This window comes from Pocillopora damicornis, chromosome 5 (genome assembly GCF_964200805.1).
Source record: "Pocillopora damicornis chromosome 5, jaPocDami1.2, whole genome shotgun sequence".
NCBI classification, from domain to species: Eukaryota; Metazoa; Cnidaria; class Anthozoa; order Scleractinia; family Pocilloporidae; genus Pocillopora; species Pocillopora damicornis.
This window is the reverse complement of record NC_142674.1, coordinates 14,979,461-15,123,639: the sequence shown is the minus strand read 5'-3', so window position 1 is coordinate 15,123,639 and position 144,179 is coordinate 14,979,461. Positions and strand designations below refer to the sequence as shown.

The following is a 144,179-nucleotide window of genomic DNA, read 5'->3' as shown; positions in this document are numbered from 1 at the left end:
ATTTACGAATTGTTGTGCTCTTCATTGCATATTATCATTAATGTCTTTAATACCGTATCTGGTAAAATATTTAAGCAAGCAGTAGTATCAACAGTTATGTTAAGCGGAAATTCACATTTTCTTCCTTTGATCTTTGTTTCTCTAAAATCTGCGATGGATTAAAGAGCGTAAGTATTTTATCTTCTTTTTTATGTGGTCTTGCCCTATTTTGAGTATTTCTGTCAGAAAATCCAGCTCATTACTCGCCCACCAGCCTTCTCCTATGGCCCTCCACGCCTGGTGTGGGAGTGGAATGGTTTAAGGTGTAGAGGAATATTCGGTTGATCTTTATCACAATTTCTTTTAGCTGTATACACCTTAGCTTTGTCTTTTTATCAATGTTTGCCAAAGCCTTATGGGCGGTAATTTCCCTGCACGCGGTGAAGATATCATATTTTTGATCCCCTTACTGTGCTTATGAATTCAGCTGGCTTGCTTCTATCGGTTGTTCCCTGCTCAAAAGGGACAAAATGAATGATCTTATTCAACCTCTCTGCGCCTGTCTGTGACTCCATCGCAAAGCGATCACCACGATAAACAGTAATGTTGAATGTGCAGCCATCAAACTTGTCAGTTTGTAGAGAAAAAAATAAAATGTTGAGTAAATCGGCGTAATAAACCACTCAGTCTTTTGGGAGAACACGACAGTACTTTGTAAACCATAAGCCAGAGAAAAGTATCAAATAAATTAAACGTTTTGACGTGAGAGAAAAAGTTAAAATGCTTAGTTACATTCTTCTTGCGTTGTAAATGAGAACTGTGTCTTTTGAGTTAATGGTAGTTTCTGTGTTAATCCATTTGCTTTTTTTCTCTTAAATTTCTTTTAATCTGTTGCACTGACCCACATTTGACAAATCAGGGCGTAAGTAACGTTTTCTTTGCTTAATAGCGGTCAAACCACACTTTCTATCGGCTAATCGGCGTATTAAACCACTTAGTATGTTGGGAGAACACGACAGTAGTTTGTAAACCATAAGCCAGAGAAAAGTAACAAATTATTTCAACGTTTTGACGTAAGAGAAAAAGTTAAAATATTAAGTTACATTCTTCTTGCGTTGTAAATGAGAACTGTGTCTTATGAGTTAATGGTAGTTTGTGTGTTAATCCATTTGCTTTTTTTCTCTTTTCAATTTTCTTTTAATCTGTTGCACTGACCCACATTTGACAAATCAGCATGTAAGTAACGTTTTCTTTGCTTACTAGCGATCAAACCACACTTTCTATCGGTTAATCGGCGTATTAAACCAATTAGTATGTTGGGAGAACACGACAGTAGTTTGTAAACCATAAGCCAGAGAGAAGTAACAAATTATTTCAACGTTTTGACATAAGAGAAAAAGTTAAAATGTTAAGTTGCATTCTTCTTGCGTTGTAAATGAGAACTGTGTCTTATGAGTTAATGGTAGTTTGTGTGTTAATCCATTTGCTTTTTTCTCTTTTCAATTTTCTTTTAATCTGTTGCACTGACACACGTTTGACAAATCAGCATGTAAGTAACGTTTTCTTTGCTTAATAGCGATCAAACCACACTTTCTATCGGTTAATCGGCGTATTAAACCACTTAGTATATTGGGAGAACACGACAGTAGTTTGTAAACCATAAGCCAGAGAAAAGTAACAAATTATTTCAACGTTTTGACGTAAAAGAAAAAGTTAAAATGTTAAGTTGCATTCTTCTTTCGTTGTAAATGAGAACTTTGTCTTATGACTTAATGGTAGTTTGTGTGTTAATCCATTTGCTTTTTTCTCTTTTAAATTTTTTTTTAATCTTTTGCACTGACCCACATTTGACAAATCAGGGGGTGAGTAACGTTTTCTTTGCATAATAGTGTTCAAACCACACTTTCTATCGGTTAATCGGCGTATTAAACCACTTAGTATGTTGGGAGAACACGACAGTACTTTGCAAACCATAAGCCAGAGAAAAGTAACAAATTATTTCAACGTTTTGACGTAAGAAAAAAAAATAAAATGTTAAGTTGCACTCTTCTTGCGTTGTAAATGAGAACGGTGTCTTTTGAGTTAATGGTAAATTGTGTGTTAATCCATTTGCTTTTTTTCTCTTTTCAATTTTCTTTTAATCTGTTGCACTGACCCACATTTGACAAATCAGCATGTAAGTAACGTTTTCTTTGCTTAATAGCGATCAAACCACACTTTCTATCGGTTAATCGGCATATTAAACCAATTAGTATGTTGGGAGAACACGACAGTAGTTTGTAAACCATAAGCCAGAGAGAAGTAACAAATTATTTCAACGTTTTGACGTAAGAGAAAAAGTTAAAATGTTAAGTTACATTCTTCTTACGTTGTAAATGAGAACTGTATCTTATGAGTTAATGGTAGTTTGTGTGTTAATCCATTTGCTTTTTTTCTCTTTTCAATTTTCTTTTAATCTGTTGCACTGACCCACATTTAACAAATCAGCATGTAAGTAACGTTTTCTTTGCTTAATAGCGATCAAACCACACTTTCTATCGGTTAATCGGCGTATTAAACCACTTAGTATGTTAGGAGAACACGACCGTAGTTTGTAAACCATAAGCCAGAGAAAAGTAACAAATTATTTCAACGTTTTAACGTAAGAGAAAAAGTTAAAATGTTAAGTTGCATTCTTCTTGCGTTGTAAATGAGAACTGTATCTTATGAGTTAATAGTAGTTTGTGTGTTAATCCATTTGCTTTTTTTCTCTTTTCAATTTTATTTTAATCTGTTGCACTGACCCACATTTGACAAATCAGGGGGTAAGGAACGTTTTCTTTGCTTAATAGCGATCAAACCACACTTTCTATCGGCTGATCGGCGTATTAAACCACTTAGTATGTTGGGAGAACACGACAGTAGTTTGTAAACCATAAGCCAGAGAAAAGTAACAAATTATTTCAACGTTTTGACGTAAGAGAAAAAGTTAAAATGTTAAGTTACGTTCTTCTTGCGTTGTAAATGAGAACTGTGTCTTATGAGTTAATAGTAGTTTGTGTGTTAATCCATTCGCTTTTTTTCTCTTTTCAATTTTATTTTAATCTGTTGCACTGACCCACATTTGACAAATCAGGGCGTAAGTAACGTTTTCTTTGCTTAATAGCGATCAAACCACACTTTCTATCGGTTAATCGGCGTATTAAACCACTTAGTATGATGGGAGAACACGACAGTAGTTTGTAAACCATAAGCCAGAGAAAAGTAACAAATTATTTCAACGTTTTGACGTAAGAGAAAAAGTTGGAATGTGAAGTTGCATTCTTCTTTCGTTGTAAATGAGAACTATGTCTTTTGAGTTAATAGTAGTTTGTGTGTTAATCCATTTGCTTTTTTTCTCTTTTCAATTTTCTTTTAATCTGTTGCACTGACCCACATTTGACAAATCAGCATGTAAGTAACGCTTTCTTTGTTTAAAAGCGATAAAACCACACTTTCTATCGGTTAATCGGCGTATTAAACCACTTAGTATGTTGGAAAACACGACAGTAGTTTGTAAACCATAAGGCAGAGAAAAGTAACAAATTATTTCAACGTTTTGATGTAAGAGAAAAAGTTAAAATGTTAAGTTGCATTCTTCTTGCGTTGTAAATGAGAACTGTGTCTTATGAGTTAATGGTAGTTTGTGTTAATCCATTTGTTTTTTTTCTCTTTTCAATTTTCTTTTAATCTGTTTCACTGACCCACATTTGACAAATCAGTGGGTAAGTAACGTTTTATTTGCTTAATAGCGATTAAACCACACTTTCTATCGGTTAATCGGCGTATTAAACCACTTAGTATGTTGGGAGAACACGACAGTAGTTTGTAAACCATAAGCCAGAGAAAAGTAACAAATTATCTCAACGTTTTGACGTAAAAGAAAAAGTTAAAATGTTAAGTTGCATTCTTCTTGCGTTGTAAATGAGAACTATGTCTTCTGACTTAATGGTAGTTTGTGTGTTAATCCATTTGTTTTTTTTCTCTTTTCAATTTTCTTTTAATCTGTTTCACTGACCCACATTTGACAAATCAGGATGTAAGTAACGTTTTCTTTGCTTAATAGCGATCAAACCACATTTTCTATTGGTTAATCGGCGTATTAAACCACTTAGTATGTTGGGAGAACACGACAGTAGTTTGTAAACCATAAGCCAGAGAAAAGTAATAAATTATTTCAACGTTTTGACGTAAGAGAAAAAGTTAAAATGTTAAGTTGCATTCTTCTTGCTTTGTAAATGAGAACTGTATCTTATGAGTTAATGGTAGTTTGTGTGTTTATCCATTTGCTTTTTTTCTCTTTTCAATTTTCTTTTAATCTGTTGCACTGACCCACATTTGACAAATCAGCATGTAAGTAACGTTTTCTTTGCTTAATAGCGATCAAACCACACTTTCTATCGGCTAATCGGCGTATTAAACCACTTAGTATGTTGGGAGAACACGACAGTAGTTTGTAAACCATAAGCCAGAGAGAAGTAACAAATTATTTCAACGTTTTGACGTAAAAGAAAAAGTTAAAATGTTAAGTTGCATTCTTCTTGCGTTGTAAATAAGAACTATGTCTTATGACTTAATGGTAGTTTGTGTGTTAATCCATTTGCTTTTTTTCTCTTTTCAATTTTCTTTTAATCTGTTGCACTGACCCACATTTGACAAATCAGGGAGTAAGTAACGTTTTCTTTGCTTAATAGCGATCAAACCACACTTTCCATCGGTTAATTGGCGTATTAAACCACTTAGTATGTTGGGAGAACACGACAGTAGTTTGTAAACCATAAGCCAGAGAAAAGTAACAAATTATTTCAACGTTTTGGCTTAAGAGAAACGCCTTGAGCAACTCTTACGCATCTTTCGTGCTCTCCAACCTTCCTGCGTGCTTCATATCTCGATGAACGCACGCTGACGTATGAAGTTATTGTTAAATTTAAGTTCTACAACAAATTTACGCTCTCGGTGAGTCTTTCTGAATCCATTCAATTTGGACATTTGTACCGTAAATTGCACAATAGAAACTGAAGTAGTTTAATGAGAAAAGGTCGCATAGCTGATCTAAGGTCAAACTAACTTGCAGCCCTATAAAATTTTTGAAGAAACAAATAATTACTATTGTACAGCAAATATGTTTATGAAACAAGAAATTATTATTTTATCTCAGAATACCGGAAATATGTTTTTAAAACAAGAAGTTTTAGTTGTTTGACCTCAGAATACAGCAAAAATGTTTACATAACTTGAAATTTTACTTGTTTGACTTCACAATACAGCAAATATGTTTATAAAACAATAATTTCAATTTTTTGACCTCAGAATAGAGCAAATATTTTTAAGGAACAAGAAATTTTACTTATTGTTTGACCTCAGAATACAGCAAATATGTATATAAAACAAGAAATTATATTTGTTTGATCTCAGAATACTGGAAATGTGTTTATAAGACAAGAAATTATAATTATTTGATCTCAGAATACACCTAATATATTTATGAAACAAGAAATTACCTCGAGAGCCTTTACTTTTCTTTTACGAAAGGCGATACGAAGGAAGTCATCTTAGATTAACAATATTGCGCATGAACGTGGCATGATGTAACGCTGCTACATCATATCGCTCATAAAGCGGGAAAAACACACTTAAGCCTAAAAAGGGCTTTGCTGAGTGTGTTTTTAAAGTAAATTTTGCTTATAAGAGCAGCTTTATTTGGAATCAAGAGTACTAAGATAAAAGGGATTAATTTCTTACGACCCATGTTGATTATGACTTTAGTTTATTCGGTGGCTTCTAAAGAAGCCGTTTTTGTTGTTGTCTCACTGGCCCACTCAAAAAGTATTTGCCAGGTATTTCTTTCTGAACACCACGCGAAGACGTTCTACTGGTCGGCACAACTTCTTGCTTTCGCTGTAAAAAAAAGGCGACTTCGACAGCAACAAGCGGAAAGTCAGCTGTACGATACGGCACCGGTTCCCATTAGCGTTAATTGTGCGTTCCACGTACGTTGCTAGGCCAGCGTCGTTAAGCTGCTGGTCACTAATATCGGTCGGTGCTGCCTGGATCTCCACTGGAAGGCTTGGGAAAAGGAAGCGAACCACATCATGGCGAATCTCGACCGATTCTTCGTATTGAAGAGGAACTTTCATCCCTCTTTCAAACACATGACCAATTCTTTCTCTAGCTTCTTCCACGCGAACTGGATCATTGTCAGGATTTTCAAATGCCTCGATCAGCTCAGGCGGCAGGTGAGTCTCTGGTTCCCAAGTGTTCTGGCTGGAGCAGTATCCCTGCCACTTGATCATGAACAGAGGCTTTCCATGACAGATCTTTTTAGCAACGATCCGCTCAGCATCAAAGACTCCAAGAACTTCAGGCTTTTTATCACACATTCGGGGTCTGGATAGTTCGGTACTTTCAAGACTCTTATAATAGCCTTGAGGTGGACGACCCCGTGTAGCAGTCTTTTTCTCCCCAAAGGAAAAATGCGAACTAAAAGCTTGTGAGACGCAAACAAAGAGAACCCGAACTGGAACCAACCAGCCGGCGGCTGAAACACGAGGAGTAGACAGAGGGCACGTGAGTTGCTCTCTTTTACTGGCTGCCTCGTGAGTGACTTTTATTTCGTTTCAAAGAAACAAGTATCAGAGTGACCTACAGACCTCACAACGTCCTTTCTATTTTAGAAAAATTGTGCAGGTAAATTTTTCCAATGAAAATCAAATCCTAAACGGGTAGTGATAGAACCAAAGTGTTTATTGAGTAGGATGAGATATGTAACGAAGGTTTCAAAATCGAACGCTCTTCCAGGTTGTAACACACGCATGTAATGTGTGATATTCTTCTATTTTTTAATAAATACGTGATCCAAAACCCTGTGTTTTTTTGTCTATAATGTTATTATGTTAAATATTGTTTACGCAATTGTCTTGTCACAGGCGGCTCAAGCTCACGTCTCGAGAAAAAGTCGACGATTAATTCATGAATGCGTCACGCGTGGTGTGACTCGGTGTTAAGTTACGAGAGGAACTGCACGTTATAAGGAATAGTACAGGGAACGAAGTATGGTCGATTTACAACGATACATATTTCGAAATATGAACATTTTTCTCGTAAAATCAATAAGACTTACTCATACCCTGTGTATCCGTTGTATTTTCTGGCGATTTCAGCCGTTTTAAGCTTGCTTTACCATCACTGTTATTCACGTCATCTACTTTTATTACGTTGGTAAAATCTGTACAGACATCACACCAACCAACTCGCGCGCAAAGTAAGAAGACTATATTGAAGGCTTGAAATAATATTGCGATCGATTTTCATCAAGAAATGGGCCAGGAATATTCCACAATAGTGCAAATAATCGTCAAGGTGGATCGCAGAAAAGCGATTGCGTGACGCTCGGTAAGCTGTAAGATGACATGTTATTATATACCAGACGTAAAAACTCTTCAGTTTTGTACCCACTCTGCAGTCTGCAGTCTATATTTTGTATCCGGCCTCCAGTCTGCTGTCTGCATTTTGTACTAACAGGTATCCGTGGCACCAATACAGTTTATTTTTGGTTACATTTATTCGCAAAACACACATAATCTATCACAAAATAGCTGTGAGTGAGGTAATTCGACATTTTCGTTCTTTCCCACATTAATATTCTTCTCTCCTTTTGTAAGAATGTAGACATCACTCACAATGTTTCAAGTAATCCACCCACCCTACAAAAGAGTAACTCTTGCATGCATAGCATGCTTATGTTTTGAAATAGGTGTATGCCCTTGACCAGACTTGAGCGCACTATTTCAGTATACCAGTCCGACACCCGTAGTATCACTACACTTGATTCCAAGGATCCAGTACCATCCAGGTATCCCAGTTACCCTGCTCACAGGGTCTAGTTTTTTCTTATGCACTTCCTAATTGACAGGTGTCAGATCGTGACAGATACTTGTGAAAATAATGTTTCAAAGTTTCTTTGGAAGCCTTTTAAATCACCTTTATCGTTACGGAAATGAAAGTGTTTCGGTGAGGCATCTCTCTTCAATTTGCTTCACCTCTATTTTAAATACCATTAACTCGCTCAAAAATTGTTCAGTTTATGAAAGTTTATTTTGCCGTATTTACAGCCCTAAATCATTCGGGTTCTTTCGGAAAGAATTTCGTCAAGTTTAAAAAAAATAAATATTTATTTACCGGCTAAGGGTCGGTCCGTAGGGTGAAAAACTGTGACCTCGGTCTTCAAATGTTTTTCACCATATGGACCTCCCAGCCGGCAAATAACATATTTATCATTTGTGTTTCTGGTTCAAAAAGAAAAGGTTGGAAGTAAATGTGGGTGAAAAGTGAAATTTATAGTCTATCATTGTAAATATTGGAAAATCAAGGCAATACTGTCTTAAAGAAAACATTAATGATTCCCTCTTTATCAAATGAGACAAACAGGAATGAGTTTTGAGTGACATAACTAAGCCAGGACTGCCACCGTCATTTTGGATATCCACTTGGGTAAATTTTGGTCACAAGCTAGGCAACGTATAATCAAGAACAAGATAGAATTTCATTTCGGGCCTATTTATCCATTTTGTGATGTATAACTTTCGCATTTTCGTACGTAATATCTATTTAGAATCTTCAAATTGTCTTGAAAACTTAAAAGAAAATTGTTCTTTAAAAATTCACTGGAAATCGGTAGCCAAAATTATTTGTTTAGGTGTTGTTTGATTTTCGTGTTAACCTGTAATTTCGTCAGTAGCCGGCACCTTTTGTTGCTCCACACAGGAAAAACACACGATACGAAATGTAATGATCGATTTTGTCCCTAAACTCACGCCATAACAGAAAAAGCTTTTGAGCACCTGTAAAACTCCGAGCGCCTCGGAGTAAGTGATAGTTTTAATGAATCTTCGGATTCTTTTCAAGCTCAAGGATTGTAAATTACAATCTCATGGAAAACGAAGGTTGTTCTCTTATTTCATTGTGAATCCTCGCACGCCTGCCGGTCGCTAGCACCGCTTGTTGAAACTAATACGAAAAAAAATAAACTCTTTTAAGATTATCATTGGCTTCTATTTCACCTCACCACTACTCTTAGCAACAAAGGTCGCCATTTCGTTTGTTTATTACTCGCAAAAAACTATCAAATGGCCTCAAAAGCCTGAAATTGAAAAAAAGTTTACAGGAATCGATCAATTGAGCGAGCGCCATTCTCCACATCATATCTACAACTCGCTCTTGCGCATGCGCGCAATTCACGAGTTAAAAACGAAATGTTAAGTTACATTCTTCTTGTGTTGTAAATGAGAACTGTGTCTCATGAGTTAATGGTAGTTTGTGTGTTAATCCATTTGCTTTTATTTCTCTTTTCATTTTCCTTTTAATCTGTTGCACTGACCCACATTTGACAAATCAGGGAGTAAGTAACGTTTTCTTTGCTTAATAGCGATCAAACCACACTTTCTATCGGTTAATCGGCGTAATTAACCACTTAGTATGTTGGGAAAACACGACAATAGTTTATAAACTATAAGCCGGGGAAAAGTATCAAATAAGTTAAACGTTTTAACGTAAGAGAGAAAGGGAAATGTTAAGTTACATTCCTCTTGCGTTGTAGATAGGAACTGTCTTATGAGTTAATGGTAGTTGTGTGTTAATCTATTTTGCTTTTTTTTTTCTTTTCAATTTCCGTTTAATTTATTGCACTGACCCTCATTTGACAAATCAGGGAGTAAGTAACGTTTTTTATGCTTAATAGATCATAATAATCAAACTACACTTTCTGTCTGTTTATCAAATTAGTTAAACGTTTTGACGTAAGAGAAAAAAATAAAATGTTGAGTTACATTCTTCTTACACTGTAAGTAAGAACTGTGTCTTATGAGTTAATAGTAGTTTGTGTGTTAATCCATCTGCTTTTTTTTCTCTTTTTTTAATTTACCTTTTACTCTGTTGCACTGACCCACACTTGATAAATCAGTATGTCAGTAACGTTTTCTCTGCTTAATAGCGATCAAACCACTCTTTCTATCGGTTAATCGGCGTATTAAACCACTTAGTATGTTGGGGGAACACGACAGTACTTTGTAAACCATAAGCCAGAGAAAAGTAACAAATTATTTCAACGTTTTGACGTAAGAGAAAAAAATAAAATGTTAAGTTACGTTCTTCTTGCGTTGTAAATTAGAACTGTGTCTTATGAGTTAATGGTAGTTTGTGTGTTAATCCATTTGCTTTTTTTCTCTTTTCAATTTTCTTTTAATCTGTTGCACTGACCCACATTTGACAAATCAGGGGGTGAGTAACGTTTTCTTTGCTTAATAGCGATCAAACCACACTTTCTATCGGTTAATCGGCGTATTAAGCGGCGTAGTATGTTTAGAGAACACGACGGTAGTTTGTAAACCATATGCCAGAGAAAAGTAACAAATGATTTCAACGTTTTGACGTAAGAGGAAAAATTAAAATGTTAAGTTACATTCTTCTTGCGTTGTAAACGAGAACTGTATCTTATGAGTTAATAGTAGTTTGTGTGTTAATCCATTTGCTTTTTTTCTTTTTTCAATTTTCTTTTAATCTGTTGCACTGACCCACATTTGACAAATCCGTATGTCAAATCAGTTAACGGCGTATTAAATAAGGACTGTCTCATGAATTAATGATTGTTTGTGAGCTAATCTATTCGTTTTGTTTTCTCTCTTTTAATTTTCCTTTTGATGTTGCTCTGACTCACATTTGACAAACCAGAGCGTAAGTAACGTGTTATTTGCTTCATAGCGATTAAACCACACACACATCGGTTTATCGGCGCAACAAACCACTAAGCATGTTGAGAGGCACCGTCCCCCTCCCTCGAATTTGTGTTACACAACAGGCGCCCCTCTTGAGTAGGCACTCTCATACCAATAAGCGCCCATTCTCGATTCCCAGTACAAAAACAACCATCAGCATTTTCTCAAGAAATAAATAAGCGCCCTCTTTCAAATAAGCGGCCACATCTGCGGTAACAAAGGTAAATACGCACCCGGGCGCTAAATCGAATCATTACCATACTTAACCTTAGCAACACGTGAGATAAGAAGCGATAAAACAAAACAAAAAATACATTTGTCTGTTAGCGATGACAACTTTAAGGAATGTGCATTTCTAACTGACACATATTTTTTTAGACATGGTTTGATGCTACCCTGGTTTAAAGATTTTATAAAGGTAACCGAGAAATGACAATTCATAGACACAAAGTTTCGACACTCCCGTCTCGTGCCTTCATCAGGGTTGATCTAATCGCTGCGACAAGAGGTCCTTTTACATTCTCACTGATCACCCGCCTGAATGAAGGCACTAGACTGGGGTGTCGAAACATAGGGTGTATGGATTGTAACTTCACGGTTACATTCATTAAACCTTTTAACCAGAGTAGCATCAAACCATGTCTGATTGTCCATCTGGTTGCCTGTTGAACTTTAATATAATATATGTTTGTTTTTTTTTCTTGTAACCTACCTTAACTGGCAAACAGATCGTAAGTATGATTTTTTTATAGTAATTTGAGGGTTTCAGTTGTCATTTGCCTGCCTACAACAGCAATAAAAATCATGTAGCACAACGTTATTTAGTCTTGGCAATAGTTTAAATTGCATTTTTTTTTTTACTATCATTATTAAGAATAAATATATAAATGTGAAATCATAATTACAAATATACATGTCCTTTATATATATATATATATACATTTTTTTCGTCTTGCATCCGAACCTATGATTGGAAATTGAATTACTTTGTCTTTAACTGGGCTCTAATAAAGATTAATATTCAAGGTGGAAGTTAAGCAATAAAAGATCCTGTATGATCCCGTTGTCCAATTTGGTTAAAGCTTTAATGGTATGTGTAGTAGACCACAAAACTGAGATTTCATCGCTTTGAAACTAAGAGTTAAGGTCATAATTAGATTTTTGCACTAAACCAATCTGTTGATCAGAAGTTCTGGACGACTTACAAATGAATATAAACCCACTCGTTACTGAACTAATTTAATTCACTTGTTTTTCTGTTGACTTTTTTCATTTCACTCCTTGGCCTTGGTATTTGACGAAAACGATTAGGACGTAAGTACAAATTTATATTTTAATCTGTAAGGATAATTTATTCCTGGTTTATGTTTTGATATCTTAATAGACTTTGACAGACAATTGTTACGTCGAAAGAGCATGTGTTCCGGGATCGTCCATTCACTGGTGTTCAAATAAACTCCTTGCTTTATGGGTAAATGGTTTGAACCCAGGAGTATCAGTAGTTCGTGTAGTGTGATCGTCCGGGTGAGTGTAGTTCTGAAAAGAACTGTTGTTGGTGACTGACGTTTCGACTATCTGTGCGGTAGTCATCTTCAGAGTCAAGTGTTGAGGCGACTCTTTCTCGTCAACGAGACTTATCAGAACCTGCCAAGGACAACATCAGAAGTAGAATTGCTTCCACGATACAATCAGCCTCTATAACTGACAGAAACTTGACCAAAGACGAACAACAAGCACTGAAACGACTGAAAAACGACAAGAACATTGTTATACTACCAGCCGACAAAGGACGTGTTGCTGTTGTTATGGACAAGACTGACTACTATGACAAAATGGACGCACTTGTTAACGACAAACAAACTTACGAATTACTTAAACGTGACCCGACGCCAGCATTACAACGCAAACTCAACAACAAACTACTTACGCTCAAAAAGACCGAAGCCTTTGACACTCAACGCTACTACCGGCTGAGGTGCTCTGTACCACAACCACCTAAACTTTACGGACTACCGAAACTACACAAACCTGGGATACCTATGCGACCTATAGTCTCATTCTGTGGGTCCCCAACGTACCAACTGTCGAAATACCTTACGACGATACTGCAACCACTGACTGACAAATCGAGACGTAAACTACAATCAACTGAGAACTTTATTGACGCTATCAAAGACGTACAGATACCTGACGACTACAAACTTGTGTCTTTCGATGTGAAATCACTGTTCACCAGTATTCCACTTCAATTGGCTCTACAGTGTACTGAAACCGCCATCCAACAGTCTACTGATGCACTACCATTACCGACAGAAGACATTATGGACCTACTTAACCTCTGCCTTACATCGACTTACTTTCAGTACAACGGGAAACACTACAAGCAGTTGCACGGAACAGCTATGGGGTCGCCGGTCTCCGTTGGTGTCGCAGAAATTGTGATGCAAAACATCGAGGAACGCGCCCTTGCAACTTGCCGACAAACCATACCGCTTTGGTTACGCTACGTTGACGACACATTTACCGCCGTACACAAAGACGAAATTGACGCTTTTCACGATCACCTTAACAAACAAAACACCGACATTCAGTTTACCAGGGAGATCTAAGAAGACGGCAAGCTTCCTTTTCTCGACTGTTTGGTAGGCCGAAACAACAACGAACTACGAACAACATTAGACAGAAAACCGACGCATACCGACAGACTTCTTGACGAATCATCCTACAACCCGACTTCCCACAAAGCTACGACTATCAAGACATTGACAAGACGAGCGCAACTTGTTTGCAACACACCGGACAGTTTATCTGACGAAAACAAGTACCTTGACCGTGTTTTTGACAAAAACAACTACAACACTGACTTCATTAGACGAAACACTCACAGGGTGACCGACACTACAGAAACTAACAGGGACTCCAGATCTATCACGACTACGGCTGCTATACCCTACATTAAAGGCACTTCTGAGGTTATCGCGCGGATCCTACAACCTTACAACATTCGCGTAGCTCACAGGCCTATTACTACTTTGCGACATTTGCTGACCAACGTTAAAGACAAAGACGAACCCAACAACAGACAAGGAGCGATTTATAAGATCGAATGCTACGACTGCCAGGCGTCCTACATTGGTGAGACTGGTAGAAACCTTAACACGCGACTAACTGATCACAAACGAGCAACTAGAAATGGCGATGTAAATAATCACATTTCTGAACATCACCGACAAACTAATCACAGAATCGACTGGGACTCTGCGAAATGCTTAACCTACAGTACAAACTATTTTCAACGACTGACTCTGGAAAGCTGGTTCACTAACTTAGAACAGACGCCTCTCAACAGATGTCAACAATTACCAGCACCTTACAAACGACTCATTAACGACGTGAACAAACCGACAAACAGACCGACAAACAACAGACGGATCGAAACCGACCAATGACTGTTAACAAACTCTACACGAGTCTTCCAGCCAATCACATCACGGCTAAACAGACCAATCACGTTCAACAGACCAGACTTTATAGCATCATCGACTGACATCTACTCCTCACTTGACTCTGAAGATGACTACCGCACAGATAGTCGAAACGTCAGTCACCAACAACAGTCCTTTTCAGAACTACACTCACCCGGACGATCACACTACACGAACTATTTATGGGTTAAGTTGCTGGACATTATTTGGCAATGTATCGGATAAACTAGACCCGTGGCTTGTGGTTAGCTGTGATATGAATAAACATCCAAACACAAAGGAGTCGGTAATACCCATGGGAATTGTAAATCATATCGCTTATAGTTTTGAGATTATTGAATGTGTATTTTCGCCTCATTTTCCGTTCTCTTGACCCGCTTATTTTAAAGTTTGTTGGTCGTCCCACACATGTAACTAAAATCACTTATTTCTCTTTCTCTTTAATGGCGAAAAATTAGCGGGTAAGTTCCCTCGTTTGGTTGTAGGAATAGCTACAACATACATATATACGTAATGCATTCCCTTATACCATGCTGATAAACCGAAAAAAGGAGCAAAGTTTATAGACGTAGGCTCTGTCAGGAGATTTGAAAAGGATCATTTCCTACATTTTCCGGGACAAAATCAAAACAAATTTAGTTTCGCCAACGTTTATTTAAAACTGAATTAAGAAATGCACCCTTTCCTTGACAAAATTTAACGTTTATCTTTTGGAGACATTGTCTTATGTCGGATCCTGCTCTGGGAAATAGACGCTAATACTCTCCTCAAATGAGAAAATAGATTACTGGAAACCGATTCTTTCTACGAAGAGAGTTAGAAATTTAGTTGTGGCACTGCAATTGGGCTATGCCATTTGTATCATTAACTGCACATCTTTTCTTATCTCGTCCTTTTTGCCTAGCAAAACTTGAAGGTAACTATCAATATCGTTCGTTCCTGTAACTAAAGTATACTCCAGTGTGTCAATATAAACTCAACAAGTGGTAATCTTATTATGAGGTAGGGAATCCGCAGGTGTATATCAATGACCGTTAGCGATCGCTGATACTATTGAAATATTTTCATTGAGAACGATGTTAGTTTTTTGGGTAGCTGTGTTAGCATAATATGTAATGACAGTAATTGATGTCTGCCCGCCAATACCAAGGTCCTATAATGAAAGACGTTTGTGTGATCATCATTAGATATCATTGATGTCGGTTGGAGCCCATTGTCTGTTTGATTTACAAAACCTATTATCTGATAATTTACTTTAACAGAGAGCATTAATGTAGCAAACAAAGCGCTAAGTTCAAAATAAATAAGTAAATGATTAGATTAATGAATGTCTTTGTTTGAATTATTTTTCCCTTTCATGGTATTCTTTCCGGAGTTATAAGCGGGTGAGTGCATGTTCAGTTGATTACATGTTTGAAGAGTATGGTGTGTGTAGCCTGTGGTGTGTATACATGGTTAAGCTGTTTATTTACTTATTAAATGTGCAATCTTTCTTTTCATGTTCGCCTTACATCCTCATCCTAACTATTAACAGATTGTAAGTAGGCATGTTTTAACTGTTATTTATCAGTAGGCATAATAAAGATGGTTGATCAAACGAATAGTTCCCAATAGAAAAATGGAGGAAAGATAGAGTGTTTCTTTGTGGATCAGTATATCAGTGTGCATAGGCTAGCATAGAAACATACTTTTAAGTATTACAAGGATTAAATTCCAACATCTCAGGCCTCAGCCATCTTCCGGTGGAGATTTAAAAGCAAAAGTTAAGAATTCAAAGCTGACGATATTGAAATTCTAGTTTGTTTCTTTAAAATGTTTTTGCACAGCCATCTATTTGAGAAATAGAAAAAATTGGCATTTTCCCGGGTTAAATGAAAAATTCTTGCAGGATCTTGGGAGAACACGAATGAGGCGAGATCGGGAACGGCAAGGCATCAATCTTTTAATAAATAAGTATTTATTTTAGTATCCTTTATGGCAAGCTTCAGATTATGAAAGATGGAAGCAAGGAAATGATTTCACATATGACTCTTTTCCCACAACGTATCATTTTCAAAGGTTGCATGGCCTGGTCATCGTGGAATGGAGGCTGCAAAGAGTGCGGCCAGTACAGGCAAAGAGTCGGTAAGTGACAAGACGAAAATTTCAGTATTTGTAACTCAAAGGCGTGTTTGTAGGTCTTCACTATTGTTTTACAGCTTCAAAAGACTGCATGTACATTAATAAGCTTTTATTGAAATGGAGAAATTCTTATGTATTGAGGGCAAAATAGACTGCATTTAAAGTCATGGGTATTACGCCTTGGGCAATGGATTGATAACCAAACATGTAGCTTTAAGTTGCATTGAAAAAATGCATTGTTTGTCAGTTTCTCTATTCCCTAGGTGGACAATTTGGAGGAAAGTTCAATACTTCTCCTAAATAAATGGTTTCTCTGTATTAAAAAAAAAAGGCTGACTTAGGCCCAATCATCATTACTTTAAAAAATTATATAAATAACCTTACTTCTAGAATTCAACTGTTCCAGAACTCAGGAATCACGGCCTTGTAAATGTAAGTGGTTTCATCCATGAGGATAAAGTAAAAGACTGAACTAATTTCCTGTTTTAGAAATTGAAAAATGTTCCTCAACTGTCCTTTCATTAAATACCTCACTCTTCAAAACAACACTTTTTTTGCCGGAGTTTTATTATTTCCGATTAGATGCCATATTTGCATTTTCTCTCGTAAAACGAAGGAAATTTTGTTCAGTCGTAAAACGAAAAGACTACCATTGCACCTGCTGCACAGTAGGCGCGATTTTGGCGAGCGAATGCTTAGTATTCTTAGTATTTTCTTATCACTGCCGTTTTTATTTCTACAATATCATTCACCTTTTTTGAATTGTGCTTCTTAATTCCATGGCCAGGTCCTCCTGAAATTAATCCTCAGCTCATCAATCAGTCGGTTACATACAATTCTCCTCTTCAGTTAAATTGCTCTTTAAGCGGATTCCCCACACCTGAGGTACTCTGGACTAAGGATGGGATGAATCGCGGCAAAAAGAACACTCTCACGATTCCTCAAGCGAGGTTTGAAGACTCTGGCGAATACACATGTAGCGCTAAAAACCCCACTGGAAGCAAGAAATCAACCTTTTGGATTGAAGTGAAAGGAGGTACAGTTCTCATTCATATAAAGGAAAAAGAGTTAAGGTTCATGATTTGAACAAATGTTCAATTTCGTTACTACAAAAATTCTAAGGTGAAGACGATTCTCATATTGCGAACCAGATCTACGAGTTCAAACCTCATAAAAGAGAAAGTTGATTAAGGATAAAAAAAATATTTTAATGATGCTTTGATGACATTTAAAAAACGAGTTTAGATTAACCGGTAAATTAAACATAATGACAGAACTTAGAGAAAACGTAGATTCTGATCGGTCAAAACACTATCGACTATTATCACGGTAAAACCATAGAAAACTTTAAAATTTTGCTGCCCTGCGAAATAAAGCCATATTAGACGATATCCCAGATTTTAAGTTATCGAAAGCCTTTGATTTAATGGAATAGAGGAGGACGCTTAGAATGCCGCGACAAAAACAAGAAAAATGTTATTTTCTTAACATTTATCAAGTTTTCTATTTATAAAATTTAGTTTAACTGACTGGTCGCGCCGTTTTAAGCTTTATATTTCGCTTTCGCTGCATCCTAACAGGAATTTGCTCATTTTTTCACTGTATGAGCCAATGGAAAACCATTTTTAAAATGTTTTTCGAGGTTTCCACTTGAGATTCATGATTCCTGCAGAGCTATAACGCCTACTTTGTTTTCTCATTTTAACGTTGGGTCTCATATTTATGCTGAAATTTTTATTTTAATTACTGAGCAGCGCCCAAATCATGTCACTCGAGGTTTTCTAAGGCCGAGAATAAAGGTGAGAACAGACTAGCACGGACTCCCCATATGGCTTTTGTGGTCGCGTCGCACTATAGCCTTAAAATTATATTTTTGCTCTCAAGAGCGTGATTTTGCCTTTCTGTACAAGATGATCAGAGGTTCTTTAAAGATTGCTTCCAGCAAGGGCTGAATCCAATGTTCCATCGATATTCGTTTTAAATTTTTAAATGCCGAGTGGTACGTTGTAACCTTTTGGCTTTCGTGTATACGTAAGAGCCGATTCCCTAGAAGCAAAGTTGACCTTGACAGAGACATTTCTATGATGTTTTCTAGGTACCCTCTTGCTTTGAAGCTTTGTTTGAATTTTAAAAGGCACTCCTCTGATACTTCTTTCGGAGAGCTTGTTCTAAGCAATCTGATTGCTTGGCCTTCAATGAAACTATGTTTTACGCCTGGTGGGTGGCATGTGGCGAAGTGCGTAAATTGAAAGGTCTCGGTCGGCTTGAAATGGGTTTTGATGTCCAAGTTGGATTTTTTGCGATTCTCTCTCCTTTAAACACTGTGGTATCGAGGAAGGTGATTTTGTTCTCTGATATTTCGGCCGTGAATTTGATAGTAGGGTGGAAATAGTTAGCTCGTTTAATAAACTATCTACTTCTTCCCTGTTTTAATCTCAAAGGGAAAAAACGTTATCAATGTAATGTTTCGATTCTCTTGGCCTGGTTTCGCATTGTCGGATTGATTTCGTTTCAATTTTCGCCATGGAAATATTGGCAAATGACATTGCCTATTTTCGTTTGGGCCAGGGAAGTTCTCCTCATTTAATTAAAACAAATTTTCTTTGAAAGATTAAGCCAAGCATTTCCCTGAGGTAATGCGTTGGGATCGGTGCGTTATGGTCGTTGAGCTTTTCGTATGCTTCACATAGAATATTCGTTCCTTCTTCTTGAGGTATATTTGTGTACAAGCTAGAAACGTTCATTGACACTAGAATAGCATCTTTGCCTACCTCTGTTTTTTCTATGAAATTGAGAAAAGCAGTGGCATCCTTCATATAGGATTGCTGCAATTGCGCTATAGTCTGGGGCAGTGTCTACACAAAAGATGATTTTTTTTCGGTGGGGCCGTCGCATCCTGATATTAAAGGTCTACCGACCAGTATAGGCATGTGTATTATCGTGGGCTTATAGAATATTGGTATTCTAAGCGGATTAGGAGTTTGTGAAAGCCATTTGTTCGTCATGTCATCGATGTGTTTGCCCTGACGCATTCGGTCAATGATCTCACTAACCCTTTTCTGCGTGTTTTTCACCATCAGCGCTCTGAAAGGTTGTAGTTGTAGTTGTATTCATGATGACTATTGTACCTTTGTTTGCTTTTTTGAGGTTTAAAACAGAATTGTTTCTCAACTCTTTTAAAGCCATAACCTCATTGCATGACAATTTATTTTTTGGCTTAGTTACAGTAATCTCTGCAAGTTGTTGGTTGGCCATTTTCTCAGTCGCTCTCATGGGCAATAGAAGGCTGAACTGGTGGTATCCAGTTGGATTTAATATGAAACGGATGTGCTTCTTTGTTTTGTCCGTGAAAGATGTTTTGGAGGTGCACTCGTCTTGCAAATTGCAAATTATTCAAAATCTTGCAAGAGTTGTTGTCTAATTTTACATTCGTTTGTCACGGGTGTTGGGATGAATTTGAGAGATATTTTAGGAATGTTTCATTTGTCTCCTTTTCTTTGGCTTAAAGCCTATATTTTAAAGTGTGTCTACGGCCTTTGTATCTTATGCTTTTTGTTATGCTTCCGCTGTTAAAGCCAGATTTTTTAGAGTCAGAGAATATGTCATGTTACCGTTTCATTACTCGCGCATAATTACACCACATTCAAAAGTTCCCGTATCAACGCGTGCTTGGGGTGTGAATAAATTAGTTCATCATGGCTGCGCATGTGCTTATTCTTCTTCAATCTAGAAAAGTATAATGCTTAACATGGTGTCAGGACCGTTTTTTACAGCGAGCCAGCTTCTCGTAGACACAACTGCACCATTGAATAGCTTCTTCGGCAACATCTCAAACCTTCACCAACATTTCACACAATTGCACTATGCCGAAGCACGGAAAGTCTATCTTCGATGTACAAGCCGTGCGACCAGACCGTGACAATAACCGTTACTGGGAGACCAGATTTCAGGATTAATGTTTACTCGAAGGTTACAGAAACCCCGCTAAAAGCAGAATCACCGAGATTGAGGATCATTACATCGTCGCTAAGAGACCCTTCGAGTTAGCAATTCCTTCAACTGAATGGAACACCTTGCACATCGAAATCACTTCTAAGATATCGAACGATGATGCTTGAAAACACTGAGTTTGGCTTCAAAAAATCAAAGAACATTACGCTGGTGCATGTAGTTTGATGGAAGACCGCTACCAAACCTCCATTTCAACGTAAGAAACCGTTATACGCACTGCCGCCGGGCGATGATCGTTTGGCGTAAACGCGCAAGAATTTATGAAGGGTAAGTTTCTCTTCGGTCTCAATGAATCCTTCAGTCGCTTCCGAAAAGATATATATTTTACAGAGATGGCCAACGGAAACCGGAGGATCCCCCTTTCACCCCGGCGTTCGTGGTGAGTCAAGTTATATCGTTTGAGGCGGCACAACATACAAACAAGCTTTTGGCTAATTCCACCACAGAAGAACAAGTTCACTCTCCCACTTCCACGACAGCGCACAAATTGGTCAAAAAACCTCCGGGCAGATTAAGACCTGGAACGTTCCTTAACAGATATTGCTTTTTATGTGGCAGCATGCAGCAACACTACCGCGACATATGCCCAGCTTCAGGCCACACTTGCAGATGTTGTCACAAAACTGATCACTTTGCAGGCTTCTGTCAACAGGTTGCCAAAGAGAACGGAGCCTCAAGACCTGCCTCCCATACACCTACCCCACCGGGTCCCAGACGGGAATACATGAGATTGGTGGAACAAGAAGAGCACTCCTACACCCTTCCCGTGGAAGGCATACTGTATTAAAACTGCTTCACCCTCTTAAGCGGGTAATCCCCTAACACTGGCGTCCCTACAACGGCCCCACCCTCTGACAAAGGCCATTTCGCCTGGCTTCTTTTGGAGGAACCGGTCTCAAACTGCAGAGCGCAAATTCTTTTCCAAATAAATTCCGCAGCCTCTTGCAACACTCTTCTATCCTGCTACTTTTCCAGCATATCCTGGGCCAAGATTTTACCATCCAAAACTGTGATACCAGCCTTACTCAGTACAGAGGCAAGCATAGCACTTGATGTGCTGACAATGCATGCGGACTTCATAAGGAAATGCTCCATAAGTAACCCTCCCCAGCCACTGCTGACTGAACCTGACAGCCATCAGGAATCAGCAGCTGGGCCCCCTTTACCACCCCCGGATACGTCAATGCGAGTCTGGCCTACACTAAGGACTTGAACTCTGGAACTCATTTCCAAGAACTGAACCTCACTCTTTCAAGGTCTGGGCTTCCTCAGCCTACCCGTCGATCTCGACTTGGATCCAGATGTCAAACCCATTCATGCCCCCATTCAATGTGAACCCATTTAAAAGCTGGATGCAATCAAAGCGGCCCTGGATGCGTATGAAACCACTGGCCAGCTAGTAAGGGTATCTCAACCGAGAGCCAAAACCAACCCCAACCAAACCGGGAAAAATACGGAGCTGCTTAGACCCTTCTTAGACCCTCAATAAAGCCATTCGATGTCCAAAGTACATCATCTCCACCTTGGATGAAAACATCCACTAGCTGCATGGAAGGAATAGATGTAAAGAGGCAAACCATCCCCTTGTCCTTAAGATCATCTCTGATTACCACAATGTTCATACCATGGGGTCGCTACAGATGGACTAGGCTACCATTAGTCATATCCACTGCATCAAAAGAACGGCAGCGCCAAATTCATATGGTACTTGATGGCCTCCTAAGCTTCGGTATTACTCACGGCATCTTAATCCCTGGCTGCAGCGTCAATAACATGGAAGCCAGAATCGACCACGACCGCAGCCTTATCGCCGTGCTCGAGGGATTTGAACAACGTCATGTCAAGGTAAATGTCAACAAGATGAAATTCCTTATTTGCAAAGCCACTTTCATAAGCCATGTTACCACTACGGATGGCCTCCAGCCCAACCCTGTCACAGTTCAAGCTATGATCACCATGCCCACTCCAACCGAAAAGCAAGCAGTGCGCCGATTCCTACGGGATATTAATTACCTGGCCAAATTCTGTTCAGAACTTAGCAGCGTCACCCAATTTCAATACAACCTCACCAAAGAGGACATGCCATTATTGTGGTCAAAGAGGCACCAGGAAGCCTTTGATTCAGCAAAAGCCCTAGCCACCTCCGCAGCATGCCTGGCATACTTTGACGTAACTGCGCCACTGATCCTTCAAGTGGACGCCTCAGACTATGGCCAAGGAGCTGCACTCTTACAAACCATCAAACCACACAGTAGCAGCGCCCTTGACGAGTCTTCTCTACGACCCACTGCGTACTGCAAAAGGCCTAATCACTACCGAAGAGTGCTATACCTGGCTATTGTTGAAGCCCTCAACACACTCGAGGAATTGCTTTTAGGAAAATCCAACAGAGTCTATACATACCACCAACTCTTTCAGTCAATCTTCAAGAAGGACCTCGCCTTAGCACCTAAGTGTCTGCAGAAGATGTTGCTTTTCCTACAGCGTTACAATTATACTATTGTGTATAGAAAAGGTTCTCTCTTGAATTTAGCAGACGATCTATCCAGAACCCATGTCAAGACGAAGCCGTCAACCCATCCATGTCGGACACCTTCCCAGCGTTTCACGTTCATCTTGCTCGCTTAGACCCCAACCCACTGGCCCTCACCAATACCACTCTTGAGTTATGTTTTTGCTCTCAGAAGCGTGTCTCGATAAGTTCATAGCAAACCCTTCGGTATCGCGCCAAATACCAAATTAATGAGTTTACCGTAACTAAATGTTAACTTGAGCATTCGAAGTAATTATAGAGAAAGGTAGAAATAGAGACTGCACCGCTGTCTTACATACTTTATTTGGGTAAATGATCCAAACATGTCGTCTATGGTTGTTTATCAAATGTTTTTGTTTAAAACTTTGTTAGTGGATGGTGGCTGGAGTGAGTGGAACTCCTGGAGTATCTACACCAAGCCAGTTAGTGGTATACAAACCAGACAGAGAGAATGCGCCAATCCAGAACCAGCATATGGTGGGAAACACTGCGATGGGACCGGAGCACTGCTGAGAGAATGTAGCAACATGTCCAGTTGCCAAGAAGGTAACATACAAATTGCTCCTTTTCTAATTTCAGGGGATGAAAACTTCTTTGTTGAAACAAAAAAGAACAAATACAGGAATAAAAGTTAGAATAAGAACAAACGAATGGAACTGCTGAGTTTGAACTTTAATCACATAATCATCCAGGCAAAGTTTGTGAAATGCACAAATTATCAAAAGTCAGGAGTTCATTATAAGTCAGAAATCCTTCATGAATGCACAAACTCTGTACCTGTACGGAATTCACCATGCTTTTCTTTAAAGAAACAAAACAAATCTCCACTATCATTTGTACTACAATAGGTACTAAATCTTAGCATAAGTTTTCGCTGATATTTGCGGCCGCTCTGTAAGAAGTCCGCACTTTATGTGCAATGGCGATTACCAATTTCGTTGGGTTGCCCGTAAGCAATACCTTTCTAGTCAAGCCGGTAATGCTAACAATCATCTACTGACAAGAAACATGTTTGACAATGCGAGGGCCTCAGTTTTGGCATTGACCAGTTGGCAAAGAAAATCATGTTAGCTAAACAGGAAATTCTTCCACCCTAAACTGAAAAGAAATCTTTCAACAATGCAAGGACTACTGTTACCAGGTAATTACATGGCGACATCATCGACACAAGAATTTACCTAAGCTTAATAAGTCCACGCTGTTTATTGTTATTCTTATTTACCAATTCTTTTTTTGAATATTTGAAGAATTTCCCCTGCGTTTTGAAACAGAGAAGAACCCATCTGTCGGTACAATGAAGATATTCTCAAACAGCAGTTGGCAAAAGCTTTGTACCAATCAGTGGGATGAAGCAGATGAAAATTCAACCTGCATGGCCATGGGCTACTATGACAACGGCGTCTTTGCTAATTACACATGGTACGCAGAACGTGGTAATGCTTCAGAGATTTCCACCGATTACAACTGTACCATTCCGACCAGATGTCAAAACAACTTGGAAAAGAAACAACAAATTTGCAAAGGTAATAATGAATTGCACTCATTTCATATCCACACGATCTCCAAAGAGGGTAACTTGATAGATTTACTCACATTCCGGAGATTAAAACTTTCCCGATATCAATGATAGCTCATCTTCGGGTATCTTTAGGTTCTAAAAAGGTATGTATCGCTTTACACCCTGAGACGATTATAGTTGAGTTGCTGCCGAAAGAAGAACCTAACTGCGCAGTTATGCATTTGGGTTTCATGAACTTCAAGTTCATAACCTCCAAACCCTTCACTAAGTTTCCTTAAAACTTTTACATCCTTCTAGTTTCCTTTTTTCTCTCTCTTTCGTGCATTTAAGGAATTTTACAATTTTCACTCAACTTATACTTAACTAAACGCCTTTTTCTAGATATTTCCATGAGAAATGCTTTAAAAATGACGTTCTGGTTTAAAATGTAAATCACCCTATTGTGTTCTCCGAAAGGAAACGTTTTTAGGCTAAGAAGACACGTCTTGAATGTTCCAACATTTTTTTAAAAAAAATCTTGTTTCACAATTTAAAGCACAGTCACGAAGCAATGTAAAAGAGGTTCGTCGTAAAACATCGCTGCAAGGAAACTATGTAAATGTCGTGAACTACATCGGACAAAGAACGATACATCCAACGTACGAATACTGAATAATTTACACACAGAATTTCCCTTAAAACTAAACACTTAGACTGGCATGAACTATTTATCATTTCGTGATTTAAAGGCATTCTTGATTGTTGATAACTAGTGTTTTCCATCTTAATGGATTAAAATTTTTGTAATTTCATAAGTTCCTGTTCGCTTGAATGGCGCAAATGTGGAGTATGGAGGAAGAGTGGAAGTATTTTACAAGGGGAAATGGGCAAAGATATGTAGGAATAAATGGAACTTAAATGATGTCAAAGTTATTTGTCGTCAACTTGGCTTTGAAGAGGCTTTAGCGGAATTTATTGGATCAGACATAAAGGCTGAGGGAATACCTTTCGCAATGTCCGATGTCTCTTGCACTGGAGAGGAGTTTGAACTTGCATCATGCGATCGCATCGATGGAAAGTTAAATATTCCACCTCAATGTCAATCGGATGACAAGGGTTCTCAAGCATTGTGTCAACCAAGTAAGTAACTAAATTTCTAGGTCTTTAGTTATTAGTTATTCTGATTTTCGAGGTTGTCTGATTTTCTGATTTTCTGATTTTCGAGGTTGTCTTTCTTCTTCCCACTGACCCTCTAAAGTAGAAGGTTAGGGTTAAGGATGACATGACTTGGTTTAGGGTAACATGAGTTGGCTTAAAATGACGTAGATGATTTTGATTTTATCAACCGAGTTGATAATGTAAATTTGCCCCCGTAAAGAGTTTCAAAGTTAAATTTCGAGCGTTAGCCCCTCGTCATGGCGGGTGCAATAGTCCCCCACCGACGCAGCACCACAGTTTCCTAAAGAACTTACCCTCCTTATAGATGATTCAACTTGGTCTTTAGGTGAAATGATGTTAGCTAGGGTGTACAAGACTTTCATGAAGGTAATATGACTGCTCATGAGATCACCTGACTTCAGTTAAGGGTTACCTTATGGCGAACATGATTTTGTTTGGAGTTATGTCACTTAGTTTAAAATACGACATAGTTAAAAAAAATTCCTCAATTTAAGCTTTAGCACAGGCAAATATATTCAACTTTTATATCTCTTCTTGTAGTGTTAAGTACAACAGATTTGATTTATTTTGATAACATGTTCTAAACTGAACTATTTTTTGCAGAAAACCAGAAAGTGTTGAAAAGAGATGAACTCTATTTTGATATTGGTAGCAGAGAAAAGCTTCACTGCTCTATACACAATAAAACCAATCATGCTAGATGGGTCATCAATGGGCTAAAGCTTGAGATAACAAACTCATCTTCTCGAAGGATCAGGGCTGAAGACAATGGTGATCTGGTCATTGATGATGTGCAACTGTCTGATGGAGAAGTATACGAATGCCAGAGATTGGAATATGTTCAATATTACATTGTCTACATTAATGGTATGAAATCACATCTTTTTATCTTGTAGAAATAGGCTTAACAATGCCATGTAAGACAAGGACACTGACCTTTCAACAGTATAGCTATGATATTGGTGCTTTTCATTACTGCTTTCAACAGCAAGATTTACTGAGAAGACGTTGAACCAACAAACCTTTATTGCGCACACGTCTGGCATTATAAGCTGTAGTGCTGATGGAACACCGAGTCCACAGATTTCTTGGAGTAAGAAAGGAGGAAAGTCCTTAGACCCGAAACGGTTCACTCAAGTATCCAACGGTAGCCTGCGTATTGGTTCTGTAAAGCCTGAAGACCATGGAACATTCATCTGTACCATGAAACAAACTAAAGGACCACAGAGGGTCACAAGCAGAGATAAAAACATACTAGTGACAGTTATAAGTGAGTAACTAATAATATATAGGAAGTCATAAAGTCAGTTCTTCAAATGTAATTAATTTAATTTACTCAGTTTCAAAACCTTTTCGCTGTTCATATCCGCAGCCATGTGAGGCGACATTTGTCGTGAATATGTTCGTTGATTACAGTGGTTTGAAAGTAGGGTGTCATGTAAAAAAAAATTATACTTAAGTTATTTGTCAACAATGTAGTTTCCTTGTCACAACTCAAAGTAAGTGCCCTTTGATTAAGTTTACAGTTTCTTTTTAAACTGGTAATGTGCTTAAAATGACTTCGGTTGATCATGGTGACGAATTCACTTTCTGAATGCAGTATAATGGTTTGGTTCGCCATTAAGTTACTTTGGATGTGGATGGTGACTTTTTGACTGCATATTGTGTCTTCTTCGTGTAATAAGGTCGGTAGATATGCATGACCTTATGAAACACTCTGTTGGACTGTGATTGGCTAGAATCCCACACAGGCCTCGATGGCACACTTTGACTAAATGTTCTGTCGGAGTCCACTGTCGCAAAGTTATTATGTTTTGTGTTTCTTGTGGTCCGCATCCATGTTTCCGGGATGTCTACCCCAATGTCCAATTTATGTTGTAACATGCAAAGTCTTACGTGGATGGCCTCTTTTACCCTGCGTGTATAATAATAGCATCACAATCAATGTACTCTACTTTAGTCCAGAGCAGATGGTTTCCAGGTGTCTTCTGAAACTGCAGAGGCCTTTGTCTTAGCATGTCGTTTCTCCATCTGCCATATTACTCGTTTAACCATTACTTGCATAGGTCTGCTTGTTCCGCTGATGTAAACTTTGCCTTACTCACGGGGAATCTTTTAAACCTCGAGCTCTTGTTTTAAAGATGCAGTGCCATGGATGGCGAGTGACCTGTTGTTATTTGTAACATCAGTGAAGTGAATGGAATGCTTTCGGTTCTTCAAATGCTGTAGCAAGCTATCAGCGTTTTCGCGAACCAAGATTATAGGATGATAAGGTTATGGATTGCTCCTATAACTCTATAGCAAGAACAGCAGAGACCATACTCCCCATGGCTGGGCCTTCTGTCTTTCGTAAACTGGTCCGAGATAATAGGAGTATGTAGATCTCAATACGAAGTTATGTCCGCGATCTGACAAAAGATTATATTTTATATCAAGCGCTAGTGTTATTGTCAAATGTTCATTAAGTTATGGCGTTTAATGTGTTTAGTGTAAATGATATTGGAATACCTCCGATTTTCCAAGGACGTGTTATTTATTTACCTCTTAGTTCGACCAAAAGTGGATATTTCTGGAGCAAGCAATCTCATCATAGAAGGAAACAGTGTGAATTTGACGTGTAAAGTTGTGGAGGGTCGGCCTGAACCACAGATCACCTGGCTCAAGAATAAAACATTCCATAAACAGAGTTTGTCTCTCTTCTTTTCTGAGATAACAAAGGAGGACGAAGGGCGGTACACTTGTAAGGCAGAGAATGCAGTAGGCTTTGATACCAAAGACATTGACATTTCTGTGAAAGGTGTGTTCGTCAAGTGTACAGTATTTCTTTACACAACTTGATTAGTTATTTATTGCAAAGAACTGGAAAGTCTTTACACTTGTTCGTTTGTTCCTGCTCTAAAAATATGATGGTTTCATGGCTAAGCTAGCAATATAGCCTGACTAACATGGTTTTTGGAAGCATTTGTTTGATATGTTCAAAAAATAGTTCATCGTTTTCTTCTTTTCAAATTGTTACATATTTATTTGTTTAAACTTATTATTTTTCTTTTTGTGGTTGTGGGGGGGGGGGGGGTGTTGGGTGGCTTCTTATTTTGCAATTTGTATTTATATGCTTACTTTGCAGTTCCACCCCGTGTTAGTGATGAGTTTAGAAATCTCACCATTGCATTGAACTCCACATTTACAAAAAAGTGTTATTTGAGAGGTGACCCACAAGTATATGTCAACTGGACCAAGGATGGAGTGCTTCTTAGTAAAAACAACAGCCTGGTTATTAGACCAGTGACGTTTAAATATAAAGGCTATTATGAATGTACTGCTAGAAATGATTATGGAAAAGCAAACTCTTCCTTCTGGATCGATGTCACAGGTAAACTCTATATTGTAGTTTATGTCATTTATCAAACTTGCAACTTAACAAAGCGTTTGTTTTTTAAGCTTAAGCCAAATTTAAATAGACCTATTTTTTTCTCTCTTTTCATCCATTTCCTTAAAAATATCGACGATTAAGGAACTAAGGAGTCATGATCTAATAATACATTTTCATTAGTGCTAAAGGTAGTTCATCAATTAGCTTTGAATGTGTCATTACCTAAATATTAAGGATTGAAGCTGGAAAGAGATTTTAAAGGAACATTCATATAACTTGCTTCATATTACCAACAATAGTACTCTTTTTTTTTCTAGAAAAGGGTACCTGAACACGTACAGTTGATTCTGACATACACACACCCAGATTGTTATTGAGGCTAAATCCGTGACCAAAGAAATAATTAAAAACACCTCCCGCTCTTAAGAAATTGCAAATCCTGTGGTCCACGATAACATTTTTTCCGTGAACTTATATTAAAACACACAATTTGGAAACGACAAATAACAGATTCTCTTTCCTTTTTTTGATTTCAGAATACAAATGTGTTACATTGTTTGATCATCATCGCCTAATAACTTTTCGAATTCAATATATCCTGTTAAAAACAGGAAAGTGATAGTCATTGAACATATGTGTTTTTAACATCACACTCAACAACCGACAAGAAAAGGATGAATGTTACTGGGACAACTTAAGGGCAAACAATATCTTTTTATACTGAAGGCGAAGAAAACCTTTGAAAAAAATTGACCTTGATCAAAAATAGGCTTGAACATCGCGTTTTTTGTTTTGATTTTTTGTCGTTGTTGTTGTTTCGTCGTTTTATCAAAGGTTGGATAAATGGAGTTAAACTGGACTACACAAACCTTATTAACTTTGTATTTTTTTTAAATTCAAGTATCACCCCAGATTATAGAGCCTCCGATAAACCAGTCTGTTACCGAGGGAAACTCTGTGAACTTCAGTTGCCGAGCCTCAGGTGTGCCAACACCAATATTAGTCTGGGTTTTTAATGATGCTGACCTGCCATCTGGTATCAATCAATTCAATCACGAAGGAGAACCATTCCTGAAACTTTTAAGCGTCACAAAAAGGATGGAAGGGACTTACAAGTGTGAGGCGAAAAATAAAGCAAATACAACTAGTTCCTCTGCAACACTACGTGTTTACGGTAAGTTCAATGATAATGACGATAACGATGATGATGACGTTGACCGTGACGATGACGCTGACCGTGACGATGACGCCGACGATAACGTAACGCTGACATTTAAATGATGCTGACGATGAGGGTGACGAACGAGGACCATGATTTTAATCAATTGCTTTTTTCTTAACGTAGGAAAAGCCTCTGCTCAAATTTTTCCAGATCATTATCCAGCAGTCACAACAGGAGACAACCTCACATTGACCTGCAACGTCAACGAAGAAACAATGAATGTAACCTGGAAAAAAGATGGAGACTCACCACCCGAAAGAGCAAAGATTGATACACGATTCGATGACGAAAAAAGTACATTTGCTATAACTGAAGTTGTGAAGGAGGACAGTGGTGTGTATTCTTGTGAGGCACGTAACAAGCTCGGTTTTGTTGCCCGTTCCTCTGTAAAAATAAACGTCAAAGGTAAGCTGCTGTTACCGTTGTGTCTTAAAAAAAACATACAACTTTACCGATTAAAAAATATATATCGAAATAGATTAAAACTATTTTCCGGTTAAAGAAGAAACAAATATGGATCACCTGACCCATTTACATGAAATTTCCTTGCATCGCTCTATGACATTCAGCTATTTCGTTTTTAAGAGCAGGTGTCAATCACGGGTTAAATAATACGCCAAGCTATTCCAAACAACTTGAATTTTATTAGTACTTTTACTACCGTCGAGATTTGTCTAATGGCCATATATTTATCTTACACAATTAGCTAAGCAAGTGCCACGAGCTGTGCAAAGTTTCAACACTTTGTGGTATTACATTGGTGGATCAGTGGCGGCAGCGATTCTCATTTCCCTGATTGCCTGGTATTTTTGCAAGCGTCGAAGGACAGGTGATGTCCATTTTTCTTTGTTATTTCAGATTTCTTTGTCTGAAAGTAAAAGAAGGAAATGTTTAAACTTATTTTGCATGTTTGCTGGGGGGGAGGGGGATGGGGGAACACTGAGCTAAGAGTCTTGGAGTAGAAATATTTTTGGAAGAATTACTCGCGTGTGGCCAAATATATGCCAATTGTAGATTTTTTTCACATCTATATAAACTACACTATTACATGTATATGGTATCATCATTATAATTTCCGTTACTGTTGACGGTTTTGATAATAATTATCAATACGGCAAATATCACGTCCCTCCTAATTTGTGCTAATTCAAATAAGACTGCCATTACGCAGAAATTATTTTAGAATATTCGATTTGATAAATTAATGCAAAGTTTTACCTTCTTTATCTCCTTCATTTCATTATTTGAAATTGCAGTTATGCCTCTGTAAGTCAACTATTTTACCTTTTATTTATCAAATTCATTAAAAAACACCATTACCTTCCTCATAGGTCACCACCTTGCACGATGACGATAGCAAAAATCATATCGCAGTGACTTTACTTTTATCGTGTTTATGATGCATTATTAACATTCATCAAGTGCTGTTAGAATCGGCTTCATTAGTTCCTTTGTTTAATTTTTTATCTCAATAGTATCTTCTATCTATTCTCGGTTTGATTAATTTATAGATTTATGCTTTGAAATGCACGTAAAATTTTCTGATTTTAAAACCAACTGTTTCTTGTTTAATTTTAACAAACGACGAGGCTATTGTTGAAATTCATCCGATTGACAAAATTTATTTAAATAAGAAGAATTACTAATATGTTTTGTAACAATTTATACTCCTGGTTTAGTAAAAACATTATTTTCTCACTATCGGCAAGAGAGATTATCTCGCCAATCAAGTCATCCTGGGAAATCAATTTTTTTCCTTCTGATTTCTCTTTTCTTTTTATCACTTTTCTTTGTTTTGAACCTGAAAGTATACAATGTTAATTTCCAATACTTAGTCCTGACCAAGAGCAGGCAATTCAGATGGATTCATTGAATATAGAGGTAGATGAGTGGGAGGTTGCGGTGAACCGTGTCCTGCTTCAAGACGTCATTGGACGAGGGGCGTTCGGAGCCGTGTGGAGAGCTCTCCTGAGTTCACCAAATGGACAACCTGGAAATCGGACAGTGGCTGCTAAATGTTTCACGCGTAAGCCTCCTTCTGTTCGTTCTATTAATACATATGTCGATCTCAGGGGCAGTTATAAAAGTGTTTTACTTAGGGAGAGGCGGAAGGGGGGAAGAGTGGTCTAAAATTACTTCTTGACCAACGCACACCTCCATCTTCTTAACTCAAGGTTACGCGCGGGAAAAAAAAAGGCGGCGGGGGGGGGGGGGAGGGAGGGAGGACAGACTAACATATAACATAATCAACCAGTTTGGCAGTAAAAGTGATCCTGGCATCGCTGTTATCCTGCAATAGTTCTTGTTTCCAACAAGTAATATAAAAGGTCACAGGTATGGCATGGGTTAGTGGGAGGGGGGGTGAGTTTGGCAATCTGCAAGCTTGGGGGGGGCGACTTGGGCAATCTGGAGTGATTTGGGCAATCTGCTAGCTGCGAAAATTATCATCCAAATGGTAATAGGAAGATGCAAGGTTCGAAGCTTTACTGGACTCTTTCTGGTTTGAACGTGCATGGAACAAATGTATTAATCAAAACGTGTCTCTGTCAATGTACACTTTTGTTGTAGCCACTGCTGGAGAGGAAGGAAGGAAATGTTTGATGAGAGAAATTGAGCTGGGGAAACTTATCGGTGAAAACGTTTCGCCAAACATTGTAAAGTTCATGGGCTGCGTTACGACAGAAAGTAAGTACTAAGCGTACAGCATCTTTTCTAGGTATATGTTATTAACGATACTACAAATGCTGAATGAACCCTCTTAGGACCTCTTAACATGAGTTCTGTAACTAAGATATTAATGATGCCAAATTTGTCTTTTTTTGTGTGGTAACCAGACTGTTTTTCTTCGAGAGCATGTATCCATCGACAGTTCACTAAGATCTCGGTCGGATAGCTTGAAATCTCGTTAACGGGGTTAAGCGGCTTTCTCCCTTTACCCTATAACAAATTTTGAAAGTAAATTCTGATGAAGGTAGGTCCTAAAAGAATGAGTCCTTCGTGTAAGCTAAACTGCTTTATGAAGAAAGACATCAGCAATTTTATCTTTGATATACAGTAGGGAGCCTTGACATGGGGTTTATTTGCTTTTTCTTTTGTTTTACGTCACTTAAGTTCACCCCATACTCATCATGGAGTACTTGCCATGTGGTGACCTACTTGGTTATCTGAGAAAATGCCGAGGAGTGAGGGATCGGTATTATATTGGTGAGGGAAGAGCTCAGGATTTGAACAACTACGATCTTGTATTGTTTGCCAAACAAATCGCCGCCGGCATGGTGTTCCTTGGAACGCGAGGGGTAAGTGGAATACTTGTCACGTGTCAATTCTAACTCAGAAAAATCTTTCAGAGATTTAAACATTTTATTTTTCAATAGCTCGGATTTTGGCCAACATTTATGAGTGCTTTTGAATTAGATAAACCTCTTTCTTGGCATTAGAAGGTCACTGCAGATGTCAAAAAAAAAAAAGAGTGAGCCAGATGACATGAGAATGAGGTTCATAATAATTCGGTTGCTCAGCCTAAAAAAATCCCAGCTATGCTTATCTGGGATGTTATAAAATTAAGCCTAAAAAATTCCATGCACCTGTCAAAGATCGAGTATGCGCTGATAGTTTGTTTTGGCTAGTCGTGTGTAGTGTAAATAATCTGCGCTGTATATATATATATATATATATATATATATATATATATATATATATATATATATATAAGAACCTTATTGCAACACTGAAAAAAACAAAGGAAAAAATAGAACTCCCTAGAAATTTGTAAAAGGAAACAAAGGTAAAGAGAAAACCATCTTGTCTTTTTATTTTTTGGAACACAACGGGTCCTCTTATCATAATTATTGTGATTATCGTTATTTTTGTTGTTATAAAAAATGAATTTTTTTCTGATAAAGTAGAAATCTTGGTTTTGTCAGCATTAAATCATTACGTAGGACTGCCTTAGTTTTAGCTCTTTTATTGTTCGAACATCTTCAGACATTTGATTCAGCGATGTGCTATATAAACCTATCGTTTCTTACCATTTATATTCTGGGTCCTTATCTTCTGACAGATCATCCATCGTGACCTGGCGGCTCGAAACATTCTCCTCGATAACAACTATGTTTGCAAAGTGACGGACTTTGGTATGGCATATCAAAGCTTCAAGTATGGCCGCGGAAATGCCAAAAAGGTGGAAAATACTTTTTGTTGCTTTAGTTGGGAAACAAGTTGTAAGCATTAGCATATTCTCTGCAACAGGGTTTCATAGCTCACTTTTACTTACAATAAAAAAGCAAAACAAAGCAGAGTTAGAAATTAACAGAATAAGTACTCTAGCCTGGGCACCGGGATATGTCAATTTCACTAACGTTTTTTTGTAGAAAGTCTTGTAAAAGGAGTTACGTTTTCTGTTTTCCGTGACAGCTTTACGAAGGCTAACATTGGATTGACTTATTAGGGAACGACTGATATAGTTTTTTTTTTTTTCACATTTTAACATATTTATGTTATGTAGCTTCATATCTTTTCAAAGATGGCTTTGAAAAAAAAATGTACATGTGCTTTGTACGGCAAACATTTATTGTTTTTTTCTAGGGATGTTTGCCAATCAAATGGACCGCACCGGAGATTCTGCTGGGAGAACTTGCTGGACTTTCCACCTTGAGTGATGTGTATGTATAGATACGTATATTAATCCACCAACCTAACAAACTGATTACTTTTGGATTTTTCTTCATCATTTCACGTCCAAAATTCACTCAGCGATTAACTGTAGAATTTCTGATATGCTCTCGTCAGGTGGTCCTATGGAATCGTTCTGTATGAGATAGTTACCCTTGGTAAGCCAAGCTATGTTCAGTCAATACATTTAACGCTTAGAAAAGCAATGTGCAAGCGCTATAGAAGTAATACCATTTTTGTTACTATTATTTTAATAAAGATTCGTTTTTACTTACTCCTTGGCCATTCATCGCTGTAAAATTCTTTAAGCTAATTCTTCAGTTCTTACGTAATGTTCCGTTCTGTAATTTAGTTGTGACACGGTCACTGTAGAGTTGATATATTAAGAAATGTGACATGCTCTTGTTTTTATCCTTTGACAGGAGGAATTCCGTACGACGGATGGTCAGAAGGCATGGTGGTTGCAGAGGTCACAAAGGGATATCAGATGCCAAAGCCCGATCATGTTGATAACAAACTGTGAGTTGCACTTTTTAAGAATAATACTAACGTGTTCCTAAAAATAACTTAAGATCCAAGACGACACATTTACCGTTCTCATTGCTGAAATCTTTGCAATAAAGCAATTGGACTACAATCATATCAGTAGGTTTCCGTTATGTGAATGTGAACCAGGAGCATACCACACTCAGCTGAGATACGTCGTGGACAATTATGACATCAAAATGTATTTGAAAAACATCAGAGCGGGTGAAGAACTGCGATATGTTGGACGTCCCAGAACAAACTTGAACCATTGCCTATACTATTTTCAATAAAAGGACAAACCTGAACCATTGCCTATACTATTTTCAATGTAAGGACAAACCTGAACCATTGCCTATACTATTTTCAATAAAAGGTTCCTGTAGGAGGACCTTATTGGTATTCTTTGCACAATCCATAAAAAGTTAGTTAAGAGTAGACCATCATTGTTAAATTTCAGGTATGATATCATGAAAAGGTGCTGGAATCGTAACCCTGACTTCCGTCCTCCTTTTGAAAACCTGCGACAAAGAATGGACACATACATTCGTGAAGAGGTTCGTTTCTAGAATTGACAACTCCCCAATAATTTATGCATTTTAAAGACTCGAAAACTTTTCAAACTTCTTACCTTGCCTCCATGTGTTGGGAGCACTACTTGGTAGCCTTGGTTTTACTTCCGTTCGCTCCATAAAAGCTTCAGCTGAGACCAGTCATAGTTCTGGTAAGAGACATTTTCCAGCCCGTAAGGCCATTTACGAGCATTTCCATTTGTTGGCTGCTTCTGATATTTACGGCGGTTGTGATCGTCCCTTGGGCATAAATCTGCTCATTTCTACCCACCTACCTGCAACTATTTTCAGAGAGGAAATAAGGAATGCACTTAGTATACCCGCGACTTTAAACCAAAGAGATTCTCAGTATGCCGGGCAAGTGATCGCACTTTTCAGCTCGACTTTACTGTGTTTTAGCGCTTTGGGGTTAATGTGTAACCCTCATTTGTTACTTTCTTTTAAGACATATTTGGAGCTTCTTGACATGGGCGCTTATGACAAGGCAAAATACTCCAGGGTTGAAGATCTCGGAGATGAAGATGCAGGACCAAGTGAGGAAGTTGCAAAGAAGGCCCCCGCTAAGAGATTGGGAAAATGGGCCAGTGACCGTCGTTAGGGTACATAATCGTCACTTCTCGGTGCTAAACTAGGTGTAGGTTTGTGTTAGTTAAATTTCTATCAGTACCAATATTAAAAGAATATGTGAAAGCTTTGTCCTTGATTAACAAAATAATGATAAAAGCACAAAAATCAATTAATTAATTCTTAAAGGATGCCAATAATAAATAATTTAATCGGTTTGAGAATAAGGAAATTTGGATAGATATGAATTAAACTTCCGTAATCGATTAAATCAGAAGAGAAAGAAAGGAAGAAACAAAAAAAAACCTACTTGAAAAACGGCTCGTTTATGCCGATAGCTGTACTTGGCGAGCTTTTCATTGTTGTATTGTGAAACCATTTAGTAAATTTGTTTGTGGCAGACCTAGTGAGAGATCTCCTAACGGCGATATGAAATTTGGTAAAATTTAGTTTGGTAATGAATTAGTCGTGAGGTATTAACTAGCACTTATCACTTAACGAAGTATCTTCTTTAAATTACATATTGCATCACCTCTAGTGATTTGCTTAACTTTCAAGTTACCTTTATTTGAAAACAAGCGAGAGCATTGTTATTGACATTTACCGTTTTGCTGCTAGTATCAAATGCTTTTGTCATAAACGGAGAGAACCGTCTTAATAGAGTGTGAGTTAATTCAAATTAATATTTTCTTAAGTGTTTTCGATGCGTATGAGAAAAAAAAAAACGCCTTGTAAAGGGTTCATACTGTGGTAGATGGAAACAATTTTACTATGGTAAATGGAATGCTTGTTTAAAAACTGGACGAAATGAGAGCAGGTATGAGCGTTTAATTTTGTACACTATCCCAACACGATAACAATAACATAATGTAAGACACTCTATTTAATATCTGCAATAAAAAGACTAGAGGCTTATCTTATGACTGTTTATTGATTATCAAGTCAGTTTGGATTGAAACCATTCCGTATCCTCATTAAACTTTTGGATGACGCTATCAGACTTAAGCGATGGCCGCATCTATGAAATAGCATCTTCATGTATATCACGAAATGAGATGTCCACATTCTCAACTTTTCACACTTACGGACGAAGCTATAGCTGGTCGCGTCTTTGACGCATGCTTTATCGGTCTGTTTAGAACTGCGTGTTTGTCTAGGGGAACCTTCGAGTTTGTCATCATGATAACAAAGGAGTCAGTTAGGATTTGTCGATGTTTCGCAGTTCTAAAACACACCGGCGCTTGAGGAAACAACAATAGTTTTTAACTGATTCGATAATTTCAAGATGCAACAGAAGGATAAGTTGTAAATGCCTCTCTTATCAATGTTCTGATCCACTGTATTGCTGAATTGCTGAAGTGTTTCAATCCAGATCGACTGACCATGGCATATATCTCCCCGACTTATCTTTCCTCTGATATAATACTATGCCGGCTAAAGACAATCGCAACTTTTTATTACTTCTAATATATAGATTTGTCCAAGCCTAAAAGCGGAGTTCTTGTTAGTTTATTTTCTAGCCCCTCATTATGATAAAAAAAGTAATAAAACTCTTCAGCACTGGCTGTAGAAGAGTTTCTTCAAGGGGATTAAGAGAACAGTTCGGGGGTTGGGGAGGGAAGGGAAGAATTGGCGAGGTCTGGAACCCGGGGACGACGTTCTCACAACTTGCGATAAAACGCATGCTAGTCAGCGGTATCTTCGAGTAGCTGAGGACCTTCGTTGTTGTTCCTGATGTTTTGAGCAAATTTTCGAAGACAGAGAATCTTTTCTTCTTCAGAGGAAGTGTGCGATGTCGGCATCAGTTGAAATTATACTCTTTTGAGCGTGACTGATAATTTTTAACTACTTCGAGTTTAGACATAAGCAGTCGATTGAGGAGTGTACACCTGATAACAGTGAATTAGTAAATCAAGACGCCAGAATCGTATGGGCTTCTCTTACATCTTCTCTTGAAGTTTCCAGGTATGACTGCTTGCCCCACCATTTTTCCCCTGACATTTCAACCTCCTCTGTTTCGCGTAAAAATGAAAAAGAAAAGTCATTTTCAACTCGTGTTTGAACCTTTAATTTCTTAAAAAATTTTCTCTTTTGGCTATTATTCTGTCATGATTGTCCTCTGACTGGAAATACAAGGCGTCTTTGTAAGATTCTTTCTGTAAGTTATTTAAAGCCCCCTACGGGCAAACGTCGTTGTAATTAAGTGATCATGCTTTAGCCATGTTAGCAGCCGAAGGGACGAGATTTAAACGTGGAATGCGAACTCTTGCATCTTCAAGATTATAATTGAATCAATATATCTTTGAAGGTGGAAAACCACTTTCCCATTTTTTCTTTTGTCAATCTTGTAAATGTTTCTTTTCAAGCTAGAGTTGCAAAATCGATTCCCGGGTTGATACACGCGCATGCGATAAACACCAAACCAAAATAAGATCTTTTCTCTCTTTATTTCTTATCCTATTGCTTGGGGCGTTATTACATCGAAGCGGTCAACTGAAATTATCACGTAAAGAAATCACTAAGTATTGTGATCATAGCTTAAGAATAATCTCGATTTTGGAAACCAGCAGCACGTGAGAGTTAAAAAAACCCAAAGAAAGGTAAAAACGAGCGATAAATTTCGCTTTGAGTAACAACTACGAGCTAGATAACATAATCAAAAAACAAGTTATTGCTTTCCAACGTTCGCGGGTCTTGATTACTTTATCGAGGATTACGGTCTAACTTGTCTTCTCTTCAAAAACGATCTTGATCACACGGGGTCTTATCTTGAACTAAAACGCTAACTATAATTTTCTGTCTAAAAAGAACTAATCATGGGGGCGTCAACCTAACCAGAAAATATTTTGCAACTTTTCCCGGAAGCGGTAACACTTAGCTTCAACGGAAGCAATTACAAATCTTAGTTTTCCCTTTTAGGAACGAATTTCACCACGTCAAACTGGGTTTTCAATAACACAAGGGAAGCTAAAGCATTGTGTTTTATTTGTCAATTTGATTATTTTTTAATTCTTTTTATTGCCCAGGTGATTTTCATCATCTTTTTCTCTCGTTATGCGATAAATCCGCCGAAACCATCTTTCAAAATAGGTTAGATGACGAAAAAAAGGTTGACACAAAATTTGCGCTTCCATCATTCGATAATTTGGGTGGCAAATACCTTTCCTAGGAGTAAGGTTTCTTAGCTAGGCTTTTATTTTCCATTTTCATTTCTTTAACTGAGCTCGAATCTCAGATTTTTCCCCTCATGATCGAAATAACCGATTAACACAATTTTAGTTCTGAAAAGAAGTGCAGCACATTTTTCACCAATAAAAAACAACAAAAACAAAACAAGACAAAAACAAACAACAACAGAAAAAAAAATGAAAGAGGCTGTTAAGCAAGCTGGCTGAACTGCGCCGTTTTGTGCTAAACATCTAGATTTTTGTAATTTTGTAATTTCGACAAATTCACTTTTTTCCTGGCAGACCTAATATTCAAAGAACACAACGTTGCGTGAAATAGACTCAGCTTTTTTAGAGCTGAGCTTATCCCGTCAACCAAGTATTCAGATATTTTATGCTGACTTCTTCAAACAATAGAGACTAGGAAGCTACAGATCCAAAAATGTTGACGTCCTCGCAGGCTGATAACGGTAGGAAAGCCACCTTCACAAATGGCGCCTGAAAGTGTCCTAAAAATAGCTAAAGCTACCATTGTTGCTGCTGCAATACTTGTGAAAAACGCACAGCACCAACAGCTTTGACATTTTCCATCAATTAAGTGCATATCCCCTTGTGACAGAAGTGATGCACTCTTCAATGATGGGGAAAGCCTGGGTTTAATGGATGTTTTTCCGATAATTATTATTGCATACTGTCACTATCTATGTCGCCTTTCGGTGTACGCGCGCGTTGCAGACCTATTTCCTCTATTTTTGCTTTAACCATGGCACTTCATTCTCTTTCAGGCTCCACGGTGCAGCCTCCATTCTCGTATCCATTAAGAATTAAACTCACCTTGGCCATCTTATACACTGCAATCATTTCAATGGCCTTAGTTGGAAACATTTTGGTGATCTATATTCTGTACAAGAGGCCAGAAACAAGAAGATTAGCAAGCTTCAAGTACGTCAACCTCGCTGTGGCCGACCTACTCGTAACAGCTGTTGTCATGCCTCAGTCGATGGAACTCATCATTTCGGACAATCTGTGGATCGATGGAACATTTGGTGAATTACTTGCCAAGCTCATCATGTTTGTTTTCTTCGTGGCGGTCACAGCGTCCGTCTTCTCTCTAACAGCCGTGGCTTTTGATTTCTTCTTCGGGATTGACCTTCCCATGCAAAAGTTCCCTCGATTTAGGAACAAAAAGATCTTGGTTCCCACAATTTGGATCACTTCAATGTGTCTGATGACTCCATGGTTGATTACAATCAAAGTTAAGAACTCCAGGATAGAATTTAAGTTTACTCAGTTTGGCGAGACTCAAGAAGCTTTGAGAGGTATCTTTCTTTACATCGTAGTCACCATCTACTTGTTGCCCCTAGTTACCATGTGCATTCTCTATGTACACGTCTGTCACACACTGCACAAGCACAAACTGCTGGGCATTGCCATCAACAATCACGCAACAACTCGGGCCCACGCTACCAAGCGTCAAGTTATTCATATGTCGATCGCTGTCGTTGTTGCCTTTGCACTTTGCTGGCTTCCAGCGCATGCGTATCATATGATTTTGGCCATTGACTTCAGTGTGCGGGAATCGCTGCCATATTATTTTATGCTGTTATGCTATTGGTGTGGACATGCAAACAGCATTGTTAACCCGTGGCTCCTGATATACCTTAAGAAGAAATTCCGTGCCGCATTTAAGAGAATGATAACTTATCCATTATCGAGAATCTCATTTGCCAGCAAGAATAATGAGAGCGTAAGAAGTGTAACTAGACTGCCTATCAGAGACCCGATTGTCCAAGTAAGAGAACATTACCAGTTTGAAAGTTCTGTGTGGGGATTATTGTTAACTCTTCATAGGTTTTATTATATTCAAGTTGTAACATTTGCAAGCTCATTACAAGTCCAGTGACCAGCAGGCCAAAGTAATTGAATTCAGCTCGATGGATTACGACTCTGCAGAACGTGATCCACTAAATTAAGGGTTGACTTAACCTGTTTTGTCTCCATGCTGCATTTGGCTCGCATAATGGTGTAATACATATAATAATATAAAATATAATCATTATCATAGAAAATGTAGATTTTTACCGCCTTGATGTGCAAGTGTTAAAATGAAGAATTGTGTAGAGATCTAGTTGCCTCTCATTTTCGCACTTTTCTTTTCATTTCGGATGCCGTTTGTCAATCATGTCAAAAAAAACCTTAGCGATACCCGGCATCTGTCTGGGAATTGAGATCTGGCCCGCACTCGACAGAGCGGAGGAAGTAGAGCCTTCAAAAGAAACAAAACAAAAAAAAAAACAACACAAAAAGATTCACTTTACCGTGACAATGCAAATTGCGTTCGAAATGAAATAGCTCGTAAAGAAGGAAGGCAATGCAGCACAGCATCACGGCTCATAAAAGCGCACAGTGTAGACCGAGCCATAAGTTAAAACTGGTGCTTTGTGGATTAGTTTGTCCTAATGGAATTAAGATCACAAATGAAGCCACCTAACCACACCAGTCTTGGCTTACAGTTTGGGATGTTGATCGGTCATCAGGACCGAGAGAGACAAGGTAGAATCGGGTCATCAGATTTCACATACGACTAAGCCCTGCGCGTACTCACGTCAAATCGCCAATTTCACCCAATTTCACACATATTCTCATAGCATTGATACCAAATCAACATTCACGCAGAAACTAAACGGCAAATATTCGAGGGAAGTTTAGTGTGAACGAGTCTTAGAGTGAATTCTCAGCAAATGACTTATTTATTGGAAAAGGGTTATTCTTCACGTCTCCTCAAGTAACGTCATGCACACCTACGTGTAGTTTAGCCCTCTTAATATTAAAATCTTAGCACAGCCTTCCAACGATTTCTCTCACATTCTGGGGTCTCAGTACATTTAAGTAGCTGCCGATGATGTAATGAGCGAATGTGCCAGAAAAGGCGTAAGATGAAACCTAAACACGTGACCCTGCTCAACAAACGGCGGTAGATCGGCTTTTACTGAATCTCCTGCTTACTACACATCTACATATTTTTTTAAAATTTTTTTATATATATGAACTGGCGAAAGGTTTGTGGACAAAATTTGTCAAGCATGCGAAAAATAATTTCCCTTTAAAACAGCGTTTTCAGTTCCTTTCCGACCCATTCTTGAAATTTTCATATGACCAACGGCAATATGTGACTGAAACAATCCTAACTTTTAAATTCGGGCCACTGAGTTAAGAACAAAACATCTGTAAATCAATTCAAATCACAAATCAAGAAAATGCGCAAAGTGGACATGTGTTGTCAGACTGTGACTAGTTGCTTTGTCCAGTCGTATTATACCGCGAGTCAGAAGGGTGGTGTCCCGAAGATATACGAACGCCATTGCTTCAAGTTACATTGTATCCATATAGCATCGGGGTCAAAGACTTTAAGACGAGATTTTAGTTTATTCTACCACTGACTAGTCAACCTTGCTCAAATCAACTCTTTCTCTTCCAGTCCAGTTGTTACAAGTAAGAATCTTTCTCCATTTCGTGTTTTTAATCTCCCTTCTTCTTTCACGATCAGTTGTCGACCTCGTTTGAAGAATGCAAGTTACGTTTTGCTTTTCTTGTTTCTTTTCTTTCTTCTTACATCTTCAACAGCCACTTTTTCATTATCTTCCAAATTCGTGTCGGCTGTGAATACCGAAATAAAACGAACATTTAAACAATTGGCACATGACTAGGAAAGGAAAAAAGCAGTTATCTCATTAAAAAAAAAAACATACGGACCAGAAAACCAACGGATGGCAGCAGGAAAATAGAATATAAAAGACAAACAAACAAACAAACAAACAAAACAAAACAAAAGGAGCCTCAGTTGACACTAGCTCTGTTAAATCACTAATAATACTCTTACTAAAGATCACAAAACGATGTGTTTAGCAACACATCATTTTGTCCCTCAAAATACTCTTGTTTCTCTATTCACTTAATACCTTTGATCCCTGGCATCATAAGGGATCCAGTTTTAGTCGGGTACTTTCCACTAAAACCAGCAGGAATCAGAGGTGTCTTCAGCAAACCAGTAAGTTCCGCTGTAAAATAAAACGGCGCTGATATAGTTTGTATAAAAATTTCACCAATAAATGAAAGGAGCACCTGACACAGCCTAAGCTAACGCTGACCCACACAAGGCTGGAAATCAAGACTGTTTACTACCTTTTCATACTTTCACATAGAACTCAAACGTAAGAACCATGGGAACAATAATCCTCACCCCACCCTACTACTACAAGCTAAATGTAACCCATTTTGATTTCACTAAGATATTTTCAGCCTGCAAGATCCATTATTTCTGGTGGGACTGTCAGTACAACCATTGTCTGCCTTAACTAAAGGTTGATTACCTTTCAATTGCTTCAGGTTTACTTGTCGCTCTTTCCTTTCTCCCTGATCTCCGAGATCTTCCAGTCTGTAAAAAACTCTTTTAAGGAAAATAAACTGAACAGGACAGTTTACAAAATGTGACATCAAACCTTCAAGACAATAAAGTTCCAGAACACCAGTTCCGGTCGTTTCACTGAAATGTTTCTGACATTAAATGCATTCAAGCCCAAACCGCCTAAGACAAATGTTGAAGCTGCTAGTCTAGTTAGTCCCAGACCATACGCTCGCACACAGGAGCGTAACGATCAAGAATGTGCATCTAAATGAATGAATCATCTCATCAAAAAAGATACAAATCTTCGTCAACTTCAATGTCCATGGCTTTGGCAGAGGCAAGTATCCAGTCATTACTTGACTTTTTGCGCCTTAATCTGTGAATATGGTTCGATGGCTTTCATAAGAGGGGGAGTTTAGACAAATGGAAAGGGAGGGGAGGGGAGAGGGGGGAAGGTTGGAAAGAATTGAGAATGAAGGAGAGAAGATCGGTAACCGCGTGAACAATTCTTTGTGCGAAAAATGCTGCGCTGTCAAGTTCGACTGTCATATTGGGCCTTTTTCTTATGCAAAAACAAAGGGCTACTCACAAGATAATTGCCATGTTTCTCTGTTTTTGTTTTTGTTTTTTTTTTTTCATCTTCACCTACTTGCATGAATCCATGCACGTCAATAACTGTTTTATTTTGACAAGCTAAAAAAGCGAAGCTTGGGATCCTGCTTGGTTTTTACCTGACTAATGCACTCGAATGCTTCGCTATTAGCCATTTTGCCAAGGAAAACCCCAGGATAACCTCAACTACGAAAGAACGGAGCAACCATTACACGTCATCAACCCAAAACGCATAGCGCAACCTAACAAGATGGCGAACGCGGGTAGTTCGAACTTGCCGTAAAGGCCAGTTTTGAAGGCCGCAAAAAAACCAATAACAATGTTAGAGGTATGATTTTAAGTACCAAATATCTTGAGTTGATATATTTAGAGTCTTTTTAGCAGTATTTGCTTTAAAAATGCAGGTTCCCTTTAAAGTCACGAGAACAGGAGAAATGATCACCAACTAGAGAAGCTCTTTGATTGTTTGACGAAATCTCCATGTTAACACCTTAAGAAATATATAGAGAACAGTATGCATGGAGAATATGCATACTAACGTTAGGGCGTAAAGATTTATCTAACTAAAAAGGAAATTTAGACACCTTAAAGGGGAATTTGCAAATAACCTTTTAGAATTTAACTGCTAAAGAGATATGTTGCACATAATAAAGACACATCACCTCCATTAAGCGTCTTCATAATTTTCTTGTATGATCCCATTTCTTCTGGGCCAACAAGAACGACACTCAGACCTTCCCTGCTCGCTCTAGCTGTCCTTCCACTACGGTGAATGTAAAGCTGTTAACGAACACAGAGAAAGAATTTAGGAACGCAGGATCACAAGAGATGGTTGCGCTAAAGTTAATACTTACATTGTGGTTACATCATTACACAACAGTTCATTATTAAATGAGATACAACTGAGGACGATAAACAATAACAAACTGATCCTTTCATATAAACTGCATTTGGAGAACAGAGTCAATTTTTTTCCTAAATCAAAACTCATTAACTTAAATGAATTATGTTTTGATTTCGATAGGTGAACGTCACACATTAACTCAAATTGGAAACAAAACAAAACAAAGATTTAGAAAATGAAGATTTAGAAATAAGAAAATAAATGCAATAAAATAAATTTAGAGGTAAAAAAAGAATTCAGGCGTCAACGGCGTTCGAACTTTGCTATCAACATTCTGGTTGAGCTTCTCTTACAGTTGAGACTTGTAGTCCACACCTTGGTCAACGCATGGTTGGTTGAAGCAGTGTGACTTCCGAAGCCTTTGTCAAGGTAGAGTTTCGCGGAGAACGAAAGCACTGCCGCCAAAAAGCAATCGCTTCCGTTCCCGCCTGCCGCACAGGCTAACCAACTGCACAAGCTAACTAACCGTACACACATACTTACACGCACTTACATCAAGGTCCTTCGGAACTTGATAGTGACAGCTGGTATGTCCAAACCTCTCGTGGCCACATCTGTAGCCAGAAGTAAGCCATTCGCACTTTGCTTAAATCTAACAGGCAAGAAATAAATCAGCCAACATTTCATTTGCTGGTGTAAGTCCTATCTAGCTTTAAATATTCTCTGAGGGAGGAGAGGGGCGGGTTCAATCAGTCAAGGCGATCCAGTTATAGTCTATAAATAAAGGAAATTCCATTGGTCGGTCAATTTGTAAACTATACTCACTGTTTTGATGAAAAAAAAATAGTAATAAGATCAGGATGATTCTGAGCCTAGTGTTTTGCGCAAAGCAAGTTGCGGAGTAAAGAACGTGAAAGACGCAACAGGAAAAAAGCACGTTGTCTACAAAATTAGGTTCCTAATTGTTGCTTTGTTTTCTTTGAGTTTTTTGTTTGTTTATTTGTTTGTTTTTTGTTCTGGTTTTTGTTTTTGTTTGTTTCGTTTGTTTCATTGGTTTTTTGTATTTTTGTTTTTTTCCATCTCACTCAGTTTTCACCCGGCCTGTCTAAATTCTTTAATCTTTGCCTTTGTTGCATGCTGGCGGGCAGAACCCACGGGTTAAAGTCCAAGAGCCTAAACAAAGAGCCCAGTCTCCTCACACAGTCCATGGTGTTGGAGAAAACCAAAGTACGGCCTGGGTACCGGGAAAGGAAATAGTGGAGATAAAGTTCCTAGAAAGGAAAGCCAAAATAAATCTGAATGACGTGATTTTTACAACAAGTGTATGTTTCGTAGTTCTCCTTCGATTTCACTCGGTACACCTCTGTGGTTCCATGGATCATGTTTCCCAGACAATGTGGTGTACATGTAGATGCATTTGGCTCAAACCAACAATAAAAAGTAATAAAAATTGTATCCTGGATCTTGAAGAGTTTTGCTTCCTTGTTAGCCCAACTATTACAAACCTCTTCAATTGCACATGAGATCTTTGCTTCTGTCAGGGTTTCTACAGTTCCTCTCTTGTTGGTGTTACAACTGTTCTTCTGCAGCCCAACTTTGTCCATCAGCGACACTAAATATGTTGCAAAGGTAACAAAGGCAAAGATTAAAGAATTTAGACAGGCCGGGTGAAAACTGAGTGAGTTGGTCATTCTTTGTGCTTTTTCAAGTTGTGTGGATGGTGTGGTAACTGTTTGTTCCAGATTATCCTGAAGATTTAAATCAAAAGACAATACTATGTAGCTTTTTTTTTTTCCCTGTGAGCCAAACTTCTTGAGAAAAACCAAAAAGAAGCTTCTGTTCTTATATATACATAATTGTGCATGTATGGGTAAAGACTGAAAAAATGCATGAGCCCTTGGGACAATGCAGTCTGCTGTCTTCAAAAAATTTAGGACAAACTGCTCTCAAAATGATTTCAGTCAATTCCTGTATTTCCATGTAGTTCTTGTGGTGAGTGTTGTTGTTGTTGTTGTTGTTGTTGTTGTCTTTTTGTTTGTTTGTTTCTTTTTTCATTTAAGGTATGACTGGCAGTTATCTTAGTTTTGATTCTCATGTCCAATACACCCAATCTGACTCAGGAGACAAGTCATTCCATTTGAGTCAGGTTGAGGATTATTATTAAGCGTCTTGAAAATCGACTTGTAGTAAGACATTTCCACCTTAAGAGGCACGGTTTATTCAGATTTCTAGTATCACAAGATGACTTAACCACTAATTAACTTCTGGTGGGTCGATTTGTGAACGACTCAACCCAATTTGGATGTATTGGACAACCCTCAACATTTAATAATTAAAGATATTTTATAATAAAAAATAAATAAACAAAATAATTTAAAAAGATAATTTTTCCCAATTTCTCGTAAAATACAAGGGTAATTTCACCACGTGCTTGAAGTGAATCTTACATTTGTATCTTCTAAATTTAACTATGCGGTATGTTTTAAAGCACTTTAAGCAATTCACCTCCTACAGCGGCCATTCTTTTATTTTCTTCTTCTGAGCTGGTCCACCTGCACCAATTCCTGCTAGCTCTTCTGGATGATAATCTTCCATGACTTCAAGGGACACAAATCCATCCATTTCGCCCGCAAAGAACGAAGGATCGTCCAATTCTACTGGTTCCCATTTTCGCTTCTTCCCTTTCGAATTCTTCTCTGCCATTATGGAGCAATGAACAAAGAGCTTTAATTGAGAAACTGAATCTAAACGTTTTTTTTTAAATAACAAACAACCGTTTTGGTTTATCCCTAAAGAATTAATAAAAACACTCTCACGTCGTCCGCCATTATGGATTAGCCGCCAGAGAAGGACTGGATAAGAAATTGTACTGCGCGCATATTCAAACGAGAGTCATGCGCTGATTTATTGCTACATGACTTTTCTCCCTTCGCCGAGTTCACTGAAACCTTTGTGAAACGTGAATGATAAGACTAACATGGCGAAAGAACACCGTACATTCAAAGAGGAGTGCAGTTATATTGAGCGCTTAAACGAAAACTCGTTTCTTATCAAGAGAAAGGCTTTGTCCCAAACATGAAGGTAAGTGAACGCGCGCCAAAAATCAGATCGGAAGCTCAACTCCAGCTGAGTGGCGTGCGCGTGGAGCAACTTCAGAATACCCCGCAACTTATTTACATGTCATTGAATAAGAATAGCGTCTATTGTGTTATGCCTCGATCTTCAAAGCCTCCCGACACATGTAAATGAGTTGCGGGGTATTCTGAAGTTTAGCCCCCCTTACACCTGCCATATCCGTCAAAGTAATTTCCTTCTTTGAAATAAGTTTTGTCACAAGGAAAATTGTTTCTGGGACAACTGGGCCCAGGAATCTTTTCTGCCCACGTTATGATCAAATCCCTGTCCCCTGCCCCCCTCCACGTCTCTCATGTCAGAACTATTTTCTTTTGTTTGTTTGTTTGTTTGTTTCAATCAGTCAGTTCGCGAACTACAGTCAAACCTGTCTTTGGTGGCACTGTATTGAGCACTTGCACTGTAGTAGACGCCATATTCCCGTGGGTCACTGCTTAATACAAGATTGACTGAACTGGACAAATAAATTTTGTCCTCACTTCCTCCATCAAACCCAGATTATATCCATTATTGTCCCCATCCCCCCTAATTTCTCTCCTTTTCCCCTAGTTGCAGACTGTGGTGTTTTGCTGGAAATTGTTGATGCAAGAATGTCCTAATAAGTACTGGATTAGGATGTTCTCATTAATTAGTACCATGGACAAATTTTTACATACTGTTTCAGATTCAAGACTTGAGGTATACATTGCAAGTATTCAACTCTAAAGTTCAAACTATTCTTTTCTTTTTTTCCTTTAAAGGTTGAAGGTATCTTAGATATATAAACGAGCTGCTTGAAAAACTAATGTTTAATGAGCTGAAGCACTGGGCTGGAACTCAAGGTACAGTACTTTAAACATTTGAAATATAATACTGTTGTATTTGCTGCATTTGTCTTATTCCTTTTATGCAATTGAATTAAATTGCTCTCCAGGTATTGGTGGTTTCCTTCCTGATGTAAGGCAGATTGCAAATGTTGCAACTTTGCCTGGAATTGTTGTTGTAAAAAGGATCATAACTTTTTCTTGTTGAAATTACAACTTAGTTTAATTGAAACTTGTTCAATCCTGGGCCCAGTTGTTCAAAGGCTGATAAGTGCTAATACAGGGTTAAATTTTAATCAGGGTATGTTTAATCCTTTGTTTAAAAGCCTTTTAAAATAATTTACCATAGTTTTTTAGGGCATCCAATCATCAAATTGCAGACTAAAGGAATTGTACATGTAGACTGAATTTCATTTGAAAGGTTTCGGATACGAAATCAGATTTGACACTAGCTATCTAAACTCAGCTTTCAACAAACTGACCCTGTACTCCTGGTAAGCAGAGAAGGTATAAAGTGGAGATGACAAGAGAGTTTCTTGTTATACAGTTTGTGTTTCCAGTATTTTTACACAAAGATTTCACTTAAAGTGGTGCCAAATAGAGCATCCAGTTATCCAGTTAGATCCAGTTAGATCCAGTTATCCCATGCACGATCTTGAGAACACGTGCAAATCAGTTTTTCCACTTTAAGCAAAAGCCCTTAGAACTGTTTTTCTAGGAGTTTTCTTAAGTTCCTGTTTATTTCCCTCAAAAAAAAAAACAGGAAAACTGAAAGCGAAAAAAGGCAAATAGAATTAAAAGGCTACATTCATTATTTAAACTTTATGAGCTCTTATTTACCCCGTCAGTGGAGTTCCTAGGCCGCCCTCACAGATCACAACACAATGACTCAGTTTAATTCTAGCCATTCTAGAAATAACATTCCTTCACGTCTTCTTTGCTTATGGACTACAGTGCTTTTACTGTCACTTTGATACCTATTTTTTGATGGTAAACCCTGTTTCACCAGGAAAAGAAAGCTATTTAAAGGTGAAATCTGAGTGGAAGGAATCACTTTCCACCATCAGAACACTGTTGAAACACCATACAAACTTGTTTCCAATACCTCTAAATATGGTGCTGCAAGGCTGTCAACCCTATTTTTGACAGCACCCTTGCAACTCAGGTAACAAAGTGATGTCAAATTGTTGGCATGACTGAAAACCCTGTTTCAACAGGAAAAGAAAGCTGTTTTAACAGTGAAATCTGACAAGTAAGAATCATTTTCCACCATAAATGAAATATGAAAGTGATAATCATAATGATTTGCATATTTAGTTCAGGGCATAAAATTGCGCCTAATACAGGCACCAATGTGACTAAACTTTTCACTTTGGCAACCAAATCCTGAAAATTAATCGCCAAATTGGCAACTAGCATGTTTCATCATAACCTCACAGAGAGATGTAGTGAATTAAAAGATTTGCAAAATATATCCATGGCAAACTTCCTTGTTAAGTGTGTGTAGTTCAGTGTAGTTTTGAATGGTACAGTGTACATATAAACAGTGTAGCATTGCGTGAGATGGCACAGTGTAATGTCGAATGGTACAGCGTACACACAAATGGTGTGGCATTGCATGAAATGGCTCAGTGTAATGTTGAATGGTATAGACACAGAAATGATGTAGCGTTGCGCGAAATGGCTGTTGTTATCAGTATCTGTTGTCTACATTGGCAATAGAAAACAGACAAACAGAGGAGTTTCTTGATCACAGTGCAAATTTCAGGAAGATAAAAATTACCTTATAATTAAAAAAATATGTGCAAAAGACATTATAGTTACCTAAAACAATTCTACTGTATAAAATAGTGGGAAATGTTTGTTTCCTGTGTTTACACAAAAACTAGCAACTGTACAGTGCAGAACCCAGCTAGACTTGAACTCTCGAGGGAAGCAACAATTTGCTCATACAGCTGGGAGTTTGAGATAGTGGGGTAAATTTGTCTGTAAAACAGGAACAAGGGATGCTGCTCTTTATTTGAGATAGGGAGTTTGAGATAGCTGAGTTCAAGATAGCCAATAGTAAATGACTGAGAAAAGCAGGGCAAATCCAAGGGAAATGGGTTTGAGTTCAAGATAGCAGGGTTTAACTGTACCATATTTACCTGTGTATAATACACACTTTTTTCTATAAAAATAACCATCAAAATCACAATGTATTATACACAGATTCTATTGTTTATCAAGCAGGTCCTAATTTGCATACGTTAAAAAGACAACAAAGAAAGTAACAAAAGCCTAGTAGTAACTGGTCTTTATTAGCCCGAGTTAAATAATCTACCGATGAAACATTTTCAATTTTGATCCACAAACCGATGGTGCATAACCTTGAAGGTATCTCACAGTATTTGAAGCAAACGGTCACCAAATAAAGTATTAATGTGTCACGGCAATGCAATTTCTTAGATACACATTTACTTTGTTATTATTAGTAATAATTATTTTGCAAGGTGCAATTCCCAAGCGGCAGTTGTGACAGATTCTCTGGTGTCTATCTATCTACCTACCTATCTATCTATCTATCAGGTTCCAAGGGGGTTGGCAAGAGCACTCTCCTTTCACAATGGCACATGGCAGGTAACGCAACAATTGGGGAGGAGGATTGGAGAACAGCATATTTTGTGAGTATAACATATATTCTACTGTTATTTCAGGCTGTTCAAATATAGGTTATTTGTCACCTAGCAATGTAAACATTAATAAGAACCATATTTACATAATTCAGCCATTGGATAGCCCTTTTGTATACCTTTTTCCTGCAAAGAGACGGTGGTGCCAATCAAGTGTTAAGTTGCAAGTTCATGCTTTTCTTTGTCATGTTTTTTGAAAACACAACAAATCATTTCCATTTGAATTCCATATTAAAGATACATGTCTGCCCCAGCTATGTATGCCCTTAAAATATATGTTTAATATACTGTCTTTCATTTGACAATCTCTCCTGTGGGAAACCAGGGCTAAAAATTGGCAGTTGTACGGTCGCCAGTGGCGAGTTAAAACTGACCAGGGCCACCAAAAGTCAAGGGTTGAATGCCCAGTGTGCGACTATGCTACAGAATTTCATAATGTTGCAATGTAAATTATTTGAAGTACAAAGTTAAAAATAAACTCAATATGTAGTTCAATTGGACCACCCTTCTCTTCGTTTCTTTGCCTGGACTCTAAGATTATCCATTTTAGTTAATTTTTAGTACTAAAGTGGAAATTCTGAGCTGTTTTAACAGTGATTTCACAAGCAAGCCACATTCTCAATATATAGACACCATTTTGATTTTGTGACTGCCATGTGACTCTGGACATACCCAGAGTTCTGTGCGGGATGGTTTCAAAGTACACATTTCCGCTTTGAGGAAGAATTTGTTGATAGGCTTATCCAGAAATACCTGTAACCACAGTCACTGCATGCAAGAGTGTCTTTAAAAAAAAACCCAGCTTTTTCTACAATGATTTTTACAATAAGTGCAAATAAATTTTTGAAGTTACTTTATTGCAGTTTACATTATTTACTTAAATAAATAAAAACACTTAACACCTCTAATAATTTTATAGTGCTAAATGCTAACCAAAATGTTAAAGAAAAATGTCTCGTGGCATTACCAGGGGCATTGCCTTATTGTGTTCTTTCCTTTTAGTTAACACTCTGTTAAAAGCCATGGGGCGCTTATTTAAGTTTTTCATTTTAGACTAGAGGAAATTGAGGGCTACTTCATTTTGGGATGGGCTAACCTCTATTAAAGTGGCTATCACCCTTAAATAGATATTTTCATCATCATCATATCAACTCTATGCACATTGAATTGGTAAATGGTGAAATATTTCTTGTTTTTGAATTTACTAAATGCTAATTAGATGATGTCAACCTGGGAATTTGCCATTATTTCTATGCCAATTTACAATGTGCAGTATACAGCTTGAGGATAATTAATTTGATAAATACAAAAAATAAACTGTGGATAGTCAATTGATTGGTAAAAAATATTACTTGGAGGTGAAAACAAATAGTTGTATAATAAATGATTCCCAGGTTGGTGTCATCAATTAGCATTTTGTAAATTCAAATCTATATAGCTCAATAACACGACGTTCAAAACAAATATGTCACCATTTAACTGTTCAATGTGCATAGAGTTGAAGTAATTGTATTTAAGAGTGACAGGCACTTTTAGTGGCCATACTTTAATCAGTTACAGCCACCAACTATAACAGTCATTGTTTAATTCTAGAACTGGATTGTCATGGCAGCAACTTCCAGACATGGTCTGTTCTCGTTATTCAGTGATGACAAGCCTCTTCTCAGTTGCCATGATTTGAATATTGTGTATTGTGTCATCCCAGAAGAATCAGTGGGCAGAGCCTTATTCAAATAAATCATGGTGAGTTTGTTGTACTTCCTTAGTGATCACCCAACTATTCATTTCAGTAAAGCTGTTCAGATGGCGTATGACAGCTAAAATTTGTGTTAGTGGTTTCTATGCTTTGCATTGTTTAATTTAAAGGGGTGAGTGGAATAAAGCCGTGAGTGACTTCTGATAAACTGCTAGATTCTCCTTCCAGTTTGTTTTGTATATGCTCATGTAACGAAGGGAGAATTTGGCTGTAGATCAGGAGTCACCTAAGGCCTTATTCTAAACATTATTTTGAATAAGGCCCTAAGTGACTCCTGATCTGAAGCCAAATTGTTACATGAGCATATACAAGACAAACTGGAAGGAGAATCTAGCAGTTGATCAGAAGTCACTTAGGGCTTTATTCCAATCACCCCTTCATTTCGCACCGTAAAATTTTCGAACACTACAAACACATGAAATTTGCCAAATTTTCGGTCATTTTTACTAAAAAAAGGTCACTTAGAAATTTTTGGACAGCAATTTTCAGCTGGCATTTTTCGGAAAAATCACATTTTATTCCAAAGAATTTTCGGCTAAGTAAATTTTCAGCTAGAACATGTGAACAGGTAATATTTTTTCTAACGATCTGTAGGTTTGGATATGTTTGATAATTACATGTGGCGCAATAATTTTTCCCATGTACAGTACCGACAAGAACTATCCCCCACTAAAACTGCACCAAAAGCAGACCTGAGCAGAACATACTTTCTGAAGTGAACCCAACCAAACTTCAAGCCCATATATAAGCTATATAGGTATGTGTCGCCTAATAGGGTCGGGGTTTTGAGCCTCTGGATACATAAATGGGGTGTCTTATTCGCGATTCTCTGTCTGCTCATGTTTGCACTGATGTTTGCATGTGAAGTGGGGGTTAGTTCCAGTCGGTACTGTAACTGCATAACAATCCAATCGAAGGGTTCAATCGACGGTGAGGAAAGAGGCCTCACTACTCTATGTACAGTACCGCTCGCGTATACGTTAGCTGCGCAGGCGAATTTCATACGCTCCGACGCAGGGTAGTCAGACGCGTATATACGATTTTTTTGCACGCTCGGTCGAAAAAAATGCGCGATTCATGTGCCTTTGTTATTCAGTGCTATAAGTTTCCTTTGTATTTCATTGTTGTATGAAACAAAGGACTTCTAAGTTTGAAAAAGCGGTGAGTAGACAACGGAAAATTTACATAATGAAATAAAAGCTATCGTGTTACACTCTCGAATGTCGCGTCGCTTCGCGAATTTTTCGGGTAACGAGTAGTAGCAGTAGATTGATGTTAAGCCTTCTGATCACCAACTACATTTATGATTTGTAACGTTCATATTTGTCATATTACAGGATATCCAAACTGAGCAGGAATTGTCCCCGGGCCACCGACGTGCTGGCACACATTGGCTATATTCCTCGAACAGTCATTCAGTACGCTAAGTACCTTCTAAGAGGCAACAGTAACGTTGAACTTTTCATGGTCAAGGCAATTACTAATATTCTACAAGTACTAGAAGACGAAGCACTCTAGATTCCTGATAGGTGCAAACGTGTGCGCATCAGGTCACTAGCGATGATAAGTACTTGCAAGACTAGTGGTATGTTTGAAATAAGGTGGTCACCATCAACCTTTTCCTGGTCTTGTTTGAAACCACCAGGATTCGATTTGAAAGAAGTGTCTGTCGTTAGCCCTCTGGTTGAAGAAGCTGTTGTGCAGTTTACGTTGGAAAATTCTAATTATTTGTTGGATGTAGTAAGTATTGATTTTTTTTTTACTCTGGCGATCAAATCCTGGGGTGGGGGGCCGATACTGAACTGACAGGGGGGCTCGGCCGTACCATTTTGTGTGTAAAATTCCAGATATGGTACCATTTAGGGGGGCTGTTAGAAAAACAATTTTATAATTAACTCGGTACCATTTAGGGTGTCAATTGATTACTAATTGGAATCTGGTTACCGGTTACCGATTTCAGACTTTCAGTTACCAGTTACCGATTTCAGACTTTCAGTTACAGGTTACCGATTCCCCGTTTGGTAAACAAACAACATTTTTTCCATGCAAAACATTATAGTAAATGTGCTCGACTAGTACCTCGTCTATTAACAACAAATTAAGCGCTAGAATGAGCAGACAACCAAAACATGTCAAATTCTTCATGACACATCTGAAATGGGTAACCGATAACCAGATGCCAATAAGTCAGTCAACTGATTTGTCATGTAAAGCAGAGTACAAAAATATCGTTCTCGATCAGCTTTTCAGTCAACCTACAGTGCCTTTTAGGGGTCATTTTTAGGGCCACAGCCGAGCCCCCCTAGTGTCAGTTCAGTATGGGAGCCGAACTCCCCCCCCCACCCCCCACCCCGCCCCACGGGAAACAAATCTGCGGGTTTATAAGCTGGTTAACCGCGGTCAAACGAGAGAAATTTGCAAAGGTTAAGCAAAGTACTTAAAGGTTAAGGTAGTCGTTTTCACTGTTTATTAAAGTTTAATATATTGCCAATATATTTACCAAAATTTACCAAACGTTTTGAAAGTTTACCAAAAAAGTTCTAAATACTGTGAACCGCAGAATCGTCGACGCCATTTGTCAACATAATTTGGATCAGGCGCAAAGAGTTTTGGTCAGTTTTTCACGGAAAAAAGCTCATCATTTTGAGAAAAATTAAAAGATAATAACGTGAACTAATTTTTTTACTCATCCTTGCTTACATTAAATAAAATCTCACTGAATAAAACGAAAACCGCGTAGGACGTTTGACCGCGGTGGACTAGGCTGGATACATCCCTGCGTTTGGTAAATGAAAGAGATAATTATGGCTCCATTCACCATTCATTCAGCGTGTCACGCCCCAAAGCATAAAGCATAATGAGGCTCCATCTCTTCATCAGGTGGATACCATAAAAGGCCTATCTGCAGGGAGACCTGGCAACTTAGTCGGCAAATATTGGGAGAAGCTGATATTTAGCAATCTCAAGGAATGTGTGAAAAATGAGTATTCCTTCAAGGAAGAGGCATGTGGTTCCACTGCTGCTAGCTCCTACTTAAATTTGTGTGGACATCAAAGCAAAACAGATACGAGAAAATCGATAGAACAGATAATTAGAGATAGATATAGTGCAATGATAGTCCATTGTCCTAATACCAGCGCCTTTGACTTTGTCATCGTTGATAAATGCAACAAAATTCATGCCATTCAGGTAACCGTTCAAACCGCTGCGAAGAAATGTAACGACAGTGACTTTTTCAAGACTGAAATTATTCATTTTACGTATTTACTAGCGCCTTATAAGGTCGACGTCAACGCTATTAAATTGAAATCAAAGTTATATGATGCATATATGCCTAACTCAGAAATAATTGAGTACTTATTGAGTAATCGATCTTTGTTTATGCAAAGTTTCAAAACTTTTCTATAAGTCCCAAACTACCTTAAAATATATGCATTAATATACATATAGTAATAAGACTATTATATATTACTTACGCGCATATAACGAGACGAGATTATACAAACAATGACATGTGTCAAGAACTACAAATTAAAGTAGTTCAAATTTTCTACCGCCATAGCGAACAAAACAAAACGAGGTCTGAATTGCCCTTCTTCATAATGACGTCACATCAAAACAATCTATTGTTTAAACGCAAAGAATCATGGTCGCGGGAGGGGGACAAAGCAGCAACAACACAAAAAAATTAATATAAAATTCGTTTTATAGAACAAAGAAAAGCGGTGACAGCCATCAAGTGCAATAAATATTGCTTATTAAACATTAGTGCATCTCATATTTTAGTACCAGGCCATTTGAGTTCAAACTTTTCTTACCAGAGCGAGTTTTAAACGAATTTCTATCGTTCTAGACGATTCTGTCCCCCTCATAAACAAGCCCTGACGTCATCATGAATAAGAGCAATTAAAAACATTAAACGGAATATTTATTGGACGCTAAAAAAATTGACAGTGAAATGAAGAACTTTCTTAATTAAGCATTATAATAAAACATTTGTAGCATAGATTTCTTAATTCCAAAAAAATATCCATCCCACTCCCGCCCTCACGGATGGATTTTTCTTCATACAGCCCTTTGGAAACAACTTTTATAGATTAGAGAGTTACTCTAAACCTCACCCTGAATGGATAATTTGGGAGGGGAAGCTCTTGATCTTTTGAGTTCCTGTTAGTAATTTTCATAATAATAATAATAAAAAAAAAATCCAGGGACCCTCTAATACACGAACTACTTTTCATGTCATACACTTAAAGGCATAAATAAAGAATTCGCGAAAGGAGAGTCGACTTGTGTACCATCAGTTGCTTCACGTTTCCCTTTGTGTATACAGTATGTAATTACTAAATTTATCTATCTTACTTTTGTCATTCATCTTATTAGACGAGATCACGAAATTTCCGTTCCTTAGCCCTTAACTTAGCAGCATATAGAATTCACAAGCGCTCTTGCAATTTTAACGTCTATACCTTTACTATATAAAATAATTAGCAAACGATTTCGAAGAGGAATCCATATTCTCGCATCGAGCAAAAGCACTACTTTACTTGTAATATGGGAAAGATGGGAAAGCGCAAATATCGATTTTATCTGTTTCGCGAACAAAGGAGTTAACACACACCGGAAATAGCGACCAGGCATTCCTCGCGACTCCCGTACGCTTGTTTTCCAATTTTCCTGGGCCGCTGCCAATCACTTCTTGTGTAAAAACCTACGTAATCTGCCAAGTGGAAGTACAGTGGCTACTGTTGCTTACCGATATTTTCCGTCGGCAAAACGTAGAAGTCAGTAAATGTGACCGATTCTGCCCGGAAAATTTTATTGTCTGGAGCTTGGATATGTCAGGAGAGTTTCATTGACAGCTGGATTAATTACACCCCATGTTGTGAAACCATTATGAAGACATCGCGCTTTCCTTCGCTTTTTTTGTCACATACAAAAAAGGAAACGTGAGGCAACTGAAAGATGATTCATGCTAACCCGTCGGTACACTTAGCACTGGCACAAGTCGACCTAACAGGCACACGTATAACTTAATAGTGGAGGATCGAAAACAGGAATGGAAAGAAACGCTACGGCCTAGCGCAAAAATTTTGACATACAAATAGTCAGTCGAAAAGCCGCTCAAAATAATTTGTATGATTCAATGAACACTCCATAAATCAGTAGCAGTTACCAGTATGTCAACTTCCCACCCCTCCCTGCGTACTAGTACTTCTTTCTCCACTAGTAGCAACAGTCTGCCTTTGGGTATACAGTATGTAATTATCAAATTTATCTATCTTCCTTTTGTCATTCATCTTATCAGACAAGATCACGAAATTTCCGTTCCTTAGCACTTAACTTAGCAGCACATAGAATTCACGAGCGCTCTTGCAATTTTAAGGTTTATACCTTTACTACATAAAATCACTGTTGGTACAATCGTACAAAGCAATCTTTTCTCTTTTCAGAGACACAGTTTTCTCTTTTCAGATACAATGAACACACACTTGAGTTTGATGTCACGCATTCCAATTCGTACATTGATGATCAAAACAGCACAACTTCAGCACTGGGTAATTTTTCAAATAACATTTTCGCCTTTAATAGCTTAAGGGCACACATTTTCTTTCATATGGCCCCTGCATTGATTCATTAAATTAACACAAGTGCAAATTACAGAATTAACTTTTTGGGAAAATAACATATCTCTAATTTACAAAGGAATCATTTCCCTTTCGCAAATTACCGATCCGATTAAATTAATCTCACAAATAACACGTTTTCATTTTGTTCCGTTTCGCAAATATTACAGTAAGCCCTCTCAGAGACAATGACAAAACGACTTCGACATTTCGCAAAGACTCGAGAGAAAACTTTCCAATTTCTGAAACAGTCAGAGTTCAATAAATGTTTGCTAACTGCAGGCCAAATCAAAATATTATGCACTAATAGGAAAAACCAAATTGTACAAATAAAGTTTTAAGTGTGCGGGCTGTGCGGAAATGGGCCACGGTAACTTTTCTGTCTACACATGTTATAGCACCTTTTGTTGTGATTGTATGTCATCAAACAAAACAGTGACCGTCACATATTAATAAATGGTGAGAATTTATCATTTCCTGAATTTGGCATTTTTTTCCCCCATATGTACTCTAGAGACCTAGCTCTTTCTGTATATGATTTCGATGAACTTCGAGTAATTCACGCTTAACTGCCGCCGAAATGATCACCAAGAAGGGAATAAATTGGGGCTGCAGTTTTTGGACGCACTCAACCTTACAGTGAAAGTATACGTTTCCTAATCGTCCAGTCTTTTGCTCTCCATTCTGCCAGTAGGCCCGTCTAGCGCTTGATATTATGACGAGGTCTTCTGGTGGGTTGGGAATAAAAAAGTCTTCACCACGCCTTAGTTTCAAGACACCCTTACACCCGTAACACCTTCTCACCAGAGGGCTGCATCTTTTAAGAAGGCTCAACTGGAAACTACCTTCTTGAACTGCCGGCGTTGATGTGTTGGGGCTATTAATCTGCAGATAGAATAAAATTAATGGCATTTTAGTTAACAGCCAAGATTAGTCGGTGGCTGCGTGGGAATTATGCAACGAACCGACGGTCTCGCCAGATGCTAAATCCTTATAAACCTTATGTCCTGCAGGCCATTTCTACGAATGAAAGGTTCTGTGATTAGGAGAACTGTTTTTTTCGACTTGCCGCGCATTATCACGACAAGCTTTATTTGATAGAGTTTTTATTTCGTTCAACCCAATTAGCTCACCAGTTAGTGAAATAGAACGACTTGCACAGAGCTAACATATAGCGGGACTTTACCATGATCATAGACGATATAAAAAATCAAACGGTTGGCAGCATAATCACACAAAAAAATTTGAAACCTTTCACCGATCTAAAACCCGAGATAACAGAATCACGCATTACACCTTGTATTAACTGTGAATGATCCTTACAATATATACATACCTGAGGCTCTTCTGTGTCTTTTTGTGTTGTTGTCTTCTCTGCTTCCTTCTCTGTGCCTCTGTTTCCTGAGGATCTTACTAAAGTCGACGCCGGATTCGATGCTGATTGGTCAGTTGGAGAGGTGTTAGTGTAACTCTCCACAACTTCCTTTCTTTTTTTATTTGTAGCACCTGTCCTTCTTTGTGTTGCCTTGGTCTTTTTTGACCCACGTCCAGGAGGGAGGTCCATGTGAATCAAGGCATCCACGTTAGGAGGTCTTTGGTTCGTTGTCTTGTAACAATGAACGAACTCAGTCAATGAACGACCCATTTCAGCCACAGCTAAGGTATGAGCACAAATGTCATACGCTTTAAAATCGATACAAGTGCCGCTGCACACATAATATGTTCCACGTCGCACGGTACGTTTCTTGCAAACTGCATACGATGGAGCATCAATTGCCTCGTTTGCCACATAACGTGGCAAATTGTCCCCTCTTCCAGGATCGGGATGGATATTTTCTTCTTTGCGCGCCAAAATCAACGATGCACGATGGTACATACGTGCTAGAATACTGAAGGGAACCCGGATAATGCCAAAATCTTCTAGAGGCAAACTCAATGGTGAAATTGTGTCCGCTTCATTTGTGTTTTCCAGGTCGATAGGAATTATGTCAACTGTCTTTACTGGGAGATTGTGAAATTTTTTGAGCGCCGCTTCTTGTTGTGCTCTCGTCTTCCTGTAAAAGACAGACTCCTTCATTCCCTCTTCCTCGTAATTTTTGTCCATTTTTAGCTCTCCGAGCCAATAAATGCTAAATCCTCTTCTGTTCTCTGTCTTTTCACCATCGTCTGCAGCAACCTGGCAAATTCGGGAATAGAAAGCTTCCTTTTCCTTGTAAGTTGTTTCTCTCTTTGTAGAACCGAGTTCATATATTCATTTCCGTTCTGATCGTATACACCTGGTGGCCAGCCTAGACCAGCCATGGATCTCAATTCAGCTGTCATCGTTTGCCTTATAATTTCCGCTTTGTACTTACAAAATTAAGTAACAAAGCGCTCTGAGAGTGGGTGTAAGGAAAGCCACTCCACCTTCATTTTTTTCCAGATTGATCACGAACTGGGCGTGGCTTTCCGAGTCTATAAGACCAGGAACCCTCTTACAACCAATATCTCCTCCGAAGATGTCACTTAGAATGACTTCTGATGGTTTGCCCCGTATTCCAAGTTCGTTCATTTTTGACACTATGTTTTCTTTCATATGCAGGTCACAGAGTAAATGCTGGGCATAAGGGAGAGGTCTACCGAAACCCTCACCCAATGCCTTTTCTCCGTCAGTACCATATACTAGAACATTTTGGGTTTTTGCATTTAGCTTTCTCATGGTAGACGAGAGCTCGTAATATCTGGATGGTTCTTTTCTGTGGTGAACTAGGGTTGGTCCAATCCGGACTGGATTCTTGTCTTCTTTGGTTCGGAGAAGGAGATGCCTGTATGTAGTAAGAGTCACATAATAGTCTCCAAAAATTGAAAATGGGATCGACTCCTAAAATACTGAACTGGCTAGGATTTGTGCAAAATCTTTCCACGTTATTAAGTTGCTGGTCAGTGGTTAGGACAACACAAGGATCTGACGAGGTCTCTACTTTACGGACGAAGGCGTTCTCTTTGTCTCTGTTTCCTTGCTTCGCATGTCTATCAGCTCGAGTGTAGAATCCTCAGGTTGCTCTTCCATGGTTTTTTTAATGTTCTTTATCTGTTGTACATTTCTGGCATGGCTAGCTGCGTTTATAAAGTTTTAAATTGTTCCCTTTTCTTCGATACTCTTGAAAAACACCGTCTTGGGAGGGTCAGATTTCGCGGGCTCTTTTAACCGCTCCATGGTAGTATGCGAAATGCGGTAATATTCTTTGGAAAGACTTTTAGAATTTCCATGTGGTTTAACTTTAACTTCGTGTTCATTATCATCAAAAACATATTGCAGAAGAGCAAAATCGTGAATCGTTCCGTTGGAATCTGAAAAAGGAGAAGATGAAAATTAATAAAGGTTTTGATATTTGAATGCACTTGGTAACCAGATGTTGTGCACTGGTGTGATATGCTGTATTGATTAAAACCCCCTTTTGCTGGTCAGATTTGTTACATTATGACTAATGAGGACGTAAATTTTTGTACGGTGAGGTTTTGAAGATGGACGTTTTTCACTCGAATATGGAAAAATTTTGTTTTTTTTTGTTTTTGTCAATAATTTTGTTTCCTATTTTTGGCCACACACCAGTTTTCGGAGCACGCCATAGTTTACTTATTTCACTTGAGCAGTTTGACCTTTGGTTTGAATTGACTTTCTCTTTCTTCGGAAGCTTTTTTCATGATCCATGTTACAAATGTCTTACTAACCTCAACTGTTTATTCATTGTAGCAGGAACCTCTCAAACTGAGGCATTGTCGTAATGACCTCGCTATCGCTAGGTTAATACCGCTAGGCCTCCACTCAAAGTTTGAGATTTTTCTATAAGGACCTCACTGTTATTTATTTGTTAAAATAGTCTTACCTGTCAGATAAATGAAAATCCTTTGCAAATCGGGGGAGGATTCATTCCTGTAGAAGCTTCTCGTACATTTATAGACCTGTGCCTCATGATCATCATATTCTGATTGGGAAGCCTTACGAACAGGATTCCTCTTGTTGGAAGCACGGTAGTATCATACTATATACTATATAGTATATAATACTATAATACATCGCTGTTTCGTTCCAGTTGGATTCCATGCACCAAGGTCGTCGCCAGAACATTTTTAAAGGGCTTTATGTGTGGGGCAGATATTTCCACCACAAAGACAGAATTTTCGGAGACAGCGGAAGGAACAGCACGTGCAATAAGTTCTCGAGGCGGATGGAAGAGGATATCTACCACTTTCCTGAAAGCCAAACCCGTAAGCAATCCCTGTCGGTAGATGGGAAACATTGGGTCGTCGTTCAAGTAATCAGTTCCTTGTTCGTCTTCACTGCTATCGCTGGAGTCGTTCAACTGGTGTGTCAGCACTTTCTTATTTACCTTTTCAGCCACATTTCTATGGAAGACAGTAAAAGAATTTCATAGGCTTCTCAAACGCCACAGCGGGAGAGCAAAATTCTCTAACGTTTCGTGCAAGGTGTGGTGATCGCTCACCGACATCGCTTTGAAATAATCAGACAATTAAAATATACCCCTCAGAGTTAATTGTTCGTAAACGCGTTCAATGACTTCACTGTTACTACGGAAATTTTATGGTATATATATTTGAGTGACTCACTTTTCTGATGCAAAGACTGGTTTGAAAAGGCACTCATCGCTGTCGCCCGTCTCAATATCCACACACACCCTTGATAAGAAAAAAAAATCAGACTGATTTATTATTAGGTATGATTGTTTGAATTGTATGAAATAATTTAAATACTCCAGTCGAAAGTCGAGAGCAGTATTCTTGATTGTAACTTTTGTTAATTGAAAGTTCAGGTCGCATTGGCCACCGGAAAACTTGCTCGAGCAAACGACCGTCGAGTTTCGATTAATACAAGCACTGAAAAAAGCCCATTCTCTTGATAATAAAATATATTGTACGGAAACGTAAAGGAGGGCACCAATAATATTGGCAACCAGTGTTACCTTTTGACTGGCGAATCAATGAGCGTCAAGTTTACTTTCTCAACCACAGCGGTTTTCTCATGAGGTATTTTGCCTGTAGTCTTGTCACAGTTGTCATCATGCTAGAAGAGAATATGACGTCAAATTCAGGAAACAAGCACTAGCAGAGGACCCAACCAATTTTATTTTTTGCAAGAGGCCTACTTCTCTATACGGGAATCAACCTAAAGGGAGAACTGAGGACTCCTCTTCACAGTGCATGTTGCGTTTTATAAATCAAATCATTTTATATTACACTCCCGGGATTTTCTACCAATCAAATATTTTTCCAAGTTAATTTAACTTCAAAACCCTCTGCTTCCAGATACTAAAAAGTGTATTTTTAACAAATGAACAGAAGCGCGTGACTAATATAGCAGTACAGGCTTAAATGGGGTAACATTGGCCCATTGTAAGCCGTCGAATGCCAAAAGATTCAAACTTCAATTTTCAGGATTCAAAGTTCCAAATTACCTGACAAAAATTTGATTTTTGTCACCCGTGAAAATAGATCCTTCTCACGTGCTCTTATTTTCACGATCGTGATCGGAGCGCGAGATCTGGCCAAGCAAGCATTGGTTTTCGCGTTAACAGTCCACTTAAAAAATTCAAGTTCTGTCAAGTAAAATTTTGACAACGATAAGAACATTTTACCATTAAAACAATCCCCAAGAACAGGAGACTCAGCGGTTACTTCTGCATCACAACGAATAACGTCGCAAATTGCTCATAACATTTCCTATATGGTTTGTGCCATTTCACTGAAAGGTTCGTGCCAACTTGCACAGGTTATTTTAAACGCAGCCCGAAAATACTTACCCGAACACGCTTGTTCTCCTTTTTGTACTTGCAGCAGAATCTCGAAGTGGGTTCTTCATCGCCTGAACTATCCACCTACACAAGCAGACTACTTGTCATTTTTTAATGAACAGACTGAAAAAGCCATCCTTAGCCCAACAGATTGCCCTTCCCTGGATTTGCCCTTAAATAACATGTCATTCTCCATGTCAACACCCTAAGAAATATATAGAGAACAGTATGCATGGAGAATATGCATACTGATGTTAAGGAGTAAATTTTTCTAACTAAAAAGGAAATTTAGACGAATGGCACCTTAAACTGAGGGGGATTTGCAAATAACCTTTTAGAGTTTGACTGTTAAAGAGATACGTTGGACATAATAAAGACACTTCACCTCCATTAAGCGCCTTCATAATTTTCTTGTATGATCCCATTTCTTCTGGGCCAACAAGAACGACACTCAGACCCTCCCTGCTTGCTCTAGCTGTCCGTCCACTGCGGTGAATGTAAAGCTGTCAACGAAAACAGAGAAAGAATTTAGGAACGCAGAATCACATAAGATGGTTGCGCTAAAGTTAATACTTACATTGTGGTTACATTACACAACAGTTCATTATTAAATGAGATACAACTGAGGACGATAAACAATAACAAACTACTCCTCTCATATAAACTGCATTTGAACAGAGTCAATTTTTTCCCTAAATCAAAACTCATTAACTGAAATGAATTATGTTTTGATTTCGGTAGGTGAACCTCACACATTAACTCAAATCGGAAACAAAACAAAGATTTAGAAAATGAAGTTTTAGAAATAACTAAATATATGCAATTAAATAAATTTAGAGGTAAATAAAGAATTCAGGCGTCAACGGCGTTCGAACTTTGCTATCCACATTCTGGTTGAGCTTCTCTTACAGTTGAGACTTGTAGCCCACACCTTGGTCAACGCATGGTTGGTTGAAGCAGTGTGACTTCCGAAGCCTTTTGTCAAGGTAGAGTTTCGCGGAGAATGAAAGCACTGCCGCCAAAAAGCAATCGCTCCCGTTCCCGCCTGCCGCACAGGCTAACCAACTGCACAAGCTAACCAACCGTACACACATACTTACATGTACTTACATCAAGGTCCTTCGGAACTTGATAGTGAATCACATGCTCAATAGCTGGTATGTCCAAACTTCTCGCGGCCACATCTGTAGCCAGAAGTAAGCCACTCGCACTTTGCTTAAATTTAACAGGCAAGAAAAGAATCAGCCAAAATTTCATTGGCTGGTGTGAGTCCTATCTAGCTTTAAATATTCTCTGAGGGAGGAGAAGGGCGGGTTTTAATCAGTCAAGGCGATCCAGTTATAGTCTATCAAAAAAGGAAATTCCATTGGTCGGATAGTTCGTAAACTATACTCACTGTTTTGATAAAAAAAAAATAGTGATAAGATCAGGATGATTCTGATCCAAGGCCACATAGCACGCGTGTCGCCCAGTGTTTTGCGCAAAGCAAGTTGCGCAGTAAAGAACGTGAAAGACGCAACAGGAAAATAGCACGTTGTCTACAAAATTGGGTTCCTAATAGTTGCTTTGTTTTGTTGAGTTTTCTGTTTGGTTTTTTTTTGTTCTGGTTTTTGTTTGTTTCGGTTGTTTCATTGTTTTTTGTATTTTTGTTTTTTCCATCTCACTCAGTTTTCACCCGGCCTGTCTAAATTCTTTAATCGTTGCCTTTGTTGCATGCTGGCGTGCAGAACCCACGGGTTAAAGTCCAGGAGCCTACACAAAGAGCCCAGTCTCCTCACGCAGTCTACAGTTTTGGAGAAAACCAAAGTACGGCCTGGGTACCGGGAAAGGAAATAGTGGAGATATAGGTCCTAGAAAGAAAATTCAAATAAATCTGAATGAGGTGATTTTTACAACAACTGTATGTTTCGTAGTTCTCCTTCGATTTCACTTGGTACACCTCTGTGGCTCCGTGGATCATGTTCCTAGACAGTGCGGTGTACATGTAGATGCATTTGGCTCAAACCAACAATAAAAAGTAGTAAAAATTGTATCCTGAATCTCGAAGTTTTTCTCTTCCTTGTCAGCTCAACAATTACAAACCTTCTCTTCAATTACACATGAGATCTTTGCTTCTGTGAGGGTTTCTACGGTTCCTCTCTTGTTGGTGACATCGATAATTTTACAACTGTTCTTCTGCAGCCCAACTTTGTCCATCAGTGACACTAAAAATGTAAAATGCAAAGAGTATTGCTGTTAACGGAAGAACACAAGCCGGTCAACTTAATCATGTTTAACTAAGATGTTAGATAACAAAGACAAAAGCAAAACAACACAATACAAGCTTCGACACACTTCATAAAGCAGCAAATTTTCGGGTTTTAAACGATGGATTATTTAAATCATTTCATTCCTTCAGTAATAGCTGATAAATTACGTTGATACTATCTTTAGCTTCTATTACTCTGAGTCAAATATGCCGTGATTTACCAAAGCCTTCTTCACTTGTGATCTTCTTTTCTTTTCCTTTCCTCTTAAACGACTTTGGAAGAGTTAAAGTTGCAGAGAAAATAAACTTCTGTAGATGTCTTCGCTTTGCAGTTCCCTCATCTTGATCATAATCACTGCGAAAAGGAAACATTTAAAGTTAAAATTTCAGTTTACAAGTTGACAGTCATGAAAACCATTAATTTCAGAAAGAGAAGCCTGAGAGAAATTCAAGCTCCGATGGAAATTGAAGTCCATTGCCTCTTTCTATGAATGAGCTCCAATATTGAAGATAATTCTTGAAAGTGGCCTTGCTCCACCATTCTGTTTGCCTCGTCAATCACAAGATATCTCAAGTGCTCCAAACGGCAGACATGCTCTTCACCCTGAAATTAAACGCCGCGAGCAGATATCTCTAGAATCATCTATTTAATAGAAAGAGGCTACACTCCAATTTCACCGTTGGGTATATGAAAAAGAAAAAAAACGCCTGGCATTGATGTCTACAGAGCAGTAGAAAATGCTTACAGGAAAAACTTACACGACATTGGAAATCCAAATTCATGCTGAAAACTACACAGGACAACCGATCTCATGAGAAACATACCTACATGTATAAGTGTGTGTTGACTGTTTCAGATCTCTAAAAGAAAGTGAATCAGTACAACTTATGATACATGAGGTACTTACCTCGGAAATCAAATCCCACAGTCTTCCCGGGGTGGCTACTATTACCTCAGGATACTTGTTTAAAAGCCTCTGTTGTTCGTGAGGTGCCATTCCTCAAACCACAGCAATAATCTTGAAAAAAAGGAATTGTTCACTGATTCAAATAATTTTGAGGTACTTTGTTTGGTGGGTATTTCTCCAATAAAAGATAAAGTTGAGACAGGACTAGAAGGGGTGGCAAGGGAGGGGAGGGCAGGGGGTAAATGGTACATCATAGGGGCTAGGATTGTAATTCTCTGAACAAAAGGGTTTTTATATACTTTGCTGGTGAAGGGGTGAAGATAAAATAAATATTTCAGTCCAGAATATGGTACCAAAAAACAATAGAGTTTATGTTTGAGGGAATAACTATGTTTTCAGCTCTAACTCATCATTATTTAAATTGCTTAAGCCTATTGTGGCTACAAATTCATGTTTCCCCAAAAAAATAAAAAAATGCTTTCCAAACAAGAGATAGGTTTGCATTCTGCTCCACTGAAAAGAGGAAAATTGAAGGCTCAGGAGACAAAATTGACTTGGGCCAATAAAAATAAAGTAATAATTGAGTTTCTAACAAAGGGAAAACAGAATCTAACTGTGGAGATGACTTCCAAATTGTCAATTTAAGTACATGATGTTACCTCTAAAGATGTGTGTTTTGTAGCCTGTTTCAGATGATTTTTTATTTGTATAGCCAATTCTCTGGTTGGTGTCATTATCAATGCCAGGAGTGGTTTCTTGAGCTTGGATGTTCCATTACCAGTTTCTGTGGCTTTTGTAGCATTATTTTTGGTAGTATTTTTTTGTAGCTTCACCTGCTTCTTGACTGGACTTGTGGCCAAGGATGTGGGTGAGAATTAGAATCCCAAAGGCTTGTGTTGTACCTGAACCCTAATAAATACATAAAATTTTTTAATTAATATCCTTAAATAATAACCTCCTCAAAAACCAGCCATTCCTGGAAGCTAAACTTCTCCCAAGTGATTTCATCATAACTTCAACAGACAATTTCAAGGCATTATCCAATGAATGATATGAAAACTACGAAACTTACAACCTGAAGGGACTTATCTTGACAATCTTATTGTAATACACATTTTTGTATAAATAATGTTCCATCAACCAACTATAGGAAGATATAGAATGCCAACATAAAGAAGGAAGAGCTATTACATTAGTTCTTAAGAGAGCAAAATTTAACCATCAGTCAGTCAGTCTGTCAGTCAGTCAGTCCTCTCTCTCTTTCTCAAGAGGTACACCATACACATACTTTCAGCTCAACAGCTCTCCTCAAGAGTGCTTTTACAAAAGTCATATTTATAATTATTCAACAATCACTTAATACTTAGACATTAATTCAGGTCAAAGACCAGCTCTAAAGTAACAGAAACTGTTTGCTATAATGTGTGGGAAAGTCTTCTTACACATAAATGAGCTAAATGAGCTTAAATTATTTTTTCCTCTCTCTCTCTCCCTCTCCAAAAAAAAAAAAGGATTCCTCAAAATAGTTGTGAAACCAAGTACACAAACAATACACATAAAAAAAAGGAGACCTCCACCAATCTAACTGCTGTGATTCAACTCACTGTTTCTGCTGCACCAATGATGTCCCTGTGGTGGAATATTGCAGGTGGAAGGGAGAAAGTCTGTATAGGGGTTGGTGTAGTAAAACTTTGTTCACTGAGTCCTCTCTGAACTTCTTTGGTAACACCAAGGACTTCCCAAGAACTCATATCTACCATGGGCTCTAAAGTTTAGTTCAGTCAAATAAATGGTTTAGCTATAAAATATGATTGCATCTTAAACTCATAGTGTTAGTGGGAAATATCATTTTATTACAGTTGAACAGAAAGGGTTATTTGTACCTGTATAGATATGAAATATGTTTATAAAGGTTTTATAATCTAAATTAATAAATACTTTATTAATAAATAACAATACAGTAATAACAAACTTATCAGTAAAATTACATTATTTATTACACCCATTTTGAAATCATTGGTGGTCCCTGTAATCTGATTGGCTCTAATTGATGCGATTTATTCACAAATCGCATCATTTTTTGCCTTAAATCGCATCTTTATTCCAGCAAATGAGGTGGCTACACTAAAAACAAAAGAACCAATCAGTATTCAAGGCTTGTTTAAAGTAACCGATCAAATTGCAGGAAAATGAAACACAAAGAGAATCACATGGCAAATTTTGCAACTTTTGTTTCCAAAACTCTTACTTTTCCCCCCAAAAAATGGATGAATTTAATTTCAGACCGGCTCAGTACTGCATCAATAAAATATTTGAACTTACCAAGTCCTGCATTTGGGTGATTTCAAAATGGATGTAATAAAGTGGTAATTGAACCTCGTGTCATGTAATTTTGGTCTGAAATCATACTTGTGATTTCAAATCGAACTCACACTGTGCACTTGTTTGATTTTGAAATCACGCATATGATTTCAGCCCAAATTGCACTCCACTTAGTTCAATTACCATTATTTATAGAAAATCATATCTTTGCCAACATAATATTATCTACACAAAATGTGTTTGATTCTCTTCTTAATAATAAAATTCAAGGACAATCATTGGAGTAAAATTGTACTTTGTTTTGTGCATTTCCCATCCATAATTCCTAAAATTAAATCTTACTTGGAGGATCTTCCACCAGTCTATTGTCAGTGACCATTTCTACTCTGTTTTGCTCTTCTGACTGGGCTTTACTTTGGGCCTTGTTTTTCTTTTTCCTCTTCTTTTTTCCCTTTGTCTGTTGGTTATTCTTTGTGCTTTTTCAAGTTGTGTGGATGGTGTGGTAACTGTGTGTTCCAGCTTATCCCGAAGATTTAAATCAAAAGACAATACTATGTTGCCTTTTTTTCCCTGTGAGCCAAACTTCTAGAGAAAACCAAAAAGAAGCTTCTATTCTTAGATATACATAATTGTGCATGTATGGGTAAAGACTGAAAAAATGCATGAGCCCTTGGGACAATGCAGTCTGCTGTCTTCAAAAAATTTAGGACAAACTGCTTTCAAAATGATTTCGATCAATTGCTGTATTTCCATGTAGTTCTTGTGGTGTGTGTTGTTGTTGTTGTTGTTGTTTTCTTTTTGCTTGTTTGTTTCTTTTCTCATTTAAGGTATGACTGGCAGTTATCTTAGTTTTGATTCTTATGTCTAATACACCCAATCTGACTCAGGAGACAAGTCATTCTATTTGAGTCAGGTTGAGGATTATTATAAAGTGTCTTGAAAATCGACTTGTAGTAAGACATTTCTATCTTAAGAGGCACGGTTTATTCAGATTTCCAGTATCACAAGATGACTTAACAACTAATTAACTTCTGGTGGGTCGATTTGTGAACGACTCAACCCAATTTGGATGTATTGGACAACCCTCAACATTTAAAAATTGAAAATTAGTTAAGATAAAAAATAAATAAACAAAAAATTTAAAAAGATAATTTTTCTCAATTTTTCGTAAAATACAAGGGTAATTTCCCCACGTGCTTGAAGTGAATCAAACATTTGTATCTTCTAAATTTAACCATGTGGTATGTTTTAAAGCACTTTGAGCAATTCACCTTCTGCAGCGGCCGTTCTTTTATTTTCTTCTTCTGAGCTGGTCCACCTGCACCAATTCCAGCTAGCTCTTCTGGATGATAATCTTCTATGACTTCAAGGGACACAAATCCATCCGTTTCGCCCGCAAAGAACGAAGGATCGTCCAATTCTATTAGTTCCCATTTTCGCTTGTTCCCTTTCGAATTCTTCTCTGCTATTATGGAGCAATGAGCAAAGAGATTCAATTGAGAAACTGAATGTAAACGTTCTTTTAAATAACAAACAACCGTTTTGGTTTATCCATAGAGAATTAATAAAAAAAATCTCTCTCATGTCGTCCGCCATTATGGATTACCCGCCAGAGAAGGACTGGATAAGAAATTGTACTGCGCGCATATTCAAACGGGAGTCATTCGCTGATTTATTGCTAAATGGCTTTTCTCCCTTCGCCGAGTTAGCTGAAACCTTTGTGAAACGTGAATGAAAAGACTAACATGGCGAAAGAACACCGTACATTGAAAGAGGAGTGCATTTATATTGAGCGCTTAAACGAAAACTCGTTTCTCATCAAGAAAGGCTTTGTCCCAAACATGAAGGTGAGTGTACGCGCGCCAAACATCAGATCGGAAGCTTAACTCTAGCTGAGTAGCGTGCGCGTCAAAATACACGTCTAACGATGTAATACGTGAGAACGTTGATAATAGGCTATGGTAATCGAAAAAAAACCCCTTACACCTGCCATATCCGTCAAAGTAATTTCCTTCTTTGAAATAAGTTTTGTCACAAGGAAAATTGTTTCTGGGACAACTAAAGTTTGTTCTCCCCCCCCCCCCCTCCACCTTTTCTGCCCACGTTATGATCAAATCCCCGCCCCCTGCCCCCCTCCACGTCTCTCATGCCAGAACTGTTTTCTTTTTTTTCTGTTTCAATCAGTCAATTCACGAACTACAGTCAAACATGTCTTAGGTGGCACCGTATTGAGCACTCGCACTGTATTAGACGCCATATTCCCGTGGGTGACAGCTTAATACTGGGTTGACTGAACTGGACAAATAAATTTTGTCCTCACTTCCTCCATCAAACCCAGATTATATCCATTATTGTCCCCATCCCCCCTAATCTCTCTCCTTTTCCCCTAGTTGCAGACTGTGGTGTTTTGCTGGAAATTGTTGATGCAAGAATGTCCTCATAAGTACTGGATCAGGATATTCTGATTAATTAGTACCATGGACAAATTTTTACATACTGTTTCAGATACAAGACTTGAGGTGTACATTGCAACTATTCAACTCTAAAGTTCAAACTTTTATTTTCTTTTTTTCTTTAAAGGTTGAAGGTATCTTAGATATATAAACAAGCTGCTCGAAAAACTAATGTTTGATGAGCTGAAGCACTGGGCTGGAACTCAAGGTACAGTACTCTAAACATTTGAAATATAATACTGTTGTATTTGCTGAATTTGTCTTATTCCTTTTATACAATTAAATTAAATTGCTCTCCATGTATTGGTGGTTTCCTTCCTGGTGTAAAGCAGATTGCAAATGTTGCAGCTTTGCCTGGAATTGTTGGTGTAAAAATGATCATAACTTTTTCTTGTTGAAATTACAACTCAGTTTAATTGAAACTTGTTCAATCCTGGGCCCAGTTGTTCGAAGGCTGATAAGTGCTAACCCAGGGTTAAATTTTTAATTAGGGTATGTTTAATCCTTGGCTTAGAAGCCTTTTTAAAATAATTTACTATAGTTTTTTTTAGGGCATCCAATCATCAAATTGCAGACTAAAGGAATTGTACATGTAGACTGAATTTCATTTGAAAGCTTTCAGATATGAAATCAGATTTCATGCTGACCATTAGTTATCTAAATCCAGCTTTTAACAAACTGACCCTGTTCTTTTGGGAAGCAGAGAAAATATAAAGTGGAGATGACAGAAGAGTTTCTTGTTATACAGTTTGTGTTTCCAGAGTATTTTTACACAAAGATTTCACTTAAAGTGGTGCCAAATAGAGCATCCAGTTATCCAGTTAGATCCAGTTATCCCATTATTTTAGAATGTGTGTTTGCTGAACTTTCTCTGTGATAAAATTTTGTTTCCTTCTTAATACATTGAGGAAATTCTGAAATTGTATACATAGAATACTTATATCCCAATATCCTTCTCAGGGAAAATGCACATATTTTTTCCACGCTAATGAAGTCTTGAAAAAGTACTTTCAGAAACAATATCATTCATCTCTAGATGAATTTGTCATCTCTGAAACAACTTGTCATCTCATCAATCAGACTTTATGAATGACAATATACCCCCAGCCAGAGCAAGTTTTAATCACTTCTCTTTTGTTGAAAAGTCCTTAATTTTGATAACACACCAAAACAATATTACCAAACAACAATAACAAAAGAGGCTAAGTATCTCCTTTTCTATTCTGAAATGTTGATTTGTATTTTTTCGCTTGGCCCTTAGAGATCAGTTGGACTACCAGATGTTCATTCTGGCTATGGATTTGCTATTGGTAAGTTACAATTTACACATTTGTGATAAATAAGGCAACATTTTATCCTGAATATGTTTGTGGATTGTAGTTGTTTGAAGTAGGATGTCATGTTAAAAAAATTATTCTTATTAAGTTATTTGTCAACAATGTAGTTTCCTTGTCATAACTCAAAGTAAGTGCACTATGATGAAGCTTATAGTTTTTTTTCAAACTGATAATGTGCTTAAAATGACTTTGGTTGGACATGGTGATGAATTCACTTTCTGAATGCAGTATAATCGTTTGTCTCGCCATTAATTTACTTTGGATGTGGATCGTGACTTTTTGACTGCATATTGTGTCTTCTTTGTGTTATAAGGTCAGTAGATAAGCATGACCTTATGAAACTCTCTGTTTGGCTGTGATTGGCTGGAATCCCACACAGGCTTTGATTGGCACACTCTGACCAAATGTTCCTTTGGAGTCCACTGTTGCAAAATTATTATGTTTTTGTGTTTCTTCTGGTCAGCATCCATGTTTCTGGAATGTCTACCTCAATGTCCAATTTATGTTGTAACAGGCAAGGTCTTGTGTGGATAGCCTCTTTTATCCTGGGTGTATAATAATAGCATCACAATCAATGTACTCTACTTCAGTCCACAGCAGGCGGTTTCCAGGTGTCTTCTGAAACTGCAGAGGCCTTTGTCTTAGCATTTCGTTTCTCTATATGCTATATAACTCGTTTAACCTTACTTGCATAGGTTTTCCTGTTCCACTGATGTAAACTTTGCCTCACTCTCAGGGAATCTTTTCAACCAGGGGCTCTTGTTTTAAAGATGCTGTGCCATGGATGGGGAGTGACCTGTTACTATTTGTAACATCAGTGAAGTGAATGGAATGCTTCAGTTCTTCAAATGCTGTAGCAAGCAAGATTGTGAATGTGTTATATACAGAGCGTTCCCAGATCCTTCGCTGGTAGAATGAAAAGGTTATTGATTGCTCCTATATCTCTCTGTGCGGAGATTAGCAATAACAGCAGAGACCATACTCCCCATGGCTGAGCCTTCTGTCTTTCAGAAACTGGTCCAAGGAGTATGAGGTTTGAAGGGTCTGCGATCTGACAAATGATTATACTTCGTATTAAGCGCTAGTGTCATTATCAAATGATCATTTAATCACGGCGTCTAATGTGTTCAGTTTAAATGATATTGGAATACCTCCGATTTTCCAAGGACATGTTATTTATTTACCTCTTAGTTCAACCAAAAGTGGATATTTCTGGAGAAAGCAATGTCATCATGGAAGGAAACAGTATGAACTTAATGCATAAAGTTGTGGTGGGTCAGCCTGAACCACAGATCACATGGCTCAAGAATAATACATTGTAAGGACAGAGTTTGTCTCTCTTCTTTTCTGAGATAACAAAGGAGGACGAAGGGCGGTACACTTGTAAGGCAGAGAATGCAGCAGGCTTTTCCACCAAAGACATTGACATTTCTGTAAAAGGTGTGTTTGTAAAGCTCACAACTATATTATAAATCAATCGTGCATTTGATATGTCTACCGAGTGCGAATAAATAGTCAGTGGGCCTGACCTATGTCACAGGGAAGAATATCTCTTTCCTCGTCTGGTAAGGCCATCCTCAACTCATGGTATGCCTCGTCTGAAATCAAACCTTTATCTTTCGCATTAATTACATGCTGCGTCGTCCGACAAATGGAGTTTTCTTTCTCGTCACCAGAATCGTGTCCAAGTGGAATTACAACTTCACGTCCTTGTAGAGTGAACTTAATCTGAAGAAGAAGACGGGGGTTTCCCTTTAACATTTGTTTTCATATGAACATAGCTAGATAGATAGATTGATCGCCACATAGATGTATGATTTTTTTTCGCGACTTTGCTGTTGGTCAATGTCTCAGTTCTATTTTTTACGAAAAAGTAAAATTGTTACGTACCTCGATGGCCTCAAACTCCTCCAGTCCTTCCACCGATTGAGCCACTCGTTTCCTGACTCGTCTTTTCTTATTATTTCTGGCTGCCAGTGTTAATTGCCAGAAGTCCATTTTGGTGTTGTAGAAAACATTTCCAGTCTCTGTAATTCTTTGCTTTAGCAGCATTCCTTCAGCATTTGCTTGTGGAAGCTGAGCTACGACTTCATTCAGTTGAGTTGCAAAGGAGTTGTGCTGAATTCTCAAATCGTGGTTCTCTTCCCATAAACCTCTGTAAGAGATGGCTGTGTCTGTGCCAGTGCGCAACTCTGTGCCCGGTTGTGTTGAAAATGAGTTAGAAAACTCCCATCGCTGACGGACTTAACCTTAAATTTCGACGTTACTTAGCGAGTATCAGTCCGCATTACACCCGGAAGTTTTTTCTAGTTACCATCATTTTGTGTCTAGTGTTCATTCATGGATAGCTTAAACAAAGCCATTGCTTTTAATAGAATGCTCTTTTGTTGTCTTCATCAAATGAAACAGAAAAGAAATAAGAAACAAAAACCCACCCACACATAAGATCGCCCTTAAGTCTGAAAAATACTTGAAGAGCGAGTTTATTTTTAGAACCAAACATCATAATCTTGAAAACGTATCAAAGCAATTGGAGAGACGAGCGCGAACTGAGATCGCTTGGAACTTATCAATGGATCATTTTCATCAGGGAGGTGAGAAAATAACCAACTATTGTTTTAATCGTTTCTCATGAATCGGCCGCGTGTATTATGAGAATTGATTGATATCAAGGGGATTGCTGCTTTTTTTTTGCGCTAAGTGCTTATGCCATTAAATAACTAATTCGCCCGCGGTTTAAATACTTTGTAAGCATTTGCGTTGTCATTAGATGGTTTCTTTTTTAGTTTCCTTTCAAAATTCTCTATTGTCGAAACCAATGTGTCGACATCGATGGGAATAAATGCGAGTAAAGTGCATTCATATGTTCCGACCTGCATTCGAGAATAAGCCGTAACGTATTAAAGATCGTCGGTGGAAAATGTCGTTTGAGATCAGGAGAGTGAAAAGACAATAGACTTCTTATCTTGTCTTACAAATCTTACCGTCTGGATAATCAGATGCTATGTTCACGGTACATAAAACGTTTAGTGGCGTTCAGTCATTCATCTCTCAAAGAATTCAAATTCATCTCGGTTTTTGTTTTTTGTTTGTTCGTTTTCTCAGAGGATGAAAAACTTCGTCAATATCAGTGCGCAACAAACGCAAACCAAGACCCTGTTCTAAAGCCGCGGCTACACGAGCGATTTCTTGCTTGCGATGGTGATGCGATTTTTTCTTAAAATTGTCGCGTCGCTAACGCGCGGTGGTGGCTAAACGGGTGACAAAGTCAGTGATCTTGTCACGAAAAGTTCAACTCATTGAATTTCTTGCGATTTTTTTCGGCGGTGTATTAGCAGTCGCCATCGCAGCACTTGCGCGAGGGTGGCTACACGGGTAATTTGCACCGCGCGCTCGCATCACCATCATAAGTAAAAAAATCGCTCGTGTAGCCGCGGCTTAACAATGTGAGATCTGAAACCGGGCTGCCTGTCAATTTCACGGAATGAGTTTAATTCAAACAAGTGTCACTCGTGACCATTCACACTGATTTAAATTTCATTTGGTTTCATCACTCTTTGTCAGTCTCTCATGATCAGTTGCGACATTCTGTGTCTTGACCGACCCTCCCTGAGTAGCAAGTGACCTTAAACAAAAAGTAACTCTTCCTCCCCAGGATAAGATTTGACATAAACGCGCTTTCGCCGGATATCCAAATTTCGCGCTCGTGCAGTAATCGGCTATGTTTGAATTTACCTCGTGAATTTCGCTATTGTAATGGCAGCGAGTTTGAATTTCCCTCGTCAATTAATAAGCCATTGTTCGGCTCCAAAAGTATTGTTTCAAGATATCCTTTTATGGCCATATTTGAGACACTAAACAAAGGGCATTGTCTTTGAATTTGATCAGCTTTTCTTGATACGCTGCAGATTAATGAACTTATTCTTTGACGATTATAGACTGAACTATCGCAGACCAATTTTCCGTCGCTTTCGTCTTCTCGCCGGCTTGTGGATATCGAAACCATTGTGGTCACTTAAAGAGACCTATGAAAAATAGTGAGCTTATATATACTATAGTTGCTTTCCTGTGCAAAACGCGTCTTAAGGTTCTGCTATTGCTTTTACTTTGCAGTTGTTTGAAAATAGGAAATAACCAGGTACAGAAAATAAAGGAGTCATAAGGTTGAAGTACTAGTTTAATTAATGATAAAAAAAAAATAATAAAATAAATAAATGCTCAAGGAGGAGAGGGAAGGGGCTGTTAACCTCTTCACCCCTCCCAAGGAGCTATTTCATGCTCCTATAGAAATAATACACCGATGTCAATTCCACTTGCGTACAACAAAACCAACATGTCAGCGTTGCTTCTCAGGTGACATAATAATTTCAGCTCTAATTTTATTGTTAAATTTGTCTATTAAAAAGACTTTTCAGTAGTTAATGAATTATTTGATGAGCTATTTGGTCAAGGGCGAACTCAAGTACAGTGGGCGCTAATGAGCTATTTAGTGGGTCGTGTCATCTGCATACAGCTGTAACGTAGAAGACAAAGATCATTAGCAAAGACGTTGAAAAGCATCGCTTTATAACCTTCCTTGTTGGACTCAAAAGCGCATGGGCAAATAATGCTACACCATCCTGTTGCACCATAGTTAGTAGCTACTAACTATGGTTGCTTTTAACAATCTGGGTCAAAACAGTTTTGAGGTTGTGTTGTGGACTACATAGGTTTTCAGTAGAGTTAACGACAGATAATAAAAAATGGGGTCAAAATCATTAGATGAGTCAATCGGTACTTCATAATTTGTTTTGAAAAGAACGGCGCCATTCATTAGTTAACTTAGAATTAACTTACAGATAACTAACAGCTAACTAACAGTTAACTAACAGTTCACGTGTATTTCAATTAACAATACTCCAGAGAGCTTAAAAGACTCGTACAACATTATAATCTGATAGCTGATAATTGCAAACAATCTAATTGTGACCGCATTAATTAACTCTTTCGTTGCAGCCGGTGATGCCCTCATCAACTCTCCATAGTGTTTACCATACTTTCCTCATAATGTTTGTTCGGGGAATTTGGTATTAAATCTTAGTTGCAATTTGTTTCCATTTCCGCTACTTTTCGGCTTGATAATAAGTTAACACCGCAAGCTGGCAATAATTGCCCATTGATTACTTCTGTGAGCGGGTGGATCAGTCGAATTTTTGGTTTGCTCGTAGCCTGTAAGACGATGTTTTCCGCCTGAATGCCACTACCCGTTCGATTGGCTGAGTGCAACAATACCTAGCAACCAAGCCCAACTGCTGTCAGTTGTCATTGCAATTTACAGCGAATCGTGAGTTTCGTCTTGCAGTGCGTTTGTCATTTGATGATCAATTCTCACACCCTGATAGCAAAGTTGGAACCATGGAAACTTTTTCTGTCGCTTTTGTTGCTCTAGTGACTTTGTGCAGTGCATCATCTGGTGAGTTTATCTTCCTGAATTTTCCTATTTTAAAAAAGAATTTCCGTTGACATCTTCTAGCTCCTTATATTCGGCTCAAATGCATAGATGTTGAGTCACTGCGGAACTATTACACCAAGATCAGCTAAGATCACGGCTTTTTGGGAGCGCACAGATTCAAACGGATTTGATAGATGAAAGTAAAAGCGAAAAAACGAGATGTGCCTTCAGAATGTACGAAGTTGATATAAAATGGAGACGTCAATTTGTTTTCAATTTACTTAACCACGTTGGGACCCGAGCATAAAATTCGCCGCCTCCTTACTTGGAATTCCGTGAGTGACTTGCCCTTTAAAACTTTCTTGGAAAAATTTCTCTTCCGCGTTTCAAATTAAGGTCCGATCAAGTTGAAACTGCAAACCCACCCGGGATTTAAAATCAGTAAAAAACGAATAGAAAGATCACATAGAAGCAGATTGAAAGTTATCAAAGTTCACGCGATGAAAGTGTTATAATTTTGTTGTTCGTTGATGTGTTTCTTGCATTTATTTATTTATTCATTCAATCGTCTTTTGAGCTACCGAGTCCGCGAAGCATGTTATCAACTGTTCAAGTTAAGTATAACATAACAAGTTTCGTAATTCAAAACGTATATGAAGGTGTTCTGTGCACCCCAAAAAAGTAGATGCCAACTCAATGCTTGATATCATTTGCCATGTTTAATGTGAAATGAGCTGTATTCCGCAAATACCTCTTTTAAGCGAACGCAGATCTCAAACTGGAGTCCTTTTGAGAGAGAAAGGGGTTTGTAAGAGATTATTCTATTGTTTTACCAGTATTAATCGTGTTCAATTCGACTCTCCAATGTTCAACAACATCAGAGTGCCAGATTTCTCTCACGTATTCTTGTATACGATATCAGTTGAACAGAAAGGTGTGCAGTACGTCTATGGGCTAGTTATTGGTGTTTAAACACAAAATAGCTTGGTTATCAAAGACTCCTGCAAGACAGCTTAAGCACTTGATGAAACAAAACCTACTGTTTTACGTTGCACCAGTCAATTAGTAGTGTTGTGTTATACCTCCCAGCTGTAAAATGGAACAAAATGGCTCGGTGATCAAAGGTTCCTGCCAGTAAGCAAGTTGAATTGTATTAGAAAAGAGAGACTTAGAGTTATTTAGCACTTAACAAATTGGCTTATTCGTGCATTGAATTATGTTTGAAAAGGGAGCTTAAGGACTTAATTCCTGCAACTCATCACAAGTATGTTTTGAATTGTATTAGATAAGAGAGCTTTTAGAGTTATTAGGCACTTACTTAATGGCCCTAAGGGAAACGAAGCTTACTTTCTGCCGTCGGGCCACTCAATAAATGTTTTGTTAACCCTTAAAAACTTAAAAAAGGGAACAAAATGGCCTGGCGATCAAATGCTCCTGCAAGCGAACTCTAGGATGTACTGAATTTTATTTTAAAAGAGAGCTTTTAGGGTTTCAAGCACTTTTAAAAACGACAGACCAGTGTGTTTGCGAATGCTCTCAACTAACCCAAAAAAAAAATCTTTGACGACGAAAAGCCCCCTGCAAGCCAACTCAAAGATGTCTTGAGTTTTATTTGAAAAGAGGGCTTTTAAGGCCTTTAAGGCTGTTAATGACAGGCCCTGTGGATAACAATAGTCAACGATACCTCTTTACTCAAAAACATGACAAACTATATACAAATTACGTCTTAATTGCAAAATTAATATTATTTGTTTATGAAGGCGGGCCGGCGAACAAATGCGCCACGGTTTCGAGGTGCAGGACCTGATCAGGTGCTAGTCGAAGGTTCAAGTTATTTTTGGTACAAGTAATTAATGAGTTTTGACCCATGGTACGAGACAAATCCTCGTGCAATTAGAAAACGTATGTGATTTGGCAAGTACCACAAACTGACTTGTTGACCCTGCATTTTACTTCGAATTTTACTCGGTGATAAAATTATGCAAGAGAAGTGACAAATTTTTGAAAAGGAAGCTTGTCTTCGCAATTAAGTAGACATGAATATCTACAATGGAGCGATGGCTCCTTATCTCTTAACAGATCACATGTCCTCAATCGATTTGCAAACAAAAACTACTGCATGTTGCCCGTAAACTGTTTACCAGTAAAAAAATCCAGCGAGATGAAAAATAAACTAACGTCTTTGAAGTTCTGGAAGCAATGTGCACGAATCCAAATTAAAGCTTCTATTTTCTCTCGTAGATCCGGAATCGAGGGTGCTTTTATGCAAGAGTAAAACACAAAACTGGAAAATCTTATTGTTAAGACAAACATTGCATTGTTGTTAGTAAAGGAACAAAATTCCTTTCATTAAACAATTATTCGCCGAAGGTGAAGTGAATATTATTCGCAAATATTCACTGAGTCTGAGGCGAGTAGTTGTTTTAGTATAATCGCTTAGGTGCTTTCCAATTCTGTTGTAAATATGCGTTTTGAGTTTTAATTGTTTCGATTACTCAATAAACATTAGATTAAACAGAGATAAAAAGTTTCAATTGATTTGATGATTTTTGTGAAATAAGAGAGACTTAGAATCTGACCTTCTGTTACGCTACTTGACAGCATTCGCAATAAAGTGCGACGTATGCAGCAACTTACCACCCGAAACTGGATATACAGGTAAATCCTGCATTGAACCAGAAGTCTTGGAGTGTCCTGTAGGTTATAATAGATGCATGACCATCGACATTAAAGCAATGTTCCCTGACATTGGTCCGTTTGATATGAAATTGAAAAACTGCTCCATCAGCGCCTTAATGTGTGCACCGGACGGGCCAGAAAACAGTAAGTAAAATATTTGAGTAAAAGTTTCGTTTCCGGGAATGTTTTGGATTTGCTTCATCTCGCTCTATGCTTGGTCCAAAAAAAAAATTACGCCATCCTCTCATCCAATCAGATTCAAAAGCAAAAAAAAAACGTGACTGACGTTTTCCCTTGCTTTGGACAGCTTGCTGTCAGCTTGCTCTCATTTTGATTAGCTGTCATGATTAATTTGGTTTTGGTCTACGAAAATCAATCGAAATTCGCTCTAAAATGATCCTTCTGATGATAATTAGAAGCCTGGGAAATGCTCACAATCAAAACACAAACAAAAAAACAAGACATGAAAAACAACAAGAGCAAAGACGACTTCAACGTGTTTTGAATCTGATACTTTACGATGCCCATAAAGACTGGTTGGCTTGAATCTCAAGGTATTTTAAGAAGCTGACAGTTAGTCTTAGTCCCCCAAGATTGACTGGCATCTAAGTTCTCCTAACAGTATTACTGCTAAGTCAAACATTTAGGTTAAGAGAGCACAGAAAATGATCGCCAATTAAAGAAGCTCTAGATTGTCATGCAGATTCTCCTAACATGGGGAAAGCATATGAGTATACGCCTGGTGATTTTAGGGTGTAAAGAGGTAATGCAGTGTTTCTGAAAATTGAGAACAAACTTTAACTATCGAGTCTTGGTGTCCCTTATTGGAAAGGGTCACTCGTTCCGAAAAATTGAGGAGAAAAGTATCGAGCATAGGGTGTCCTGTTAGAAAGGAGCTTTTCTCTAGTTCTTATATTTAATTTTTCATCACATTTTCTTCTTTTATAGTCTGTAATCGTAGTACAATTAACATGACGTCTTGTTCAATGGATTGCTGTGAGGGAGACTTTTGCAACAGAGGTGAATCTGGTGGATCTGGGGCTGAAGCCGCTAATCTGTCAGTCTGGCGGCTCCTAGGCTTCGCTGCCATTTTGATGGCTCTGCACCAGAAGTTCATCAGCTGATTTGTAAACCTCTATGTTGTCAATCAAGTCCACTGGAGGTGTTATTTTTAGCTGCAGCCCTGTTCAAGAAGTGAGCAATATCAAAACCCCATGATGTCAGAAGAGGAGGGAAGGAGGAATGTGAGGGAACGGGAAGGGGAGGGAAGTGGGAAAAAATGGTATTTCCCTTTTTTTGAAGTGTAGTATTTTGATAAAAAACCTGAGGTGCCGGTAATTGTTTCAATCTCAGTATCAGGCTAAGGGAATAAATTTGTTAATTTTGATTTTTGAATTTAGAGTTTGGACTCGACGTTATGTTGTGCGGAGCTCATTCTTTCGTGTTCACCACTTTTCACCTTTTTAAACAGACTTAGATTCTTTTCCCACCCATCGTCACTCTCTTACTTATAGCAGTTGTTTGGGTGATATTGACTCTGAATATCCAATGGCCAGAAGCAAATGAATAACTTGTCAAATTTTTCAGCCGTATCAAGTAAATACCATTCAGGGCTTCTTTCCTCATTAGTTTTCTCTATGAAAGAGCTGTCTATCGAGCACCTCAAGAAGCTCAGGTGCAAGGGTCATTAACTACTCGCATTTGCTGATGCAATATAATAAATGGGCTTGAAGCACACCCTGATCGAGGGTTACCCCTGCATTTCGCGAAGAAGCTATGTACTTTTGTCATGCGTTCATACCTTCATCTTTGACTTCACCCCACCCAGTTGAAAAAACGAACCCCTGACTCAAACAGCGTTACGCAATAGAACCAAAAACATGGAAAGAAAAGTTTATTTTGATTTGAACAGATCTCTTAAGACCATGTGAAGGATTTAACCCTTTATATTTATTTGTTTTACTCTACGATTTTCATTAATGTAAAAAATTTAAAAATTGGTGAAGACAAAACAGATTAATGGCGAGGAAACCAAATATAAACCAATTACAAGCTCAGGTTCTCTCAAAATAAATTCAAGATATGTAAACTTAGACCACATACAAAATTAGTTGCTCTAGAATTTTCAACATAACGCTACGCAATCTTATGACCGTGAGTCCTGTAAACACCGATTCCAGTATGATAAATCTATCACACGGGTATCGTAAATGCTAGAAATTCGTTCTTTTTTTGCTTCTGAACGGTCAATTTTGGCCCTTTTTTTGAATAAAGAGACATTTGTAGGTCATTTTTCGTTGCATTTTATTCAGTAATAGCTTCTGGTAACACGCGATTATCTGGTAAGCCCGACAAATTTGCATGTTGCATTTTCATTGATTTGTGTCTGAAATGTTTCAAGTTCTGAGGAAAACCAAAAGAGTAAAGCACTCTTTAAAAATCGGACCAAGAAGAGAAAAAAAAAAAACAGGCGGAATTGTGCCACAAGAAAACACTGCCAAAGTTGTGATGGAAGCTGAAAATGACTTGAACTAAAGTTTTACCGCGAAATGTAAATAAAAGATTTTCTAAAAGATTTTTTTATTTTCTAAAAGTTACGTAAAAGATTTACGTAACTTACAAGATGTCTTGGTTTGTTACATGTTCTCCTCGGCCCATCATGGAGCGAAAGAAGGTCTGCAAACATACACTTTTTGAAACGTTTGAGAAGCTTTTCGAGATTATGACAAACAAGAGCAAGCCCGTGCGAAACGGGATGGAACGAAAAGTGTAACAACGGACTTCTGTGCGAACCCACGAATTGGAAATAAAACATTTTCGTTAAAATTTTGTACATATTGGGATGTCTTTGATCATTTTTACAATCCCACTCAGATCAATGATCTCCTTGGACCATCAGGGAGAATAAAGAAGGTTTGCTAAAATACAATTTTAAAAGAATTTGCGCAGCTTTTTTGGCTCTACATCTCACACAACAACCAAGATCAAGGCCGCGCGAAACAACATGACCTGGTACAAGGTTGGCCAATCCCAGCATTCAGTTGGATGCGAAGTCGCGTTTTAATGTAAGGAAAGTTGACTCGCTTTTCTCGAAATCGGATTATTTTGTGTATGGTTTTTAACCAAGTCTAATCTTACTGATTACTCTAGGTAATATTCAGTCACGGAACTGGGAATTAAATTCAAATGCGTTTACTAAGCTTACAGATTACTCCAGGTAATGTTCAGTCACTGAGCCGGGAATTAAATTCAAACGCGTCTAGCAATGCTATTGATGAAGCAGGTCATAGTTTTAAACATGTTAAAGTTCCCTTTACCGTATCAGTCTTCTTGAAAGGTCAAATTTCACCCCGCAAGCGTCGATGCAACACTTATTTCAAGAGACGTAAAATTAATAGGGGAATGCGAGTTATGACCTCTCCACCAGGATTGGAAAATATCGAGTAGTGAACTGGTTTTATTCCACCTCCATACCAGCAACTAATTTAAGGAACGATTTGAGAGGAAATCATTCAGAAAAAAAAGATACTTGCGGAGGCCATTGTAAAACATGCCTTGCAATTGATGAATACTCTGGCTAACTTATTTATCATCACATTCTTGGAGCTTAACCTATTTCGTGACACAATTTCTTGGTGGGACGGTAATTTGAGAAAGACTTCCCTTGGATAATTTGAATTATATACATTTTCCTAGAGATTGATTTAAAATTCTTTTTAAGGAACATACTGTTATTCCTTTGTTTCTGGCTTATATTTTTGGACCAAAAAATTCGTTAACAAAATCCTTTATTTAAAGCAGTACACGTTTTCACCTAGGATGAAATCAGTTACACTCTAAATCCTTACTAGTAATAAAACTAACATTGGTAACAAACAGTGTATCATATTTTTCTAGAACTAGCGAGCTTTAAGTGGCAAAATTTATGAAATGAAATAGCAAGAGATAGCTGGTCTTAGTTAAATCCCACAATCTTTGGTAGAACTACGGCAGACAAAATGCTGGCGAGGCTCACAGCTGGTCCCAGTACTGCGCCGGATGGTTTAGATGTAGTGGACTGGACCACACTTGCAGTGGACTGGATGCCTTTTTTAGTTGAGCCCTCCCCAGCTGTAGATGGCTTTGAAGTGGACCCTCCAGTATTACACAAGTCGCCTTGGCAACAGTCCATTGTACAGTTGGAGACTAGACCGCCATCACTGAGCATTTTGCACGCTGTTGAATTAAAAAAAAATAGTTTTCAATCAATGTGAAATTACATGAATAACTTAACAACACAGGAGCTTTTCTGGTGTTCTGCATGAAAGCAGATACTTCTTTTAGTAGCTTGGAGATAAATAAGCACTCACAAGGATTTTATCCACAGGATCAAAAGATCGAAAGGAAGTATCTAGCACACCGTTTAACATGGGACTGTAGCTCCGTAACGTTCTTAGGAATGGTCACTGAGATTTTGTCTATACTCCCAAAAGTTAGAAGCACTTATTACAGCATGAAAAATTAGCACGTGACCATAGCAGCACGAACTGAGTAACAGCTTTTACATGAGTAGTTCTCAGTTAGAGATTCAACCACAGAGGTGAGAGTTTAAACGACCTTAAAAATCCCCAAATGCTATTTCCACTCAGCAACATATGAAATAAACTAATTTACAAATATTACCCTTGAAAGGTAGAAACTTAACTGCATGCACAACCCTTGTTTGTTTGTTTCTTTTTTGGCTGCATACACCAAACCTGACTAGCAGGGCATATCACGCATGATATAAACCATGTCTCCTGCTTATCAGCTTTTCCTATAAATAGTGTCATAACAAATCTCCCCTGGCGCTTTCCTCACGGAATTTCATTTTTGCCTTCACGGACTATTTCAGTTTTCATAATTCATCATCTAATTAACAAATAGATTCCAAGTTGCCGTGCGTCTGTTCAGTAATAATGATACGACAATTGAAGACTTAAATATATTATATCGCTTGGATGCACTTGGATGGTAGGCCACAATGGAAATTTTACGAAATTGGAAGGCATAGAAAATGAAGGACTAAGCGCGCAATGATTTGTGTTTGACTAAGATCTTTTAGCAGAAAGAAATACGCGGTGTAATACCGCTAGTAAAATCAAACTAAGACTTTGGTTTAACAAGAACAAAGAAGAATCGTCATGTTATGCGATTTAAGTGAAGATGGAGAGGAAATTCTTTCTAGAGCTTACAATTAAAGTCAGACTGGGGATCACAGGCTGCGCTAACTGAGCAGTTTCTAAGCTCGACGAATTGCGGTGCACCAATGCCGATAGACATGTCATACTTCATCTTCATACATCTGTCGTAAAAAGGAGGACAAATGAGCTTTTTCACATTGTCGAGGTTACAACTAGTTCCGCCAAGAACTTGTGGAAGGTTGTTACATTCGTAACACTGAAGAGACATAGCTGTTGGGTAAAAAGAAATACAAAGGTTAGCATATGATTCTTACGACTCAATACAGAATGTATAAAGGGGTAAGTTTCTAAAGAAACTGTGGTACTGCGTCGGTGGGAGAGTATAGAAGGTAATTAAGTGTTAACAACTGAGTTGAAAACGTAAATTAGCCACCGTAAAGGGTAAAAAAGCTGACGTTTCGAGCGTTAGCCATTCGTCAGAGCGATTGGCTCTGACGAAGGGCTAACACTCAAAACATCAGCTTTTTTACCCTCTACGGTGGCTAATTTACGTTTTCAACTCAGTTGTTAACACTAAATTACCTTTAACACAGAATGTATGTTGGCGATTGATTCATATTATAACAATTGTTAAATATTGGTACGAACTTTAGTTCTCTATTTTGGGAGGACACCTAGCTTTGCACAAGCCTTGTGGTTTCATGAAGGTTTCCTCGCCAAACGCACTGTTGTACATAGCTTAACTTATCATCTTCCTTGTATAACTATTATCCTAGTGTGGCACTCCAAATTCAGTTGTGGTATTCAAACGTATGCGGTACTCAGGCAGAAGGTTCTAACTGCATTAAGCCTCATTGGAATGAAAACAAGCTGACAACAATCGATTATCCACCGCTGCACGCCTGCGGATTATGATTTCTTAACTGTATACGAGTAGGCTTATCCTTGATCTAATTACGTCGGCAGGAGAACGCAACACGTTTGAAGTCCGGTCGATACTGATTTGAAACAGCTGCATTTCAAAGTGTTGTGCTGTTTGCTCTTAACGATAAACCCTCTGCTGAGTTTTTATCCGATGATAATTGCAGTTGAAAAGTAATCCGTTCCGAAATATAATGCTGCATCATAAATTGTGTAAACTTGTAAAACGTGTAAATTGTTAGCTGCAAAAGGATTCTTCGAGGACATGCCCGATCTTGAGAACACGTGCGAATCGGTTTTTCCGCTTTCAGCAAAAGCCCATCGAACTGTTTTTCTAGGAGTTATTTTAAGTTCCTGTTTATTTCCCTCACAAAACAGGAAAATTGAAAGCGAAAAAAGCAAAGGGAATTAAAAGGCTACGTGCATTATTTAAACTTTATGTGCTCCTATTTACCTTGTCAATGGAGTTCATAGGCCACTCACGCAGATCACAACACAACGACTCAGTTAAATTCTAGCGATTCTAGAAGTAACATTTCTTCACTTCTTCTTTGCTCATGGACTTCAATGCTTTTACCAAAATAAAAAAGGAAAACTTAATCGTTGCGATCAACAAAAAGCCCGACGCGTTGTGCTAAAGCTGGAAAAACGATAATCAAAGTTATCCTGTGTCAGGTATGTGTGTGCGAGGCGCATTTAGCTAGTTTCTTGCTTTTCATTTGAGTCTCAAATAAAACAGAAAAAAAAGTTTCCAATTGAAGGTTACAAAGGCTTTATCAAAGCATTAGTAGTATCATAATGCAACTTATAGACAGGAAAGAAACCAGTATACGTTATCCTGCGTAAATTTAGCTCCAATGGCCACGATTTCGTTGAAGACATTTGAAAGTGACTACAAAGATTTCGTTGTTGCGATACATGCATCTTGATTTGACGACACCAAATGAAAAACCAAAGAAAGCAAAGTTAAAGTGTTATGAGGCAATATTCTAGCCTAATTTTTCGGAAGAACAAGTTCAATAAATGTGCAAAGCAGTCAGCTTTCCTGTTTGAGCTGAGGTGACAGTCCTCTGCTCTGAGGATAAAAAAAATGAGACCATTTACTAATTTCAATAACTAATTTGTTATGACATCGATTCCATCGAATAGAATGAAAGATGACTGTACAATTAGCGGACAAACCACTTGCTATGATCTGCTGCTGGCCTTTCAGTCTAAACCATCTGGCTCACTCCGAATTCAATCATGCAAAAGAGAGCGTGGCCTCATCCAACGTTTTCGCAAAAGAGCTGCAGCTAGTAATCAAGACGAGCAAATTTAACAGATGCAATACACTTGCTTGGTTTATTTGCCTGTATTACTGTGATTGGAAAAGGGTTTAGTGTTGAGCTGATCTATTTTCAGATATTGAACCTTTAACTTTCACTAATTTCCTTCATTTTATTTATGGCAACTGCGAACGTCTTATGCATGAAACAAAGATTATGAATCTTACTTACCGGTTGGTATCATAAGAAGAACCATGGAAGCGACAGAGACGAAAAGGAACGGAATAGCCATGACTCATGGACGAGAGAGTTGTAGTAGACCTCTATGGAGGAAACCTGGGTGTGATTTTGCTGTTACTGCAAACAGCCAATTTAAAGGCAAGGCAAGGCAAGGCTGTACTATTTATAACTCAGGCATTTCACGTGACTAGAGTGTACACGCTATCTGTGAGAATTATGCTCTGTGCGTGTCTTATATCGATATCAATGACCCAAGATGAGTTACATGACAGTGCTTTGAGTTGTTCTTCGTAACACGGAAAAAGTACGTGGGAACAGGAGCGTTTGTGGAAGGATGGAGAATATTACAACGGGTAGCATGCAAGTATCAGATTTGAAAAAAATTTGAGGCACACGTCTTTATATTTCGAACTATTAAATTATTTTGCCTCCAAAGCCCAAGAAGGGGTCTCAATAAATTCTTGCGGTAAGATACGAAATCGTAGGAGATGCAACAAGAAATCAAGCGTGAACAGGGCTGGTTATATTTATAGACACGATTAAAGCAAGTTGCGGATGACGATCTTGCTACTTCAATTTACATCCCTCCGTCATCAACTGTTCAGGTTAAAACTAATTTAAGTTATAATTTGACGAGTTGTGAGAATAAGCCATCCTATTCAATGTGAGGACAAGACACGACCGATTTACGCCAACATAACTCCTAATTCAAGCCACCAAGCGAGTTCACAAATATGCACATTCTCGAAGTTTAAAATATCAATACCGTGCTGATCCGGAACTTCCGCTTACACCCAGCTCACTTTTCAAATTTTCCTTTAACCTCTCAACGTAAAACAGAACAACGAAAAGCTTAGACATTTAAAAGAAACAGCTATATTGGACTTATCATTCCTTGTTATGTGCACCGTCGATGGTGCAGGAGTTTTTCCGGCGAAATAAAGTTATGATTTCATACTTCACTGATCATCATCATGCTATCATTTTCATGAGGAGATTTGATGTGTCCATAGATAAAAATGCGTTCTACATTGCATTTCAAATTAAATTAATCTTAGAGCCTTTTTGTTATTGAACTTTAAATGTGATTAAAATGAAAGCTGTTTAGCAATACAGACAGTGAACCCATCGCTAACTGCGAACTGACCTCTCTTGTATCATAGTTAAGCTGGCAATCTTTTATTTATTCAATTATAATGGGTGGCGTTCAAAGATATTCTCGAGATGTTGCTTGGTATCAAACTTCATGGAAAGGCCAAAGGGCGCAGTGTTTGGTTATTGCAGCAAACAAACGAGCAAATTCTCACAACTTCAAAATAAAAAATTTGAATTTACTCACAATTACTTTCCTCGCCGTTTACTTAATGAACAGAGGTAAATCTTCGTACATGAATGAATCGTCGATGAGAGTGAATAATACTTTCCGTTAGATCATTGAATGTTTTTGAAGGAAACATTGCCGTGACAGTCCTTGCCACACTAGTTCCGTTGTTTTTCAAATGTTCTTGCGTTTTTTTTTCTTACGCACTCTCTAATTGACAGGTGTCAGATTGTGACAGATACTTGTAAAATAATGTTTCAAAGTTTGTTTGGAAGCCTTTTAAATCACTTTTATTCTCACGCAAATGAAAATGTTTCGGTGAGGTATCTCTCTTTAATTTGCATCACCTCTATTTTACCTACCTTTTACTCGCTCAAAAATTGTTCATTTTATGAAGGATCTTGCCGTATTTACAGCCCTAAATCATTCGGGATCCTTTCGTTATTTACCGGCTGGGAGCTTTTTTTATTATTTGTGTCATCACGGAACGAGGTTTATATCTAGCGACTCTCCACTTTGTTTGGGAATAATTTTTTTCAACCGAAGGAAAACGTTGAGAAAGGTATTATTATCATATTAGTTGTTTTCTTCCGGTATCCTTCGGATCATTAAAACATTTCATTCGAGGCCTATTAGTTGTTTAACTGAGTTGTTGAATTGTTGATGAGAGCTGTGTATAATCAATTTTCGTTGAGGATCATCATCTGTTTTATTTCAATTCAACCGATTGAATTTACCATGATGCACTTTGGTTAATTACATTGTGGGTTTTTTAGCTCATTTAGGCTGAAAGCAATGGATGAGGTACCTTGGTGGAGCAGATGTTGACGGAAGTTGTATCCGTGGACGGAAGTTGCATTGTAGACCGTGAACAATGATAACCTCAAATCACATTTCTAAACTTCTAAAAATGCAACTTGAATCGAAAAGCCAAAATGTTCACACCTAGGGGACCTTTAGCGGGTTCATTTCAAATCACGCCGTTACCACGCAGAAGAGCATCAGCATCAGAGACAGTCATATTGGCAAGCCACGCATTTGCGTTCGTCTTCATTTGGTATATAGTAATCATTACTCTATCATTGTGCTTGTGCTCGGGAGCTCTTCAACATACAGTGAACACATCAATTATAGCGGCCAAGATGGTCTAAATATTTTTTTTTCGAGCTCCATTATTTCGGTCCGGACTTGAGGCTCGCTCAAACAAAAACAGCAATACCAATCCGGTCAGTACAAAATGCAGACTGCAGACAGCAGACCGGGTACAAAATGCAGACTAAGTATAAAATGTAGACTGTAGACTGGTTACCAAATGCAGACTGAGAATTTATACTGTTTTTTCGTCTGATACGTGATAAAATATCATATTAAAACTTACCGAGCGTCACGCAACCGCTTTTCCGCGATCATCTTTTACGAACATTTGCAGTATTGGGGAAAATTCCATGCCCGTTTCTTGATCACAGACGTTCTGAAAATAATTGCAAGCCTTCCTAGAGTCTTCTCACTTTGCGCGCGAGTTACTTGGTGTGACGTCGGCACAGAATTTACCAACTTAATAAAAGTGGATGTAGATGTAAATGAGATGTCACTATCGAATATTTAACACGCGCAATACTCGAGAAACAATTGACAGCTTTGCACGTGGTCCATACGTTTCATCTTTTTAACCGATATGTGTTCGCTTTGTTGACAAAAATGCGGGCCGAGACCAAAACTGTTCCCTCGACTTGATATATTTTTAACGTTTAGAGGTGTTCGCGCACTGATTTTCACATATGTGCCTTATATTGTTATTGGCTTACATGAGGAACCGGCGAATTTTTATAGGGAAAAGCGAAGCGTTGCATTCGTGACTGGCCATTTGATTACTTTTCTGATAGTTCTATCTCTCATCTGTTTGGGGATTACGCAAATATTGATATGTGAAAATCAGACTATATGGGGGCTTGAAATTCTATTAAGAATAATTGTGGCCGCTTTGTTAAATACCAAATGCAACGACCGCTTTATTAAAAACAAAAGATATCAAGAAACGTGCAAGGAATATTTCAAAATAGTACAAATGATCATGAAAGATGAGGATTATAAATATTTTGCTGCTTGAGCAAAATTTGATGCCTGGTCATGCCCACCCGGCCCACCCTCCGCCCCACAAACACACACACGCGCCAACAAAAAGGACACTGTCTGCCTAATGACCTCTGCCCATCCCACCTCCAGCCCACATAACCTTATTTCCAATTCCCATCACGACAAATGAACAAGTTTTCTTATCACACAACTGCCCAAAAAGAAAAGGAAAATTTGTTCCATTAGTCTTGAAATTTCACATAAACTGAATTCAACTGTACCTTATTCAAACAGTCCAAGATATCAATACAAACTTAAGCCATAACATGAATGAGCTGGCTCCAAGAGCCCTTTGATTAATTATACATATCAAACTCTTTCCCCAGTGCGACGAACATTTGTTTTTCTCGGTTCTAGGTGTACGCAACCACTAACCCAACGTAATGCGCATGCTCTCCGTTACGAATTTTAAACATGGCGGACAGGTCAAAGAGGGAAATTAAAAAACACAAAGCGATTTTGCAATGAATTCTCAACATACACCCTCGTTAGAAAGGCGAATCCACGGAAGAAAGATACAAAACTGTGTGATATTGAGATCGATATGATATTAAATCGATACCGAGGGCCCGTTTAATTGCCTTCCGCCACGATTATCAGCTTTCTTGACAGCTTTCTAAAGGCAGAATACTTTCTTCCTGAAGACTTCTGATATGCGGCTATTTATTATTACACCTCGTATACCTGATTGCTCAAACACTTTGTTTACGATTGTTGAAAGGACCGACTCATGGTTCTCCGTCTTCGTCTTGACATTGCTTTGAAATAGTATAGACAAGTAAGCTGAAACGAAAAATTAATCACGGAAGTTTACGAAAAATCCAGCAAACAAGCTTTAAAAAGGCATTTATTTAGACTTCATACTTCAACGAACTTCACAAATCTTACTTGTTTATCTTGTAAGTAAACGATGGCAGATTAATTCCCGAAGCGCTTTCTGAGTTTCCCGATCCCTCTCCTACTGCTTTCACGCTTACAAAACAGGAAAAATCAAAAGGAGGAAGATACAGCTGTTTTGAAACGCCATTTGACGAAGGCAAATCTGCTTTTTGTTCGACACTTTACATATCAAAACAAAGGAAATTTGTTCCTCTTTTTGATTCTGGCGGTACATTTTTAATTTGCGCCTGCGTAAAAGAGATATCGCCCGAGACCCTTCGCTCGGTCGTGTTTTGATCAAAAACGCCTTGTTAATTTCACGCAACCGCTCGGAGAAAAGGTAAAAATGACGAGGGAAAACTTTACCTTCAAGTTAGAAAATTAGCGAAATAGAAAGCCACAATATTATAAATTAATATTTCAGAGGTACATTGAGTGCTTTTTCCGTAGAGAATCCGCACGATGGTAAAACATTCGAAAATGACACTCGATTTGAGTGGGGTGTTGAAGTGGGCGTGGTCACTACATTCATGTTAAGACTATTTGTACCCCATGAGTTTGATATGTTGCTGTCGGTCGCTGAAAATAGCTAAACACTTCTCAGTTGCTAATAACTGCTAAAAAAAAACCAAAACAAAACAAAACAAAACATTATAAAAACAGGTACCGAAAAGATAGAGCGAGAGGGAAAACTCGGCAGAAAAAAGATAAACTAAATATTGAACTGTCTGTAATGCTAAATCTCCGAAGTTTGTAAAAGCACCAATTTCGACAGCTCGCGTTTACAACAGTCCAGTGACGCTAGTAAAATAATTACGTTATTCGTTACACGATGGTTGCAAGCGTTAATGATCTCTTACTTGATTGGCTGATTTGAAATGATGATGATTCCCCAAGTTTTTTTTTTTCGGCACGATTATGGCAAATTTATTCAACAGTAGTTTTAATTTGCGCGTAAAAAACAATGGAGATCTTAGGATTCAGCGGTGTCGCTAAAATATAGTGATTGACACAAAAAAAATTCAGTTTTTCATGAGCTTTGGCAGTGAGTTGAAATCAATTTAAAATCAACTCAGAACTGTTTAGAAGGGAATAGTCAACACTTACTTAATTCCACACCTGATGGTTGCAATGGGACAATTTTGATGTGCTCTTATTGGCTCCCTTCGACGTGAGGTCATAAACATATAAAGATAATAGTTATTGGATTGTGAAATACATCCTTATGCAAAATACTCGTCATATTCTTCCTTTTTATTGTTTGTGTCATCACGGATCGTGGTTTTATATCTAGCGACTCTCCATTTACTTTGGAAATAATCAAATTTTCAACAGAAGGAAAAAGGTGAGAAAGACCTTATCATCATTGGTTGTTTTCTTCTGGTCTTGTTCGGATCACTAAAACGAGTTTCATTCTAGGCCTGTTAGTTGTTTGATTCAATTGTTAAATTGTTGATGATTCGCTGTCAATTTTCGTTGACGATCTTCACTCATTTTATTTCGATTCTGCCGATGCACTTTATTCAGTTCCATTATAGGCTTTTTAAATTATATTTGCTGTCGGTCGCTGAAAATAGCTCAACGCTTCTCAATCGTAAATAACTGTTAAAAAAACGAAACAAAACAAAAGAACACGAAATACAGGTACGAAAAAAAAGCGAGAAGCAAAACTCGACAGAACAGAGAAAAACCAAATTTTAAACTGTTCGTAATACTAAATTCTCCAGAGTTTTTAAAAGGACCAATTTTTGACAGCAATCGGTAATACAGTTACGTTATTCATCACCAGATGGTTGCAAGCGTTAACGATCTCTTATTTGATTGACTCATTTGAAATAATCGTGATGCCCAAAGAGATGCTTTTTTTTGGCACGATTATAGCAAATAAACTCAAAAGTAGCTTTTAACTTTCGCATTTAAAAGAAAGGAGATCTTAGGATTCAGCGGTGTCACTAAAAAGGTAATGATTAAAACAAAAAATAAGTTTTCCATTAGCTTTGGCAGTAAGTTGAAATGAATTTACAATGAGCTCAAAACTATTCAGAAGGGAAAAACTATTTAAATAAACTACTTTTCAATCTAGGCTTACTAAATGTTTAATTCAGTTGTTAAAATGTTGATGATTCGCTGTCAATTTTCGTTGACGATCTTCACCCATTTTATTTCGATTCTGCCGATGCGCTTTATTCAGTTGCATTATAGGCTTTTTGTGTCAAGTGCGTTAGCACGGAGACAAAATAGAAGAGCGTACGGAATTCGAAAAGCACTTTATATACGCCACATTTGAGCACGAAATATGATGTTTTACTCATAATTTACCTTACGTGACTGTTAACATGAATTGTACACTGATTTTCAACCAGTGGAATGTGTAACCATGTCGATATTTTATCGTTATAATTTCGGAAACTGTCGGTTGACCAATTGGATTCAAGTAGAAAACCGCAAGGAAGAGTCGGGAGCAATTGAATTCGGGGACGAAAATATGACGATGACTCTGATCTTTGACCATCATGTGCTTTTACCCGTGCCTTGAGGAAAGGAGGAATTTCATACTTGTGGATCACACTTCGGAAAGTTGGTGAGTGTCCTTTTGCTCTTGTAAACTTTATGATGAACTTCTATAACGTTGGTTTCTCAGTATGCCACAGCTTTCGCAGTTTGAGTCAATGTGGTCGAGTAAAAGACTTCAAAGGATGTTTTCAAGTGTTCGACCGATGCTCTCCACGCCAACAGAATAGTCATGCTGCGGTGTTGTTTACGATGCGTAAAGGAAAGAACTTCAGCTTCGTGAGATCTATTTGGGGAAAAGAAAAGGCCGTAAACACAAACATTGAGCTCCTTTTGGGGGAAATTGGGCCCCCTGTGGGGAAAAAATTGAGCCCCTTGTGGGGATTATTGAGCCTGCCCGTTTGGAGATTACACAAAATGTATATCGAAGAGCGAGAAACCTGACTGATGTTAAAGGAAAGACTCCTTTGACTGACGAAACATCTGCGAAAGCTGTGGTATATATGAACAGAAAAAGTTATGTTAGTAGCAGTATAAATGCGATTAAACGTAATGTAAGCGATTTCTCGAAAACAACTGATGTGGATATAATTATTGTGTTCACGTGGAACAGATGGAATTGATACACATTTCAAAATAGCTGACCAAAAACAAAACGAAACGACGTAGAGACCGAGAGCCGTCGAGGGTCTCGATGAGACGGATTTTGCAGTTTATGAAAAAAAGAAAAACAAGGTATAAACTTAAGGTCATCATTAGGAAATATATTCCTAAGTCTTCAAGGTTATACATCTTTGCTACTGACTATAAGTTGTGTTACGTAAGATATCTTAAGAGATATGACAGTTTTTTCACCAGCTTTGTTAATATAAGAAAACCAACCGTAAATAAGCTTTTGAAGAAATCAAGCAACCATTCTAGAAGATTTTCTGTATCTAGAATGAAGCTTATGACTTCAGGTGACATTGAATTAAATCCAGGCCCTCAACTACATGTAAATGTCAACACTGAAACTACAGTATCAGTTGGTTCCACCATATTGTTAAACTTTCGGCTACGTCAGCTGGGATTGAGACCCCTAGATGTTGGGGGTGCTGGTGACTGTTTTTCTAGAGCTGTTTCTCATCAGTTATATGGTGATCCATGCCATCACTTGCATGTTAGGCAAACTGGTATTGATTATCTAAGAGCAAACCCAGAACGTTTTATTGAAAGCAATACCCAGAATTCATGGAATGAATATTTGACCAACATGTCATTACGAGGTACATGGTGTGATGCATTCATTGTTCAAGCAGTTGCAGAGTCACATTATTTGAGAATTCACATCATAGAATCCCATGAAAATTTTGGTCACACAACTATAGTACAGTCTGTTCAGTTATTAGAAGAGCCACTTACATCAATATCTTTAGGTCATGTAAGTGAAGTACACTGTGTCAACAGTGCCTTGTATGTTTGGCAGTAGCTCATCAGAAAGTCAGCAAAGTCATCGTGATTTAAATATGATAGAAGAAAGTGTTGTCTCTGGGAATTCACATATCAGCACTTCAAAAAGGTAGCACAGCAGTTACATGAGGGAATATCGAAAAAGAAAGAAGGTTGATGAAAGAAGAAATTTACCATCTAAAGGAAGCAAACTTAATGATGCAAGCACAAAACGCAACTGCAGTGCTTACACGAGGGAATATTATTGCAAAAAAAAGAAAAGCAGTCACAAGGGGAAATTGAATGAAAATAATCCCAGCCATAGATGCGAAACTGCATAACAAAATTCTTATCTTGACGAAAATCAAAATACAGAATGTGCCATTAAAATAGGAACAACTCTTGAAAAAGGTAACAATACAAACCAAAAAAATGTGGACTATTTCATTTCATTGTTTCATGAACTGGTGTCCAATGGTCCTGTATATGTCTGTAGCTGTTGTGATCAGTTATGGTATAAACACAGTGTTTCTCTTGCTGATTAAATAAGAAAGGAATATCCTTCATCAGCTGAAAATTTTTATCCCATCGAAAAAGTGTGAAAAATATGGAGTGGTTGTGTAGAACATGCCATAATTATTTAGTAAAACATAAAGTTTCCCCTTCTGCTGTTTTGAATGGAATGCAATTTGCAACGAAACCAGACTTTTTTGACCTGAATGAATTGGAAAGCAGACTTTTAGCTCCAAGACTTGCTTTTTTAAAATTAATGCAGGCACCAAGAGGTAGACAATTCAAAATACATGGAAATGTTGTAAATGTACCAGCAGAAGTGTCTGAGACTGTGAATATGTTACCAAGGTTACCATCAGAAACAGGTACAATTAAGGTAAATTTAAAAAGAAGATTGCAATACAAAAGTTCAGCATTGTCCCTTAACATAAGACCTCATAAAGTTGTCCAAGCAGTAAACTGGCTTGTCACTAACAGTACCCTGTATAGACAAGAAGGAATAACAGTTAATCAAGCCTGGGGAGAAGAATGCACATCAAACTTTCTATTTGATGACAGAAGTATTGAAAATGAAACTGAAGAACTGCAAAATATTCACAACAGTACTAGTAATACCACAAATAATACATGTACTTCCTCTAGTGAAGTTATTGAGACTGAAGATCAGTGGAGTGAGGATGAAGCAGAAATACCTGCTGGAGTTACTGACACTATGTTAACTAACACAGATTTTGTTAAAGACAATGGGAGTCAATGTATTCTAAGTGTTGCACCAGGTGAAGGAAAGGAACCATTAGGCATATTTCAAGATCAGTATTCTGAAGAATTACCATATCCTGGTATATTCCTTGGTCAAAAACGACCGGAAAATAATGATAGACTTGTTTATGTTCACTACAGTGACATTTGTAAATCTGAATTATGACGATCAGATAGTGTCACCAAGAGTACCAATTAGACAAATGTGTGAAGCATTGATCAGACTTCTTACCCTTGATATTTCAGGTTTCAAAGTTTTCATTGGTGATTTCAATATCAATTGGTTAAATGAAAAAGACAAGATTCCTCTTTATAATCTATTTATAAGAGATCACAGTTCCAGACAACTGGTATCATGTTCTACCATTGATAACAGAACCACTATAGACCATGTCTACACTAATTTACCTGAATCACAAATCCATGTACACATTTTAGAAACTTATTTTTCTGATCACAAAGCAATCTGTGCATTGATTCAAAAATAGACCTTCATGGTTTTCTTGTCACCTTCACTGTAACTTCCATGTGTTTTTCTTTTTGTCTTAAAGAGAATATTCATAGTTAATGAGTACAAAAAAAATGAAATTAACTCAAATGTACATCTTAGATACCAATCATGCACTGTGATTGACATCTAAGGGGTAATCTGCAGAAATGTGATATGCAACACATATCCAGGTATGTTTATTTTATGATTATTGCTTTTGTGCCCTGTAGTACATCTGATCTGGATCAATCAAACTAACCCTGTGGGAGCACCTGATTACAGAAGTTGCAGACGACAACACATATAACTTCTGTAACCTTAAAGTGACGAAGGATAATGACAACTACTCCATTTACCTTACTACACCAAAGCATGACTGTTCCATTTCACCAGCTGATCCCTTCCAAGAGGAAGTAGCTTTACCAGGTGATTTGCCAGACTACTTCACCCAAACATCAACAAATGCTGAAGTCCTTGGTGTTCAAAATTTCATGTGCTATCGCCAATGTTGCAAATGTAACAAAAAGCTTCCAGCAACACCAGGGAATGTAGTAAAGTGTGAAACATGTGGCCTCAGGCAGAAAGTGTCTGCTTGCAGCAGTCAGTACCACTTGCAAGCATTGCTGAGACATGATGACATCAACACCACTGTAACATTTTTTAATGATACTTTGCTCAGTGCCTTACAGTTGTTTAAAGTTGACACTAAGCAGTCATTAAGTGAGGATATTGTTGTTGAAGCATTCCTAAATACACCAATGCTCTTTGTTACCTTTGATAAGAAAACTAAAGTTGTGGCTACAGTCAGTGTTGCAGAGAACTAAACTGCAGCAAGAACCAAAATAATGGTAAAGATCAGAATGCATCCACTCTATATTACCATTTAACAGGATACCAAAGCCATTGTTGTATCTTTCACTAAAGATAAAAATGTTCATGTTATTATCACTGGGACAATGTTCTGTTATAGCATTCCCCTTCTCCCACGTAACTTTTTGTATTTAAAAGTATTTAGATATATATTTTATTGAGTTTGTACATTCAATTGAAAACTGCAACTGAAGTACATTTATGAACAGTCTTTTTAATGCTTATACATTGAGAGGAGAAAGTTTTAACAGGAACTCGAGGCTTTTAATGCAGATTACTGATGTTGCCTTGTTAAAATTTTCAATTACAACAGTAACCCGTCTCAGTTGAAACCTTCAGTAATTATCAAGTAGTAGAGCTGTTCGCATTTCTTCATACTCTCCTGTTGTTAACTTTCTATTTCTTTTTTATATTACAGTTATATGTTCATTAAATTTTCTGATGTAAAAGAAAAAAATCACAATTCCTAACTTGAATCATGTTTTGTTCTTTCTTATTGTATCAAATACATACAGTTACGGTTCCTTTTGTAATGCAGGCTGTTTTTTACAATAAACTTGTTCATCCCTGATGTCTATGTTCCAGACTCTGTATTCCAGATTTTAGCCACCTAACCTTGTAGCTAAAATTATTTTGATCAATTCTTGTTCAAATTATTGAATTGAACTTGCAACCAAACCTACACAAAACAAGACCCCACGGAAGTACCGCTAAAACCCAGCACTAGACACACGTACGCATTGCGGTCCTATTTTTGCCTCTGATACGTGATAACATATCATTAAAACTTACCGAGTGTCACGCAATCGCTTTTCCGCGATCATCTTTTACGATCATTCGCACTATTGGGGAAAATTCATTGCCCGTTTCTTGATCACAGACGTTCTTAAAATAATTTCAAGCCTTCCTAGAGTCTTCTCACTTTGCGCGCGAGTTGGTTGGTGTGATGTCTGTATAGAATTTACCAACTTAATAAAATTGGATGTAGATGTAAATGAAATGTCACTATCGAATATTTAACACGCGCAATATTCGAGAAACAATTGACAGCTTTGCACGTGGTCCATACGTTTCATCTTTTTAACCGATATGTGTTCACTTTGTTGACAAAAATGAGGGCCGAGACCAAAACTGTTCCCTCGACTTGATATATTTTTAACGTTTAGAGGTGTTCGCGCACTGATTTTCACATATGTGCCTTATATTGTTATTGGCTTACATGAGGAACTGGCGAATTTTTATAGGGAAAAGAGAAGCGTGGCTTTTGTGACTGGCCATTTGATTACTTTTCTGACTGTTTTATCTCTCATCTGTTTGGGGATTACGCAAATATTGATATGTGAAAATCAGACTATATGGGGGCTTGAAATTCTATTAAGAACAATTGTGGCCGCTTTGTTAAATACCAAATGCAACGACCGCTTTATTAAAAACAAAAGATATCAAGAAACGAGCAAGGAATATTTCACAATAGTGCAAATGATCATGAAAGATGAGGGTTATAAATATTTTGCTGCTTGAGCAACATTTGATGCCTGATCATGCCCACCCAGCCCACCCTCCGCCCCACAAACACATACACGCACCAACAAAAAGGACACTGTCTGCCTAATGACCTCTGCCCATCCCACCTCCAGCCCACATAACCTTATTTCCAATTCCCATCACGACAAATGAACACGTTTTCTTATCACACAACTGCCCAAAAGTCTTGAAATTTCACATAAACTGAATTCAGCTGTACCTTATTCAAACAGTCCAAGATATCAATACAAACTTAAGCCATAACATGAATGAGCTGGCTCCAAGAGCCTTTTGATTGATTATATTTGCTGTCGGTCGCTGAAAATAGCTAAACACTTCTCAGTTGCTAATAGTTTTAATTTGCGCATAAAAAAAACAATGGAGATCTTAGGATTCAGCGGTGTCACTAAAATATAGTGATTGAAACAAAAAAATTCAGTTTTTGATAAGCTTTGGCAGTAAGTTGAAATTAATTTAAAATCAACTCAGAACTCTTTAGAAGGGAAAAACCATTAAAATAAACTATATTTAGTCAACACTTACTTAATTCCACACCAGATGGTTGCAATGGGACAATTTTGATGTCCTTTTATTGGCTCCCTTCGAAGTGAGGTCATAAACATATAAAGATAATAGTTATTGGATTCTGAAATACATCCTTCTGCAAAATACTCGTCATTTTCTTCCTTTTTATTGTTTGTGTCTTCACGGATCGTGGCTTTATAATTAGCGACCCTCCATTTACTTTGGAAATAATCAAATTTTCAACAGGAGGAAAAAGGTGAGAAAGATATTATTATAATTAGTTGTTTTCTTCTGGTAGTGTTCGGATCACCAAAACGAGTTTCATTCTAGGCCTATTAGTTGTTTGATTCAATTGTTAAAACGTTGATGATACGCTGTCAATTTTCGTTGACGATCTTAACCCATTTGTATTTCGATTCTGCCGACTGAGTTTACCATGATACACTTTATTCGGTTGCATTGTAGGCGTTTTTAATAATATTTGCTGCCGGTCGCTGAAATCGGCTAAACGCTTCTCAATTGCCAATAACTGCAAAAAAACAAACCAAATTAAAAGAACACGAAATAAAAACAGGTACGAAAAAAAAAGGCGAGAAGCAAAACTCGACAGAACATAGAAAAACCAAATTTTAAACTGTTCGTAATACTTAAATCTCCGGAGTTTTTAAAAGGACCAATTTTGACAGCAATCGGTAATGGAGTTACGTTATTCGTCACCAGATGGTGGCAAGCGTTAACGATCTCTTACTTGACTGACTCATTTGAAATAATAATAATGCCCAAAGAGATGTTTTTTCGGCACGATTATGGCAATTAAATTCGAAGGCAGTTTTAAATTTTCGCGTTAAAAAGAAAGGAGATCTTAGGATTCAACGGTGTCACTAAAAGGTAATGATTAAAACAAAAGATAAGTTTACCATTAGCTTTGGCAGTGACTTGAAATTAATTTACAATGAACTCAAAACTGTTCAGAAGGGAAAAACTGTTTAAATATACTACTTTTCACTCTAGGCCTACTAAATGTTTAATTCAGTTGTTAAAATGTTGATGATTCGCTTTCAATTTTCGTTGACGATCTTCACCCATTTTTATTTCGATTCTGCCGATGCACTTTATTCAGTTGCATTATAGGCTTTTTTAATGATATTTGCAGTCGGTCGCTGAAAATAGCTCAACGCTTCTCAATTGTAAATAACTGTTAAAAAAAACGAAACAAGCCAAAAGAACACGAAATAAAAACAGGTACGAAAAAAAGGCGAGAAGCAAAACTCAACAGAACAGAGAAAAACCAAATTTTAAACTGTTCGTAATACTAAATTCTCCAGAGGTTTTAAAAGGACCAATTTTTGACAACAGTCGGTTAGATCAGATCGATGACGCTGGTAAAATAGTTATGTCATTCGTCACCACGAAATAAACACAAAATAAAACAGGTACGGAAAAAAAAAAGACGAGAAGCAGAACTCGACAGAACAGAGGAAAACCAAGTTTTAAACTCCTGGTAATATTCAAATCTCCAGAGTTTTTAACGTGGTTTTATATCTAGCGACTCTCCATTTACTTTGGAAATGATCAATTTTTCAACAGAAGGAAAAAGGTGAGAAAGACATTTTCATCATTAGTTGTTTTTTTCTGGTATTGTTCGGATCACTAAAACGAGTTTCATTCTAGGCCTATTAGTTGTTTGATTCAATTGTTAAATTGCTGATGATTCGCTGTCAATTTTCTTTGACGATCTTCACCCATTTTATTTCGATTCTGCCGATTGAGTTTACTATGATACACTTTATTCAGTTGCATTGTAGGCGTTTTTAATAATATTTGCTACCGGTCGCTGAAATCGTCTAAACGCTTCTCAATTGTCAGTAACTGCTAAAAACGAAACAAAACAAAAGAACACGAAATAAAAACAGACCCAAAATAAAGAAGCGAGAAGTGAGAAAGCTTATTATTTGATGAATTCATTTGTTAAAATGTTGATGATTCTCTGTCAATTTTCGTCGACGATCTTCACCCATTTTATTTCGATTCTGCCGATTGAGTTTACCATGATACACTTTAGTCAATCGCATTGTAGGCGATTTTAATGATATTTACTGTCGGTCGCTGAAAATAGCCAAACGCTTCTCAATTGCCCATAACTGCAAAAAAACAAAGCAAATCAAAAGAACATGAAATAAAAACAGGCACGAAAAAAAAAAATGAGAAGCATAACTCTATAGAACAGAGGGAAACCAAATTTGAAACTGTTTGTAATACTACAATCTCCGCAGTTTTTAAAAGGACCAATTTTTATAGCAATCGGTAACAAAGTTATGTTATTCGTTACCAGATGGTGATAAGCGTTAACGATCTCTTACTTGACTGACTCATTTGAAATAATAATAATGCCCAAAGAGATTTTTTTTTGGCACGATTATGGCAAATAAATTCAAAAGTAGTTTTTTTAATTTTCGCGTTAAAAAGAAAGGAGATCTTAGGATTCAGCAGTGTAACTAAAAGGTAATGATTAAAGAAAAAATAAGTTTTCCATTAGCTTTGGCAGTGAGTTGACATTAATTTGCAATGAACTCAAAACTATTCAGAAGGGAAAAACCGTTTCAATAAACTACTTTTCACTCTATGCCAACTGAATGTTTAATTCAGTTGTTAAAATGCTGATGATTTGCTGTCAATTTTCGTCGACGATCTTCGCCCATTTTATTTCGATTCTGTCGATGCACTTTATTCAGTTGCATTATAGGCTTTTTAGTGATAGTTGCTGTCGGTCGTTGAAAATAGCTCAACGCTTCTCAATTGTAAATAACTATTAAGAAAAACGAAACAAACCAAAAGAACACGAAATAAAAACAGGTACGAAAAAAAAGAGCGAGAAGCAAAACTGGACAGGACAGAGAAAAACCAAATTTTAAACTGTTCGTAATACTAAATTCTCCAGAGGTTTTAAAAGGACCAATTTTTGACAGCAATCGGTCATACAGATCGATGACGCTGGTAAAATAGTTATGTCATTCGTCACCATGAAATAAACACGAAATAAAAACAGGTACGAAAAAAAATAGGCGAGAAGCCGAACTCGACAGAACAGAGAAAAACCAAATTTTATTTTATTTTGTGTCATCGCGGTTGTGGCTTTATATCTAGCGACTCTCTATTTACTTTGGAAATAATCAAATTTTCAACAGAAGGAAAAAGGTGAGAAAGACATTATCATAATTAGTTGTTTTCTTCTGGTCTTGTTCGGATCACTAAAACGAGTTTCATTCTAGGCCTGTTAGTTGTTTGATTCAATTGTTAAATTGTTGATGATACGCTGTCAATTTTCGTTGACGATGTTCACCCATTTTTATTTCGATTCTGCCGATTGAGTTTACCATGATACACTTTATTCAGTTGCATTGTAAGCGTTTTTAATAATATTTGCTGCCAGTCGCTGAAATCGGCTAAACGCTTCTCAATTGTCAGTAACTGCTAAAAACGAAACAAAACAAAAGAACACGAAATAAAAACAGGCCCAAACTGTAAAAAAGCGAGAGGTGAGAAAGCTTATTATTTGTTGAATTCACTTGTTAAATTGTTGATGATTCGCTGTCAATTTCCGTTGACGATCTTCACCCATTTTATTTCGATTCTGCCGATTGATTCTTCCATGACGCACTTTAGTCAATCGCATTGTAGGCGATTTGAATGATATTTACTGTCAGCCGCTGAAAATAGCCAAACGCTTCTCAATTGCCAATAACTGCAAAAAAAGAAACCAAATCAAAAGAACATGAAATAAAAACAGGTACGAAAAAAAAACGAGAAGCAAAAATCTATAGAACAGAGGAAAACCAAATTTTAAACTGTTTGTTACACTAAAATCTCAGGAGTTTTTAAAAAGGACCAATTTTTATAGCAATCGGTAATAAAGTTTCCTTATTCGTCACCAGATGGTGGCAAGCGTTAACGATCTCTCACTTGCCTGACTCATTTGAACTAATAATAAGGCCCAAAGAGCTGGTTTTTTTTGCACGATTATGGCAAATAAATTCAAAAGTAGTTTTTTTAATTTTTGCGTTAAGAAGAAAGGAGATCTTAGGATTCAGCGGTGTCACTAAAAGGTAATGATTAAAACAAAAGATAAGTTTTCCATAAGCTTTGGTAGTGAGTTGAAATTAATTTACAATGAACTCAAAACTGTTCAGAAGGGAAAAACCGTTTAAATAAACTACTTTTCACTCTATGCCTACTTAATGTTTAATTCAGTTGTTAAAATGTTGATGATTTGCTGTCAATTTTCGTTGACGATCTTCACCCATTTTATTTCGATTCTGCCGATGCACTTTATTCAGTTGCATTGAAAGCTTTTTTAATGATATTTTCTGTCGGTCGCTGAAAATAGCTCAACGCTTCTCAGTTGTAAATAACTATTAAAAAAAACGAAACAGAAAAAAAGAACACGAAATAAAAACAGGTACGAAAAAAAAACGCGAAGCAAAACTAGACAGAACAGAGAAAAACCAAATTTTAAACTGTTCGTAATACTAAATTCTCCAGAGGTTATAAACCAATTTTTGACAGCACTCGGTTATACAGAACGATGACGCTGGTAAAATAGTTATGTCATTCGTCACCACGAAATAAACACAAAATAAAAACAGCTGCGGAAAAAAAGAGGCGAGAAGCAGAACTCGAAATAACAGAGAAAAACCAAATTTTAAACCCTTCGTAATACTAAATTCTCTAGAGTTTTTAAAAGGACCAATTTTGACAGCAATCAGTTATACAGTCTGATGACGCTAGTCGCTAGTTTTAATTTGCGCATTAAAAACAAAGGGGATCTTAAGATTCAGCGGTGTCACTAAAACATAGTAATAGTTTTTCATTAGCTTTGGCAGTGAACTGAAATAAATTTACAATAAACTCAGAACTGTATAGAAGGGAAAAACTGTTTAAATAAACTATTTTTAGTTAACACGCACTTAATTCTACACCAGATGGTCGCAATGGGACAATTTTTATGTCCTCTTATTGGCTCCCTTCGAAGTGAGGTCATAAACGTATAAAGATAATAGTTATTGGATTCTGAAATACTTCCTTGTGCAAAATACTCAAATTCAAATTCTTCATTTTTATTGTTTGTGTCATCGCCGATCGTGGCTTTATATCTAGCGACTCTCCATTTACTTTGGAAATAATCAAATTTTCAACAGAAGAAAAAAGGTGAGAAAGACATTATCATCATTAGCTGTTTTCTTCTGGTATTGTTCGGATCACTAAAACGAGTTTCATTCTAGGCCTATTAGTTGTTTGATTCACTTGTTAAATTGTTGATGATTCGCTGTCAATTTTCGTTGACGATCTTCACCCATTTTATTTCGATTCTGCCGATTGAGTTTACCATGATGCACTTTATTCAGTTCCATTATAGGTTTTTTTTAATGATATTTGCTGTCGGTCGCTGAAAATAGCACAACGCTTCTCAGTTGTAAATAACTGTTAAAAAAACGAAACAAACCAAAAGAACACGAAATAAAAACAGGTACGAAATAAAAAGCGAGAAGCAAAACTCGACAGAACAGAGAAAAACCAAATTTTAAACTATTCGTAATACTAAATTCTCCAGAGGTTCTAAAGGACCCGTTTTTGACAGCAATTGGTTATACAGACCGATGACGCCGGTAAAATAGTTATGTCATTCGTCACCACGTAATAAACACGAGATAAAAACAGGTGGAAAAAAAAAAAAACGGGCGGGAAGCAGAACTCGACAATACAGAGAAAAACCAAATTTTAAACGCTTCATAATATTCAAATCTCCAGAGTTTTTAAAAGGACCAATTTTGACAGAAATCGGTTATACAGTTTCTTATGACGCAAGGGAAAACTCGGTAGAAAAAAGATAAACGAAATGTTGAACTGTTCGTAATGCTAAGTCTCCCAAGTCAGTAAAAGCACCAATTTCGACACGTCTCGTTTACAACAGTCCAGTGACGCTAGTCAAATAATTACGTTATTCGTTACCCTATGGTTGCAAGTGCTAACGATCTCTTGATGATGCCCATAGACATGTTTTTTTTCGGCACGATTATAGCAAATTTATTCAACAGTAGTTTTAACTTGCGCATTAAAAACAAAGGAGATCTTAGGATTCAGCGGTGTCACTAAAACATGATGATTGAAACAAAATATTCAGTTTTTCATTAGCTTTGGCAGTGAACTGAAATAAATTAACAATAAACTCAGAACTGTTTAGAAGGAAAAAACTGTCTAAATAAACTATTTTTAGTTAACACGCACTTAATTCTACACCAGATGGTTGCAATGGGACAATTTTAATGTCCTCTTATTGGCTCCCTTCGAAGCGAAGTCATGAACATATAAAGATAACAGTTATTGGATTCTGAAATACTTCCTCATGCAAAATACTCGTCACATTCTTCCTTTTTATAGTATTTGTCATCGTGGATCGTGGCTTTATATCTAGCGACTCTCCATTTACTTTGGAAGTAATCAAATTTTCAACAGAAGGAAAAAGGTGAGAAAGACATTATCATCATTAGCTGTTTTCTTCTGGTATTGTTCGGATCACTAAAACGAGTTTCATTCTAGGCCTATTAGTTGTTTGATTCAATTGCTTAATTGTTGATGATTCGCTGCTAATTTTCGTTGCCGATCTTCACCCATTTTATTTCGATTGTGCCGATTGTGTTTACCATGATGTACTTTATTCAGTTGCACTGTTGGCGTTTTTAAAAATATTTGCTGCCGGTCATTGATAATAGCTCAGCGCTTCTCAATTGTAAATAACTATTAAAAAAAACGAAACTAAACAAAAGAACACGAAATAAAAATAGGTACGGAAAAAAAAGCGAGAAGCGAATTTCTCCAGAACAGAGAAAAACCAAATTTTAAACTCTTCGTAATATTCAAATCTCCGGAGTTTTTTAAAGGACCAATTTTGACAGCAATCTGTTATACAGTCTGATGACGCTACTCATGTCATTCGTCACTGCTGAAAAAAAACCAAAACGAATCAAAACAAAACACGAAATGAAAACGAGTGCGAAAAAAATAGAGCGAGAGGGAAAACACGGCAGAAAAAAGATAAACTAAATATTGAACTATTCGTAATGCTAAATCTCCGAAGTCAGTAAAAGCACCAATTTCGACAGCTCTCGTTTACAACAGTCCAGTGACGCTTGTAAAATAATTACGTTATTCGTTACCCGATGGTTGCCAGCGTTAACGATCTCTTACTTGATTGGCTCATTTGAAATAATGATGATACCCGAAGACATATTTCTTTTCGGTACGATTATGGCAAATTTATTCAACATTAGTTTTAATTTACGCATAAAAAGCAAGGAGATCTTAGAATTCAGCGGTGTCACTAAAACATAATGATTAAAACAAAAAATTCAGCTTTTCATTAGCTTTAGCAGTGAGTTGAAATTAATTTACAATGAACTTAAAACTGTTCAGAAGAGAAAAACTGTTTAAATAAACTTTTTTTTGTTAACACGCACTTAATTCTATACCAGATGGTTGCAATGAGACAATTTTAATGTGCCCTTATTGGCTCCCTTCGAAGTGAGGTCATAAACTTATAAAGATAATAGTTATTGGATTCTGAAATACTTCCTTATGCAAATTATTGTCACACCCTTCCTTTTTATTGTTTGTGTCATGCGGATTGTAGCTTTATATGTAGCGACTCTCCATTTACTTTGGAAGTAATCAAATTTTCAACAGAAGGAAAAAGGTGAGAAAGACCTTATCATCATTAGTTGTTTTCCTCTCGTATTGTTCGGATCACTAAAACGAGTTTCATTCTAGGCCTATTAGTTGTTTGATTCAATTGCTAAATTGTTGATGATTCGCTGCTAATTTTCGTTGACGATCTTCACCCATTTATTTTCGATTCCGCCGATTGAGTTTACCACGATACTCTTTATTCATTTGCATTAGGAGTTTTTACAAATATTTCCTGCTGGTCGCTGAAATCGGCTAAACGCTTCTCCATTGCCAGTAACTGTTAAAAAAAACAAAACAAAACAAAACAAAGCACGAAATAAAAACAGGTACGAAAAAAAAGCGAGAATTAAAACTCAACAGAACAGAGAAAAACCAAATTTTAAACTGTTTGTAATACTGCAATCTCCAGAGTTTTTAAAAGGACCAATTTTGACAGAAATCGGTTACACAGTCCGATGACGCTAGGAAAATAGTTATGTTATTCGCCACCAGATGGTTGTAAGCGTTAACGATCTCTTACTTGACTGACTCATTTGAAATAATAAAAACGCCCAAAGAGATGTTTTTTTGGCACGATTATGGCAAATAAATTCAAAAGTAGGTTTTAATTTTGGCATTAAAAACAAAGGAGATCTTAGGATTCAGCGGTGTCTCTAAACGGTAATGATTAGAACAAAAGATAAGTTTTCCGTGAGCTTTGGCAGTGAGTTGAAATTAATTTACAATGAACCCAAGACTGTCCAGAAGGGAAAAACTGTTTAAATAAACTACTTGTTATTCTAGACCTACTAAATGTTTGATTCAGTTGTTAAAATGTTGATGATTCGCTGTCAATTTTCGTCGACGATCTTCATCCATTTCATTTCTATTCTGCCGACGGCATTTACCATGATGCACTTTATTCAGTTGCATTATAGGCCTTTTTAATGATATTTGCTGTCGGTCAAAGATAATAGCCAAACGAGATAACTGCTGAGAAAAAAAAAGAAAGAAAACAAAAGAACAGGAAGTAAAAACAGGTAGGAAAAAATAAGCTACATGCAAAACTCAACAAAACAGAGAAAAACCAAATTTCAAACTGTTCGTAATACTAAATTCTCCCGAGCTTTTAAAGGACCAATTTTGACAGCAATCGGTTACACAGACCGATGACGCTGGTAAAATAGTTATGTCATGCGTCACCACGAAATAAACACGAAATAAAAACAGGTAGGAAAAAAAAAGAGCGAGAAGCAAAACTCTACAGAACAGAGAAAGCCAAATTTTAAACTCTTCGTAATATTCAAATCTCCAGAGTTTTAAGAAGAACCAATTTTGACAGCAATCGACTATACAGTCTGATAACGCTGGTCATGTCATTCGTCACTGTCAAAACACGAAATGAAAACAAGTACGAAAAAAATAGAGCGAGAGGGAAAACTCGGCAGAAAAAAGATAAACTAAATATTGAACTGTTCGTAATGCTAAATCTCCTAAGTCAGTAAAAGCACCAATTTCGACAGCTCTCGTTTACAACAGTCCAGTGACGCTAGTAAAATAATTACGTTATTCGTTACCCGATGGTTGCAAGCGTTAACGATCTCGTACTTGATTGGCTCATTTGAAATAATGACGATGTCCAAAGACATGTTTTTTTCGGCACGATCATGGAAAATGTATTCAACAGCAGTTTTAATTTGCGCATTAAAAACAAAGAAGATCTCAGGATTCAGCGGTGTCACTAAAACATAATGATTATTACAAAAAATTCAGCTTTTCATTAGCTTTGGCAGTGAGTTGAAATTAATTTACAATTGACTCAGAACTGTTTAGAAGGGAAAAACTCTTTAAATAAACTATTTTTAGTTAACACTTACTTAATTCTACACCAGATGGTTGCAATGGGACAATTTTGATGTCCTCTTATTGGCTCCCTTCGAAGTGAGGCCATAAACGTATAAAGATAATAGTTATTGGATCCTGAAATACTTCCTTATGCAAAATACTCGTCATACTCTTCCTTTTTAAAGAAAACAAATGAACACGAAATAAAAATAGGTACGAAAAAAATGCGAGAAGCAAAACTCGACAGAACAGAGAAAAACCAAATTTTAAACTGTTCGTAATACTACATTCTCCAGAGGTTTTAAACGCCGGTAAAGTAGTTATGTCATTCGTCACCACGAAATAAACACAAAATAAAAACAGGTGCGAAAAAAAGGCATAGGGTAAAATGTGGATTGGAATATTTTTGGACCAATTTTTTTGGACCATTTTAAAGGGGGGAAGCACACCATTAGTACTGAGGGAGGGGTGGGATGAAGTCTATCAGTACTGAGGGAGGGGTGGGAGACAGCGTGTTATTACTCAGGGAGGGGCGAGAGACGGACTATTACTACGCAGGGAGGGGTGGGAGGTGGTTGTAATAATAAATTCTACTGGTTAATGGAGCTTTTACTCGATCTTAAAAACAATTTTAATTGTATTTTCGACTGAATTTTGTTTGTCTAAATTTTAGCGCTGAGCCGCGGCGTTTCTTCATTTTTGTGTCATGCGAAAGCGAAACTGTCACGTCAACACTGGACTTTAATTTTTATTGAAAATATTGCGTTTACGATCCTCCACTGTTGAGTTATGCGTGCGCCTTTTGAGTCAACTTGTGCACCATCAGTTGCTTCACGTTTCCCTTTGTGTATTCAGTATGTAATTACTAAATTTATCTATCTTTCTTTTGTCATTGATGTTATCAGACGAGATCACGGAATTTCCGGTCCTTACCCATTAACTTAGCAGTATATAGAATTGCTGGTTTTCAGTGTCACTCCATTCAAAATAGATCAAAATAAAAAATAAAAACCGTTCAATCGATTTAGTCTAGAATCTGGAAATAGAAAGAAGCTAGATATGTAAAGACTCTCGCCAAGATTCAGGTCACAGCAATTTTTCTTACGGAAGATATGAGGAGAAACGTTTTTCCCAAATTTATAGAGATTTGTATGAAGCCGCCATGCTGGTGCCCACCTAGATGGGCCCCAACATGGCGGCCGGAAACCAGCAGAAACATCTGTCACTGAGTTTTGCTACAAAAGCGTGAATTTATCTCTCTAAGAACTCATAAACGTAACAATAATACTTTATTCTAATACAAGAACTGTTCAGATAGCTGAATTTCCCTAAATAAGTCACCTTTTAAACCAACATAACAGCTCTCTCGCTCGTCATGAAAAGGCCACGTCACGCAAAAGCTTAGAAATTCAAGAGTAGTCTATCACTAAACCAAGAACCCATTTGGAGTGAAAATTTTTCTGAATATTAGTTTTTAGCTGCTCTAATACATCATGAAAGTAAAATCTCAGGAGGATCAATAGTTCTGAAGTCTGAAATTTAGTGACGTCACGTGAAAACCAGCAATACACAAGCGCTATCGCAATTTTTAAGTTTATACCTTTACTATATAAAATTATCAGCGAACGATTTCGAAGAGGAATCCGTGTTCTCGAATCGACCAAAAACACTGCTGTACTTGCAAAATGGGAAAGCGCAAATATCGATTTCATCTGTTTCGCAAACAAAGGAGTTAATGACCGGCACCGGAAATCGCGAGCAGGTATTCCTCGCGACTCCCCTAGGTTTGTTTTCCAATTTGCCCGGGCCGCTGCCGATCACTTCTTACATAAAAACCTACGAAACCTGCGAAGTGGAACTATTGTGGCTACTGTTGCTTGCCGATATTTTCCGTCGGCAAAATGTAAAGTCCAGTGTTTACGTGGCAGTTTCGCTTTCGCATGACAAAAAAATGAAGAAAAGCCGCAGCCCAGCGCTAAAATTTAGACACAAAAATTCAGTCGAAAAACCAATTAAACCAGTAGTGTTTACGATAACAACCACCTCCCACCCCTCCCTGCGTAGTAATAGTCCGTCTCTCGCCCCTCCCTGGGTAATAACACTCTGTCTCCCACCCCTCCCTCAATACTGATAGACTTCATCCCACCCCCCTCAGTACTAATGGTATGCCCCCCCTTTAAAATAGTCCAAAAAAACTGGTCTAAAAAAACTGGTCCAAAAATGATCTAAAAAATAATTCAGTCCACATATGTCCTCCTATTGGCTCGCTTCAAAGTGAAGTCATAAACATTTAAAGAATATAGTAATTGGATTCTGAAATGCATTCTTATGCAAAATCCATGTCGTCCTCTTCCTTTTCATTTTTTGTTATCCCGTAACGAGGTTTTATATTTAGCGCCCCTCCACTTTTTGGGAATGACCAATTTTTTAACAGAAGGAAAAAGTTGAGAAAAGTATTATTATGATATCACTTGTTTTCTTCTGGTATCGTTCGGATCACTAATACATGTTTCATTCTAGGCCTATTAGTTGTTTAATTCAATTATCAAAGTGCGCTGTGTATAATCAATTTTCGTTGACGATCTTCACCCATTTTTTTTTTTCATTCTGCCGATTGAATTTACCATGATGCACTTAGGTCAATTGCATCGTAGGGTTTTTAATTTTATCCGTTGTTGGTCGTTGAAAATAGCCAGACGCTTCTCAATTGCTTATAACTGCAAAAAAAACAAAACAAAACAAAACACGAAATGAAAACGGTTACACAAAAAAAAACAAACAAAAAAAATGCGAGAAACAAAACTCGACAGAAAAAAGATAAACTAAATATGAATCGTTCGTAAATTTGCTAAATCTCCAGAGTTTCTAAAGCACCAGTTTTGACAGCTATTGGTTACAACAGTCCAGTGACGCTAGTAAAACAATTATGTTATTTGTGACCGGATGGTTGCAAGCGTTAACGATCTCTTACTTGATTGGCTCATTTGAAATAATGATGATGCCCAAAGACAAGTTTTTTTTTTGGGATGATTGTGGCAAATAAAAGCAAAATAAGTTTTCCATTAGCTTTGACAGTGAGTTGAAATTAATTTACAATAAACTCAGAACTGTTTAGAAGGGAAAAACTGTTTAAATAAACTATTTTTAGTTAACACAAACTTAATTCTACACCAGATGGTTGCAATGAAACAATTTTGATGTCCTCTTATTGGCTCGCTTCAAAGCAAAGAAAATAGTCATTGTATTAAAAAATGCATTCTTATGCAAAATCCATGTCCTCTTCCTTTTTATTGTTTGTGTTACCACGTAACGAGTTTTTATAACTAGCAAATAACCACTTCGTTTCGAAATGATCAATTTTTCAACAGAAGGAAAAGTTGAAAAAGGAATTATTATCATATTATTTGTTTGCTTCCGCAAGTATCAAAACTCGACAGAAAAAAGATAAACGAAATATTAAACTGGTCGTTATACTAGAATCTCCAGAGTTTCTAAAAGGACCAATTTTGATAGCTATCGGTTTCAATAGTCTAATGACGCTGGTAAAATAAACATATGTTATTTACCGGCTAAGGGTCGGTCCGTATGGTGAAAAACTGTTACCGAGGTCTTGAAAATACTGCCCGAGGCCGTAGGCCGAGGGCAGCATTTTCAAGACCTCGGTAACAGTTTTTCACCATACGGACCGACCCTTAGCCGGTAAATAACATATGTATTGTTTTTAAACTTGACGAAATTCTTTCCGAAAGAACCCGAATGATTTATGGCCGTAAATACGGCAAGATCTTCCATAAACTGAACAATTTTTGAGTGAGTAAATGGTAGTTGAAATAGAGGTGATGCAAATTTAAGAGAGATGCCTTAGCGAAACATTTTCATTTCCGTAACGATAAAGGTGATTTAAAAGGCTTCCAAACAAACTTTGAAACATTATTTTTACAAGTATCTATCACAATCTGACACCTGTCAATTAGAGAGCACGCAAGAAAAAAAAAAGCGTAGGAACATTTGAAAACCAACAGAACTAGTTTGGCAAGGACTGTCACGACAATGTTTTCTTCAAAATCAGTCAATGAGCTAACGGAAAGTATTATTCACTCTCATCGACCATTCATTCATGTACGAAGATTTACCTCTGTTCATTAAGTAAACGGCGAGGAAAGTAATTGTGAGTAAATTTAATTTTTTTATTTTGAAGTTGTGAGAGTTTGCTCGTTTGTTTGCTGTAATGGCGTGTTTAATTCTGGTCTTTCCTTCACAAAAACTTAATTCGAACGGCACACTCCAACGAGACACAAGGGAATTTAATGCGGCCTTTTCTCAAAAAATCCCTTCAATTTCTGTTGTGCAATTTACGGTACAAATGTCCAAATTGAACGGAATTGGAAAGACTCACCAGGAGCGTATATTTGTTGTGGAACTTAAATTAAAACTTCGCTCGCTCTTTCACTATGAACAAATTGCTCGAGAAAATTCAGATATTAAATGAATGAAAGTTCCATCGTTTAGTTTAACTGTAACCAAATACCTCACGTTTCAACTTTCTGGGTACTTTTTGTGAACGATTAAAATTAATTGCAGACGGTTTTTAGGCCGCTTGTCAACCACCGTAATGACACTATTGTTTATAAAAATTCATTCTGAAACCAAAGTGATTTGATAGAGAGAAAAGAGAGGATTCATAAGCTATTTATCGGCTTGAGGTAGTGACCGACGTGATTGCTAAAAAATATTGCCCAGCCGGAAAACGGGGTATCTTTATGAAAAATGACAACGAAAGTTGGGATGTACTCGGCGACTCACGAAAGCGTTACCGTGGCCCGTGGGCAGAGATAGGAAAATACTGACCGGGTAAAGAACCAATCAGATTCCAAGATTCGTTACCGTGCCCTCTAAAAAAACAATAATTATGCTTCTCGTCACTATATGGTTGCAAGCGTTAACAATCTCTTACTTGATTGGCTTATTTGAAATAGTGATAGTGCCTCAAGAAATTTTTTTTGGGCACGATTACGGCAAATACATTCAACGGTAGTTTTATTTTGCGCATTAAAAATAAAGGAGATCTTAGGATTCAGCGGTGTCACTGAAAGGTAATGATTAAAACAAAAAATAAGTTTTTCATTATCTTTGGCAGTGAGTTGAAACTGTTTAAATAAACTACTTTTCATTCTAGGCAATAGCATTGGCAGTGAACTGAAATTTATTTACGATTAGTTTAAAACTGTTTAGAAGGGAAAAACTGTTTAAATAAACTACTTTTAGTCAAAACTAAATTCTACACCAGATGATTGCCATGGGACGATTTTACCGTCCTCTTATTGGCTCGCTTCGAAGTGAAGTCATAAACATTTAAAGAATATAGTTATTGGTTCTGAAATACATTCTTCAGCAAAATATTCGTTATCTTCATCCTTTTTATTGTGAATCTCCACTTTGTTTGGGAAGGCTTTTTAATTTTATATGTTGTTGGTCGCTAGAAATAGATGAACACTTCCCAATTGCTGATAACTGCTGAAAAAACAGTCTAGTGACGTCAGTAAGCTAATCATGGTATTTGTTACCAGATGGTTGCACGCACTAAAGATGTATTACTTGATTGGCTTTTTTAAAATAATAATGATGTCATAAGTTTAAATTGTGATGAACAGAAAGAATAATATGCTTTTTTGAAGATTGCTCGTCGAGCTAGGAAAAAACCAAAGCTACATGATTATTTATATGTCTATAAATCATTACTATTTATATCATCCTCATAAATGATATTTTTTTCATTATTACCAATATCCTCATAATTATAATTATATAAATTCTCATGATCACCATTGTCTTTTCTATCTCAACAGAACAGTAACTGAGGATTTATTTTAGGAAATATGTAGCGCCAGAGGTAAATGCTCATTTGAAACGCGTCTAACTTTTACATTGATGTTTAACGGTGCTTTATCAAGTTTCGTTATAAATGTCCCTATTATTTTCGATATGATTTTTTATCTTTACACCGAACAAATTGGTTATAAAATTCCAGTGTAACTTGTCTAATTAGAATTTACTATAGATGGCTTTGACGACCAAATAACACAACTAATCAAAGCGTGACTAATTGAAGTTTTATCCTTAAGAGCGAATTTTTTTTATCACCGCGTGGGAGGTGGCACATGATCGGAAAAATCACTATCCTCATATTTCGCTCAGAGATACCTTAGGGTAAGTCTATAAACGTGGTATAATTTTTTTGTTCAGAGCTGTTTTTATTTTCTAGAAAATCACCAAACACTGTATCGAGCCCCAACCGCCATAAAATGGCCGAAATGAAGTCGACGAGTAGGGCAACAAAACCTTTATTCCTCAAAAGCTCAAAAGAAAGCAAGTCTTTCTGAATTTTACCTATTTGTATACGAGGTATTAAAAAATGATTTGAATCTAATAACGGGCTTGTTGACATAACTATGAATTATTGGCGAATATTTGAAAATAGCCAAAATTTGATTGATTAAAAATTACATTTTGGAGCAGTTTTTCAATAAAAATTTTTCCTACCTGGTATAACTCGGAATCACTTGAGATGAGCATTTTTACAAAGTGGAAAGAATGTTCTTTCCATGGATATAAAAATTAATTTGGGGCTCTTAATTACTGCGAAGAAGTAGCCCGGTCTATTTCGTGCAAATCGCAATGCCGCCATGTAAACAACCGCAGATAATCTAATTAGGCTTTTTATTATCGAAGCTATAATTCCAACAAAATCTTATCGCTTTGACCTATACTAGATTGTAAACTGGATTTCTTAAGCTCACTTGGCGAAAAACACCTTTCTAAGATTGGTTCCTTGCCTCAATCTTGTTATAAAGAGACTTGACAACAGCTTCGATATTACAGCACTACAGGCGGTGTATACCAAATCACAGTGAAAACATCTCACGAAGGTTCCTGCCGGAAACTACGCATTGCTGGACAGTTAAAACCATATTTCAGCTTGGAAAACTCACATTTTACAAGTCTTCCTTTCACAATAAGAATGGAAGTTTGTTTTTTATAGAACGAGCCAGAGCATCCTGACAGATGAAGTGAATCATTGACGTTCGTTTTTTTGCGATGGTGTCACGCAATAACATGTCACTCGAAAGGAGGCTCGGTTACCAATACGCTCTTATTTTCTTTCCTTCTTGTCCCCTATTTTTTATTTCCAGGAAAAAGTTTTAAATCCAGAATTTAAAATTACCGTTGTTTGCATTTTTTAAGCGCGATACCACACACGGATATTCCTAAGGTATTCTTCAATGCAGCGACACTTAGATTGTGGTAAACACGAGCGAGCTCTAGAGCGCGAGACCTTAACAGACAGAGCTGTTAAGGTGTATGGAGAGAAACTGGAGGGAGAGACCCCTTCAGTACCAGAGGTTATTGCAAACAGTAGACCTGACATCATACCAGATTCGTGCAAAAAAGTACCAATGGGCTGGGCACTAAGGGCTGGTGCCCCACGAAAGAGATTTACTTCCAGCCAGAAGGCCTATCTTACTGCCAAATTTAAACTGGGGGAACAATCAGGACAGAAAGCAGACCCAGCATCAGTTGCACGTGCGATGGTAAGCGCCAAAGATGCGAGTGGTAACCGCCTGTTTACAAGCGACGATTTCCTTACAGCAAATCAAATAGCTGCCTTCTTTTCCCGACTGGCTGCGAAAAAGACCCTCCAGGATGACGAGGAACTGTCTGATGACGACTTGGAGGCCGCTGCAAGTGAAGCAAGAGCTGTCGAATGCGGCTTTAAAGGAACTGGCGCTTAGACACCCTATCACATATAATGCGTATAATCTTTGTGAAATGGCAGCAAAGTCCGAGTTAAAGAGCTTTTCCATTTCAGTGCTGAAGGATATTTGCTTATTTTTTAGCATTGATATCAGCGATATCTCCGTTCATCGTAAGCAGCCTTACGTGAGCAAGATCGAAGCCCTTTGTTTTAGCTGTACCTGTCAGCAGTGACGAACTACATGTAGCTTGAATATTGGTTTCATTGACCAGGAAAACACCTAAAGTATATGACACTGTATTCTTTTCCTTTCTTTCTTTCTTTCTTTCTTTTTTTGCTTTATAAAACCCATTCAGTTAGCTGGTATGGAGGAACTTCCTGATTTCTTGAATCTCCGAGGGTACGCCGCCTCTGTCTTGTCGAGAATTCGGGATCTCAAAGAATGGCCGATTAATTGTTTGATTAAGGGACGGGAAACAACTTTTTCCGAGTTCGAGTTGAGAAAACTGTCAAGTTTCTAGCGATGGCCATTATCATCGTAGCAATCAAGGTACAAAATCGAAAGGTTTAAATTGATGAGCACGCTATCGTAAGGAAAATTTTAAAAAAAACAACAACGACAAAAACAAAAAACAGAGATTGTGTAAGTCCAAAGCTTTAAAAAATGTAATTGTAATGACCTACAGTCAAATAACACGTATTGTCTCGCGGCCTGATACAAGCGGCCGACTTTGTGACTCGAAGATTTACGTTTTTAGTGAAGTTTAACGTTCAAAGTGCTTAGATAAAGCACGAAATTGTTAGTCTGTTGTTCTGTTTACATAGTCGGTAGAATTTTTCCAGTGTCATTAGAAAAGAACGCCTCACCGTGGAACCTGTCTGCCTGCCACTGAAGGTCATGGTAGACCTTATCGATCCACTAGGGACACGTAGGTGATGTATATAATCACGGAGCACTAGACAATTAACTTCCAGTTATTTTAGTTAACTGGGAAGTTCGTCATTTGAGAGGTTACGCATGACGTTTGTTTTTCCCGCGAACGTCAAAAATTCAATTTCTGTCGTCTGTCTTTAGGCGTGTGTACACGGAATTAAGTAGGTTTGTGTTTGTCGTGAATGTGTTATTTTATTTTATTTTATTTTATTTTTTGTGCAGGATTTTTTTAAGAATTCCATAAATAGGTAACCAAATGAAAGGCAAGCTTGCGTTTGCCGTTTGCCGTTAAACGTCATACTTAAAGTGCCTATTGATAAATATAATCTTTGCAAGTGCGAATTCGTGGAAATAGAGTCGATAACAATGCATGTATAGTCAGTACCAGGGGGTGACTAAATTTACGAAAACGTCAAAAAGTAGTTTTTCAGAATGGCACTGATTCAAAACACTCAAAAGAGATCTACAGCGTTTTTTAAGTGAATTCGCGCAGGTTTTTGTTTAAAACATAACACTGACTAAGAAATAAATATTAGTTGGCCCTGCACTCGGTACAGCGATGTCTGCAGACGAATGCCTGTCTGGGTGTCCTGTGCACGTTTAGCGTGATTGCGTGACAAACATGAGTGATGACACACGACTTCGTTGGTGAACATCGTTGTGCCATTTGGGGAGCCAAACGTTTCTTAACTGAAACTGTAAGCAATCAAAGCATCTTGGTTTATCGTGCAAAAAAGACTTTTGTATATACTGGAGTTGTATGGAAGCAGAAATAAGTCAAGAGGTGCGATGGTCTGCGATGATTTATGAACAGCTTCGAGTATTGTAAATGGTCAAGCCGGACGTTGTAAACACTTTTCAAGTGAACATGGCGATTTGAAACAAAAATAATGGAAACATCATTCCTTAATCACTGGTTTCAGAAGGTAAGGGTAACATATTGAGTTTCTGATAAAGCACAGCTCAAAGCGGTAAGATTTTGCAGAAATTATGGCTTCGATAATAAAAGAATAATTGGATTATCTGCGGTTGTTTACACGGCGGCGTTGCGATTTGCACGAAATAGATCGGGCTATTTCTTCGCAGTAATTAAGAGCCCCAAATTAATTTTTATATCCTTGAAAAGAACATCGTTTCCAATTTTCAGAAATGCTCATCTCAAGTGATTCCGAGTTATACCGAGTAGGAAAAATTTTTATTGAACAAACTGCTCCAAAATGAAATTTTTAATCAATCAAGTTTTGGCGATTTTCAAATATTCGCCAATAATTCATAGTTATATCAATAACCCCGTTATTAGGTTCAAATCATTTGTTAATACCTCGTATACAAATAGATAATATTCGGAAAGATTTGCTTTCTTTTGAGCTTTTGAAGAATAACGTTTTTGTTGCCCTACTCGTCGGCTTCATTTTGGCCACTGTTATGGCGGTTGGGGCTCGATACAGTGTTCGGTGATTTTCTAGAAAATAAAAACAGTTCTGAACAAAAAAATTATACCACGTTTATAGACTTACCCTAAGGTATCTTTGAGCGAAGTATGAAGGTAGGGCTTTTTCTAGGCATGTGCCACATTTTTTTGATTTCACGCGGTCTCCAGAAAAATTCTCTCTTAAGTGTTCCAGTTCCGTTTGAAAAACGCTCCGATTTCATCGTTAGCAATGTTTTTATTCTTGCAGATTGTGCAAGCGTTTTGAGTCACTGCCAAGGTACAAGAAAGGTGAGGTGCTCCTTTTTCATTGCCACTTACATGTTTATCAGAAGTGCTACAATATCACCATAGGTGGCCGTAAATTAGTGACAAATTTATAACCCAGCGTGCTAAAAAATGAAAGAGAGAGAGAAATTCGTACGCAAATCACACATTAAATTGATAAAGTTTCCAAAAATTTTGCGGATGTTCGAAATGTGTTTTTTGGTTCTTTTTCCTCTAAATTTGTAGCAAGAAAATTCAATCACATTGCATTGGGTTATTGAACAATGTGGTTTCGAAGATATGGGAGTAGAAGAAGATAAACTTCTGATTCAGTACCCATTTCGTGTTATTAGGTGTGGTCCGAGATCCGAGATCCGAGATCCGAGAATATATCTTAGACACACCCCAAAAAATTTAATAGCTTCCTCGGAGATATTATACATGCGGGTTCTGCTTACATAAAATCTCGACTAAAATGGGGGGGGGGGGGGGGGGGCGTGGAGGGGGGCAAAAAGAGGGATTTAAGCGGATTTTGAAGAAACCTTGATCTTTAAGACAACTCATGAGATTTAACCTTGATTTCAAGTCCACCTTGAAATCAACTTTGATTTCAAAAAACAGTTCTTGCATATTCTGGGGACAACCTCGATTTCAAGAAAACTTGAATTTTTCACCGGTGAATAGTAATTCACAATGTCCCACTCGTGAGGTCTGAAAAGGATGTGAATATTATCATCTCGAATGATCCTCATGTCACGCCATTGGAGTGTCGGAGGGTGTTGATTGTTCTTGTGCAGATTTTCAAATATCAATGTTGTATCTTCTCGCAAAAATGTTGTGGCGTGCCTTGATTTGTTTTGTCAAAATCGTGCCTCTGTAAATGAGAAGTTATTTCATTAATAAGTCACGCTTTCCAGCCCACGGTTACTGCTGATGAGCTGAGCATTCGAGAGGATGAAGATATGACATTCAACATTCCTTGAAACCGATGCTTTCCTGCTAATTCCGAGCTCAACTTCTTTTTTATTCACCAATCTCAATCCACTTCCATGAAGATCCTTGTCTCTCATACTCATGAGATCGATAAAAAGAGCGAATCTGTTTCCAGCGTAAAAGTCTGTTGTATTTATCGCGCTGTTTTCCTTACCAAATCTTCTGAAGACATTGATGCCCTCATCGATGATTGTGTCTAATCCCTTATCTACTGAGATTGTCTTGAGTGACATGCTCACACATGAATCTCTTTCCGATTTTTGTGGTTAGACGAGGCCTCATCAGCGAGTTCTTGACTGCGAATGACTTCATACTCAAGCTAATTTTATTCAGTTCATAGGCAAGCTGCGTCTTGTCAGATCCTATTAGAACATTACTGGCAGGTGCAAGCCTGAGCTCGAAAAAAAGCTCATTAGAAAGAGCTCTTGGGAAGAATCCATGATCCTTCAGAATCTCACGATGGAATCCAATATTTGTTCTGATAAACGATTGAGCTTATTCTCATTGTCAACTCCTGATTTCTTCTTATCTTCAGCATTGCATCTGATCTTTCAAAGATCAACAGACTGAATAACTTCTCTGAACATGCTCGCCCTCTCATTCTCAGTCAAGGAGAGGTCCTTATAGAGCTTGTATAGATCATAAACATCATTGTCCTGTGCGATCATTTCTGCGAATTTAACAGTCAAGCTGCCAACAAGAGTTCTTGAAACATTGTTCACGATATAACCGTTTGCGTGACCACAAACTGCAGAGTCAAAGATAGGTTGAAAAGGTCCTGGCACAAGGGCATCTCTGTTATTATGCTTTGGAACTGGGACTCTAAGGACTTCAGCTGAAGATGCCCTATTAGGGTTCAATGTTACTCTGTGAATTGCACGGTCAGCCTTTAGGGTGTTTGACGTTTTTTTTTTTTCAAAATTTGGGTTGGTTTTTTTTCACTGACTTTCGTTTTAAAATAATAGATATTTTATTTTAAAATGGATGAGTTTGGAGATGCTGATCCTCTTTTAGAGCACAGGGACGGTGATGATGATGATGATGGTCCGACCCCAAGTTGTTCCCCCGGCGGTCTGCTGTCGTACCGGTCTCCCGTTGTGTTTCTTGGTCATTGGTATCCACACTTTACAAATTTCGATTTCAATATCCCTGTTGATGTTATCAGAGAGAAGTCTTATGTCAATAGCTTCCTTGACTCTTCTGGTGTACCAGAGTGATTCTCGATCAATAAACTTTACTTCGTTCCAAGTTGTTGGCGCGCGCAGAAACGGCGGAGGTCTGGGTACAGGCTAAACGTATATCCCTCTCGTGTTCTTTCAGCCTCTATTGCATACAGGTCTTCTTATTTCACCAATGTAGATTTTGCCACATTCACAGGAATCGTGTAAATCACGCTGCTCTATCTAACGGGATTGACACTGTCCTTTGGTCGTACTCAGTGTAAGTGGCGTCTCGGAGTTAAAGACTGCGCGGATGCCTTGTTGTTGTAGGCAACGGCGAAGAGGCTCTGATATACCTTTTACGTAGAGCAAAAACGCTGTGGACTTGAACTGCGTCACAGGCCCTCGGCTTGAGGAAGAGTTTCTTGTTTTCGTAACCTTCTGTACAAAGGAGGAGGGAGAACCGTTAGAAACAAGAACTGATGACAAATGTCTCTTTTCCTTGATGTTTTTTTCGCGAGATGCTTCGTCCGGTCATGCAAACGCTTAACAACACCGCGCCTTACTTATTGAGGGTGGTGTGAATCATGCGCTTTGTACTCATTTGTGTGAGTTGGTTTTCTGTAGACACTGGTGGTCAGTCGTCTGTATGGTTCCCTCGTAACTGACAAGTTGAGAACGACGATCTTGTTGTCTTTCTTAGTTTCCGTGGTGAATCGGATGGTAGGTTGCTGACTGTTAAGATGCTGTAATAGACAGTCGACATAACTGCGATCCAGGATGGTGACGGTGTCATCAACGTAACGCTTCCGGGTCTTGGGTTTCTGTGTTGTGGATTCTATTGCTTGTTCTTCAAATACCTCCATGTAGAGGTTTGCAATAACCGCCAAAACCGGGCTGTGCGCCCATACTTCAGGTCAATATCCGGTAAAAGAAGTTATTGCTCATCGTGGTGGCAGGTAATTATAGACTGTTTAATCGTTTGTCTCAAGATGAAGTCAGAAGTCACTTGAGATGTAGATGGCGGCGTTTCGATCGCCATGATACAAATGCTATTGCCTAAGCAGTCGACCCAATCGCCTGATGAAGACTAGCAGTAAGCAGCCGAGACGTCGCCATCTACATCTCAAGTGACTACATTGTGAGACAAACGATTAAACAGTTTATTTGAATCAAGGTTGTTTTCAAATGCGTCAGAATCTCCCTTTTCTAACTATGGGGGGGGGGGGGGGAGTGGGGGGGAGGGAGATTGGATGGATTTTGAAAACGGAACAACGTTCGTTTTATTTAAATGCGAATGTGGTCAGTTTCAGAGCATTTCTGTCGGCCACATTTATCTAAGGTCCCGTCCACACGTATCCAGATAAATTTGAAAACGGATAAATATTTATCCGTTTTCAAATTTATCCGCGTCCACACGTTGCCATCTGTGAATCGTTTTTGGTGTCCACACGTTCATGCAAAAACGATTTGAAAACGATGACGTCGCCTACTGAGCATGCTCTTTAGAGCAAAACATGTGCCCGCATTCTCGCGTATCCTGAGCCTGAATCCTCTTGGCTGTGATCTTGGGCTTCTCAAACTTATCAACAGTGTTCGCATGGCCAGAAATCCGTGACAGCATGGCCGCCACGCACGTGCATCGATGTCGAATTCGGTCTTAGGTTACAAACGAGTCGCAAAATCACTACAAGGAAAACAGTGCACTTTCAGACTCATTAGTATCGAAACTAGAGCTTGTTTATTCGCCATGTTTTCATTAATAGTCGATCGGCCGAGAGCACGCGTTGGGTTGGGTTTGAATTGTTACGTAATCGTTTTCAAATCGTTTTCAAATTTATCCGGATAAGATGTCCACACGGAGACGCTTAGCCAGCGTCTTCAAATTTATCCACTCTGGAGAGCGTTTTGAAATTTATCCGTTTTCGGTGTGTGAAAACGCCGTTTACGTGTGGACGGAACCCGTAACCGTATAAATATTTATCCGTTTTCAAATTTATCCGGATACGTGTGGACGGGGCCTAAATTTAAATACGTGTTTCCTCTGTAACTATTCGTTGAAGATTTGATTTCTCAAGGAAATAACATTATCTCTTCATTAAAAAAAATTCAAATTACCCCTTGAATTTTATAATTTCAAGAAATTTGTTTTACATTTGTTTTTTCTGTTATCGGTAGGGATGATTGATTTGGTAACACAACGGTCGGCGAATTACTTAATTATTCCTTACCTAAAAAAAAAAGAACGATTTGACGCACTACAATCTTTTCTTTTAAATTGCCTTTTTTTTTTTTTAGTTTTTATTTCCATGAAGATTGTCATGAATCCTCAGGCTGTTCTATTGCTCACACTGGTAGCTGTTCCATGCACGTCTGCGAGTATGTTTACTTGTTATTTTGTATAATAAATTGCTACTTTAACCGTTCGCAAGGAAACAAGTTTTTCAAGAAAACAGCCTGACAGTGATATTCTGTTTGGCTAAGGCATCAAATAAATATAAAAGCTAAGTCTCACGCGCGTTATTGGCAAATGGACAGAACACAAACATAACGGCTCACCACGGGGGATAGCTTTATAAAAGAATGTCATAAAAAAATGCATGTAGGTCTGTACATAAAGGGAAAAACCTTTTGCAATAAAGCAAACTCAGAGTATGATGTATGAAGTAAATATATCCAGCAAAGCCCACTCCAAGTCTTCGTTGGTGCCTTCGAGAGAAAAGAAAAAAAACCATGGAAAACTATCTCTCAATCAGTAGGGTAGTTGATGTGAATGTAATGAAAAGTTATCAAACGCGATCTCTGATGAAATGTTACTGCACAGTGTTAATTTAAGAAAATGTATATATATGTATACACGTTTATAAACAAAAAAAAAAAATCTAAAAGTAAGCTGCGAACTGCCCTTTCTTATCATCACAAGGTTCGCAATACTTACAGCGCGAGCGTGAGATATAACGCAACCTCGACAGTCAAGGTGATAGTGTAAAAAATATATAGTTAGTGTCAACGATTGGTCACGATTCGTGTGATTCTTTTGATCATCTAGTAACTTGTAGAGCCGATCAGTTTGCTTGTGCAAATCAAGAAAAGTGTATCCATGCGTCTAGACGCTGCAACATCATCAGGGACTGTAAAGATGGATCAGACGAACAATGCAGTAAGTATCGTATTTTTTTTTTTACATTTTTTGGAGGCTGAGCCTATCCCACTCCGAACGTAATGTCAAAGTAAGTTATACTTTCAAAACAAAAAAAGAAAAATTGTTTACCAAGAACCCCACATTTACAATAATATTTCCAGAACAGGGAAATATAAATATAAACTTTGACGCACATTACATGCAATGAATTTCACATTCGTCCTCTTTGGATACAGACCTTCGATGATATGGAAACGATTGTTGTGATGACCACAATCACTTTAACAACGAATGAACTAAGCTGAAATTTGTTAACTGAGCTAGCATTAAGTTACGTGATGTATTGAGCTAGTTAATCGTTGATAAATTACTTTGAAAATGATAATTTTAGAACTAGAGTCATCCCTCGACATTGCCTCAATCGACTATCTAAATTGACCACAAAAAAGTCAACATACAAGCGGTATCAACGCAGATAATACTAAATTTCCGTCACGAATACATTCTTCTATTACAGATGAATTGTCGTCGCCCATGGTAAACGACATTTACATTTTTCCTGAAAAAAAAATTACAGAGCTTAGTGGTATTGTCATAATACTAATAGACCATTTCAATAAGTTTTCGTTTTCTTTCATGTTTCACCTGGACGAATCAGCTGGCCGTAAGTACTTTAAATTCAAACTGTGATCTTTTTGTGTGTCGTCTCAATGTGCAATGATACAATAACAGCATTAAGAAACTGTCGTATCATTAATTCGCCACTTCAAGTTGTGTTTAATTTTTTTAACTGGTTCACATGTAGCCATCAGGAACACATGTAAAATTAATCATGATTGAAGTATGAAAAAGGGTTTTTAGAGGAACAATGATTAAGAATGAGGCGTAACAAAAGAAAATTCAGTTGATTTCCTCTTGCTTGATAGGGAGGATAAAAACAAGAAAATTAAATTCATCAAGTTGTTCTTAGATTTCATTTTTTTTATTATTATTTCCTTCACCTTCTGCCAAGAAAGCTGATCGAAGTTCCTGGAAACTCTACTGAACGTAGTATGGTGTCCCTTCCTTTTTCCTTATCAACCCTCTTTTAATTCCCAAGTGGCCTTTTTTAAATGTTTTGCCTTTTCCTAACAAATGTAGTGATTTCAAGCCCTTAAACTTAGCTAAAAGTTCATTCATTTTTAAACAAAAAAAAAGGCAAGGCTAAGGGTAAGCAGCAACCTTCTAGTTTCTGAAGACAAAGTAGGTTAAATTTTATAAGATGACATAGCTGCAACAACAATAATTTGAAAAACAAAACCAAATATGTCGTAGAATAGGCTATTCGTCTTGGTAAATAACACTTGAAAGGGGAATATAATTATTTGTCTCACGATGTGGTCACCTCGGTGTGGATCGCGACGTTGTGACTGCATTCTGCCAGTTTTCTCCTTGAGATGAGGTCGATTGAGGACGCACCACCTATATGCTGTTAAGCTCAGCAAAACTATTTAACGGGTAATAAACTCAGTAGCCTCCATTTTTCTCCAAAAAGATATGATAATCCATTTGTCCCTGGAAATCGTTGTTCTTCGAGGCTCACATTTTTCGAGCTTTTCTTTCAGAAATTTGTTTATTCCCGAACAAACCATGTCCGCGGACTAATATCCGAGACTATTTTAACACTAAAAGGAGGCTAATGGTTATTAATAATCGGGTAGGCAAACTGAGCGTTGCAATAAGCACCATCATGTCTTGACTTCCAGTTTTTGGTTATTCATTTCCTTTGTCTTACGAGCAGAGGCTCAATGTTGCATGTCTTTCAATAAGCAATCATTGGGTGAGTTTGAGCAGGATAAAACAGATTATGAAAACGAAAACCCATCGAGGTCTGAGTTATTAACACAGACACAAGGTTTGATGATTTATGATCTCATGCGAAAACCAAATAACCCATTTCAGAATCGTTAAGTGCCTGCATCGAATTCTCGCGTGGGAGCGAGGCTAGGTGCTCACTTAGCGGCGCGAAAATATAAGTGTTCTGAAGAATTTCTAGAAGTTGTAACACAAAAAATAAGAAAAAAAATGACTAAGCACAATATGGTTTGTTGCTTAGAAGCTTTGTATCGGTAAAGTTATCGTAACCTGGAAGACCTGTCTTTCTTCGATTTCCTATAGACAAACGATTTTCTGTTTTAAGTTGAAATTCTGCCGTAGAGCTAATAGCAAGTTCGAAGAAGAGCAAAGGGAGGCAATAACTGGCGAGGAACATAACTTAAGGAATTATAACGAGTATTCTGCTAATGATTCTCATCGAAAACACTCAACGGTTGACGTGTCTTAAACGGTTATGCAACACCAGCAACATTTCAAATCCACGAAAAAACTGAAAGAAGAATGAACGTTGAGATAAAGGTACTGAAAAACCATCTTCGCCGAAAGGGTCCTATGCCAAATAAAAAAAATTTAATAAAAATGTAAAGCGCAGCACCACTGATCCTGTATAACATAATACGATCACATCTATCCCAAAACGCTAAGTAGTCATCATGGCCGCATTCCGGAGAAGTTGGCTTAGCTTCATACTGAAATAAGGAATACGCTTTGTTTACCAATGGACAGCACTATAAATCTTCTACGTGTCCATTATGGAAAAACTTGCATCCGAATAGACGTTTACATGTTTTAAGTGCCGCTCCCGCTAAGAGCGGTCCTGTCGACTTCCCTTCGGAAAAAAGTTTTCTTTTATTTTTTGCCCATGAAAAGGGTTCAGGACACATGTTTCAAAAGTAGTTTAGTTGTTCTCCAATTCTCTTTTTTTGCTTCGCCACAAGCCAATAATGATTTTTGGCCAGACCACCCCTGTGAACAGCGATCGAAAGTGTAAATTTCAAAGATTTTGTCCAGCGCGCAGCGACTGCAACAATGTAGCTCACGGAATTCTATCTTGCTACAAGTTACAAGGTGTATTCAGTTAGTTCACAGACAAAGTATGGAAACTTCAGCTGAAATATTTTTCATACCAGCGTGATCAGAGGAGACCCTTCTCTTCGACCTTAATTTGGTCAATATCAGGTCATGAACTATGCACAGTGTGGAGAAGATCAAAATTAAAGAATAAAATTTGGCACTCAGATCATAACAGACATATCGCGTTGCTTAAAAGGACACAAATAGAAGTTAAAATAGGTTGCAGTGTTTATATTTACAAAAATCATTTTTGGCTTGTGGCGACGCAAAAAAAGAGAATTGGAGAACAACTAAACTATTTTTGAAACATGTGTCCTGAACCCCTTTCATGGGCAAAAAATAAAAGAAAACCTTCTTTCCGACGGGAAGTCGAGAGGACCGCTCTTAGCGAGAGTGGCACTTTAAATGTTCGTAGGTTCTCGACTGAGTGGTCATCTTTCCCAACATACAAATGTGAACTCTGGTATTTTGACAAATTTTTGAGACCAAGAACCCAAAAAAAAAAAAAAAAGGGATTAAGGAGGTTGCCCCTCGTTTGTGTGGAGCTTTTTCTCTAACTTCCACTCAAAAGATTCCACGACCTCTTCAATTTTTTACACATTTTTTCACCAAGCCTCTTTGGGATCTGATAAATTCGGTACCAGTTACACGCGCTTAACAATTCGGAAATGAGTTATTTAATAATCGCTGTATTACATGCATTTTTCGAATAATCTGCAAAAAGAGGATATTTCTCTCTAAGTTTGCAGAAAATTTGAGGACACTAAACGGACGAAGGTCTAGGAAACTAGGCAGTATGTAATATCCTGAATGGAATATCCGTTGCAGAGATTGCATTTATTATGCCAAATAAGCACGCTATCGTATATTTATTGAGTTAGCTCTCGACCAATCAGACTTTTCATAGTCATTCTAATGTATAATTATTGACGTTACTCGCATATCTATACAGGAAAGTGTGAGAACTATGAGTTCACCTGTGGAAATGGAAAGTGTCTCAGCAAATTTCTTCGTTGTTTTGGGGGAAATAACTGTGGTGATAATTCAGATGAACAACAGTGCCGTAAGTGTGTTTTTACCAACACTTCTGTCTTATATTGCAATCACCTTTCCTCTGGGCTGATGGCTAACAGTACTTTTATTCAAGTCAGCCTGTACTTACCATGTCAAGATACAAACAGATACTCTCTTTCAATCTCTCCATTTTTTCTTCACATATCAACGAAATCATAATAGCAACTTTAATGTGGACCAAATAGGGAAATGATTTTTGTTCTTATTGTTGTTACTACTGACTACATAGTATGACTTGCTCCACTTTCCATTTGAGTTGTTCTTTGTTTTGTTTTGTTTTCCTCTCCCTATTTTTTAAATACTATTTTGTGTGTGTTTATTTTTAACTGCAATTGCAATGACCAAGTCCTGGTCACTCAATGTTGTATTAATTTGGGACTGTTTTTCTTCTTTTCTCAATTTTCAAAACATTTACACGGAAACACTAGCTCTGCGTAAGTATCTTTTGGATGTGTTGTTGACTTCTCCTCCTTAGAGACCGGTCATTAGACTTGCCTTGTAGGGGAAGGGGAAGAGAGAGGGGGGTAGGGTGTGGATATTTTTGTTTGTGTCATTTCAAATTCAGTTTTAATTTACAATTTTCATTTTCCCTTTCCCATAGTGGTTGTGTCCAAATACCAAAAATCTTTGCAGGTGTTGAGGGTCCTCAATAGGTTTTCTGGGATCAGGGATTGGGCTTATTTGCAGGAGCGAGAGCGGAATTATCACTATGAACGGCACATGAGAATCGGCAATTGTTAGGGGCGGGATTCGGGAAACAATAACTTAAACGCACCGAGAACCGGGCAATCTGTTGAAGATAATTTATAAAGAGATTGATCTACATGAAAGTCCTAAAAAGCATAGCTTCCCACGCAGCCGTTTTTATGAGATCATGTTTCATTTCTTTCCACAAACGCGTTTATAACCTGGTGAGTCGTATGACAATAGAGGTGATGCGTGCTCACTTAGTTGTGCATTTATTACAAAGATCCACTTTGCACGGTGTTAATTTACGCAAGAAACTTTGGAAATGCAGCCAAAGAAGCCTTAAAGAGGACAACCCAGTAAAGGATGTATTATTTTTACAAATTCAAAGTCTTGATAACCTGTACCCGAACGTGCCATGATCCTGTCGGCCATACCAGTATTCAAATGTTATCACCTGTACCGATAGCACCGTAGAACATACAGAAGATGAAGGACTGGGCGCAAACATTTTGGTGTTGCGGTACGTCAGATGGCAAAAGCTTGAACTCTCCTGTCGTACCTCGATTAGCTTCGAACTGTCTGACCTCGAGGAGCAGCAAAAAAAATATATATAAATAAAAAAATGACAGACGAAGAGGAAAATGGGATATTAGAGTACGATTCCCTACCAGTGATGAAGAATCGGATGAGTCATTTCTGGACGACGAGACCGCATGTGATGATGATCACTTTATCTTTGGAACAAGAGACTCGTTATCTCAGCGGAAGATTTTTCCCGCTTTGGAGGAAGTATTTGTTTCAACAGCAAATTGTGTTCTGGTACTTTTCGTAATTTCCCTTGTTATGGAAGCAAAGGGATTTCCGTCACCTTTTTTTGTTTTATGCACTTGTTGACATTGTTATTCGTTTCCATGATACTAACCTGTGTTGAAGTTCTAAATGTAATAACTGTCCTAAATGTAATAAAGTCCTAAATGTAATAACATTTGGTCCTAAATGTAATAAAGTCCTAAATGTAATAACATTTAGTCCTAAATGTAATAAGCCTCCAATGAAATCGTTTGACTCCTGCAGTGCATTGTTGTTATGGCGGACATCCACAATGATATGTTAGTGACAGCTGTTGCACCAAAAAAAACCGCTGACCAGTATACATGCCACATTATGGGCTCACTGATATCAATCAGCGTCTTTTTACTTGCTAGACATAAGAAATATCAGCAGTCGAAGTATGGTCCTTAAAGCGGTTTATCGATGTAGTTGAAGAAAAATCATTTCCAGCCCAAAGTGGACTAGTGCTTGGTTGGAAGCTTAATAGGATGGAATCGATTGGTACGTAACCATTAAGACTTTTTGGAAAAGAAATTGACTACAATTGATGATGAACTAGCATGCTATTGTTGATGTTATCTTTCGTGTTTAAGTCTTTAGTAGTGATGCACCATTTTAGAGCAGTTTGAATGATTTCGCTGTGTCACATGTTAATCCAAAAGAAAATTATTATTATTAGTAGCGTTATTGAAATTTTGCACATCAATGTTATTCAGTGTCGATTGATTCTGATGAAGCATTTGAGTTCATTTTTAAGAATGACTATCCTGATTTATTCAATTTTGAACTTGGGGTATTGCATTTCCAGCCCTCTATGGCTTTACTCCACCTCAGTAATCAGTTCATGTACCATATGACTATAAGTGGAAACTGTTGAGCTTTCTTTTTTCATTCATCTATTCAGCTATTCATTTTCTCCCCTCACGGCGGGGAGAAGAGGTGAAGACAAAAAATGAAATATAAACTTGAGATCAACTGTAAAATATACGTTTTCCTAATATTTCGGTTCGCGGAACTGATGAACCCGTCATAAGGGGCTAAAGGAAAAAAATGAATGGTTCATTAGACCGTCAACTGACCATCATGTGTTGATTGGTGTAGCTCAATGGTTCAATTTGACTCTTGCGTGGAAAAAAGGTAACATGTCAAGACCTGTGATCGTGAAATGAGATAGCATATGATTGGTCAGTCGATATCTTGCTCACTAGTCACTTTATCAAATAGCTAGCAGCGCACGTGGGCAAGATGAAGTGAATCCTGTGTTCTGATTGGCTACCTGAGCAGGCATGATGGGCCCACCCTCGCCCGCTCGGAATACCCCGTATTGATCCCACGCAAGAAAACTTACAAAGTTCGTAACTTTTGGACAATATTTGCATATGCATAGAAAAAAATAAACGACCCTCTTGGGTTTATTGTACTGCAAACACAGTTGGCTTTCACTATCGGCTCTCGAAATAAACAGGCCATTCTTGATTCTTATCAAAGCGAAATCTTTTGCTATACAATGAATCCTTTAATGATTAAGCCAAGAGAATATAAACTCTCTTGACCATGTTGGTATTTTCAAGATTACTGGATATTAGCCTCGTTCTTTTTCTACTTTTTTATGGACCGTGACCTCGTCTCCGTCCATAAAAACGCAAAAAAAAAAAACTCAGCCAATATATAGCCATTTTGACCTCACGCTCGGTCAATAACGCCTATGAATATATTTTATGCAGACCCGTACAAATCTGGCAAGGGAAGAGCGTACAAAGAATGCCCCTCTGAGCCCAGAATATGTCTAACGTATAAGTCGGTGGACTTCTTTTTCCTTGTAATTCGGTTCATCAAGTGTTAACTTCAGCACTGAAGACAGAAGTATTTCGTCAAAATCTGTTACACTGAAGAGTCTGAGCCAATGATATAAAGAGGGCTATTAGTCAACGTTCTCGTTGCTTTTGCGTCCGTCAATTTGATGCCAAAAGCACATCAGTATCAGTATAAGGTTTTGTAGCCAATGCTTCTCAACCTACCTCTTTAACAAATAAAAAGACGCTGATTAATATCAGTGAGCCTGCAATATTCCATAAATATTGGACAGAGGATTCTTTAGCGCAACAGCTGTCACTTTAACATTTCAATGTTAGCGCAGTTAAACGATTGCATAGGAGGCTTATTACATTTAGGACCGAACGTTATTACATTTAGGACTTTATTACATTTAGGACCAAATGTTATTACATTTAGGACTTTATTACATTTAGGACAGTTATTACATTTAGGACTTCAACAGACCTGTCTTTACTAATATGTTTATCCGTGATCGAAGTTAAAACGGAAGGAAATCGTCACCTTGACTAGCGTACGTTATTCGTGAAAAACTTTAAAAACTTCTAAAATTAACGGTATTGCTTGGGTGAAAAAAGATAAAATTACGCCTTGCGGTGAGCAAAGACTTCAACAGATCAATGCTGGTAGAGAAGATCATCACCCAACGAAAAGGCCCTTTAAAGTTGAGCAAATGGACGAAGAACAAACATTTATGATCGGGATCAAGATTAGCCGTTATAAACCGTCGGGATTACGGGACTTAAGTCTGGATCGCGCGTTTAAAGAACCCTTTTGGGGACCCCAATGGTGTTTGCTCATGATATGTAAATCAGAATTCGAAGTATTAAAGTTTGACATTAAGCATAACATCAAGTTCATTTTAAAACTGAACTTATTCAAGGGAGATTTTAGCTTTAATTACATGTTTTGCATCAATGCAATAAATACTTTGACCCTTTTAGAGAACTGTAATGTGCGTAGCCAGGTTCCCAAAAGAACGAAGGAAAGAAGGGAAGAAGGGGGAGAGGGAGGGGGGAGGGGGAAGTGGAGATGGGATAAATGAAAAACTCAAATTTCAACAGTCCCTTCTTTCATCTCCGTTATTGACGACTGACCCTTCCTACGTTCTCCATGACAAAACCATGTGAAACCCCCAGAATTCTCCCCTCATCCCTCTTTCCCCACAGATGAGTGATGGTGACTGGTCCCTGATGTGTGGTTACCGGTAAACTCGCCCCCAAAAAACCCCTATGTGTTCACTTAGTTAATCATTTATTCATTGTTTGTCCTTCATACTTTCCTGTAACTTTTTCGGGACAAAGGTAATTGAACTTTTTTCCAAGCGTAGAAGCTACCTGCTTGGAGAATTAAGGCGTGTGCGATTCACATTTGTTTTACAATCTCTTTTTATCTGTCTCTATAAGCAGAGTCTTGAGTACGAAATATCTATTAAAAATGACTGATTTCATTCTATTTTGATTTGTTTTTTTAACGCTTCCCCTATACCATACATTTAATGTTGAAATTAAGTTTCAAAAGACGAGGGAAGTTTAACATGTTTATATTTACCTGTTTCGTATATAGTGACCTTGCTTTTAACTACCTGAGCCGACGATCAGGACAATAATATCTTCCCAGGTTTACAGCAAGAAGAGAAGTTCTGGCAACAAAACTTACATAAATTCTCCCTTCCCTAAAGCAGAAGCCAAAACGTTTGAAACAACATGCTCCTCTGTTGCTAAGGCGTTGATATCGACTGTGTACTAGCCGGTGATTTTCCTTTTCTTTCCTCTTTCTACGTTTTTAATGAACTGCTCCTCGGAAACTACAGGAAGTAAGTGGTCCTACAATTTTATAATTTAGATGTTATCTCTTGCATGTCTTAATTATAACAAAAAAGCTGTTAACCACATTCTAGCCGCAACCTTTCTTTGCAAACTAAACACTAATAGCGGCATAAGAGAAGAACGGGAAGAGGAATCTGCCTTTCGGTTTGGAAAAAACCCATGGTATGAGATAATATGCCCAGGCCAATACCTTTATTGATGGAGAATTATATTTCACGCACTACTCAGGAATCTTTCAATTTTGCATTTAACCTGTTTTGAACAATGGAACAATAGATCTTTTTATTTTTCGCTGCAAGGAAAATCTCATAACACCACGATCATGGGGAAAAAACTGTGGTTATAATCCATTAATTGTTTTTGTACCCGTTTTAACATTTCCATCCGTTTTACATGGGAGACAATCTTTCCTTTCCAATTAGAACTGAGTCATTTTGTTACGCGAGTAATCTTTTAGAGGAAGGGTAGCTCGGAGACCAAACTGAACTCAGGGTTGTCGGAACAGCAACATGAAGATTTATTCTAGAGAATGAACGTAGTTTCCACGAAGTTAAACTCTTACTTACTCGGCCACCGCCAAACTGCACTTAATCTTGATAAATTCACACGACCTCCGCCAACTTCAATAAATACTGCTTCGTCACACTTGAATGAACACGCTAGAGTCAAGCTCTCTTCGCTTGTGAAAACTGGTTCAAACTTCGCTTGGACTCGTCTACTTATATACTTACACAATAAATATCTAGAACTTTCTAAATAGTCTAATTATTGAAAGAATACAAAACAAACCGCTTTACGAAACGCTTGCGCATTACACTAAAATAAACAAACTATGACCTCTCGCGGAGCTTCTAGAAGGTCACGCTGTCACGCATTACAATTTTTCGTAACACATTTTTGTTTCCTTTTACATCATTAATTAATAAAATAGTCTTAGAGCATCGAATTGATGTAAAATAAAATAAACTATGACCTCTCTAAATAGTCTAATTATTGAAAGAATACAAAACAAACCGCTTTACGAAACGCTTGCGCATTACACTAAAATAAACAAACTATGACCTCTCGCGGAGCTTCTAGAAGGTCACGCTGTCACGCATTACAATTTTTCGTAACACATTTTTGTTTCCTTTTACATCATTAATTAATAAAATAGTCTTAGAGCATCGAATTGATGTGTTTGATCAGCTTTACATAATCGATTAATTCATTTTTTTGCTCACTTATTATCAATATTTTTATTCTTTTTTTTTAATTTACTCTCCCTGAATTAATTGTCATTATTTTCTTTCTCTATTCATGCACTGCCTATGTCAAATTAAACAGCCTGTAAGTGATGAACTCAATTTAATGAGGCAACTGAATTAAATAACTTACTTAATAGCAAAATAATACAACACAAACGTGTATAGTAAGCAAAACACAGTGACTGATATAATATATGTGACCCTCCACGGGATTCGGGGAATAAGATGAACGCACGCACACGGTATGCTCGCACGCTAAAAGAAAAGAACTAGCTTTTAACACGTTAGCAGGGTGTTAGTTACTCGCCTCATTAACTTCGCAGCCATTGTCTGCTTCGCACGGTAGAAACAAAGGAACGTGTTAAGATCTTGCTCGCAACTTTGCACGATACAACACAGTGACCGTGCCAATTTTAGAACACGCCTCTTAAAAGTTAACGTTGCTTTTTTTGTACCTGGAGCCAGAAATATGTTGCTAAAAGATTCACAACGATTCGGTACTGAGCTTATTAACCCTTTAACTCCCAGATGTTATTAACATGAAACTTCTCCCTATAATACCCATACATTATTCAGCAAACAGGTAATGAGAATATTCGAGCTTATCAGGTAGAAGCGGCTATCTTGATCTAGCACCACGTTCTCATAACTAATTTACAAGGAAATGCGTAGCAGCTACAGGGGAGAATTAACAATCAGATCTTGGGAGTTAAAGGGTTAACTGTGGGAAGCGATAAGGATTTATACTTTACAAGGTAAGAATTAAGTTTTAAAAAAGTAACTCATGTGTTCAAACTGAGCTCCTCTGGACCTTGTGAAACACGTCGTGCTCACTGAATTCCCTGTGAAAATCCTGAGGGAAAGAGCCGTGATTTACCAGGAATGTTTCATATTTATTACAACTTTCGGATAGGACAGAAGATCTTCTGCATTTCCGCTTATATTCGCTAAGTAATATACTTTACAAACACCATTCTCACAATTAAGAAGCTGACAAACACAAGTAACAAAGTGAGCTGGGTTGTACAAGATAGGCTAGCGTGTTAAGGAAACAAAGGAACTTAGCGTGTTTAGAAAAAAAAAAGATCTAGCGTGTTATAGAAACAAAGCCCTACAGTGTTAGCCGGATATGAACAATGTCTACGAACACACTTTCCAAAATCAATTGTCTTTGTGCGCATATCTGCACGGTAAGCGTGCCATGCCATTAGCGTACGAGCGTGTTATAACGTGCCGTTTGCGTGCTTTCACCTTCTTCCCTGAAATCCCGTGGAGGGTCACATATGGTATGAGAGTTTGACTTTCTAATATCAGTTGTTGTATCATATCTATATACAATAGCATCATTGAAGAACGAGGGCCAGTTTTCGGTCTATAGTGATGATCAGTAGGAAACTTCTTAATACTACTTTGATTTACTGGATTTTCATTGAACCGATCAAGTGTTTTAACGCCTGAACTCTGCTTATCCCAATCTTTTTCTCTGCTGTCTATGTCAACTATGCTGGATGAAATAATCACATCAGGTGGTAAGTGAAAAGGTAAAAATAATCGTTTGCAGAATCATAATGATATATCGAGTCCTCCTTGGTATTTACAATGTTTTCTACGTTGTTCTCTCTCTCTAAGCTTGGATTCTGACAGACAATTTTTGGACGGGAAACTCGTGTTGTTTTCGTCCTTTTACTTTTTGTTGATAACGATGACTGTTAACAGGAAGTACTCATCGATTAAAGAATTGGATGCATATGCAAATTTACTTATGTAGGAAGGTGATAAACTCTAAGTTATTGATTCAATTTCGTAGCTTGGGATAGAATATAATAGATTGTCTGATCTTGAAAGTACGTTACCGAGGTGACCATCAGTTCGGTATCATTAAGTAGTTTTGAGAGAAGGATTTAAATTTGCAGCCAAATGAAAATCAACTTTAGATATAGCCTCGCCTGAATGCGCACCTCTAAAGGCATTAGTATCGCGAAACTAACATATTGAAACAAATGTCAACGAGATTTTCTGATGAAACGATTTGTTATTAAACTCTAGAATTCGTAGATGTTTGAATTACATGTGAGGGTTAATATTGGGTTAGAGGAAGGGGTAGGTGGGCAGTTGCACAGATACTGATATTGATCCAATCATTTCTTTAGGCACGAACTCTTTCAACAGAAAACAAGAATGGCAACCGAGCGCCATGTTTATTTAAACACTGAATAGAAATGATCGTGTGTTGAAGTTTATGATGAGATTATCTATCAGCAATTTCTCCCTCAATACTCGCTGCCAAGTACCTTTTACGATTACGACGGTTATTATTATGATCATCATTCGTGGATAACTATGAAATTTACTTACTTGAACACATGCTGAAGTAACATGACATCAGTTAAGATGACTTAACACGCCAACCCTACAGTGATTGTCGCTGGTCACCATTATTTTATTTCTTTGATCTGTCCATCAAAGTCCCAGTCTTAGAACCAGTTTCATGGCTGGCAGTTAAAAAAACATAGGTAGCGTACATCGTGCGGTAGATTTGTCTGTTTTGTGTATTGCGATAACCGGTGAAATTAGACGTAATCGTTGCTCTAAAGTCCACGAACAGTCACAAATATGTTATTCATCGATCATACGTAAATTTCTGACATATATAACAGTATCATCATCGATTGCTATCAGTCAGTTGGTTTTCGTAATAACCATTCGCGAACTTAACAGAACTGGAAAACTGATTTATTCGCTGTAAAAACCCTGTTTACAATTCACAGTGGAGTAAAACAGTCACGTTAAAGTCGCGCACCGAAAAAAAGCTAAAGCCAGCAATTGCCATCAATTGATTGAATCAAATTGGTTTCCGGAATAACAAGTTGGGAATGACTTATTCACTGTCGGTGACCATTGACAAACTTCAATGAACGACTCAGAACCACTGTTGTGGAATATCTGTAAGGAGCAGAAAAGAATGCAGGGTCGAGGTTGATTTGGTGGCAATTTTCTCGGCAAATTTTCACCGCTTTGTTGCAACTTTAAGCAAGTTCATTGAGACAACACAATGTCCGTATGTAGAAGATAAATCTACAAAGCTTCCTTGGGTGTCTTGAAAGAAAATCTGAAACAGCAAAAAAAAGGTTGACTAGTTTCAGAGTTGAAATCAAAATTTTAATGCTTTACATCGCTGGGTATCTTACGTAGTGTTTACTACTAGACGTAAATGTTTTCAGTAATAGCTTACAAAGACAAATACATAGATATCGCGTGACGTGGCTCGTTTATTTATTTATTTATTTAGTATTATCATTGATTTATTATCATTTTTTTTTTCTATCATCATCTGAATTATCAATTGTTATCACAATTATTATTGCCTTTTTTCGTGATCGAGGATAGTATCGTACGTTGATGCAAAAAAATAATTTCGGTATGTCAAGCAAAGTAAAGTTTGTTAGGCAACAATATGTTTTAGTAAACCAGTGATATGTACACGTTAGGCATCAATGTTTGAAGTCTAAGGGGGACTAGTTTTGTAAATAACCCTCTTTATGTAAGTTATGTCATCCTTAAGTTGTGTCATTAGGTATGTTAGTAACTTTTTAATGTGTTTTTGATTGCCGTTCATTGATCGCTAGCCCAATAATCTAAAATACAGGGGAATGTTTCAATGTCTAAAACAATTTCTTAGGTCATGAACTTAACCAAGTTTCATTAATTTGTATTTGACATAAATTTTCTATTTATTGTTTAACTAACACTTTTTGTTACTTTTCTTTTCCCCTTTTCTGCTCAATACAGCATGTGAGTACGGTTTTAATATTCTACTCGAATCGGAAATATTGAATAATTACAATTTTCAAATCAGTTTAGTTCATTTCCTCATTATTATCTATTTATCCTTTTATTGTCTCTCCAACTGTTCCTCGTTACCTACCTAACCCTGTTACAATCAGGCTGTAAGTAACCATTATTTTTTATTATCCATCTTGGATATTTTAGCTTAGATTATTTATAAAAGTTGACTTGGACAATGTTATTAGTAGTTATTTTTTTAATCTAAGTATTTGATTCGATTTAATCTCAGATCCTGATCACACACAATTAAGACAGGTTAAGGTGCAGAAGATCATCTGATGGAAAGTGAAATTGATTTGACCAATTAAAGAACGGGTTTTTTTCTGATAATGTGTGCGTAGCACCATTCGGTTGTGACTTTTACAGATTTCTTGGAGAATAAGTCAATATTTAGTATTATTTTTTTTAGAGGGCACGGTAACGAATCCTGCAATCTAATTGGTTCTTTACCCGGTCAGTATTTTCCTACCTCTGCCCACAGGCCACGGTAACGCTTTCGTGAGTCGCCGAGTACATTTCAACTTTTGTTGCCATTTTTCATAAATACATGTCGCTTTTGCGGCTGGGCAGTATTTTTAAGCCAACACGTCGGTCACTACCTCAAGCCGATAAATAACTCATGAATCCTCTCTTTTCTCTCTCTCCCAAATCAATTTGGTTTACAGAAAAATATTGGATTCAGAACGAATTTTTATAAGTAATAGTGTCTGTACGGTGGTTGACAAGGGCCTAAAAACCGTCTTCAATTGATTTTAATCGTTCACAAAAAGTACCTAGAAAGTTAAAAAGTAAGGTATTTGGTTACAGTCAAACTAAACGATGGAACTTTCATTCATTTAATATCTGAATTTTCTCAAACAATTTGTTCGTAGTGAAAGAGCGAGTGAGTCTTTCCAAGTCCATTTAATTTGGAATTTTGTACCGTAAATTACACAACAGAAACTGAAGGAATTCAATGAGAGAAGGCCGCATTAAATCCCCTTGTGTCTTGTTGGATTGTATCATTCAAATTTAGTTTTTGTGGAGGAAAGACCAAATTTACACACGCCATTGCAGCAAACAAACGAGCAGACTCACACAACTTCAAAATAAAAAATATTTACTTACAATTACTTTCCTCGCCGTTTGCCTAATGAACAGAGGTAAATCTTCGTACATGAATTAATCGTCGATAAGAGTAAATAATACTTTTCGTTCGATCATTGACTGTTTTTGAAGAAAATATTGTCGTGACAGTCCTTGCCAAACTAGTTTCGTTGTTTTTTAAAAGTGTACATGCGCTCTTTTTTTCTCTTACGCACTCTCTAATTGACAGGTGTCAGATTGTGACAGATACTTGTAAAAATAATGTTTCAAAGTTTGTTTGGAAGCCTTTTAAATCACCCTTATCGT

At 37.6% G+C, this 144,179-nt stretch overlaps 9 protein-coding genes, 3 long non-coding RNA genes and 3 pseudogenes across 14 annotated transcripts; 9 read left to right on the top strand and 6 right to left on the bottom strand.

Moving 5' to 3' along the window:
* Positions 1–5,816: 5,816 nt before the first annotated feature.
* LOC149045563 (chromobox protein homolog 7-like) lies at positions 5,817–6,377 on the bottom strand. The gene has a single exon (XM_089205921.1). It carries the CDS (start codon positions 6,375–6,377, stop codon positions 5,817–5,819), a length of 561 nt encoding a protein of 186 aa, XP_089062047.1.
* A 5,956-nt stretch (positions 6,378–12,333) lies between these two features.
* Positions 12,334–14,392, top strand: LOC149045562 (uncharacterized; annotated as a pseudogene).
* A 3,859-nt stretch (positions 14,393–18,251) lies between these two features.
* LOC149045561 (uncharacterized) lies at positions 18,252–19,991 on the bottom strand (annotated as a pseudogene).
* Positions 19,992–23,239: 3,248 nt separating this feature from the next.
* Positions 23,240–31,536, top strand: LOC149045560 (contactin-5-like). The gene is made up of 10 exons (XM_089205919.1): positions 23,240–23,462; positions 24,164–24,439; positions 25,231–25,554; positions 26,197–26,460; positions 26,582–26,863; positions 28,142–28,390; positions 29,865–30,137; positions 30,309–30,590; positions 30,892–31,014; positions 31,517–31,536. The coding sequence occupies exons 1-10, from the start codon at positions 23,240–23,242 to the stop codon at positions 31,534–31,536; spliced, it is 2,316 nt and encodes a 771-aa protein (XP_089062045.1).
* A 490-nt stretch (positions 31,537–32,026) lies between these two features.
* On the top strand, positions 32,027–35,379 carry LOC149045559 (tyrosine kinase receptor Cad96Ca-like). Its single transcript, XM_089208259.1, has 7 exons — positions 32,027–32,211; positions 32,754–32,870; positions 33,297–33,481; positions 34,246–34,365; positions 34,770–34,846; positions 34,974–35,014; positions 35,279–35,379. The coding sequence occupies exons 1-7, from the start codon at positions 32,046–32,048 to the stop codon at positions 35,377–35,379; spliced, it is 807 nt and encodes a 268-aa protein (XP_089064385.1). The 5' UTR covers positions 32,027–32,045.
* Positions 35,380–40,447: 5,068 nt separating this feature from the next.
* LOC149045558 (QRFP-like peptide receptor) lies at positions 40,448–41,682 on the top strand. Its single transcript, XM_089205918.1, has one exon. It carries the CDS (start codon positions 40,448–40,450, stop codon positions 41,585–41,587), a length of 1,140 nt encoding a protein of 379 aa, XP_089062044.1. The 3' UTR covers positions 41,588–41,682.
* A 682-nt stretch (positions 41,683–42,364) lies between these two features.
* LOC149045557 (uncharacterized) lies at positions 42,365–44,061 on the bottom strand. The gene is made up of 2 exons (XR_016187282.1): positions 43,644–44,061; positions 42,365–43,341 (listed from the first exon to the last, which is right to left on the bottom strand). It is a non-coding gene; the product is annotated as an uncharacterized LOC149045557 (long non-coding RNA).
* Positions 44,062–46,088: 2,027 nt separating this feature from the next.
* Positions 46,089–47,151, bottom strand: LOC149045556 (ATP-dependent RNA helicase DDX24-like). The gene is made up of 2 exons (XM_089208256.1): positions 47,051–47,151; positions 46,089–46,816 (listed from the first exon to the last, which is right to left on the bottom strand). Exons 1-2 carry the CDS (start codon positions 47,147–47,149, stop codon positions 46,631–46,633), a joined length of 285 nt encoding a protein of 94 aa, XP_089064382.1. The 5' UTR covers positions 47,150–47,151; the 3' UTR covers positions 46,089–46,630.
* A 6,594-nt stretch (positions 47,152–53,745) lies between these two features.
* Positions 53,746–57,235, top strand: LOC149045555 (uncharacterized). Its single transcript, XR_016187287.1, has 2 exons — positions 53,746–53,895; positions 55,246–57,235. It is a non-coding gene; the product is annotated as an uncharacterized LOC149045555 (long non-coding RNA).
* Positions 57,236–59,467: 2,232 nt separating this feature from the next.
* LOC149045554 (uncharacterized) lies at positions 59,468–65,827 on the bottom strand. 3 transcript variants are annotated; one of them, XM_089208252.1, is made up of 6 exons: positions 65,710–65,827; positions 65,334–65,408; positions 64,497–64,597; positions 64,144–64,212; positions 63,402–63,921; positions 61,963–62,865 (listed from the first exon to the last, which is right to left on the bottom strand). In XM_089208252.1, the coding sequence occupies exons 1-5, from the start codon at positions 65,713–65,715 to the stop codon at positions 63,582–63,584; spliced, it is 591 nt and encodes a 196-aa protein (XP_089064378.1). In that variant the 5' UTR covers positions 65,716–65,827; the 3' UTR covers positions 61,963–62,865; positions 63,402–63,581. The 3 variants fall into 3 exon arrangements, with proteins under 3 accessions (XP_089064377.1, XP_089064376.1, XP_089064378.1); XM_089208251.1 differs by lacking the exons at positions 64,144–64,212; positions 64,497–64,597; positions 65,334–65,408; positions 65,710–65,827 and adding exons at positions 59,468–60,420; positions 60,872–61,864 and having other exon boundaries at positions 62,825–62,865; positions 63,402–63,584; XM_089208250.1 differs by lacking the exons at positions 64,144–64,212; positions 64,497–64,597; positions 65,334–65,408; positions 65,710–65,827 and adding an exon at positions 59,468–60,420 and having other exon boundaries at positions 60,872–62,865; positions 63,402–63,734.
* Positions 65,828–75,169: 9,342 nt separating this feature from the next.
* LOC149045553 (uncharacterized) lies at positions 75,170–85,004 on the top strand. The gene is made up of 3 exons (XM_089208260.1): positions 75,170–80,044; positions 82,625–82,846; positions 83,651–85,004. The coding sequence occupies exons 1-3, from the start codon at positions 79,987–79,989 to the stop codon at positions 83,824–83,826; spliced, it is 456 nt and encodes a 151-aa protein (XP_089064386.1). The 5' UTR covers positions 75,170–79,986; the 3' UTR covers positions 83,827–85,004.
* A 1,469-nt stretch (positions 85,005–86,473) lies between these two features.
* Positions 86,474–90,503, bottom strand: LOC149045552 (uncharacterized). The gene is made up of 3 exons (XM_089208254.1): positions 90,285–90,503; positions 87,916–88,134; positions 86,474–86,917 (listed from the first exon to the last, which is right to left on the bottom strand). Exons 1-3 carry the CDS (start codon positions 90,343–90,345, stop codon positions 86,658–86,660), a joined length of 540 nt encoding a protein of 179 aa, XP_089064380.1. The 5' UTR covers positions 90,346–90,503; the 3' UTR covers positions 86,474–86,657.
* Positions 90,504–97,003: 6,500 nt separating this feature from the next.
* LOC149045551 (uncharacterized) lies at positions 97,004–98,481 on the top strand (annotated as a pseudogene).
* Positions 98,482–100,566: 2,085 nt separating this feature from the next.
* LOC149045550 (uncharacterized) lies at positions 100,567–101,778 on the top strand (the record flags this gene model as incomplete). Its single annotated transcript, XM_089208257.1, has 1 exon — positions 100,567–101,778. A coding segment is annotated over one exon (585 nt), but the record flags the coding sequence as incomplete, so codon positions are not given.
* A 25,487-nt stretch (positions 101,779–127,265) lies between these two features.
* On the top strand, positions 127,266–130,540 carry LOC149045549 (uncharacterized). Its single transcript, XR_016187285.1, has 3 exons — positions 127,266–127,725; positions 128,396–128,506; positions 129,147–130,540. It is a non-coding gene; the product is annotated as an uncharacterized LOC149045549 (long non-coding RNA).
* Positions 130,541–144,179: the final 13,639 nt, after the last annotated feature.

Coding starts and splice junctions, on each gene's coding strand:
- LOC149045560 (XM_089205919.1), top strand. CDS start 23,240: ATGTCGTCTATGGTTGTTTATCAAATGTTTTTGTTTAAAACTTTGTTA. Junction 24,440..25,230: donor GAAACAACAAATTTGCAAAG/GTAATAATGAAT, acceptor TAATTTCATAAG/TTCCTGTTCGCTTGAATGGC. Junction 30,591..30,891: donor TGTAAAAATAAACGTCAAAG/GTAAGCTGCTGT, acceptor TTACACAATTAG/CTAAGCAAGTGCCACGAGCT.
- LOC149045553 (XM_089208260.1), top strand. CDS start 79,987: ATGGAAACTTTTTCTGTCGCTTTTGTTGCTCTAGTGACTTTGTGCAGT. Junction 80,045..82,624: donor TTTGTGCAGTGCATCATCTG/GTGAGTTTATCT, acceptor GCTACTTGACAG/CATTCGCAATAAAGTGCGAC. Junction 82,847..83,650: donor ACCGGACGGGCCAGAAAACA/GTAAGTAAAATA, acceptor CTTCTTTTATAG/TCTGTAATCGTAGTACAATT.
- LOC149045563 (XM_089205921.1), bottom strand. CDS start 6,377: ATGTGTGATAAAAAGCCTGAAGTTCTTGGAGTCTTTGATGCTGAGCGG.
- LOC149045556 (XM_089208256.1), bottom strand. CDS start 47,149: ATGGACAAAGTTGGGCTGCAGAAGAACAGTTGTAACACCAACAAGAGA. Junction 46,817..47,050: donor TCTCATGTGCAATTGAAGAG/GTTTGTAATAGT, acceptor TTTCCTTTCTAG/GAACTTTATCTCCACTATTT.
- LOC149045558 (XM_089205918.1), top strand. CDS start 40,448: ATGGCACTTCATTCTCTTTCAGGCTCCACGGTGCAGCCTCCATTCTCG.
- LOC149045559 (XM_089208259.1), top strand. CDS start 32,046: ATGGATTCATTGAATATAGAGGTAGATGAGTGGGAGGTTGCGGTGAAC. Junction 33,482..34,245: donor TGTTCCTTGGAACGCGAGGG/GTAAGTGGAATA, acceptor ATCTTCTGACAG/ATCATCCATCGTGACCTGGC. Junction 34,847..34,973: donor CTTTCCACCTTGAGTGATGT/GTATGTATAGAT, acceptor TGCTCTCGTCAG/GTGGTCCTATGGAATCGTTC.
- LOC149045552 (XM_089208254.1), bottom strand. CDS start 90,345: ATGGCTATTCCGTTCCTTTTCGTCTCTGTCGCTTCCATGGTTCTTCTT. Junction 88,135..90,284: donor TCTTCTTATGATACCAACCG/GTAAGTAAGATT, acceptor TTTACCCAACAG/CTATGTCTCTTCAGTGTTAC. Junction 86,918..87,915: donor TCCCCAGTCTGACTTTAATT/GTAAGCTCTAGA, acceptor TTAATTCAACAG/CGTGCAAAATGCTCAGTGAT.
- LOC149045554 (XM_089208250.1), bottom strand. CDS start 61,639: ATGGACAAAAATTACGAGGAAGAGGGAATGAAGGAGTCTGTCTTTTAC. Junction 60,421..60,871: donor AAGACACAGAAGAGCCTCAG/GTATGTATATAT, acceptor TTCTATCTGCAG/ATTAATAGCCCCAACACATC.